The following is a 144179-nucleotide window of genomic DNA, read 5'->3' as shown; positions in this document are numbered from 1 at the left end:
AAGAACTTATATGCATATATGCACAACCAACAGACACAGACAATCAATGGTGTGTGAAGGGGAGGGGAGAAGAGGGGGAGAGCAGGGGGGAGGGGATCATTGGGGGAAAAAAGGAGGGACATTGTAATACTTTTAACAATAAAGATGAATTATAAAAGAGGAGTTTACAAAAGCAAGCAGAGAGAAAAGACAATTTACATACAAAGAGTCTGACAAACACACCTAAGAGCAGACTTCTCATCACTGACTTGGAAACCAGAAGACAGTGCCGTGATGTGTTCAGAGTGCTGAGAGAAAATAACTGTCAACATCAACTAAGCCGTCATTAAATAAATATACTTTCTGACAAATGAAAACTGAGATTTTAAACTTTTGATAGATGCCAAAAGTACTTCTAAAAGGATATACTTCAGGAACAAGGAAAATGTTCTCTAAAGCAAGGTATGCTATGCAATAAGGAACTTTGAGCAAAGGAATGGAATAAAAATACTAGATTAGAGTAGCATGTAAGATGGGAGGAGGAGGATCCTAATTCAAGTGTTCCAGGTTAAATAAAGCATAGTCTCCAAGAGCACAGAACATGGAACCAGACTGCCTGAATTGGAATCCCAGTCTCATGATTTATTATCTATATAATCTTGGGCAAACGACTTGACCTCTTAAGCCTTACATGCCTCGTAGGTAAAGTGCTTAGACAGTGACTAATAAATAGCAGGTACCCAATCAACATTAAGCTTATGTTTATAAAGGTCCTGAGACTGTTTTGAGAACCCCCGACACACTGATTATCTTTAGATAGTAACCAAGTATATGAGTTAAAAATTTAAGGGTAACTAATAGAAGTACAGCAATCAAAGTTATGCTTTTTTATCACAGTGAGGGGGAAAAACCTTAATTCAAAATGAGGTTATAAGAGTAATGAAGAAAGAAGCTTATAAAAATAGAACATTTAGAAAGTACAAAATAAGGTGGTAAACATTGATGTGAGAAAAAAAGAAATATAAGAAAAATACACAAATCCTCTCATTTGTGTGAAGAACTACAGGAAGGATAAACCAGAAATTAAAGAGACTGGTGTGAAAGGGGAGCAAAAAGGTTGTTGGGAAGAACAGAATAATCAGCATGTGGAGGGAGCGACCCTTCTCTGAGTAACCTTTTTCCATAATTCTCTTAGAACCACAGTAATGTTTCACATACTCTCAAAAATAAACACTTAAAACCAATCAGGATGTCAGAGGGAATCCAAAACAAAATACAAATAGTTACAGATAAATCTATTTTATAAATGAGTAACATTACCACATTGAAAAGGATGGTGAAAAAAAGAGCTAGTGTAAATAACTTTGGAATACAATATTTTGACTGGATACTGTAGAAAACTGTACAGGATACTATATTTTAGTTTGTAAATTTGTTTTTCACAGAGGTATGGGTAAACAATTCTGAAACTACATTACATGTATACTAGGATGGAAAAAATAAGTATAATGTAGATAATGAGAGGCATCTCACTGTTAGAGAAAGAGGCATATAAGGAAAGGGGAAAATGAGCCTTGTGGTGTTGGATTGGAATCAGAAGTATCAGTATGAACTATGATTCATATATATACACACACACACAGGGGTTGGTAGACACACAAAGTGCAATATTTAACACATCTATTTAAGTAACTGACAGATAAAGCAGAGAAAAATAACTAAGTGCATAAGAGCTTTTAACGATTGATACAATTAGGTCTAATAATCACATATAGAACCATATTTTCAATGACTTAGAGAATGCCCATTTTTCTCCACAAATAGAAGGTGTGGAAAACTGAACATCAAACAGCTCAATGAATTTCAAATGTACTAATCACATTCTCTGACCATAATGAACTTAAGTTAGAAGTCAGCTACAAAAAGTAACCAACCCTGTTGTTGGCAGTATAAACTGGTCCAACCACTTTGGGAAACTGTTTGGCCATATCAATTAAAGCTGAATAGACACATAAATTATGACCCAGCAATTCTTTTACTCTAACAGAAATACCTGCATATGTTCAACAAAAATATGTACTAGAATGTTCACAGCAGTACTATTCATAATAGCCCTACACTGGAAACTACCCGATGTCCACCAATAGTAGAACGAATAGAGAAATTGTGGGACATTCATACAATGAGTATTCCACAGCAGGGACAATTAACAAACTACAGTTATATGCAACAACATGGATGATCTTGGAAATACAAGGTTGCATGAAAGAAGACAAAATAGCTTACAAATTGTATGATTTTGTTTATATTAAATACAAAAGCAGGCAGGTCTAAGCTGTTAGAAGTCAGGATAATGTTTGCTCTTGGGGAGGAGGCAGTGACTGGATGGGAGCACACCAGTGGCTTCCGTGGTACTGGCAAAGTTGTTTCTTGATTTTGGTGTTGGTGACATGGCTGTATTTAGTTAAAAAATTCATTGAGCTGTGCATTTAAATGTCCTTTGTGTATGCATATTCTTCTTCAGTGAAATGTTAAAGTTAAACCCTTATGACCCTTATATATATATCTGGAAATTTAAAGGCATTTACTAAGTACCTCATGAATAAGAGCAGAGTCAAAATGGAATTTTGTAAAGGCCTAGGTTACTGTAAAGAAAATACTAAATAAAAATTCATGAAATAAAACAAAAGCAGAGGGAAATGTCTATTTAAAAACTTTTTTTTTCCCTTTATTGGTTTTAGAGAGAGAGCAAGGGAGTGGGAGAGAGAGACAGAAACATCAATTAGGGAGAACATAGATTTGCCACCTCCTACATGCCCCCCACCAGGGATCTGGCCTACAACCTGGGCATGTGCCCTGACTGAGAATCAAACTGGCAACCTCTTGGTGCATGGGTCAAAGCTCAACCGCTGAGCCACACTGGCCTGGCATATTTTTAAAAAATGTTTTTATTGATATTTAGAGAGGGAGGAAGGGAAAGAAAGAGAGAAAGAGAAACATTGATGGGTTCCTTCCACACACACCATGACCGGAGATTGAACCTACAACCTGGGCATGTGTCCTGACCAGGAACCAAACTGGTGACCTTTTGGTACACAGGACAAGGCTTAACCAACTGAGCCACACTAGCTAGGGTGGAAATATCTATTTTTGAATGTTTACTTTATAAAGGAGGAAAGGCTGAAAAATTACAGAGCCAAGCATCCAACTTAAAATAGCAAAGGATCAGCAGATAAACCCAAAGAAAATAGAAGAACTAAAGATAAGAGCACACATTAATGAAATAGAAAAACAGAGATAAAATAGAGAGGATCAACAAAGTGAGAAGATGGTTCTTTGAAAAGACTAGTAAAATAGACAAATCTTTGACAAGATGATGATGAAGAAAAAGAGAACATGAATAAACAGTAATAAAAAAGATACATAGTACACATTCAGCAGAAATTAAAAAGATAAAAGAAAGCTATGAATGACTTTATGCCAATAATTGAAATTTGCTGAGAGAGTAGAACTTAAGTGCCCTTTCTCTCCACAAAAGATATGTAATGTGGTAGATGTTAATTTTTTCAAATTTTAAATAATTGACATACATCACTCTGTGAGTTTAAGGTTTAAGGTAGATTTAAGGCCATTCTACCAGGCAGGAGGTGATATCTTATTGTGATTTTAATTTGCATTTCCCTAATGACTAGTGATGTCGAGTATCTTTTCATGTACCTGTTGACCATTTGTATATCTCTGTGGAAAAACATCTATTAGGCAATTTGCCCATTTTTTAAATTGGATTGTTTTGTTGTGTTTTTCTTTTTCTTTTCTTTTTCTTTTTTGCTATTGATCTGTATGAGTTCTTTATATATTTTGGATAGTAATCCCTTATTGGACATATGGTTTGCAAATATTTGATGGATATGTTAATTCACTTGATGGTGGGAATCCTTTTATAATATATGTATATTAAATTATCGTGCTGTATACTTTAAATATATTAAAACTTTCTTTGTCAATTATACCTCAATAAAGCTGAAAAAAAGAGGAAAAAATAAAGTGATACTGCCATTTGAACTTATTGCTATGTTAAACAAAAAATCCAGATATATTGTTTCTAAGGGACATATCTAAAACATAAAGACACACTTAGCAAAAGGATGGAAAATAGACATTGGGCAAAAGCCATAAGAAAACTAGTATGGTTATATTATTATCAGATACAATTGACTTTAAGACAAAAAATATTTTTAGGAATGGAGAGGGTTATATTATATATAATGAACATATAATGATTTTTATGCATGTATGCTCTAAATAAAATAGCCTCAAAATTTATGAAGCAAGTCTACATAAAGAAACAGACACATAAATCCATCATTATTGTGGAAGATTTCAAACAACTGATGCTAGACTATGCGACAAAAAGCAGCAAAGACACAGAAAACGTGGCAGCACAATTAATACACTTGATCTAACACACAAATACAGAGTTCTGTGTACAACCATTAGAGACTGTATATCTTTTATCAAGCACTTTTGTAATACTTTAAAAAGTTATTCATGTACTAGGCCATTAAGAAAGCCTTCATACATTTCAAAGACTAGTGCTATACATGATAATCTCTCAGAAAACAGAGAAATATGCACATCATTACCACTTGTATTCAACATTGCATTGGGGGTTCAAACCAGTGTAAGAAGCAAGGAAGAAACAACAGAGTCGTAAAAGACTGGCTTCTACTAATACAGTGTGACAGAGAGTGATTTTCTGGGACCTCTAAGCGCAAGTCTGAAGAAACCTATCTCCTTCCATGGCTTGCCTCGAGGCCACTCCCATGTAAAATGTCCAGCTCTCCTGCTTGAGAGACTTCATGGAGAGGGAAAGGCCCTGAAACAGAAGGGATTGAAAAATCCAGCCACCAAGAACCAAGGCCCCCCAACATATGACCCCAGTTGGCTGTTCAGCCAGCTCCAGCCATTTGAGCCATCCTAGCTGGGGTTCCAGGGATGTGAGTAAATATGCTATCTCAGTTATTTCAGCCCCGGCAGGTACCAGGAAGAGAAGACATAAGCTGTCTCTGCTGTACTTTGTCCAAATACTGACCCACAGTCTTTTTTTTTTTTTTTTTTAACTTATTTATTTATTTTTGTTACAGATATTTCTCCCTTTTCCCCCACTGATTCCCCTCTGCTCCTCCCTCCCCGCCCTGTCCCCAGCTTTGTTGTCCATGTCCACTGTTCATGCATACATGCATATAAGTTCTGTGGTTTCTCTCCCCCACCACCCCCTCTTCTGGGGATTCTCAGTCTGTACTCCACTTTCACGTCTCTGGGACTACCCCATTCCTCAGACTGTTATGTTCATTATATTCCACAAATAAGTGAGATCATATGATACTTGTCTTTCTCTGTTTGGCTTGTTTCGCTTAGGATAATATTTTCCAGGTCATCTCAAAAGATAAGAGATCTTTCTTTCTTACAGCTGCATAGTACTCCATTGTGTATATGTACCACCGCTTTTTTATCCATTCGTCTACTGATGGACATTTAGGCTGTTTCCAGATCTTAGCTATTGTAAATAGTGTTGCTACAAACATGGGGGTACATATATTCTTTCTGATTGGTGTTTCAAGCTTCTTAGGGTATATTCCTAGAATTGGGGTCACTGCTGACCCACAGTCTTATGAGCAAGAAAAAAAATGGTTCTTGTTTTAAGCCACCAAGTTAGATATTTGAGACACCAGCAGTCTAACTCTAAACACTGTTCTCTTAAGGTCCATGATACTCATGATGTGTGTGGTACATATGTGAGGGAGAAATGCTTGAGGCCTTTTATCTGAACTCTGCTCTATAAAAGTTTTTATTTAGTTGATAATTGTATGATATGATATGGACAGTGTCACAGACAGATGCCAAGGTGACCCCCATTAATAACCAGCTCCCAGTGTTCATGCCCTTGTATAATCCACTAAGTGCAGGCAGGAATTGTGACTTGCTTCTAACACACACACATATGTAAAAAGAGATGGTGGGATGTCACTCCCATGATTAGGTTGTATTATAATATACAGGTGATGGGATGCCACTCCTGTTACCGTATATAACAGCAGACTGGAGCTCAAGATTCCCTTTGCTGGATGAATACACAGCCATATCAAAAAAGCCCACATGTCAAACTACTACAGGTAGCCTCTAGGACCTCAGGGAGACCTCCAGTCAACTGCTATAAAAAAGGCAGGGCCCTCAGTCATGTAGTCACAAGGAAATGAAGTCTCCCAACAACCTGAAGAGCTTGGAAATGGATTCTTGCTCAGTTGAGCTTCCAAAGGAGAATACAGTCTGTCTAATGTCTTGATTGCAGCTTTGTGAGACTCTCAGCAGGGGATCCAGTCAAGTGGTGTCCGGACTCCTGATTCATGGGAACTGTGAGGTAATAAATGCGTGGTGTTTTAAGGCACTATATTTGTGGTAATTTGCCACATGCAGCAGTAGTACACAGACACAAAAAAGTTTGTGTTGGGGTGAGTTTCAAAGAGCATCACCTATGTGTCCAGCAAAGAGCATTGCTAGGCAAATAAAAGAGGTTATACTAAAGTCCACACACTACTTTATTCATAGCATATAGCCAGTTGGTGGTCATCCATATGCCACCTGATTTTGATTTGGAGTTGAATAAAATAGTGAAAATAAATGATTCATTGCAGTAGGTTGAAACTTGGGAGTTAAATTCTGATGATAGTTGGTATAATGTTAATGTAAGGGGGTTATGGTTTGTTTGTGGGGTTTCGTTTGTTTTGGTTCTTTGGTGCTTGCTGTGCTGTGGTTGAATAGGCACTTCCACGGGCCTTTCCTAGGATTTCCGGTGGGTTACTTTTTTCTAATATTCCCTGGATCCATGCTCCCAAAACCAATCAGGATTTTTGTATTCCAGCCCGTGACACATTGGGTAAAGAATTCCATCCCTTCCTTGTTTCCACAAGAGAGCTACGAACATCAAATGTTTTACGATTTTTTTGGAGGAGTGAGAGGGCATCCTTTGACTGAAGGTTTGGAGAGAACTGAAGTGGGGAGTCAAGTGTGCGGTGCCCTGTCTAACACCATCTGGCTGGCTCCTTCCCTCTTTCCCTCTGCTTTGCAATGAAGTATTTCTTCTCTTCCTCTCAGGGCAGTTTTGCCCTCCTTCAGGTCCACTCAGGGTCTTAGCTTCTATCTGAATTGACTAATAAAGAGATTTCTTCCAAGTAAATATTTTCTCCGTGGCAGACTCTGCCACTTGCCTACTCAATATGAATGCACTCCTTTCCTTGCCAACAGAACCCAGATAAAGTAATGATTTTCCTAATTTTTTATTAGAGCCAATAAGTTGTACGTAGGCTGTATGGGGCCTTGGGGGGAAACTAGGACTTCTGACATGAAGGGACAGACTCAGCCGGCATTCCTCTTTGCCCTTTCGCTCTCTTCCTGCCGGGACAGACCAGTGGTTCACAGGGCTGCTGCGTCTTGTAGCCTTGGAGGTGAAGGGCAGAGCGGGAAATAGCAGGACAGCCTTGAGACTTTGTTGAGCTGCTTCCCTTGCCCGGTTATCAGCATCTGGAATGATTGTCATGGGAAAGAACAAAATCTTGAATTTAATTAAGTCATTGTTTATTGGGTTTCTGTTATGTCATCTTGGCTAATGCAGTGCTCTTTCTGAAAGGAGTTCTGAGTAGTTTATTTTCCTTTCTACTTGCATCTTTATCTTTTCTGAAGGCCTGATTTTGAACAATTCAAATAAAATTGTTCCCTTTTGCTCCCTCCTTCCCCCAGCATGGTGATTTATCTCAGAGAAACATGAATCTGACTTCAGAAAGCAGTGGTGGTGTTTCTTGGAGCCCCTGAGCTCAGGGAGAATGGCCGCATGCAGCTCACAGCAAAACTTCCCCCAGATCCTTTTTGCAAAGCCTTCTCTCCAAAATCTCACCTCCATCTACATTTCTCCCCATCTCTCACTTCTAATTCTTCCGCAATACTCTGTCCACCTTTTTTTCATCCTCTTTCTTCTGCCTTTGAGCTAAATCTTTTCTTCAAGAGAAGCTTCATGCCAGCACTTTAGTAAATCAATTTGTTCCCTTCTCTTTCTTAATTTTTCTTTCTTTATGGCCTTTTTAGAGAAAGGAAGGGAGAGGGAGAGAGAGATAGAAACATTGATGAGAGAGAACACTGATCGGCCGCCTCTTGCATGCCCCCCACTGGGGATTTGGCCCACAACCTGGCCCACAACCGGGAATCAAACTGGCGACATCTTGGTGCAGGGTTGATGCTCAACCACTGAGCCACACCGGCCAGGCAACTTCCTTAATTTTTCAACTTTACCTAATAGCCCTGGCAATATATCAAAGAATCCATGGGCAGTCACAGACTTGTACTCAGAAGGCAACTAAGGAAGAGAGCTGTAAAGAAGGACACTTCAATATTTTCCCTCATGTATTATTAGTCAATATCCTCTAGAGAAACCGAACTAATAGGATTGATTGGTTGGTTGATTGATTGATTATAAGGAATAGGCTCATGTGATCGTGGAGGCTGACAAAGTCCCAAGATCTGCAGTTGGCAAGCTGGAGTCTAGGAGAGCTGATGGCAGAGTTCTAAATCTGAAAGCTGGTGGCTCAAGATCCAAAGAGAGCCAATGTTTCAGTTTGAGTTCAAAATTAGAAAAGAAAGAAAGAAAACAAGATGTCCCAGCTAGTCAGGCAGGAGGAGTTGCCCTTTACTTGAGAGAAGGTCAGTCCTTTTGTTATTTTGAAGCTTTCAGCTGATTGGATGTGGCCCACCCGCATTAGGAAGGGCAATCTGCTTTATTCAGTGTAATGATTCAAATCTCATCCAGAAACACCCTCACAGACACACTCTGAATAATGTTTGACAAAATGTCTCGGCACCCCATGGCTCCGTCAAGCTGATTTATCAAATTAACCATCATAGCCCATCACACTTGCATCTCTCAAAGTTCTCCACGATATGGAGCAACTTCCTAGGCTCATTTCTTCTCACTTTCCGCCTTCTGCCCTTGCTCCTTGCATACCAGGCTGCTAGTTCATTGTCCTGGAGTAGACTCTTTCCTCCCTACCTTTTTTCCCCTTCAAATCTCTGTTCATCCTTTAAGACTTAACTCAAATGTCACTTCCACACATTCATGTCTTCCCCCATCTCCTTTCCCAATAGTCTTTCTTACATTATTGCCCAAAACAAAGGTGGTTTGTTTGGGTTTTTTTGCTCCTTTTCTCCCCTTGAAAAATTCTATTAGTTACTGTAATAAAAACCTTTCTGGAAAAGCAGCGCCAGGCACCACATGCATTCCAAGCCTGGTTTTTGTTACCAGATTTACTTTCCTCATGATTCTCACCATGAGCGTGAAGTTATGGTGCCTTTCTTGTGACAGGATGCAGTTGGCTCTGCTTTGTGGATGGTGCTGCCAACCTCTGGATTAAATAATAAAGAGCCAATTGTACATTTCAGGGCTATTATACCATTTAATCAGAATTTTTTAAAATTGTGTAGCATAATAGAATCTGTAAATGCGTTTATAATTAATACTATTTTCATCTCACTGAAGTAAAAACACATTATGTGGATTATCAAGGGATGACTATCCTAATTTTTCTTTTCTAGAAATGAGCAATTTTCCATCTAGAGTCTTCCTCCTCAATACCACCCCAATTATTATATCTTCCTTTTGGAAACTGAGATGCTAATATATTTTTATAGTAAAAATTAAAAATATAACTAAATAATAGGATATTTTCCACATTACCATATACAAATACATGTAGTGCCTTTATTTAATTTTTATACATTGCAATGTGAGAAAAAGGTACTAAATTGAGGTAAATACTGTATTTTTATAATTTATTTCTCTTGTCAGGAATCTTATAAAATGTGCTATTGTGGGGAGAGACATTTACCTTGGAGGAAAATGAATCCATATCTAAGTAGCCACTCTCTATAAATCATGGTGTTTTTAGAGCAAAATCTCAGTTCTTTCATAGGTTTTTTTTTTCATAAGTAAGTGAAAATAAGTAAAATAACTTCATAATTCACAAAACTCTTTTTGATGGACAAACACAAAAATTGGGCATATAAATGTAAAAAATGTAGAAAATTTCAAGAGGATTTCTTGGTACCTGTCCATATGCTGTGGTTTTTGGGGCCAAGAAACTGAATTTACTGTGATACTTTTGCTTTGAGAGAACAGAATGGGCTTTAGTAGCAAGCCTCCTACTGTGCAACAGCTTGGGGAAGGCATCCAGAGGAAAATATGAGAAATCTGCTATGTATTTAGAAATGTTCTTTCTCAGATATGGAAGGGACATTACTTGCAAACCTAAAATATTTTGGAAGAGAAACCACTGGCCTATATCCACTGAATTGGGACATTTCAGGAATCCTTACTCTGGTTGGCATAGAGAATAACTTCTATTTCAGAAAAGTTTGATACTCCAACCAGAAGAAAACATATATTCCTTCTGCCTTTTAAATTCTTTTTGGTGACTTGAGTCATCATTTTAGACTATTTCAAGAAGAATTAGAACTATAGAATTAGAATGAAAGTGTCTTTAGTCAAACTGGATTAACCTTGGGCAAGTCATTTACCTCTTGGGGTCTGCCCCCTCTCCACCCTGCTGCATTTAAGTAAACAGGACAGGATTTCATATTTGCTGCTCTGGTAGAAGAAGAAAATGTGTCCTTGGCTAGAGAAGTAGGAGGTGATGTGGTAATTTTATGTGTTTTATTTTTAGCTATTAAAGGCTTGCTTTCTTAACCAGAAAGGTAGGATGATGATATGTATTTGTCACGAATTTTATCAATGAATGAGCAACAATGATAGACATGCAAATGATTGCTTCTATATGACTTTCTTCTCTCAAAGGATCATAGGGACAAAACTGCCTCTAATTATATGTCACTTAGATACGGCATTTTCCATTAGAGGATGTCAAAGTGTTTTGCAAACATTAATTAAGACTTGCATCTTCCCTGTGAAGTGAATATGATTGTTTTCCTGGAAGACAGAACAGCAAACTGAGACATAGAACACTTTAGAAGCTGCCTAAGATTACCCTCTGAAACAGTGCCATCAAGAACCAGGGGGACTGTTTACGTTACTTGCTCTAACCTGCAGGACTCTAGAGTTACTTTATGGAGGTCAGGTAATTAAGAAACTTTTGAAATAAGGCCAGTCAACTTTGATGCCACTGGCTAAAGTTTTCAGACTCATCAGAATGCTTGTGTTCTATGCTGAAATGGAGGCAACCCTATCTAAGTGTGGGAGGGAGAGTTACCAAGAAACTGGTTCTGTCTTCTCTTTGGAAGTTGCAGGTTTCATTCCTACCTGGTATGTTCGGTAGATTCTTTGGAATTAAGCGGAGTTTGTGAAAGCAGGGTTTCTGAGAAATGGGGGTGACTCCCCAAGGTATTACTGTGGGTCCCACTGGGGGTTTCAGGGTCTAAGTGGAATAGTCTAATGGTTGGATAAATGGCCCTTTTGCTGCCTAATCTTATTTTTCACAAAAGTACAAAAAATTTTAGTCACTCCAGAGACTCCTAGAATAATCCCTGAACGCCTTATAGGACTATTGAACCCTTCTTTTTGCAGGTTCTTTAACGTGGGAAGATTTTGCTCTTGAGTGTTCACTTTGGTAGCCATGTGGAGAAATAGCTGACAGACAGAAAAATAGTAGTCATGGTGGAATTTATTTTTTCTTTCTTTCTTTCTTTTTTTTTTATTGTTGAAAGTATTACAGATGTCCCCTTTTGGAATTTATTTTTTCCTTCCTCTTTCCCATTGCCTCACTCCTGGACCACTGCCTCCTCGTTAGTTTTGTCATGTTCAGTTGCTCCTTCCTCGCCCTCACCGCTGCCCGCTGCGTGTGCAGCCCGCCCTCACGGCCATCTCCCCTCGGGACTCTCCCATGGCTCGTCCCGCACATCAGCAGGGGCTGCAACTAATGGAAGCCATCCTACGTTATGAGTAGACATTGTGCTAAGGGCTTTAAATACCTTGTTTTTTATTTAATTCCAAATACTTCTGTATACTTTTGAAGACCCCTCCCAAATTGAGTCCTACCCTCCTTTTCCAATAGTATTTTCCTCCTATTCTAACATGAACTCTTTCTTGTGGTGAGACTGTGCCTCATTTCTGTGCCTGTGCCCATCCCCTGCCCTGAATACCATTATCATTACCCTCGGCTCATTTGTTTCCCACACATTGAATGGGCCCACTTTCTTCTGCTTATTCAATTCACCTTTCTTCCTTTTATTTATACTCATCCAAGGATATTATTTTATTGATTTGAGAGAGAGAGAAAGGGAAAGGAAGAGAGAGAGAGAAACATCAATTGGTTGCCTGCCGCACACATCCTGACTGAGGAATGAACCCACAACCTGGGTATGTGCCCTGACTGGGAATTGAACTTGTGAACTCTTAATGTATGGGACAAGGCTCCAACCAACTGAGTCACACCAGCCAGGGCTCAATTCACCTCATAAAGAGCAGCTTCAGTACCACTTAAGGGCTTCTATCAACAATTCTATTTTCCTTCTATATTCTACTCACTATTGTTCTGTTATATAACTATCACTCAGTTACCTGCCAATCTATTTTCAGATATCAGGTCACACTGAGTATCGATGTACAAACTGTTCTTTGATCCCTCTATTTTCTCTTGGATCATCATCTCCTTCTAGACTTGACTTCCATACCAGGCAGGATGAGCTAAGCTATGCTGCAGTAATAAATAAGCCTCAAATTTAAATGGTTTATAAAAACAAAGGTTTGCGCTGGCCGGTTTGGCTCAGCAGTTGGAGCATCGGCCTACAGACCAGAGAGTCCGGGGTTCAGTTCCTGCTAGGGGCACGTACCAAAAATAAATACATAAATAAAATAAAATAAATAAAAACAAAGGTTTATTTGTTATCTATATTACACATCTGTTGCGAGTGGGCTGGAGGTCTGCTCCATGTCTGCTTGTTCTGGGACTCAGGCTGTTGGGGAAGCAACACTGGAACACTGTCTAATGCAGTGACAGGGTAAAAAAGATGTTGGCTAATAGCCAGACCCATGTCTCTTTTTCACTTTTCATTGATCAAAACAAGTTACATGGCTATTCCTACCTTCAAAGAGTACAGGGAAGTACAGTTCTATCATATACCTGACAGAAAGGAAACCAGAGTATTTGCCAGAAACTCTGATAACTGATACAGCTTCCTTTCTATATAGCCTAGACCAGTGATTCCTAAACTTTTTGGACCATATCCCATTATAAAAGCTACCTTTTACATCACAACTCAATGTACAATATATATGCCTATACTTAATTGAGACAAAAGGTACTCAAAGTGATTTACTGTTATTTTTGTTCTATTTCATTTAACTTTATGTTTTTAAAGTGCTGACATCACACATTGATTTTATGATCCACTGGTGAACTGTAATCCAGGATTTGAAAAATACCGGCTTAGAAGCCAGCACCCTCAACCTTTTCTCACTGCAAATCCCAAACTTTTTTCTCACTAAAAATCCCAATCCATGCATCCATCTCTTCTCTATCTATACCCTTGCTGCTAACTACAGCTGGTGAAAAATCACACACTTATGAAGACTCACTCAGTGGAGGTCGGGACAATACATTTGTAGAGGTCTGATCCCCATAATTGTGTGATTTTATCCATCAGTTCTTCATGGGCCCGATCCCATCATCCTCTTCTCTCTGCAACTGTATCAACATACACTTGTAATCGAGACCATTTAGGGACACGTTCCTTCAAATTCTCACCTCATCTATATAACCTTATCAATATCTGCATTCTCTCTCACTTTCTTTTGTCTGGTCTCAGAGAAGGAGGTGCTACATTATGAAGTCTTAAGTACTCTTCTTATTTATTCAGGTATTCACCTGCTTCCTCCAGGAGCAAGTTATATGCCACTGAACTTTCAATTATCACTCTGTCAGGAGCTTGCATGGCTATAGCATCACCAGTACCAGTTGCTCAAAGGTCTCAGCAGCCCTGTGACTCAGGAGAGGAAGATAGCTTGTGGGAATGGACATGAAGGAGCTGCCTTCAGGATGTCCTTTTCTGGGATCCAGATAGCTAATTGTCTCTCTAGTTACCCCCTTATTGATCAACAATGCCAACCTTCTCAAAAACTAAACTATACTTGTTTTCTCCCTTTCCTATTTCACATTTGCTTTTGAATCCACTACAATGAAACAGCAGTCCCACTACCTCCCTGGAACTACTTTGGCAAAAACAACCATTGATCTTCTAATTGCCACATCCCTTGGAATCTTCACGGTTCTCAGCTCTTTCTTGATCCCTAAGCTGCATTTAGTCTTGCTGACCACTTCCACTCCCTTATGACTCTTTCTTTGGCTTCTGTGACAATACTTTCTTCTAGTTCTTTTTTTATTTCCCTGATTCTTCTTAGTTTTCTCTTCAGGCTTTTAAATCTCTCTTATGCTCTTAATTTTGGTTTCGCCCATAATTCTTTTCTCACTCTATTTGCTGTATCTTGGGTAATCTCATCTGCTCTTTTAACTTCTATATTTAGCCATCTGTATGTGAATGACTCCAAAACTCAGATCTCAAGCCCAGATATTTCTTCCAAACTCCAGATCCATTTATGCACCCACCAACAGGATATTTCCACCTGGACATTTCATAGGCTTTCTGAACAAAAAGCATTCAAAACAAAAAGTAGTCTTTCCAGAGAACCACCTTCTGGCTTTGTCCATCCTTTCTATTTTGTCTCTATTTTTTCTCAGTGTAAGTTCAGCAAACTAAGTAAGGTTCATGGGTCATATCTGGCCCATGGTTTTTACCTTTTTTTTTTTCCATCCTCACCCAATGACATTTTTGTATTTATCCTCAGATAGAGCAGGAGGGGAGGGAAGAGAGAGAGAGAAACATCGATGTGAGAGAGACACATTGACTGGTTGTCTCCCACATGACCCCAACCGGGGCAGGGACAAACTGCAACCGAGGTATGTGCCCTTAGCGGGAACCAAACCCAAGTCTCTCTGGTCTGCAGGCTGATGCTCTAACCACTGAGAAAAACTGGCCAGGGTGGTTTTTACATTTTTAAATGGTTGGAAAAATCAAAAGAATAATATTCCATAACACATGAATATTATATTAAATTCAAATTTCAGTGTTTATAAAGAAAGTTTTATTGTAACACTCCCTCCCATTTGCTTTATGTTATTGTTTATATTTGGCTATAGCTTTCCACTACAATGGCAGAGATGAGTAGCTGCAACAGAGATCAAATGTTCCACAAAGCCTAAAATATTTATTCTCTGGCTCTTTACAGAAAATGTTTTCTGGCCCCTGTGTAACTGAATGGACTTAGCTTTAAACATCAGCTCTACCACTTATTCTCCATGTAACCTGGGCAAATTACCTCTCTCAATCATAATTTCCTTATCTGTAAAATGTGAATATCTGTATTTATTACTCAAGGTTTTTTTGTAGATTAAATGAGATAAAGCATGTAAGACACTTGGCAGAGTGCTTGATATGTATTACCCCATAAAGCTTAACTAACTATTGCTTTCCCTACACTCACTCTTCTTGTTTTTTTCTCTTTGTTCACAGCTGCAGGTCCACCAGTCACACAAGCCAGAAACTTGGGAGTCATTATAGGTCTTACATCCTATCTTTGCTGATTTTACCTCCGCCAAATCTAACATGTCATCCTTTTTTCTTCACATCTGTTGCAATTGCCCTAGTTCACACCCTGATTGTCTCTTACCTGGACCGTCTCTTAACCTGTCTCCCTGACTCAGATCCTGTCCCCATTTATTCATTTTCTATACTACAACTTGAGCATTTTAAAATAAACATCTTATCATATTACTCACTATCTTAAAGCCATGCAAGGACTGTGCGTTGCCTGCAAGATAAAGCCTAAACTCTTCCACCGTCTTCCATGGGCAGTTCTCCGCTCAGCCTTAACTCTCACCATGACCACCTTGGGATGAGGCACCAGCCTTACTATGGCTTACGGTTTGCAAGGCAACCTGGAATGCCTTTCCTCAGCCTGTCAATCTGAGAAGCTGCTGTTTCACTTTCAACATCCAACTCAAGCATCACTGCTGCTGTGAAGTAAGTCTTTCTTTAATGCTAACCTACCCGCACTCTCCCAGAGAATAGAGCACTCCCTTCTTTGGGTTCTCATGGACCCTTATGTTCCTTAGTTAGGATATGTAATTGTGATTTTAGGTTATAAGCTCCTTGAAACCAGGGTACATATTCAAATCCAAGAGGCTACTATAGTGCTTGACACATTGTGGAATTATGAATGTTTATCAAAAGAAAGGATGAACAAATCCCACAAATGTGTAAGATAGACACCTAAATGACCATTTATCTACCTGCACTCTCTCTCTGTGATTTTTCAAAAGATCAAAATGGTTCTTAAAGTATGGGCTCCCTAAACCAGCATCACCTGGGAATTAGTTAGAAATGCAGATTTTTAGGCCTTATTCATAGTTCTTGAATCATAAATTCTGGAGGTGGGACCTAGGAAACAGAATCAGCCACCCAGGTAATTCAGATGCATGCTTAAGTTTGAAAACCACTGCCCCAGACTACTTTTTTTTCAAAGTGTGACTGTAGACCACCTGTTTTAGAACCAGTTAGGTTGACTGGTGAAGTCAGAGATGCCAGGCTCCATTATAGAGTCTCTGGGTGCCTGAGAAAGCTGTGGTTTCCATCATGGTGACACATTAGAAGTACCCAAGAAAGACATAAAAAAAATAACCAGTGCTCTGACTTTATTCCCAGAGATTCGGATTCTATGGGTTTGGTGTGGGACCCAGCACAAAGTTGTTATTGTTGTCCTCAGGTGATACAAATGGACAGCCAAGATAGGAATCCCTGCGCTATGCTCTTGGGTCCTTGCAGCGTGACTTTGCGCAAGTTAACTCTGTCTGTCATGAGAATTAAATAAGATAATATGTGGAAAGTGCTTTACATAGGGTCTAGCCCATAGCAAGCTCATAGTAGATGTTAACTATTTTTCATCAATGAATGCGAGCCCCTGTGGTTCTCTATGCACATTAACATTTAGGAACCATGGAGCTACAGAATATACTTACTCTCTGAAGCTGATTGAGTGCTCATGGAACTGTTTTGCTCTTCAGATGGTTTGATCAAGAATTGCATAAATCCCTCAACTTTCAGGTAATCAGTCCTGTTTGGTCCTGCTGGTGACAAAGTACAGGTGTACCTGCAGAGACACACAACTTCAGAAGTACATTTCTGTTGCTCAGAAATGGTTTTTTTTTTTATCCTCACCTGAGGATATTTTTTCATTTTTTGTACAGATAGAGTGGGAGGGAGAGAGAGGAAGGGAGAGAGAGAGAGAAACATCAATGTGAAAGGGACACATCGAGTGGCTGCCACCCGCACGACCAACCAGGGCCGGGGACAAACTGCAACCGAAGTACGTGCCCTTAGCGGGAACCGAACCCGGGTCTCTCCGGACCGCAGGCCGACGCTCTAACCACTGAGCCAAACTGGCCAGGGCTCAGAAATGTTTTATAGTCTGGCCAGTGTGGCTCAGCAGTTGAGCATCTACCCATGTACCAGGAGGTCACCAGTTCGATTCTGGGTCAGGGCACATGCCCAAGTTCTAGGCCCGATCCCAGTGTGGGGCATGCAGGAGGCGGCCAACTGATGTTCTCTCTCATCGATGTTTCTATCTCTCTCTTCCTCTCCCTACCTCTCTCTCTCAAATCAATAAAAGAAAAAAAAATTTTTTTTAAAGAAATGTTGTATAGGTGTATATTTCCTTCTTAACTAGGTTCCAGTTCTTGTGGGAAAGAATTAAATCTTATATTTGGTTTTCATATCATGGTGCCCAGCAGACTGCGGGATATACAAGAGACCCTCAGCTTGACTGAAACGCAGGCTCCACAAATGTCAGTCTCAGCCCTGCCTGGTGTGATCTTGATTAGACTTTCTCAATTCCTTGTGTTTGGATTTCCTCATCTGGGAAAGGGAAGAAGTTTGTTATTCCAATTTATCTTCTGTAACTGCTATGAAAAAAGAAAAAGTTCACTTAGCACCTCAGCATTTTTAGTGTGCCTTCAATTTGCAAAAACTCGAAGGAAACAGACACAAGTTTCCCCACACCTGGTGTTGGAGTATTTACTTTATGTTGACATGGCTGGTATCACCAGATGTCTTAGCACAGACTTTCAGTGTGATATCTCATTGTGAATGGTCATTTTAACATGAAGTGTATAAATGCCCAATTATAGAAAGAATTAAGTTTTCAGACACAGCTGCTTTTTTAAGCTTTACTCTTGCCCTTTTATTTTCTCCTCCTGCAATTCCAAAAGCCATCTATTCTCTATGCTTTAATTGGCCCCTTTAAAAAGGAAAATACAATTATTTATAGAAACACAAAGGGCCACTGTATAAATCTCATATACTTTACACACTAAGAGTATGTTACACAGATGAAGATTCTAATTTTCACCCATGATGAAATACATAAATCTTGTTTCCAGGACATTGGTGTAATTGTTACAGTACTTAGAGCTTTGTACTGATGCCATGGACATGATTTTTGTCATTGAATCCCTTTAGGAATAATTGTCACTTTTGAAGGCTGTTGGTCAGAAATCGGTACATCGGGGAGTATTGCCTTTGAACTGTTGTTAAAGCAGAACATTGAGAGTCAGAGTAGGCTGGAGTCGCTCTCAAACTCACCTCTCCCCACGACATTTACGTTCTATACCTTTCTCTATCCTCACTGAAATCACAGAGCATTGTTCTTAACTTTTTATACATAGTTATTACAGTGCTTCAGACAGCTGGTTTTTATTTTAGTCAGAATTAGTCACACTGTTCTCTGGCTTGGAATTTGTAAAAGTTTTGGATGGAGAGACTGTTCTTGGAGGCTGGGGCCTGTGTACTCTTGTTAAAGTTTTTTTGGCTTGCTGAATTCACTGCTGTGGTTCTCAACAGATGAAGGATGTGTGTGAATTGGGTGCAAAATCTTTATTGTATCAAAACTCTCCACTTTGAATAAGTCAGTTTTATTGACTTTGTGAATGTTAGAGCATTACAGAGGACTCCTAGAAAGAAGAGGGATAGTTACGAGTGCTCTTACATTGTTTCATCACTTTAAGATTCTCCAAAATCCTCTGTGTACTGATATAATATGAAATTTGATTTAGGTTTACAAGCATTTGTAGGATGATCTCTAAAGTATTTGTTTGAGTATTAGAGCTTGGGTTGTCTATTTTTAAAATTCTCATCTATATCATAATTTATCCTTCAGATAAGTCCATTAGAAATCACTTCATTTTCCACCATTGAAATTTCCAGTCACATTAACGTACCTTAGTATTTCAAAGTTGATTTTATTTCTTGTAGTTGATCAAATTCTAATGGTAAATCTTACAATTCAAGTGACAGAGCTAGTTGGTGGAAAACACTTAGTATTGATATTGTGGCTGGTTTGTTTTCCCATCTAAAAGTTGCAATGAGTCCTCCCATCTGTCAGACAATTGTTGAGTCTCTGCCATGTGTCAATCCCTATGCTAAAGGCCGGGATACCCTGGAAATGCAGAGATGGACGGCAGTCAAGAAAGTGTCAGGTAAGTAAACAGACAGTCCAATACAACATGCTACAGGCTGTGCTGGAGGCCGTATTTACAGCAAATTCCTGCTGTTTCCCCATGCTTGCCAGAGGAAGTCAGGGATGGTCTTTCTGATCTTTCTCCATTCGCAGCCTCTCCTGAAAACGAGTGAAGACTCCATGATTCGGAGCACAGAGGGGTGGTCCGTGAGGAAACAAACAAACAAAAACAATGAGATTTGCACGCAAGGTGGTGCTGCTGCTCTGTAGCAAGAACTGGCCATCACTCAGAGGCGGGCGGGAGTCTCCTATTGTCTCTTGGCTTGTGCTGAAAAACTGAATTCTTAGACTTCACTCTCATTGGCCTTCTAGAGCTTTTAATTCCTAGGTACATTTACTTTCTGAATGAAAAGACCTACTTCATCTCTGAAGTGCTATTCATCTCCCATTTTACAAGGGAGTGCTTTTGCTTTCACTAAAAGTTATTGAGGCTTTCCTGGGAGTGCTCTTGAGAAATATGGGATTTACTACCTAAATGTCCTGGGGTTTTTGTTTTGTTTTGCGATTTTTGGTTGGCCTGACAATCTTTTGGAATAGTCTTCGCTGTTGAAAAACTTTTTTGGAAGGGTGGAATGGAGACAGGAGAGGGAGGCCCCAAAGCACTGAATTGCATTAGAGGTTTTTTTTTTTTTTTTTACAATTGCTGCAGTATTTCTGGTAAGAAAAGTTATTAGGTGTTTATGGATGTTTCAAAAGACCAAGGGAAAATAAAGCAGATTCCATGTTAAAATATCCACTTGGGGACCCTTAACACTCAGAACAGAACCTAAGCTGGGAATGCTAAGGGGTGTGATCAGCGTAAAGCAGCAGTTGTTTCTAACAGGGGTGTTAGCTGGCTGCAGTCCAAGAGGAAAGGGGTTGCCAGAGCATCCCCAGGGAGGATGCATTGGCTTGGCCAGGTGGATCAGGAATACAGGTTTTCTTCCTACTGAGCGGCAACCGACTTTGTCCCAAACAGGGAAAGTCCAACTCAGATCATGGAGGTCCTTTCCTGTCTGCCTCCTCCAGGAGGTGGAGTGGGAAGCTGGCTTATGGGAAAAGGTAAAAAAAAAAAATCACAGTTCCACAAGGGGCATACGTAGGACGTCTTTTAGGCTAATAATTTGGGGTTGCTGTTTTAGAATAAACTAATTTTCGCCCACATTGGAGATAAGGTTGCTTTGAATTGGTTTTGACAGAGCAAGTGAGGGAATGGTCCACTCTCTCCTCCGATCCACTTCGGGATCCATAGGCCACAAGTGCTACTCAGAATTTAGCATTTGGCCATGGGTTCCTTTAGCATTCAACTTTTGGAATATTCTGGGGGAAAATCTATAAGATATATTTAAAAGGTTATGAAAATTATATGTGATATCCTTTACAAAATATTGTTTGAATAAGTGGTATGAATAATGGGGCCCCGTGTTCATATCCTCCTAATCTCTTCAGAGTAAGGTGGTAAAAACAGGGTATACTGTCACATAACATATCATAATACTGTTTGTGCCTAAGCTGATTTAATATATATGCATTATACTATATTATGTAAAGTTCATGTAATATATGCATATTATATGAAACAATTATATACTGTGCATGTGTGATGTATGCAACATTAATATAGACATATAATACATACATGCTCCTTATTGTGGGATACAGCAAGCAATAAAAAGACTATTAAATTTAGTAAGTCTTAGTGTTATATAAATCAGTAATTATATATTTTAAAGTTCAAATCTAAATATTAAAATGGCTGCCATCAACAAAGCATCAAACAACAAGTGCTGGAAAGGGTGTGGAGAAAAGGGGACTCTAGTACACAGCTGGTGGGAATGCAGACTGGTTCAACTACTGTGGAAAACACTATGGTGTTACCTCAAAAAGTTAAAAATTGAACTGCCATTTGACCCAGTGATCCCAGTTCTAGGAATATACCCTAAGAAGCCTGAAACACCAATCAGAAAGAATATATGTACCCCTATGTTCATAGCAGCACTATTTACATTAGCTAAGATCTGGAAACAACCCAAGTGTCCATCAGTAGATGAGTGGATTAAGAAGCTGTGGTACATGTACACAATGGAATACTATGCAGCTGTAAGAAAGAAAGAGCTCTTATCCTTTGAGATGGCATGGAGGGACCTGGAGAGTATTATGCTAAGCGAAACAAGCCAAGCAGAGAAAGACAAATATCACATGATCTCACTTATTTGTAGAATATAATGAACTAAAACAAACTGCTGAACAAAATTAACCCAGAGACATAGAAGTGGGGTACAGACTGACAAGCCTCAGAGGAGGGGGGATTATGGGGAGAAGAGATAAACCACAGAACTTACATGCATGTACGCATAACCAATGGACATAGACAACAAAGCTGGGGATGGGGCAGAAGGGGAGGAGAGGAGGGTGTCAATGGGGGAAAAATGAGAAACATCTGTAACAAAAACAAATTAATAAATAAAAAATTAATTAATAAAAAAAAAATAGCCCTGGACAGTTTGGCTCAGCGGTTAAAGCATCAGCCCACAGACCAGAGAGTCCCGGGTTCAGTTCCCGCTAAGGGCACGTACCTTGGTTGCAATTTGTCCCCGGCCCCGGTAGGGGTTGTGTGGGTGGCAACCAGTCGATGTGTCTCTCTCATATTGATGTTTCTCTCTCTCTCTTCTTCCCGCTCTGTCTGAAGATAAATGCAAGAAAAATGTCTTCAGGTGAGGATAAAAAAAAAAAAGAGAGAGAGAGAGAGAAAATGAGGTGAAAAAAACTAAATATTAATTTGGTATTCATTCTCTATAAAACTTCTCTTGGTCACTATTGGAGATACCCATAATAAGTTCAGGACAAAATAATGAAAAGTAAATGAATCAGCCCTACCCAACTAATAAATGAGTTGAGTTCCAAAAGTTTTTTTTAAATCTTTGATTGTAAAGCAGAATACATTCCTATTAAAAAGATCATATATGGTGGTTAGTTTCTCTGGGTATCCAACAAAAGCTCAATTAAGCCATAATGACTTTTATAACAACTCTAACCTGATTCCTGGGGCTGGGAGGGAAGGAGCCATCAGATGAGATGAGAAGGAAGTAGAGTTTTTCTGCTGTTAACGAGTCAGAGTCAACCCTAGGCAAAACATTTTAAAACAAGAAAAATTTATATTTGGCCAGTGCCAGCTTTTCTTTCTGTACCCTTCTCCCAAGGATCAAACATTCTTATGCTATCCCAAATGTTTCTCAACTTGTGGCTCCCCACTCAAGTGTCACATGTTCCTAATGTGCTCCATGCTCTAGAATTACCCATCCCACCCTTTATATCAGTGATTTTGGAAATACAATCTTTGCACCACCTGCATCAGAATCATCTGCGATTCTTGTTAAAAACAGATTTTAGGATCCCACTCTAGACTTCCTGTGAATCAAAATATCCAGGGATGGGTACTGGAAATATATCTGGATTTATAACAAACTCTTTTTTTTTTTTTAATTTATTTATTTAGTTTTGTTACAGATGTTTCTCCTGTTCCCCACACTGACTCCCCCCTCCCGGCCCTCTCCCCAGCTTTGTTGTCCATGTCCACTGTTCATGCATACATGCATATAAGTTCTGTGGTTTATCTCTCCTCCCAGCCCCTCTTCTGGGAATAGTCAGTCTGTACCCCACTTCCACATCTCTGGGTCTACCCCATTCCTCAGACTGTTATGTTCATTATATTCCACAAATAAGTGAGATCATATGATACTTGTCTTTCTCTGTTTGGCTTGTTTCGCTTAGGATGACACTTTCCAGGTCCCTCCATGTCATCTCAAAGGATAAGAGATCTTTCTTACAGCTGCATAGTACTCCATTGTGTATATGTACCACAGCTTTTTTATCCATTCATCTACTGATGGACATTTGGGCTGTTTCCAGATCTTAGCTATTGTAAATAGTGCTGCTACAAACATGGGGGTACATATATTCTTTCTGATTGGTGTTTCAGGCTTCTTAGGGTATATTCCTAGAAGTGGGATCACTGGGTCAAATGGAAGTTCAATTTTATGTAAACTCTTTGAATCACATTTAGATTGGGCACCTCTGAAATGAAATCTCTTACTTCACTAGAAGAGCCAATAATGCACAATATTATTCAATCTTTAAAAATAAGGATATTCTGCTATTTGCAACAACATGGATACACCTGTGGTGGAGAGATGGGGAAATAAGATGTGGGTCAGAGGGTACAAAGTTGCAGCTGTGTGGGAAGAATAAGTCTAGAGATCTAATGTACAGCATGATGACTATAGTTAATAATACTGTATTGTAACTGGAAATTTGCTAAGAAAGTAGATTTCAGGTGCTCTCACCACACACAGACAAACAAAATGGTAACTATGTGAGGATATAAATATGTTAATTAATTTATAGTAATTAATGACTATAGTAATAATTTTACTGTGTATATATATCATAACTCATGTTGTACACTTAACTATATACATTTTTATTTTAAAGTAAATAAAATCACAAGTAGAAAAAGAGTCATTAGTGTTTTTCAAGCTTTGGCATGCATCAGAATCTCCTGGTGGGCTTTTTAAAACTCAGATTACTGGGCCCTCACCCCAAGAGTTTCTGATTTAGTAGGTCTGGGAAGGACCCCAGAATTTTCATTTCTAACAAGTCCCCTGGTGACCTTCATGCTGCTGGTTTGAAAAACATATGCAGAGAACCATTAATCAATTATTAGACTCTGTGGAATCAAGATATTTGCATTTTTAAAACAGTATGCTTACTAACTCAAATGGATCTCAGACACTGGAGTATTGCAAAATGAAAACAGAAAAGACCGAGGGGGTTAGAACTATTGGGTAGTGGTGACATCTTGAGATCTAACTGGATTCCCTTCCCTCCCCCCTCCCCCCAAATCAGGCCCTTTTTTCTCACAGCTTCTTCTCTGTAATCAGATCTATATCTTCCCCAAGTATTTCCAATCGTGGTGACAGTATGAGGACAAGCTGGGTGAGGAGGGGTAGCACGCATGGCATTGTTCATTTCTGGGAATCTTCTATGGTGCTTCCTTTCAATTTGCCTATGGTAGACTTTTACTTTGGCCACCAGAGGGCTCTCCTAACATTGTATAAACTCAGACTCTTGGCAGTGAAAGCGAGAAAGGGAAGCCATCCTTTACCTGAGAGGAGTGGATGGAGGGTTAGAAAAAATTTGCAATTAGGGAGTTTCTACACTATTTTTTATTATAAGGTTTTCCCTGATATTATAAAAAAAATTAAAAATCACTAACTGGGAAATAGAAAATAACAATAATAGATAAAAACAAATAAGTGGAGGCTTGAAAGTTTGAGTGTTTACTGTGCATGTTGGATAATAAAATTTGTAGAGTGATAATTGCCAGATGTGTGGGGCAGGGAGGTGAGAATTACTGAGTTTTTTAAAGAGACTATTTCAGACTCAGAGATTTGTTTTGTTTTTCTTTCTAGAAAAAAAAAATCCTTCATTCAGAGTTAATATTTCATAGGTGATGTTTTGCCTACTGTGGATAGGGATATAAAGGACAAGCTCCAGATGTCTCGACACACTGCTTCTGTAGTTTAGGCTTTCATTAGCCTTGGCAAAGTGAGGGAGCTTTCCAAGTAAGTCAAGTTGTTTAAATAGACAATAATATTGCCCAGGGATTAGTTATTTGTGGAATGTTAGAGACATTACATTGAGAAAAGATGACATATTTTCTTCCATTCCAAAGACACTTGTTCCTAAAAAAATCAAGTAAAAATAGTTTGGTTGAGTAAAGAATGGAATCAAGACTGATTTCATGGGTGAGTGACTCGTGCAGTTACACAGGCCCTGCACTTAGAAAGACCCCATGCTTGGTTCAGTGCTCATCTGTTGTCTTCTTGAAATGTTAATCATTTTTTAACAAAGGGATCCACATTTTCATTTTGCACTGGATGCTGAAAATTATGTAGCTGGTCCTGAAGGGAAGAGATGACCACCTTCCATGCTCTTGTTTGGCTTTTACTTAGAAAAGTAGTTCTTGTCCTTGGTTGCACTTCGGAATCATCTGGGCAGCGTTTGAAAATTCAGTGCTCAGGCGGTCCCTGTACTGATCACATCACAGCTTCATGAGTGGGTTCCAGGCATTGGCATTTTTAAATAGTCCTCAGGTGATTCCAGAGTGCAGCTTAGGTTGAAAACTACTGTGAGTTTGAAACCTAATTTCCACAACTTTCTTTCCATACCAATCTCCCCTACATGGGTTGTTCTTGTAGTTAAATGGACTAATAAGAGTCTAGATTCTTCGCACAGGCTTTTTGTGTTAAAATAATAAATTATGTGAAGTTTGAGTTATTTATATGATGTTTTATTTTTATTACTCTTACTTTAAGGATTGTGGTGTTACAAAGGAAACCATCTTTCTTGCATATAGGTCTAATCACCCTTGTATTCTTTAAAATGTACTCTGGAAAAAAAACTCTCAGATATTTAGTGAGAACAAAACTGAAAAGGGAAACACACAGACTTTCCTCTCATTTGCTAATGACTGAATATTCACTAAGTGCCTTGCCCGGGCTGGGCCTGCATCAGGTTTCATTAAATGTCTCTTTTCTATCTGGAAGGTTTTTGGGGACACTAATTGTTTTTGCCTCATGAGTCACCTGTGGGTTTTGACAATAATCTAGGAGCGTCTGGTCCCAATCCTTCTGGATTACAGGAATTGAAGGTCCCAATTAGAGACCTGGGGTCCTGCAAGGGCAAATCCTTTTAACCTTAATTCACTGGGGGCCTCCTGTGAACAAGAACTCTTTTGCTGCCTTCAACCTTCCTGTTCCCTTACGAATCAGCACACAAGGAATTGCTTTCTCCTTAGTGTGTCTTCCTAAATTTATGTCTATGCACAGGTAATTTAGGAATTAATTCCAACTCTGGATATTTTATTATGAGTTATATTAAATCTTTCCACTTGTTTAGCTTTGAATTGAGCATTGAACAGTCACTTAATGGCAAAGTAATTAAATGTTTAATGAAAATATTACTAAGCTGAAACCCAATGGGAGATGAAAAATAGAATAATCCTTTGGCTCTTGGAGTTCAGAAATTCAGACCCACAGGGAGGCAGCATTTTACTGCTATGATTTACAGTACAATTAGAAATAAGAGATAATGGTGAATCTAAGATTTGGAATATTAAATAGTTTCTTTTTAGCAAATAATCGTTGGTAAAAGTAATCTAAATAATTTATGTATATAACTTCAACTTTTGAAAAATAAATTTGTTTTTGTATATATCATCCTCTAAATTGAAATGGTTTTTTCTTTTGGTTCATAGGAACATCATTTACTGAGCACTTTATGATCTCGGATGCTTGACATATATTATCCCTAAACCTGAGGACAACCACGAAAGTTAGGGATTATTGCCTCACTTTAGAGATGAGGAATTGAGCCTTGGGGAGGCTAAATGCCTTTCCCCGGGTCACACAGCCGGAACTAGAACTCTCAACTACCTCTAATCTCAAAACTCTGCTTCTTTCTACTATACCACACAGTGTCTAGAAGCTGCAGCTGTAGAATTTTTTTTTAATTATAGTAAAATAGATGTAACATAGACTTGACCAATGAAACCGTGTTAAGTGTACAACTCAGCAGCATTAAGTATACTCACATTGTTGTGCAACCATCACCTTACTAACAAAAGGTGTTATAGGGACATCTATTTGGAGATGCTTACCTGACAATTACAAATATAGTTTGAGAGATTTAGAGAGATGATATCAGTTGGAGTGCAATTAATAGAAAAACCAGCTCAAACTGGTTTAAATGATAAGAAACTTCATAATCTCACTCAATGGGAACCCATAGCTAGGCTGGTTTCTAGGTATGGCGGGTTCAGGGCTCTGGCTCCATTTCTCTGAGACACTTTGGTTCTCCTCAGCTCTGCGTGTGGTCTTTATCCTCAGGCTGCCCTTCTTCCAGCCTCAGCTCAAATGCCTCACTCTTACTCTGTGGAAGTTTACTCAGTCCCCATGGTTAGCAGCCGTTTATCTTCCTTTGAAAAACTTGGACGTCTTAGTTTGGGCTGCTAAAAATAATATTGTAGACTTTATGGTTTAAGCAAAAGATGCTTATTTCTTACAGTTGTGAGGGCTGGGAAGTCCCAGATCAAGGCATTGGGGAATCCAGTGTCTGGTGAGAGTCTGTTTCCTGGTTTATAGATAGCCACCTTCTCACTGGATCCTCGTTTGGCCTAGAGAGAGACCAACATTCTCCTGTCTCTTCTTAGAAGGGCACTAGTCTCATTCTAAGGGCTCCATTCTAAAGACCTCAATACTTCCCAAAGGCCTAAATACAGTCATACCGCCAAATAGCATCACATTGGGGTTTAGGACTTCAACGTGCGGGTTTTTCGGGACACAAATATTCAGTTGACACTTGAATCTAGTAGGTAGTATTTTATTGTTTGTCAAGGTTGATTGTTTACATGGCTACCTCCTCTAGATTGAAAGAGAAAGTAGAGACCAAGTAAAATTAACTTCTAACTTTATTTAATGCTTTGCATATAGTTACTATTTAATGTCATTTCTTTGGATAGAAACTTGGAAGTGAAATCTGTGTTCAAATTTATTAAACATTTAAAAATAATTTAGAAAAGGAGGTACATAGAAAAAATTTGAGGTTTATACATGATATTTAGTCTCATTTGATAGTGCAACTCTGCACTAATATTAATAAACTGCGGGAAGATATAATGAGGGTGTGGGTAGATAGGTCAAGATAAAACTTGAAATTTGGGAATAATGCATAAGGCTGAAGAGGTTCAAGCTATGCTTTCCAATGTAGGGACAGGATTTAGAAATACATCTGAATTATTTCCTAAAGGTTTTTTTTTTTTGGTTTGTTTGTTTTTTAATCTTCATTGTTGAATGTATAACAGATGTTCTTCATTTTTCCCCCATTGACCCCCTCCTCCCTGCTCCCGCCCCCCTCCCGCCCTTTCCCACACTGTTGTCTGTGTCCATTGGTTATGCATATAAGTTCTTTGGTTTATTTCTTCCCACCCCCCCCACCCCTTTCCCTTTGAGGTTTTTCAGTCTAGCAATGAATTTGTACTTCTTAATCCCTTCACCTTTTTCACTCATTCCCCCAATCCCCTTCCCATCTGGCAACCAACAAAATGTTCTCTGTATCTATGAGAATGTTTCTGTTCTGCCTGTTCATTTTGTTTGTAGATTCCATTGTCGATAGATATGTATTCATTGTCATTTTGTTTGCTCGTATATTTTATCTTTTTCTTCAAAAAGACCCTTCATCATTTTATACAATAATGGTTTGGTGGCGATGAACTCCTTTAACTTTTTCTTGTCTGGGAAACTCTTTATATGGCCATCGATTCTAAATGACAGCTTTGCAGGATAGAGTAATCTTGGTTGTAGATTCTTGTTTTTCATCGCTCTGAATATTTCTTGCCACTCCCTTCTGGCCTGCAAAGTTTCTCTTGAGAAATCAGCTGACAGTCTTATGGGAACTCCCTTGTAGGTAACTAGCTGCCTTTCTCTTGCTGCTTTTAAGATTCTCTCTTTGTCTTGAACCTTTTGCATTTTGATAATGATGTGTCTTGGTGTGGGCCTCTTGGGGTTCATCTTATTTGGAACTGTCTGTGCTTTCTGGACTTATATGTCTGTTTCCTTCACCAAGTTAGGGAAGTTTTCTGCCATTATTGTTTCAAACAGGTTTTCAATTTCTTGTTCTCTCTCTTTTTCTTCTGCCACCCTCAAGATGCGAATGTTGGCACGCTTGAAGTTGTCCCAGAGGCTCCTTACACTATCCTCATTTTTTTGGATTATTTTTTCTTTTTGCTCTTCTGATTGGGGATTTTTTGCTTCCTTATATTCCAAATCGATGGTTTGCTTCTTGGCTTTACCTACTCTACTATGAAATCTGTGTAAATTATTCTTTATTTCAGTTAGTGCCTCCTTCATTTCAGACTGTGTATCCATCATTTCTGACTGGTCCTTTTTTAAGCTCTTGAGGCCCTCACTAAGTTCACTGAGGTTCTCACTAAGTTTATTGAGCATCCTTATAAGCAGTATTTTGAACTCAGCATCTGTTATCTCCATTTCACTTAGTTCTTTTCTTGGGGTTTTGTTCTGTTCTTTCATTTGGGACCTGTTTCTTTGTCTCCTCATTTTAGCTGCCTCCCTGTGTTTGTTTCTGTGTATTACTTAACGAGAGGTATGGGGCTATCTGAGACCAGATGATGCTTGTCTGAAAGAATTTAGGAAAACCTGAAGCAGGATCCAAGACAGGACAATCCTATGGTGAAGCAAGTGGCAACAGCTTGGGTGGGCCTGAAAGTTGGGTGGGGCGGGGCCTCAGGGAGTCAGCAGGGCGGGGCTACCAGTGTGAGCCAGGTTGCTGGAGTCCCAGATATGGAGACTGTCTGCCGCCCCAGGGAAGGGCTCACCAAAGGAACAAAGGTCTCTGACAGCACGTTTGTCCCAGAGAAAGCCCCCTCTCCAGCCCTCGCTCCAAGGCCAAACAGCTCAGTTCTTCCCTGTATGTCTCTGGCGCCCCTCGAGCTGTCTCCCCTCCAAGTTTAGAGGGCGTGAGTCTGATAAATCCGCGTGCGGGCCCTTTAAGGAGCTGCCTGGGGCTCCAGCCACTTCAGCTTCCCTGAGCCTCAGTTCCCGCTGGTTTTTCCAGCCAGAAGTTATGGGGATTCTCTTCCTGGCACTGGAACCCTGAGCGGGGCACCTGATGTGGGACGGGGACCCCTCAGTCCTCAGGAAGGACCTTCCCAGCCGAGGTGTCCTCCTGATTTTTATCCGCCACACGTGGGCAAGGGACCAGCCGGTCTGCCTCCGCCCCTCCTACCATTCTGGATGTGGCTGCTGCTTTAATTCCGTAGTTGTAGGACTTCCATTCAGCTGGATTTCAGGCGGTTTTGAATGATGGTAGTTCTGTGGTTTAATTGTAACTTCAATGTGGTTGTGGGAGGACGCGATACTGTGTTTACCTACCCGCCATCTTGACCGGAAGTCTTCTCCTAAAGGTTTTGACCTAATATGTTGCCTCAGCCAAAAAAAACAACCAAACAAAAGTAAAAATAAATAAATTATAAATAGAGGCGAAAAATAGTAACACATCCTCATACACAAAATTAGAAATAAAACAGAAAATGTTATCCTATGTTCAAACTCGTATCTGTTTGAATCTTGAATGGTGAGGTTCAAATAAAGAAATAGGAAGGACCAAAGACTGTAAAATGATGAAGAAAACTGCTAAGTGAAGACAGACTGATGATGCACACCTTGACTGTGGGAACACAGTCTGAGAGACAACATAAGCAAACAAGAGGCACTGTTTAAGATAAAAATGACATTTCTGTCAAATTCCAAAGTTCAAAAATGTGGGGGCACATATCGGTATTTGACAAAGCCATTTTATCCTCACCCAAGGACATTTTTTTTTCAGTATTTTGTTCAGATAGAGTGGGTGGAGAGAGAGAGAGAGAAACATCGACGTGAAAGGGACACATGGAGTGGCTGCCACCCACACAACCCAACCAGGGCCGGGGACAAACTGCAACTGAGGTACGTGCCCTTAGCAGGAACCAAACCCGGGTCTCTCCAGACTGCAGGCCGATGCTCTAACCACTGAGAAAAATCAGCCAGGTTGACAAAACCATTTTAAAACATGTAAGAAAACCAACTATTTCCAACAGGCAGTCATCAAATTCAGGAGTCGAAGAGGTGGACTAAGATGTATTAGATTCACGGTTATACAATTTATACCAAATTTTTGTGAGACACAAAAATTTGTTTTTTAAAACTTGGGCTGGTTTAGATATACAAAGAAGTATTTTGAGGTTGATGTTAGGGGGAACCATCATGCCCTTTTGCTAAATACCTTTATGTCATGGTCAGACTTATTGACTAAAATTAGTATTTTTTTGTTGATTGGTAGTCATCTGCTCCTTTTGGTGGGCTGTGAATGGATTCAAAATTTTGAGTCCATTGGCTTTCAGGGTTATATGTGTCCAAGGGACTATTTACACATAACCCACTGTTATGGACTGACTTGAGTTTCCAATCCCAAATTCATATTAAAATCCTAACCCCCATTGTGGCTACAGTTGGAGATAGGGCCTTTAAGGAGATAATTAAGGTTAAATGAGGTCACAAAGGTGGAGCCCCAATCCCATAGGATGAGTATCCTTATAAGAAGAGGAAGAAACAACAGATTCCTATGTGAGGACACTTCAAGAAGGCACTGTCTGCAAGAAACCGAACCAAGCCTGCCAGCACCTTGATTTTGGACTTCTGTTCTCCACAACTGTGAGAAAATAAATTCTGCTGTTTACGCCACACAGTCTGCAGTATTTTGTAATGGCAATCTGAACAGACTAATACACTAAAATTAAGTGATACTAAAATTTGGAGTCCATAACAAAAATTAGTATATAATAGGGAGATATATATATATATATATATATATATATATATATATATATATATAGAGAGAGAGAGAGAGAGAGAGAGAGAGAGATACCGATAAAGATAAATATAAAACATATATTGACTGTTTAGTATGGACTAGGCACTGTTCTATGCACTTTACACATAAGCAGTCCTTTAATCTTTGCAATGGCATAAAGTTTGTGTTATTATTAACTCCATTTTACAGACGATGAAACAGGAAACCTCCCAAAATGAATAATTTGCCTAACACCATAGAAGTGGGTTTCAAAGTGACTCCAGACTATGCTCCTAATCACTAAACTTAGTATAAAACAGTGCTGTTCAGTAGAAATATGATGTAAACCAGCGATTTTTAACCAGTGTACAAGAGGCACCCTGGTGTACCGCAAGAATTTTTAAAACATACAATACTTGACTATTGAGTCAGGGACACTGACCTCTTTTCCCTTAGATTGTCAAATAAAAATAGTCAGACAACAGCCAACATACAATAGCCGTCCAGTATGAATGATCAAAATTATACGTGTTTTTTTTTTTTTTTTGGCAGACAAGCAAAAAATATATTTTGTGTGTGTCACAGAATTTTAGTAGTTAATGTGTGCTGTGCAATGAAGAAGGTTGAACACCCTGATGTAAACCAAGTATGTAATTTACATTATTCTAGGAGCCACATTTAATCAAGTAATGAGAGCTCAGCTGGTGTGGCTCACTGGTTGATCATCAACCCATGCACCAAGAGGTCACCAGTTTGATTCCTGGTCAGGGCACATGCCCAGGTTGTGGGACCAATACCCAGTGGGGGGCATGCAGGAAGCAGCCAATCGATGTTCTCTCTCATTGATATTTCTATCTCTTTCTCTCTCCCTCTTTCTCTCAAATCAATCAATCAATAACAAGAAACAGGTACATTTAAATTTAATATATTTTATCAAAATCCAGTGTGTATGTTAAACTTACACCATATCTCAAGCAAAGTTTGTATTATATTTCAAGTACTAAATAGCTACCTGTGGCTGTGGGTACTATATCGGGCAGCACATGTATATAAGGCACTTTAGCTTAGTAAGAAGCCTGGACAAGATACTGCAAAGCTCCTACTTTATACATATGCACACAAGTTAGAATTCTTCATTTTTCTGAAAGATGTTTATTATCACAGTACATCACTAGTGTTGTCTTGAATTGGTGGTGGTTTTAAATTGCTCTTATTAATATATTTATAGAATTGTTGTTATTGCTTCTTATAAATTTATGTGTGGTTAACATTTTGTTATCTAGTTCTTTATTCCCTAGTAAGTGGGAACATGTAGAGTAGGAGGACTTCTTGACCTTTTCCCCACCTAAATAAAGAAAAGAAAAAGAAAATCACTTGAGTAGATGGATCATTGGCCTAATTTTTATTGATTTTTGTTTTTTTTAGAGAGAGAAAGGAGAGGAGAGAGAGACATAGAGACACCCAGCCCTGGCCATAGAAACATAGATATGAGAGAGGCATCCATCGGCTGCTTCCTGCATGCCCCCCACTGGGAATAGAGCCAACAACCCTGGCATGTGCCCTCACCAGGAATTGAACTGGGACTTCTTAGTCCATGGGACAATGCTCAGTCCACTGAGCCACACCAACCGGGCACATTGTTTGTTTTTTAAAAATTTTATAACAAGACACAATTGTGAAACATAGTTAAGGGAGATTCTATGATAGTGAAATAGAGTAATGCTGACCAGTTTACATAACTCCATTATGTTGGATGCAGCAGAACTCTCTGTCCTCTCAGGATGGTTTGGAAGTGTTTCTGAAGGGTCTCTTTTCTAACATTAGCATAACTCCAGTGTTATAAAGAAGTGATTATTTTTAAACCAAGTAAAAAAGAGTTTCACGCCCTGGCCGGTTTGGCTCAGCGGTTAGAGCGTCGGCCTGCGGTCCTGAGAGACCCAGGTTTGGTTCCCGCTAAGGGCACGTACCTCAGTTGCAGTTTGTCCCCGGCCCTGGTTGGTCGTGCGGGTGGCAGCCACTCGATGTGTCCCTTCACATCGATGTTTCTCTCTCTCTCTCTCTCTGTTCCTCTCTCTCCCCCCCACTCTACCTGAACAAAAAATGGAAAAATGTCCTCGGGTGAGGGAAAAAAAAAAAAAAGAGTTTCACCATGTTATAATGGCTATATCCCTTCAAGACTTTAAAAAAATGATTTTAGATTATCTTCTTCTGTTTCGCTATATACCCATTCTCTCTAGATTCTAAGGCTAAGTGGATAAATGTAATGTTTCCCATTTGCCTTGTGTTTGTTAGAATTGTTTCTCTAAAGAAAATGTTTCTACTCCTTTGCTTCAGTTTTACCAAATGATCTGAGCTGACGCAGTTTTTCAAGATGGCTATGATGCACTCAGTATTTTCCAGAAAGCAAAGCAGCATTGCAACCATTTAGTTTCTTCATCATTATTACAATGTGTCCAGTGGCTCTTCTTATAGATTAATGCATGAGCTTCCATTAAGTGTTCTGTAAATCCACTCATAAATAGGCCAGCCTATTGTCCTTTCCACTAAGTATTCACATGTAAGACCTGAGAAATATTCAGAAACATCACCAATCAGGAAGGAAAAACACATACACATCAGCTCTGATAAGAAAAAGGGGCTCTCTAAAAAGTTCTTAGGGGCTCTGTGTAGGGGAGGGGTGTCCCAACAGATGTAGAATAGACTACGAGGGAAAACAGCCAGGAGTTTGGAGATCAGACGGTAGTCCTCCAAAATTACCAAATGGTTATCAGCAAAAATATTAAGAAAAATAAACTGATTAGACTAATAAAAAAGAAGAGAAAATATTATAGCAACTTCAAATATATGAACTGTGTATTAGTCAAAAAGCCTAGGTACAAGTGTAAGAAGCCTAATTCAAACTAGTTTAATTAAGTGAAAAAGATTAAAAAAAAAATAATCCTCACCCAGCCCTGGTCAGTTTGGCTCAGCGGTTAGAGCGTCAGCCCGTGGACCAGAGAGTCCCAGGTTCTGATCCCACTAAGGGCATGTACCTCGGTTGCGGTTTGTCCCTGGCCTCAGCGTGGGTGGCAACCAGTCGATGCATCTCTCTCACATCGATGTTTCTCTCTCTCTCTCTTCCTACCTTTCTTCCTCCCGCTCTATCTGAAGATAAATGCAAAAATGTCCTCTGGTGAGGAAATAAATAAATAAATATCCTCACCCAAGGATATTTTTTCATTTTTGTTCAGGTAGAGTCGGAGGGAAGGAGAGAGAGAGAAAAATCGTTGTGAGAGGGACACATCAACTGGTTGCCTCCCACATGACTCTGACCAGGGCTGGGAGGAACCACAACCAAGGTACATGCCCTTGACCAGAATTGAACCCGAGACTCATCTGTCCATGGGCGGACACTAACCACTGAGCCAAACTGGCCAAGACTGAAAAATAGATTTTTGTCTGTTCACATAACTGGCAAGTCTGAGGAACGTCTGACCTTGGGCATACCATCCAGGGTCTCAAGCAATGCTTTCATAATTTTCTTTCCTTATCTATCTATTATTGCCACTCCTTTCTGCCTGGTTTTATTCTTTTCTACTGTATGTGGCATTTCTCATTATGGCAGAAATATGGTCTCTGACAAGGCAGGTGTCATTCATTGCACCACAACTTCAGCTCAAAGGGAGAGAGAAAACTATTCCCCGGCCTCAAATTAGGAAAGTGTCATAAATATCAATCATTCTGTGTTTGATTCCTTACCCAACCGGCCACACAGACCAGTCACTGTGTCCAGGGAGCTCAGCCTGGCTTACAGGCCTGCCCCTCGGTGGTGGCGATGGGGAGCGGGAACGCTGTGATTAGTAGCCCCAGCAGGTCCACACAGGATTTGGGAGGAGTGATATTTCAAATTGGAAATTTTCAACATGGAAAATAGTTATATGTTTTCCAAAGTTGTTGAAGAGAACACAAGTAGTTAAGGATTCAAACAGTTAGAGAAAAATGCTTTTTAAATTTGTAGATTTTTATCAAGTGGTTCCCAATTCAGTAGGTTTGGGGTGAGGCCTGAGATTCTGTATTTCTAGTAAGCTTTGGAGATCACCTGTGAACAGCAGTAGTCTAGAAGACATTTGTAAATTGTGTATAATTTTACAGCATTTGGTCAGTAGAAAACTGAACAAGGTTACCTATGTGTGGTTGAATTTTGAAGGTTTTAGATTTAATTATTTGAATTATTATTTATCTGGAGCACTATCATACAAATTTTAACTTAAAAATCTTTTTAAATATGTTTTTATTGGTTTTTTTTTAGAGAGAGATAGAAACATGGATGTGAGAAACATCAATTGGTTGCCTCCTGCACACCCCCTACTGGGGATTGAGCCCATGTGCCCTGACCAGGAATTGAATCAGGACCTCTCAGTCCATGGGTCCATGCTCAATCCACTGAGCCACAACCGCTGGGCTATCATACAAATTCCGATGCTCTTTTGGGCAATATTGCTTTGTGATTTGTTAAATGCTCTTGTCTAGAAGGAGAGCAATGGTTAGCACACTTACCTGGGAAATACTAAAGAAAGATACATCAGAAAGATATTGTTCTCCTTAAGACATGATATAATGTGAGAAAGAGAAGGATGTGGGGCTAGGGCTGGGACTGTGGTCTGCAGTGGGATGATACACTCACAAGGCAAGGCTGAAGAGAACACCTTGATGTGGGCTGGGGGATAAAGTTTGGGTGAGCAGAGTATGGCTTCTCAATGCTCAGCATCAGAGGGAATTGGTAACCAGTAAGAGGACTCCAGCTCCAGGACTGGGATTTACGGACAGTATTCAAGTGATGTGGGTGGGGATGGGGGAAGACAATGTAGAGTGGCATGACTGAGGAAAAGATCAAAGTAAAGTATAGAAACTGGGACAGTGGGCAGATTATCAAGATAAGTCTCTGAGGTACCAGAACCAGGGAAAAGGCAAGGGTTTAGTTTTAGAAGCACAGTTGAACTCCGCGTACCAAATCAGAGGTATAAGATGGCCTGAGGCCCATTCCCTTAGTGCTGAACTAGAGCTCCTCAGATCTCATGCTGGAGGGAGTAGAAGTTTCAGAGCTTCAGAGGAGAAGGAGTAAGGCCACCAATCCCGCTCAAAAGGTCCTAGGTATAAAAAACGGACGTACGGATAGGAAATCATGCAAGTTTTTTACAATTGGAGAAAGTTCCATGGTTTTTATGGGCTCTACCAGAGTGGTAGTGATAGCTGGTAGATAAACAGGTTTGTAATCCAAATTCTGTATAATTGTTCATCGGTCCTGCAAAGAGGAGTTAGTTCAATCAGACAATCTACTGAATCTGAGATATTTACTTTAAACTATAGTATTTGCTCTTGGCCCTTTGGGTAGTTGCAAAGGAACCAATCTAAGATACAAATGGAATCCTTACTAGTTTTTACTTCTTTGGATTTATTTCTCAAAATAATAAGATTTGGGATTAGAAGGATAAATCTGATTATCTACCCAGAGTAAAATGCAAATAACCAGAAATGGTCTCCAAAATTTGTCTCCAAAATTCAGAAATTTCTATACCAAAAATTTATAGAGAAAGGAAATTCTCTAATAATACAAAGGAAAGCATGAGGACTTTAGACTCCAAGCGGATACTTGTTTTCTTCTCTAATTGTACATTAAAAATATCTGCCCTTGTTTTCACTCTGGACCTATTCACCCCTTCTCTCCAGTCAGTACTGGGTGCAGAAGTAATCCAGCTCCCTTTGGAAGCCTTCAGAACTTTCTCTGAGATGGGGAGGGTCCCTGGGACTTGCCTCAAATTCTGATTCTACACGGCAAGGGGAAAAAAGAATCAGAGATAGTCTTCATTGCCATAGTGCCATATCTTACCCAAAATATAAAACAGTCAAGGGTCTTTGACTTCCTTGGGATAACTACTAATCCCCTTCCGTAGAAGAAGGAGAACAAAGAATCTAGGCAGAACACAACTGCAGTCATTCAAGTTTAAGAAACAATTTAGAGTCCGGCTGCTATGGCTCAGTGGTTGAGCATCGACCCATGCACCAGGAGGTTGCCAGTTTGATTCCCGGTCAGGGCACATGCCCAGGTTGTGAGCCCAATCCCCAGTGGGGGGCATGCAGGAGGCAGCCAGTCAATGTTCTCTCTCATCGATGTTTCTGTCTCTCTCTCCCTCTCTCTTCTTCACTCTCTTACATAAATAAATAAAGGGAAAAAAAATTAAAAAAAAAATTTAGAGGCAACAACACGTTATTTTGTGGCAGAGACTCGAGAGTAAGAAACAGTACATTTTAAAGGGTTCTAAAAACCATTGATTAGGGAATGCCACATTAACAAGTAGGTACAAATTAATAAACAATATGCCTATGGTGATTCATGGTGACTCAGCTAAAGTAATTTGGTGATCCTAACACAGGATGTTCTTTGATGTCCGCCCCCCACCCCCACTTTTTTTTTTTGATGAGGGAAAGAGGAAATCAATTTAATGTTTTTCATTTAGGTGAATTAAATTTAAACAAAATTACTTTTATTGGTTTGGGCAATTTGATTTAGCAGATGAATAAGCACATGTCTATTGGACACTCCCGCCTGGAAGCACACGCTGAGCCTGCCTATCACAATGTATTGACTCCAGAATAGGTGAAAATATATTTTTTTCTTTTTACTTTTTAATGATTTTAGACAATTTGCAAAAGTAATACAAAGATTTTAAATTTATGCTTCACCCAGCTTTCCCTAATGTCAATTACTCACATAACCTTTGTACAATGGAAAACCCAGGAAATTAACATTCATACATTATTATTGTCCAAATTATGAACCTTATTGAAAGTTCACCAGTTTTTGTTCTTTTCTTTCTTTCCTATTTCAGGATCCGGTTTAGGATAGCACATTGCATTTAGCTGTGTGTTTCTTTAGTCTCTGCAGGTCTGTGACATTCTTTAATTTTTCCTACCTTTCCTAACCTTGACACTTTTGAAGAATACTAGTTAGTTTGTAAAATGTCCCTCAGTTTGGGTTTGTCTAATGTATTCTCCTGATGGGATTATGCGTTTTTGTCAGGAATGCTATACAAGTCATCTTGTGTTCTTCTCAGGACATCCTAACAGAGATATGTCAATATGATATTGATATGTCTTATTATTGGTGGTGTTAACTTTGATCAATTGGTTAACTTTGTATTGTCAGGTTTTGTCACTGTAAAGATAATATTTTCCCATTTGCTACTGATACTATTTTTGGATATTATGAGAACAGGCCAATATCCTTTTTCTGATGTTTCTCTCTCTCTCTTCCTCCCTCTCTCCTTCCTGCTCTGTCTGAAGATAAATGCAAAAAAAAACACAAAACAAAACAAAAAATGTCCTTGGATGAGGATTAAAAAAGTAAAAATAAAAAATAAAAGTTTTTCTTGCTAATTTTGGCCCAACATTTCAGCATGTTAAATTTTGTTTCTATCATCCATCATATTAATTATTCTTTTGTGTTATAATTCTGTTTGTTTCCAAACACAACTTTTTAAAAACTGTTATCCAAGTCCAGAATAAAAATGTTGACTTAGGATGGTGACTTGTGGCACTGCACTGCGGTCCTCCCTGAAGTTATAAACCTACGGCTTACTCTGTGGTTTTAAAAGTCTAACCTTTTTCCTGTTTCTGAGCTAAGGACATTATCTTCCCATTCCAGGTTTCTGGCATCTCTCCCATTATATGATTCTATAAGATTCTTGGTTGTGACTCAGAGACCATCTCAGCAAGTTCCTTCTGGGTCTGAAAATGTAATTTAGAAATTTGAACTTATTTAATAAGGTTAAATGTTTCCTTCTGATCTCTACCTATTGGACAGTTGTTTAGTGACAATTCCTTAAACTCTTAAAAGGTGAAGAGATTTTTAGTGTGGGTAGAAAGCTGAAAATGCCTTGCACATGTTGTGTGCCCAATACATGTTGAAAGAATGAATGAATAGATGGTTGTAGGATAATTAAATGAGTGAATGAGTTTCTGAACAGTTTGAGTATCTATAATACTATTAGGGATACCACTTGGGGTGTTGACAGTGAAAGTACTTCTTCACTAAAACAATGAGATTTCTGCCCTGGCAGGTTTGGCTCAGCGGTTAGAGCGTCGGCCTGCGGTCCAGAGAGACCCGGGTTCGGTTCCCGCTAAGGGCATATACCTCGGTTGCAGTTTGTCCCCGGCCCTGGTTGGTCGAGCGGGTGGCAGCCACTCGATGTGTCCCTTTCACATCGATGTTTCTCTCTCTCTCTCTCTTCCTCTCTCTCCCTCCCACTCTATCTGAACAAAAAAATGGAAAAATGTCCTCGGGTGAGGATAAAAAAAAAAGAAAAAAAAATGAATGAGATTTCTAATTTATATAAGTTATTATAAATTTACTAGGTAAGATGTTATCAACCAAATACCCAGCTGCTTCCTTTAGGTAACAGGAATGCTATGCTATTTTTAGCTAATTATAAATTAGTATCTAAGAAGATTATGTTAAAAGACCTGACTTCCAACTTTTAAACTAGCAGAATGAGGTTAAGAGTTTTTTCTTGGTTTGTAAACCTACTTAATTCTATTGCTTTTTAGTGTCATTTATCACAGTGACATATAATTTCATTGAGGTCATAAAACCTTTCTAGATATGGGAATCCATAATTGAAAACAAAATACAAGAAGTCCTTGGGTGAAAAGATTGGGGATGACCGAACAAAATCTCTAAGGTCTCTTTCAATCTACCATTTTACATGTTCTTAAAATCAGCTTTACTGAGCTATAATTTACATACAACAAAATTCACCAGTATGAAAATGTGAATTTCAATAATTTCTAGGAAAAAACTATGTGTGTTTGTGTTTTTTTACTGAAAAAAACTTCTAATTTGTATATGAAGAATTATGCGTTTTCTGTTACTCTTTATTTTTTTATATGAAACAATTTTATTTGAACCCTTTGCATTTAGCTTCAACATTAATGTAATTATCAGCACCGAGATTGTTTGCTCCATTTGTTGAGACATCTGACAGAACTTTCTAGAACACATCATCTGCATTTCTATATAAAGTATTTGAGTTATCACACTTTTATATATATATATATATATATATATATATTTTTACCCTCACCTGAGGACATTTTTGCATTTATCTTCAGATAGAGCAGGAGGGAGAGAGGGAGAAACATCAACATGAGAGAAACATATTGAGTGGTTGCCACTCACACAACCCCTACTGGGGCAGGGACAAATTGTAACCAAGGTACGTGCCCCTAGCGGGAACCGAACCCAGGACTCTCTGGTCTGCAGGCCGACACTCCAACCGCTGAGCAAAACCGGCCAGGGCAGAGTTATCACACTTTTTAAACCAGAGCATGGTGTTATCACTGCATGCAGATTACATTAGGAAAGTAGGTTTTTCCTTTCTTCTTGTAGGTGAATGATCTCTACGACAAAACCACTGTACTTTGTTATTATTTTATTTAGTTAGTTTTAATTTAACTTTTGAATAGGCAATTATACATCTGCTTAAAAAATTAAAGTATACAAAGTATACAGTGAAAAGCCTTCCTTTTGTCTTTGCCCTTCATTTGCTCAGTTGCTTCACCAAACCTGAAACCACTGTTTATACTTAGTTTCTTGTCTATCACTCCAGATTTTATATATTCAGATATGAATTAATAAGGTCTCATTTTTCTTACCTTTTAAAAAAGTCTGGCATCCTTTAAAAGTCACTGTCTTTCCCTTGCAATCAGTGAGCCATTCCTTCCTTTAATTTTCTTTTGGAAAAAAAGCAACCAAATCTTTTTTTAGAACTTCAGATTATTCTTTGGTTTATCTTTTCCTACCCCCTCCATCCTCCTTCCCCCTGAGGTTTGTCAGTCTGTTCCCTACTTCCACATCTCTGTCAAAGAATTATATGCATATATGTATAACCAATGGACACAGACTATAGTATAGGGAAGGTGGGAGGGGGAGGGGGTGGGGAAGAGGGGGTCAATGGGGGGAAAGGGGGGATATCTGTAATACTTTCAACCACAAAGATAAAAAATAAATAAATAAAATAAAAATATATTAACTAATTTTAAAAAAAAGAACTGCAGATTATTCTGACCAAAATTTCCTGAAATAAAACATAGAGATGCTAGATATCTTTTAGTTATGTTCATTCATCCATTTAATTCATTCATTCAACAAAAACCTATTGATTGTCTGCTGTGTCAAAAAGATCCTGCATTCAGTTCTTACAGGATTACAAAGATTATGTATTTTGCCCTTGAAGAGCATCTAGTACATTAGGAGATGTAAGACATGAAGTTAATAACCATGAGAGATGTATAAAATGCCACAGCAGTTCAGAGAAGGAGAGCTTAGTTAAATCCTATGGATCAAGGAAGGCTCTGGGAGGAAAAGGGCCTTTAAGTTGAGGCATGAAAGTTGGGTCTATGAACCTGTGGAGATGAGGTGAGGGAAAGGAAGAACATTCTAGGTTATATCTCAGCACTCTTGTTTGCAAGTGACAGAAATTCAAAGTAGCTTAAACAAAGAAAGAAAAAGCAGGAGGATACTATATCTCCTGTAACCAAAACCAGAAAAGACAAGGCTGGAGCTAGCTTCAGTGTCATTCCAAGAGTTTAAAAAAAAAAAAAAAGAATTGCCCCTCTGCTTCTAATTCAGAAATATCTGTAAAGGACTGGCCTAGGTTGGTGGTTATAATCCTCTGCGAGTTGGGGAGGAAGGTACTATGCTTGGCGGCCCCACCAGAAACACAATGAATTGGAAAGGAGCAGATGCTGCCATTAGAACATGGTAGGAAAATATGCAGGACAGGCAAAAGCATGGAGGTCCATTAACACCTGCATCATGAGCAAAGGCATGAAATCAGCAAAGGCATGAAATCAGCAAAGGCATGTAAGTCATGCTCTGAATATGGTGGGAAGCTCAGTTATGTTTCAGAACAGGGCTGGGACTAGTGTGAGTGAAGTAAGATATCTATAGTGCAAATTTTAAGGAGATACTCTCAGATATCAACCCTGAACTTACAGGACTCTGAGAGAGAGTACCTCCTTAAATTTTGTGTTAGATACCTTGCTTGCTTCAACCTAATCATGGCCCTGTTTAGAAGAAAGGGATGCTCAATAGTGTTGAACATCAATGGGATGAGAAGTTTGATGACCAAGTAGAATGACCATTGAGGGAACAGTTTTGATGGAATGATGCAAGTGAAAGCCAGATTGCAGGAAGTTAAGAAGTGAGTACATAGTGAAGAAATGAAGGCAAAGTATGTAGGCTACTCTCTCTGAAATTTGGTGATAAGGGTATGATAAAAAAGGAATTGCAACTTGAAGAAAAAGCTGGGGGCCAACAAGTTTATTTTATTTTATTTTTAATATTGGCAATACCTGACCCAAAATGTAATAATTTATCTTCATGGAATGACTTGAAGGGTTGCTGGTTGTCTTCCAACCAAAAATAATTTTCTACTAGCCTATTAGTAGTGTCTGAATTGCTACTATTAGTGATTTGGAGTTATTGAATTAAAGGATTATCTCCTGGCAGTTAGTAAGTACCCTCCCAGGCTCCCATCTGTAGGTAATTCATTAAGCTTTTAGCAGCTATTTGTGTGATGTGAGTTGGTTTATCTGATGTGTGTGTGTGCGTGTGTGTGTGCGTGTGTGTGTGTGTGTGTGTGTGTGTGTCAGCTGAGAATAGATTTTGACAAAGGAAGGATGAAGAGCACTGAAGGGTTTCTGACAATTTGATAAGAAGGCAAGATGAAGAACTCCCAAAAGGAAAGGTAACCAGATTCTAAGGGGTACTCTGTCAACCTCATGGTTCTCCCCAAGGCCAGCTCTCCATTTTCAATCTCCAACGCTCCCTCCCCACATCAGCGAATCCTGTTGATTTTTTAAATCCTCATCCAAGGACATTTTTCCATATTTTGTTCAGATAGAGTGGGAGGGGGAGAGAGAGGGAGGTGAGAGAGAGAGAGAGAGAAACATCGACGTGAAAGTGACATATTAAGTGGTTGCCACCAGCACGACCCAACTAGGTCCGGGGACAAACTGCAACCGAGGTACGTGCCCTTGGTGGGAACCGAACCAGGGTCTCTCCAGACCGCAGGCCGACGCTCTAACCACTGAGCCAAACCAGCCAGGGCAGTGAATCCTTTTTAAAGACAGTTTTTGAGTAAAATTTTGTCCAAACATTCGGAGGATATACTTTATGTCCCCGATAATAGAACAGTGTACTGGACCTGGAGTCAGAAAACTTGTTCTCATTGAATACTCACTGGTCCTATGCAGAGGCAGAATTACTTTGAAGCAAATGATGCTTAGGTTTCCAGATACCTCACTTTCCTAGGCCCTTTCCCAGGTCCTAGGAGGGATCCTAACAATACGTTCAAATGATCATGCATTTTGGGCAAATTTGCAAAATAAGATAATTTAATTACAACAGACCACTGTCTCTTTCCACTCCTATTTTCCCTTTGTCACATTTCCCCTAGTATGGGTAGCCCTGGAGTAACCACCGTTATTTTTGTGATCCAATAGTCAAAGGGAAGTTGAGTTGGAGATACAATTAGTTTAGGTTTACTGGTATATATTTTTAGGCTTGCCATCCCTTTTGAGTATTTGTAGGTTATTGCTAGCTGCTCAGTGCAGGGATGTATTGCAGGAACATCCCTACTGCCCATTGTGCTGATTTATGTGTCACAACATGACTGATTAAAGCCCTTGATCACACACTGGTCAGTGAGTGCTATCAATGCAAATATTATTTAAGATGGGTCACTGTTCAAGGAAACTTGAAGTGTGCTGAGATCTTACTGTTCATATATGAAAGAAACTTCATAGAGGCTTTCCCACATTTGACAAACCTAAAAATGACATATGGCATTACCAATACTGAGCATTAAAGCTGAAGGAAGCTTTTCTAAATTATGAATAAAAAAATTGAAATCAACCCATACTGGAGAAAATGTAAATAATCTTTCTATTCGAGACGGTACTATAAAATTGTTTTCATATAGAGATGTAATCAAAGAACAGAAAAAAAGTAGAGAGAAACTATTCTAGAGGTGTACATGACAGGTAAAATTATTTTGTTACTATTTGTTGTATTGACGTTTGTTGTATTTGCCAGGTTTTACAACTTTGTAATTGTGATTTCTTTTCATTTTATAAAAAAGAATATTTTAATTCTTGTCCTTATAAAATATAAAACTATACATGATTTGGAAATAAGACTGTTCCAAAAAAAAAAAAAAAATGGCCAAAGAAGAATCATCCACTCTATACCTTCTCTTTTATCTGGTTACTCAGAAATATAATGTTATCAGCTATGAATGTTATTGCTTTGTCGCCTCACATTATTTTTATCCATGTATCCACTATAGTCTGCTTGCCCTTCCACATAAATTCGAGACCCCTTTTCCACACACTGATATGCCACATCTCTAAGGCCTGGTTGGAATGCTGAAATTCTGTGCCATGTTGTCTTTTGACTGACATCACCCATTTGGTATGCTTCATTTTCCCCCAGTTTTTCTCATTTGTTGCTAGAGAAAAGAATGTGTCTGGGTTTTTTCCTTTCACCTGTCTTATGACGGGGTCCTGACCCACTCATCGAAGTAACTGCACACGATTCAGAGATCTTTCAAGAATGAAACTGCCAGCTATTTTAGACTCATGTCTTATAAAACTTATGAAGCACCTATAATGAAAGTCTTCAAAACATGGCTTCTATTTTTCTTTTTTTACAATCCAAACTTTAGTCTTTTCCCAGCACAGAACTCATGCCTTCCTCTCTCCCTCTTGTGATTTCTTTTCTTCTACCCAATTTCGTACTCATAATTTTGTATCCTTTACTTTAAAGAGTCTTCTACCCTCCAAATCGTGTAAACTTCAAGCCCTACAAAATCTGGATTCCTCTCTGGTCTCATGACTTTGAGCAAGTAATGTGAGATGCTAGTTTTCTTATCTGGAAGACTGTAATCACCATATCTGCTAACTTAACTTCACAGGGTTCTTGTGAGGAAGTGAGATGGTGCAGGAGAAAGGACTTTACTGTTAGCTATTAAGAGCCATACAAATATAAGTAAAGTGGGATCACTGCTTCCTCAAAGAAACAGATCTTTCATTTCCCCCAAGAGATTGTTATCTTTTCAGCGATAGTAATTTACATTTGTGATTATCTTGATTTGCAGAATGGGCCATGATCCTTTGGTGAGCCTCACATAGATGATGAGCAGCCCCAGGCAGAGTAAAAAGCCTAGGAAAAAAACAATTATGGTAGAACAAGCCCATCTATTACCACTGTTGGAAAACCAACACATTGGGTTCTCTCTTCTGGGGGTGGTGAGCAGAGCTGCTTCTGATACTAAGACTGCATTTAGCATTTAAATTCAGTAATAGTCCAAATATGTAGATGACATTTATTACCAAACATTTTTTAAGGGAAGTTGTACAACTTATTTCTTTGCTCTAACATTTAAAGGAAGTTCCAGTCATTGAACTTCTATTATATGTGAGATTCTGTGCTAGGTGCTTTATACACATTATCCCAAACTCTCACAATATCCCTAGATATTATCAATCTCATTTTTCAGAAGTAAAAACGAAGACTCTCTTTATTTTAGTCATGCCACTGGTTGAAATATCAGGGCTCTGCTCCTCCCCCAGATATGCAGAATACATGCTGACCAAGTGTCTCTTTTGTCTGGCTACCATAGGAGTAAACCTCAAATTCATGCCCGGAGATTTTATTAAAATAGATTGCAGGGCCCTACACCCCAAGAATTCTGGTTCAGCACATCTGGGGTGTGACTTGAGAATTCTGCATTTCTAACAAGTTCTCAAGAGATGCTGTTGCTAATGATCTGCTAGATGAGGACCCCCTTTGAGAACTACCTTGTTCCAATTCATCTTCATCTATCACCATTGATAGATCTCTGCTTTAATATGCTAAAATAGTCACATCCTGATCCTGGGGTTGGACCCTGGATGTTTGGACAATTTCTAGGTTGTTCATATTTACATTTTAAATGTATTTCATTTAATTAAAATATTTGGTTAATTACTTTAATTTATCAAATCCAAGCCCTAGCTTGTTTGGCTCAGCAGTTGCAGTGTCGGCCCGTGGACCAGGAAGTCATGGGTTCAATACCTAGCCCTGGTTGGCTTCATGCAGGAAGCAGCCAACTGATGTTTCTCTCTCACATCGATATTTCTCTTTCCCTCCCTTCCACTCTATCTGAAAATCAATTTAAAAGTATCCTCAGGTGAGGATTAAAATAAAAATTTCAAGATGATCTTGTTTGTGAGACATACTTGGATTAAAAAACAAAACAAAACACAACAAAAACCCAAAGCTCAAAGGGTTGAGTGACTTGCCCATATTCACAGTGATTAGGTATTTTAAAGCAAGATCTGTTTGAGCCTACCCTTGCTTCATGCTGCTTACAATATAGTTTTCCTCTTCCTATTTGCTTATCTGCTTTAAATTGATGAATCCAGCTCATACAGTCATAAGTGCCTGCAAAAATAATTTTGTAGATCAGATGTCTAGTATATACATATGCATAGGTCTTTAGTTGAAATGTCTACTTTATCATGAATTTATGGAAAGTCAGGAGTAGTTCCCAATGCAATAAAATATGCTTTAAAATAGATAACTCTTTAATAGGAATTTTAAATACCTGAAAATGTGTGGAATACATGATAAACTAGTTTATTACCAACCAGACTATTCATATATCAAATTAAAATGCACCACCTGAACTTAGATATTTTATTTCATGCTAGAAAATTCAAAACTAATCTCTTCAGCCAGAAAGACAGATAAAATCAATATTCTCAAGTTGCAGATTGATAGTGCCAGGTGCTGTTATATATATATATATATATATATATATATATATTCAGCATTCAAAATCACACACAGTTCATTTGCTTTTGTTCATTAAATTTTAAAATTGAGATGAGTTTGGTAGCAAGTAGATTTTCATGGGGCTTTTGTGATTTAAGATATCAGTGAAAACTCCGGTTCCCCCACTGGGTTAGTCTGAGCAGGGAGACACCTTATCTTGTTATCAGAGACATGGATGGACAGCCTTTCTCCATTGCTACTGGGAGTGGGGTTCTTGGGGTACCGCTGGAATAAACATTTCTGGAGGCTCCCACAGGAGATGTGGTGGAATTACATCCCTAGGTTTGCAAAGTTCCATTTCCCTTAAACCAGTCCTCAAAGAAGCACAGCTGGGGATTCAGCAGAGCTAGAGGCAAAGCCAGTGTCCAAACTTTCCATTCAGTGGTGGCGCTGGGTCCAGTGTAGCAGCAGGTTAGTTGCAGTCCATTAGTCCATTGTGTGGGGTACACATGGCTGTGGGCCATGTGGGCAAATGCAGAGCTGGGAAGCCCTGAAAGCCAGGAGCATGAACCGAGAGGCAAGAGAGGCAAAAAAACCCTCCTTTGTTGAGAAGATTAAATCTATCTAGAATTTTCTTGCACTTGCAGTGTCTACGCCTACTCTGGCCAATGACCTGTTCCCAGGTGTGACTGACAGGCAAGAACCTTCCCTAGTCACCCAGTCTTTACTGGGCATGGCTATAAGATTTGCCTTCCCTGTTAATTAATAACCAGGTTATTACAACAGTATTGATCTGAGTTTGTGAATTTTGTTGTGTTTATTATTTAATTTTAAGTCAAGACGAGAGAGAGAGAGAGAGAGAGAGAGAGAGAGAGAGAGAGAAGAGTTATCTTGGAACAGGAAACCTCTATCATCCTATAACAGACAAAATATTAGGTTATATTTTATAAGGTTCAGAAGATATAATAGCTAGAATTTTCAAAACCCACGGGGTAACCCTTACCTAATTGTTTGGGAAAATGTGTGTGTGAGAAGATAATTTTCATGTTATGAACCCAAAGCCACAGGATTCTAAAAAACACACCTAGAGGGATAATCATCCCAGACAACCTGACTAGTAGGTAAGAGCCGTAACCTGAGCCAGGGGGATTTAAGTGAACTTTCGGTCCAGCCTGTATTAGTCACCTTTGTGGTTCAAATGAGCTCAGAGTTAGCAGCACTCCTCCACTAATTCATAACAGGCAGGCTTCAAGGAAGATCCATTAATTCATTCAGTTTTAAAATATTTATTGAGCACCTAATAATTAAGACAGGCGCTGGGAATATAAAGATGAGTATGATTTGATCCTTGTCCTTAAGCAGCTTACATTCTAGCGGGGGCGGAGGGGAGGGATAACATATAGACAAATAAGTGTATTACAACTTTTAAAACAGACGTTCAGTTAGGATATGGTGGAAGCATTAACAAGGAAGCGGGAAAGTCTCCGTGAGCGCCCGGTCAATCAAACAAGCCTCCTTCGAGGTGGGGTAGGCTGGACGGATTGACAGGTTAGCAGTCCAGGCAGGGAGCTGCTCACGCTGAGCAGAAGCACGGAGGCGTGAAACTGCTTGTTCTGCTCTGGGATCGCCCTCACACTCCTTTGTCTCCTGACAAGGAAGCGAAAACCAGTTGGATCCCTCACGGTAGGGTAGGTCTAAAGAAGTTCGGGAATATAAATCCTAGCAAATAGAGCTGCAAGGTAGGATCTGGCGTGAGGAGATTCAGAAGAGCTGAAAGGGCAGCGGCCAAGTTTCCGAAAGGAGGGTTCTCGTTTGGCGGCGGGGGCCAGCCAGAGTTTAATGGAGCGGTCGCGGACATTTGGTCCTCAGGGCGCCCTGCCGGCTGGTTCTGGGCCCCGATGGCTGACCCCTCGGATCAGCCAAGCGCGCAAAGCCCTCTCGAGGCCTCAGCGCCTGCAAATCCCTCTCCCTGAGTCTGGAGCCTACCTACTCTTCCGTCTCTGCTCGGGCGACTCGAGAGCCGGCGGCGACAACTGTTCTCCCGCTCGGCCCAGCCCCTGGCGCACGGCGGCTCGCCCGGCGCAGGCTCCTCGCGCCCGAGGCTCTCGAACCCCGCGCCGTCAGAGGCTCGAGGGCCAGCGCGCCTCCGCTGCCCCAGAGCGCTCATTGGTGTGTTCAGCCCCTCACCTTGATTTTTACTGAAGTCCTTACCCTCTTGGCTTTGAGAGCTTTCCCTCCTTGAGCTACTTGAGTCGGGCAGTCTAACCGCGGGAGTGGCTCGGGGCTACACGTCTGAGAACGCCCAGGGCGCGGGACCGAAAGGGTGGGTGTGTGGAGTTGTCCTGCTCCGAGTCCAGATCGGGACCCCGGAGGAACGACCCGCCTTCCCGCGTACTGGGGCCCACTCTGGGCTTATCCTGGGGGAAAAGTTCGGGCCCGACCTCCTCGCTCGGGCCGCCTCCTCCGGGGGACCCACGCGCTGGCGCCCCGGCCGCCCTCTCCCAGCGGGCCTCCAAGGGGCCGCGCGGCGGAGGGACGCGCCTCGGCACCCGGGCCAGAGCGCGGACAATGACCCCTTCTCCCCTCGCCGCCTCCCCTCCCCGACGCCGCCCCCTCGCAGCCCCCAGGCAAACCTATTAGCCATTCAGGCCGACAAAACCCCGCGGCCCCGCGCATTGTCCCGCGGAGCGCCGGGCCACTGTCATTAGCCCTGATTACGCTGAGCCGCCTGACAGCCCCGCGGGCCGCTGGGCAGACCCCCCATTCACCACCGCCCCCCGGCCCCGCCTCACAATGGGAGCGGAAATCGTCCGCGCACCAGCGTCCCGGCTGAATGGAGCGAAAAGCTGCTTCTCTTCTCCTCCCGCCCCATTCACGTTGTCTTTAGATACAATATTTTTTTCCTTTTTGTTAAAATTAGGGAGAGAGAACGAGGTCAAGGAAGATTTTGCTAGAGCTCTTTGCCTGTCATTTGTTTAATGTAAACAAAGAGCAAGTCCTCCCCACCCCCACCCTCTCATCCCCTCCCTCCCAGATTTTTATAAACAAACTGGTGAGGGGAAAAGGCGGCGATGAGCGAGCGAGCGCGGCGGGTGGAAGCCCCGTGGGTCGTTAAAGTGGAGGAGACCGGAGCTGCGGCCTTTGGGGAGCAGGAACCGTCGCGCTTTTGGTGTAACTGGCGGGTGGTTGAAATGTTTATAACCAGTAAAGGAGCCTGAGTTGAGACTGGGGTTAAATCCTCGCATTGGTCAGCTCTGTTGAAATATAAAATTGCAGTTTCCTTCCACTTTGCTGGAGTAACTGCTTTTTGGGAAATTGTTACAGGAAAAGAATTTCAAGAAAGAAAGGAAACCCATCATATGGAGATTTCTCCAAATTCAGAAAACCCACATTGCTACTATATGGAATTTTAAAAACACACACACACAATACCTTTCTAGACTAGGATAAAACTGATATGGAAAAAAATTTTTTAAAGAAAATGAAATTTTTACAATACCTGTCCATGGGAAGATTTGGACCAACTTCCAACATGTGATCATGAAAGATTTGATTATTCACAAAAGCAGTTAGGTGCCACCAGGTTTCAGATAAACGTTTTTTAAATCTCTTAAATAATAGGCCACATTTTAAGAGTCTAAAATGAAATTAGATAAATCTAATAAATCTCCAGATTGGTGAAACAGAATAGCTACTTTATAATGTAATCCTTAGGCAGCATGTTACTCAAAGCAAATTAGATGTACTTTAAAGAAAGATATACTTTAAAGCCTTCCACCAAGCAGAAAGAAAAATCCTCCATCACTATTTGGCCTTTTATTTTTCCCCTGAGCAATTGTTATTTAGAAATTATTTGTACAGAGAAAGATTAGTTCTTAGCAATATAAACCCCCACCTTTTTTTTTTTTTTTTTTTTGAGAATGTAGAGTGGACATTTCCTTTTGCTTTTAGGCATTATTTGAACTGGTAAATGGGGTGGGATTTTAGAATCTCAAATTCCTTTACATCAATCCACTAATTAGTCCTATCCCTTCCCTCTTGGATCTGGAAGCATCAGCTTAAGAGATAAATTTTGCCAACTATCTTCTTCAAATGCTGGTCTAGACAGCTCCATAATTATGATGGTGTAAGACTGGGGAACAAGACTGGAAATCCCTTGATTTTTCATTGAAGTGCAATACTCTTTGGCAGATTTGGGACCAGAGTGAGGCAAGGGAAGCACCTAGAGTGCAAAATTTAAGGAGGCACTCACTCCCAGATGCCTTGCACTTGCTTGACCTTGAGAGTGAATGCCTCCTTAAGTTTTAGGTGCCTCCTTTGCCTCATCTGAGACCTAGCATTCTAGGAACTACTAAAGACTCTAGGAAACAAAGTCTTGAGGAAGCTCTGCCATCCTAGCCTTTCTGGACTCACAGTGGGACATTTGCTTACTTTTTAGAAGAGCACAAGCTTGATCAGAAAGACTTTCCTATTCCTTCCACCCAGAGCTCTTGAGCAAAAAAAGAGTTTTGATTGTCAACAACTCTCTGGATAAGGACTACTGTATACAATGACAACCATTTATAAAGCCCCAAATGAGGCCATATCTGTTTAAACAATTTAGAAACAAAAAAACAACCTTTATTTATGTCCTGAGCTTCCCCCATACATCTCAAAATTTGATTTTTGTCTTCCATGATGACTTCACTTATTTTTGTTTGTTTTGCACATTGGCACTTATATCCAAATAAGTTAGCAGACTTCTGAACCAAACAGCATCTGTTAAGGACAGGAAGGCAAACTGAAAGGAATCCAGTGGAGAGGTAAACTTGAGGAAAGTTCAACTCAGGTTATTTAAAGATCAGTGTCAAATTTTATAATGTGCTATCCTTTCCACTAGGGAAAGAAAAAAAAGCTTAGAGACTCTTTGGATAGCATTTACTTTTTTAGTGCAAGAACTTCTTTGTGTGTGTGTGTCTGCATGTACACATTGAGAGAGCAAATTAAATACTAATAATATTTGATATTTTTAATTGAAGCCATTACAGGACAATGAGGCTCTGGATGATTCCTTTCATATTTAATACAGAAACCAGATTTTTAAAGTGCCAGTCATTTCTATTTCACCTCAATATGTGACATGGCTACATTCTTCCCCCTCAGTATATTCCTTTTGTTGGAAATAATGCATTTGATTAAAACCTGCTTCTGCAGCGAGAAGATGCTAGTCTAATTATTACAACTCTCCTATCTTTTATCTAATTTTAATGAATTCAATCCTAAACGTAGTATATGCACACTCTAGCATGATCATGGGTACCTTCTGCTTTTGCAAGGGAAGGGGACTCAAAGGAGATTGAAAGCCTTTCTCATTGCTGAGACTGTGTCAGAATAGACTTACATTTTTATAAAATAGGACTCACTATTAAGTCCTATAACTTGGCTTTCTAAATTGTTCTTGAAAGCTGTTTACACTCAACAAAAGTGTCAGGTGGATAAGCCATAGTTACCTGTACTGAGGATGTGGGGAGTTGCCTTCTAGGGGAAGCTCACATTGCCAATTTCTAGGTTAAAATATATCATACACATGTACATGTACATGTACGTACATACATACATACACAATTTAACTTGGGAGGTGGTTATTGGACTTACCATAAAATAAACCAGGAGACATTAGAAAAGCAAAAGATACCATTTGCACTGGAGTCCTCGCCTGCCTGTTGAAGAGAAGGATTTTTTTTTTTTTTTTGGTAGGAATCTGAGAGTAGCTCCCTTAATAAGGAAAGGTTGCTCATCAGGATTTTATTGTTTGGCTTCTTGACACAGAACTCCTGGGCTCCACCATGTGCCTTTAGAAACAGCAAGTTCCCAAGATACAGAGAAATCTACCATAGCAGTCTCTTAAATAAGTAAATAAACAGCATATATATGTTTTGTTTAAAAAAGCTTTAAAGCAAAAGTTATACATATATAACAGCATCCTTTCGACGTGATATACCCACTGGAGATTCAGGGCAGGTACTCGCTCTTGCAGTTCGGGTTCTGGAGGCATCTTTGCAGTACAGTACTATCCATGGGAAAAAGCAAACCATGGAGAATGTAGTGCTGGGTCAGGTCTCACCATGGGCCCCTGTAATAGTGGCCAGACTGCGCCAGTGGAGCCAGTGGGCCACAGGGTGGACATGGCAACCTGAGCTCAAAGGCCTCTTATCCAGAGTCCCTGGCTTCGAAATCGCTGGGTTTGTTTGGTTAGTCTCTCCTTTCCCTCCCTCCTTCGTTTGTGTCTTTTTATACATCAGATTCTGTTTCTGAGCCTGCCGTGTGGGCAGCTCAGATGTCGCATTCGCTGTCGCTTGAAGTGATGGAGATGGCTGAAGTGGCTGCCTTGCTGGATAGGCTGGCGGCTGGGCTGGCTGTGGGGCCCAGCACCTCGGTTGTGCCCTCTTCCTCGACTCTTAGTGCCCGTCCAGAGCCCTGAGACAGGACTTGCTGCTGGAGTCTACCGGGGAAGGAAAGGAACACACTTAATTTAGGTATTTCCCCTTGCCCGCTGGTCTGAATCCCTTAAGCCCAGTGGTCAGTGGCTCTCCCTCAGACTCAGCCCACTAAAGCAAGTAAGGTGAGGCAACAGGAGTCTGACAGGAGTCTTCAGCTGCCTTTGACAGAGCCCTGCAGTTTCACTACCCTTCTTCAGAGTCCTTTTTCGCTCTCAGTCTCCCCAGTTTTGGGGATGCTGGGCTCACAGGGTCATTCCCAGTTGTTGTCCACTTCTGAGAGATTTACAATACTGTCAGGATAAATGAAGTGTGGGTGACAAGGGAGGAATAGGCTCTGGGACAGGGGACCCCATTCCCAGATTGTGTCTGTGCCTCTGATGCCTGGTGGGCCCAAAGCTAAGGGCAAAAAGGGCTGCCTGGGGAGTTGCAGGGGGCATTTGGGCCTGAAGGAAGAGATTGGGTTTTTGGCCAAAATGTTTGGCTAATTGAGATCCAAATGCTGGAAAATGAAAAACCATAGCCTACTAATTTGCTGTTTTGACACTGCGCTACCGTGCCTAGGCAGAAAATTTCACTTCCCATTTATTAGAAACAGAAGTTCATCCAAAACTGTTTTCATAACACCAGAGAAGGACGCATCTAAGCTTTAAAAATGCCAGTAAACTGCCACATTGTTAATAAGCCAGGCTTCACTTAATAATAAGAGCCTAGGCCAAGGCTGACAAGAATTAGCTTTGGGTCTTGAGGTCCCTCATTGTTTCTGGTATTTTAATTTTATTTCCGTGCCCCGCCCCGCTCCAATGCAGCTTTGATTTGGTGACTGGAATCAGCTACTGGATCGACCCTCAGGCTCCCAGAACAAGAAGGTGGATAACAAAAAGCAGGGAAGGAATTCCTGCCCAGAATCCCAGAACAGAGGGGCTCATAACCGAAGACAGCGCTCCCAACTCTGTTAAATCCAAATAGTCAGGACCTTGGTGAGGAGCCCAGGGTGCCATCGCCAGCCACCCTCCTGTGAGAGTACAAGGCGAGGAGGCTCTAGGTACTGACCTGTTCTTTGCAGCAGCTGCCCGGTCCCTTTGTCGGCGGTTTTTGAACCAGTTGCCCACCTGCGTAGGGGTCAGTCCGGTTGCCTGGGCGAGCTCACGCTTTTTGCTGGGGTTGGGATATGGGTCCTGCAGGTACCATTCCCGTAGCAGGTGCCGCGTGCGCTCCTTGAAGCAGTGTGTTTTCTGTTCGCCATCCCAAATGGTTCGCGGCAGTGGGAACTTCTTCCTCACGCGGTACTTGTCCACTGGCCCCAGGGGCCGTCCACGCAGCTTCTCAGCCTCCTGGTAATGTGCTTCGAGCCACAGCGCCTGCAGCTTGGCGTGCGACTCCTTGGTGAACTTGTGGTTTTCCAGGATATGGTAGAGCTCGCGGTAGTTGCCACCGTGAAAAGCCACGATGGCTCGAGCTCGCAGCACCGATTCATTCTTGTTGAGGGCCTCGCAGGCCGCTGGGGCCACGGGCAGCGACCAGAGGAAGCGACCCAGGCGCTCCACATCGCCGCTCTCCTCCAGAGTCTCGCATACCCCCGCCACTTGCTGGGGGCTGAAATTCAAGATGGGCAGTTGGAACATCGAGGCAGCGCCGGCGGCAGCGGGAGCACTAAGCTGGGAGCGGGACACGCAGCAGATGCCCACGGGCCCGGCTGGGTGCGCCAGGCTCTCCTCGGTGAACCAGCTCGGGGCAGACGGACTGACCGCTGGGGCAGCGGTGGCGGCGCAACTGCAGGGAGCCAGCAGGCGGGAGGAATTGGAGGAGGTGCCAGCTCCGGCTCGGCTCCGCGGCTCAGGTTCGGTTTGGCTCAATTAGGGCAGGCAGGGTGGCGAGCTGGCTTCTCTACTGGGGTGGGCGGATTGGCAGAACGGGCGCCATGGAGACCCCCTGTCAGTCACTGGCCGGCTCTGCCAATCAAGACTGCAACCAGGGCGTCTAAGCCATTTCAGCACCTCCCCGCTCTCGACAGCGCCCGCTGTTCACCCGTGGACTTTTCGGCAGTATTTTGCAGAACCCTGAGGAGGAAAAGACTTGCGAGTGGCTGACCTAAAAAGAAAGGCGAGAGCAGCAGCGTTTCAATCCCCCTCTTTCTAACCTTGTTCCTCTGTTCTTCCCCCCCCCCCCACTCCCAACTCCCCAAAGAGGCAGTGATGCTACAGGAATCCACTTTGGGGCGATGCTTTGCCTGGGTCAAGAGGTCTCCAGAGGACAAAGAGGACGGGCCAAATCGAAATCCTCCAAGAATTCATCAAGTTTAGTTGTAACGTAACGGCAAGCAGTGCGGGGAGCGCACGAACAGGAGGGAGGGAAAGTGGATCACCTCATTTCTTTCCAGCATCCATTCCTGCATGCCTTTCCTCCTTTTCCAGCTGCCAAAGCAGCCCAGTGGGAAGCGAATCTGAACCAGAACGGGACCGGGGATCTGTAGAAGAGGTCAGTTTGGACTCTATACACCACCATCATCACCTTCAAAAGCCTCCTGAAATTATCCAGAGCTAGGTGCTGGCCATGAAGTCAAACACTCGTAAGAAAAGGGGCATTGCACCCTCCCCAAAGTTTATACTTTTCAGCTCCCTCTCCCAGTTTAATGGACTTGAATAAATGTGCAGCATAGACACATCTAGAGTGAGAAGTCATTGGCCGGTCAGGACAGCAACTTAAAAGCTTATTTCAAAGATCTTAAAAATATCGATTTGCTCTTTTTCTTGCAGGCTAATTTCCCCCTACCCTGTGTTAGAACATTTAACTCTTAAGCTGGAAATAGAAACTCTAACCTTGGCCTTTTAGCCCAAAAGTAATTCAGTAGAAGTAAAATAGAGTGGGGGGGGCACAGCAATGGTTTTTTTTTGGGGGGGGGTGCAGAAAGCGCTTACTAAGCCATTGAGCACTGACCCCTCCTGCAGAGAAGGGCCTTATTGGTGGCTCTGCCTTTGGGCCAGCAGATTGAATTGGTAATTTTTATTGATTCCCAATTGATGTTCACATCATATCATTTTCTGAGGCCTAGGTCAAAAGAAACCACAATCTCACCTGGGCCTTTGACAGGGGTTGTTTAGTTTGAAGAAAATAATTGGGAGGGGAAGTCCAAGGAAAACCATATTTGGAAGGCCTGTCCCTAAAAAGGAATCAGATAGGAATGTTCGCTCGAACTGGACTGGGCCCTGGCTGTCTTTTCTTTAGTATCAAGTACAATTTGTATGCGGCTTGTACAGCTCCGGTAAATCAGAAGGCAGATAGATAGCACAGATGGTTGGAGGTGTCGGGTCAGATCATGCTACGCCTGAGTGCAGGGCATAGCTCGTTCTGACGGAAAACCCTGATATTATTTTCACAGATCTTCACAGTTCACTCGAAAAAAATAGCAGAGGGGAAGAAAAAAGCCCTGCAACCATTTACATCATTTCCAGCCCCCTCAACGGAGAGGCTTTCTTTTCTAAGAGCTCATTTTCTTGAAATGCGACAGGGCAGGGACAAAATGAGGGAGATGAGGATAATGACAAAGCACAAACCTTCCCTAGCTTGGGGTGACTTCCTAATCCGCAGGAAGAACAACTTTTAGTGAGAAACCTCACGGGCAAGGGCCCACAACATGCAGTGTAGAAAACCCAGCGGGCCTTGGGGGCTGGCGGTGGTGAAGCTGGACCTTGGGAGGGCTGCGTTCCAGGCACTTCTGGCCAAGAAAGGAAAGCATCTCCCTGCTCCAGTTTGCAGAGGTTTCTTAACTACTTCTTTGAGGTGTCTCCTCTGCCCACTTTCCCGGCATAATCACTTCCCATCCACGCACGGAAGCCACAGCGAGTCCTGATCCGCAAACCCGAGCCGTTGCCGCTGGAGGTGAGAAGTTGTTGGTGCCCCAGGAGACCGCGCCTTCTATACCCTTTTTATGCAGTTTGAAGGCGGTGAATTCGAGGGGAAAACTGGCTTCTTATCCGTAGTCTTTGTGAGCAAGTGGTATTATTTTTCTGAGTCTAGGTGCCCTATCCGGGAAATGGGAATATTTATTTATTCCATTTCTTGGCCAATAGTTATGCAAATATTAAAGGAAAGGGCACTTTGGCTTTTGCGTGTCTGGGGCTCTTGGGCAACTGAGACCCTAAGCAAGTATTGGCTGCGCTGGAGCCACGGGAAAAGGACCCAGACTTCGGGTCGCAGAGTCTGGGCATGAGGACGGCTGGGGTCTGAAAAGTGTCTAGAGGCCTGAGTCTGCTGTCAGGAAATCCTATCTTCGCCATCGCAGGGGGACTTGGTTTAATTTTGTTAACTTAAAGGAAATAAACTGCCCTGGGTACATTGGGATCATGTATTCACTCATCAGCTTCACTGGGGTGTAGGGATGGGGGTGGAGAGGACAAACGGAAGAAATATGTGAGCTCCCCATCCCTGGAAACGAGACAAGCTCCGTTGGGTGCCTTAGCAATAACCTTATTGTGGAGAAGACACCCACACCCCACCTCTAAAGCACACGTCTCTTGGGTTTGCCATGCGAAAGCTGGACCTTCTTAATTTTACGGAGGGATAGTTTTTTTTTTTATTACCAATTTTGGAATTTTGCGCACTACTTGCTACCCACCCCGAACCCTCTACCCCCCCACCCCCCACCCCTGCTCCTCCATTTTTTCTTTTGCGCTTGACCAGGAAACCTAAAAAGTGCAGCAGCAGCCCTTAGACTCAGGCCTGTTGGTGCAGCTTTGCAACTTTCTGCTGTTGGTTTGCAGCTAGTAGATTTGGGAGACCTTGGGCAAATGCTCGATTCTCATTGGGGATCCATAGACGTCTATTTTGCTTTCTACAGACTCAGTTTTACTTTATGGGAAAAATGTGGAGAAAGAAAAACATGTAGAAGACATTGCCCTTAGGGCAGATGCTATGTCTAACTGTTAAGTATGGAGACAGCAGGGCAAAATGCCTCTAGGGAGTTGTGACATTCATACTAGAAATCCTCAGAGTTCAGTCTGGGGCTTCTTGTACACCTCATTTTGCCCGGTCTGCTTTTCCTCTCTGGAACAGAGGGGCACGTGGAGTCCTGATTATACTCTGCCGAACAATTCGCCAATGGCAAGCACTGTTTAGAGGTCAATATATTACACCTAGGTTCCCGTCTCATGTCTTGTTTGATCTTGTCTCTTGTCTTATCTTTTATTTGACTCTCCCTAAATCAAATGTATGTGAAATAAATGGTGTCTTTGTTTCCTTTCCCCGCACAATATTATAGAACGTAGTAATTGAACGTATCTGGTGTCTGAATTCCTTGATAAAGATATTTGTGCTGCACGTGAGTGAGTCAGTCACAGACTAGAAGACAATGAGATCCCAGCCTTTTGTTCATGTTCATTTTGATTTGGGGGGGCGTCTTGGTTCCCACCCCCACCTCAAAACCGTGTTGTTGCCAGTGGGTGAGAATAATGTAAAAAAAAAAGTATAGAAAATTAAAATTACTGTCCTTAGAATTACAGTATTAGAATTTCACACTCTCAATCATTTACTAATGAATTTAGGATTCTGATTTTCAGATGATATATGCATAAATATAGGTATATTTGTTTATGTATTTGATGGTCTAGATCTTCAGATTATGGAATTAATTCAATATCCTAGTTTTAAAGTACTAACGATCTTAATAAGCTCCCAAGGTAGATTGCTCTATTTCATGCATTCTTCCCCAGCCAGTGTGCACCTTGTAACAAAGAAGAGAGATGCCTCTTTATATTATGTGTATTTCTGAGAACAAACACCACTGGGAAATGTTTTGTAGATTGGCACTGTAAAATTAACTGACAAAAAGAGTATTGCAATTAAAATATTGATCTAATTTTAAAGGATTATGATATTTTTGTTGTTATTTGCAAAATTATTCACCAGTTATTTTTTAAATTATGCAAAATTGCTTATATTAAGGAGAGAAAATTTTTATAAGTTTAAATGTGGGAAAATGTACCATATGAAAGTAACAATTATTTAGCACTAATTTTTTTTTTTTTTTATTGTTAGGATGACTATGCAACTCTGTTTGGACCTCTTGGTTGTGGTTGCTCCTAGACATTTGGATGAGAATTTGTATTTAAGCCAAAGTGTACTGCAAGTCATACTCCTTATTTAAACTATAGTCTTGAATTCACTTTTCTCTCTCTCCTGCTTCTGTGGGGTAAGCCTAAATCTACACAGGGTTAGCTCCACCACAAGATAGCTTGTTTAGGGATAAGTATCAATCAGTGGGTTCTTGTGTGAAGGATTAATGCTTAAAAATGTAACCAGTGTGTCACTTATAAATATTCTCAGTAATGAAACATTAGTTGAATGACTGAAAGAATGATTAATTCATAGTTTTCTGCTTGAGTTTTTTTTCTCCCACCAGCAGGTTATCTTTGACCATTTTCAAATCCAAGATCAAGTATCTTTCTAAAATACACATAGAAACCTTAAAATTTAATGAAGTGAAAAATATGAGTTTATGTCCTCTGAGATGAGCCTAACATTATCATATTAAATTGTATGTGTGTTGTATACATGTATTAATTATATGTGTTATATGTGTAATATATAATAATACCCTTCCAAGTACTATAAAATCAATTAGAGGCATTAGCCTCCAATAAACACCTAACTTCTCTGAGTTGATCCATTTGGTTAGCAGAAACTACTTTTTAAAACATTGCATTATAGCTCTAGCGGGTTTGGCTCAGTGGTTGGAGCTGGAGCGTTGGCCTGCAGACTAGAGAGTCCCAGGTTCTGTTCCTGCTAGGGGCATGTACCAGAAAAGAACACAAAACAACAACAACAAAAAAACATTGCATTATAAAAAATACATGGCATCTTAACTTTTAAAGAAGCAAATCTCACCTGAGGGAAATTTTACTCCCCCCTTCCAGGAGATGTTTGGTTTGATAATGTCTGAAGACAGTTTTGGTTGTCACAACTGGCTGCTAAACATCTTACAATGAATAGGACAGCCCCCACAACAAAACATTAATAGCCCTACTGTTTAAATCCTGCTTCAAAGGCTTCCAAATAATCGACAAGGCATAGGCATTACTAACACTTACTAAAATTCTGTTTATTCAGGAGTTGAAGTGTTTTCAAAGGAATCAGTGCCCTTTTAATTTCACCTTAGGTTTAGGCCACACCAAAAGATTTGTTCCTAAGAACCTAGTGTAATTTTGTTTCTTAAAATTTACTGTAAATGATACTTACAGTGACTGAATACTTTAAAAAATTTTAAATATCTCTGGGAAAAGTGTTTCTGTCACGTGGCAATCTATGTTTTTTGAGTATTTGCTGAGACAGACAACAATGGTTGAAGGTTATTGGTCAGGCCCTCCCCATTTTACAAATGAATAAAATATGAAGACCAAAGAGGTTAAATGATTACTCATATTACATAATTTGTTAGTGGCAGAGAGGTTTAAAACACATTATATACCTTGCTTTCCCTACCCAAGGAAGATGGTATAATTCAAGATGAGTTTGAAGGCAGAGGATTTGAATCACACACGAATATGTGTAAGATCCTGCACTGTTTCCTGTTGCTGGGGACTTTCAGAGTTTGGTACACACCAGTTCATGGATCTCAGAGAGATTTAGACTATTCTGAGTCTTACCAAGTGGTGTACCCTTACAAGCCCTAAAAAGTTCCTGAATTTCAAATATGGCTCTGAGACTTCAGTTGTCTTCTCTGCTGGGGTGGGGGGGTGGGGGGAACACACATTGACATCTGGGTTTACTGAAGACCTTTTTCTGAGTCATCACATTGTATATTAGCAGGAAAGTGGAACTGAATCCAGCCTCTTGGGGAGAAGAGATTGGACTTGAGGTGCTGTGAGGCTTGGTTTAAGTGAAAGAACAAACAAACAAACAAACAAAAAACCCAACCTCCAAACTCTTTTGTCAGGTCTTTCAAAAGAATAACAGTGATGCTCACTAGCATTTCTATAATTAACAAGCTGTCAACATTTCTATTACAACTACAGAAGTCTATTACAGACCACAGAATTGTGATAAATGTTTCTTTAGGTCTGAAATGTTAGCCTTCATCTTCTTTTCAGCCTAAGGGCAATTTTTGAAACCAATTTTGTTTCAATCATTTTGGATCAGTTGTGTGGTAATTTTGGAAGTGCAGATGCTCTAGGCCCACCTATTGAAATAAAGATTTTTAAATGGAAACACAGAGAGGAGTCTGCTTAAGCCCCAGTGGGGACCAGCTGCAAAGCTCTGGCAGGGAATTATAGACAGACAGTGGGAGTAGATTTAGGAAAAAATAAGGGACAGAGAAATGTGTGTATGTTTCCTTTCACAGCAGATTTTTTTTTTCTCAGCTTCTTCAAACTGTGGAATTCTGTTTTGTATTTTAATTGTTACTGCTTTCTCTACTATTTCTAGGTTTGGGTGAAATTAATATAAGAGAATTTGTCACTATAACTATTGAAATTTGGGCTGAAATTATTTTAAAAATTTTAATTTTTACCCTTCATTTAGTTAAATTTTCTTTCTACCTTTCTCTTCTCCCTTCTCCTTGTCTACTTTTTTATTCTTTAAAAAAAATTTTTTTCTCTATTGCATTTATTTATTTATTTATTTATTTATTTATTTATTTATTTAGTACGTGCCCCTAGCAGGAACCGAACCTGGGGCTCTCTGGTCCTCAGGCTGAGGCTCCAACTGCTGACCCAAACTGGCCAGGGCTACTTTTTTATTCTTATCAGTCCTTTTTGTGGACTCTGAAAGTTTCTATTTCCCAATGATTGTTAGTTCTCTGTATTGTAATGATTTATATTTATTTTTTCCCTTTCCTTCTCTGTTTGTTCTGATTCCATGACTCTTTCCTTCTGCTTCCTATTCTCCATTGCCATGCATCTCCTCACTAAACTAAGCCTTGTTAGAGTTGTGAGGTAGACAAAGACAAACTGAATGCTCAACCCTAAAAGCAATGGGGGATGGGAGTGTTTATCAAGGAAGAAGAATATAGTGTCACTGTAATGATGTTTTAGGGCAGTGATGCTTCTCAAACTAAACTTCATGGAAGCAGATAAAATAGTAAAAACAGCAAGAACCTTAAGTAATTTGAGTTTAAATAATTTCACTAACCACATGATTTTAGGCCCCAGTTTCCTGATTGGACATACTTATCATGTAGAGTAGTTGTAGAGATTAAATGAGATTATAAGTGACTATTCCATGCATAGTGCCTGGCTCATAGAAAATTCTCAACAAGTGTTGGCTCTCCTCTTGTGGAAAACCATCCACTTAATCTATTAGTTCAACCCGTTATGTAAGTGATGTCTCACTTTCTTTTTTTATCTTTTTTCACTTTCCATCTTGTCTTTGGTCTCATAATCCTTTGGTGTTCTGCTTAGGTCTCTGGAAACTTTTCCAGCAATAAGTTCTTTTGAGGTTGGCCTTCCTGTTCTGTGAACCACTGATTTTTGCAATAAGTTCGTCTGAATGAGTCAATAGATAGTTTACTTGAAATTCCCCAAATATTCACTGTATTAGTTTCCTGTGGCTGCTGTAACAAATTACCACAAACTGGATGGTTTAAAACAACAAAAATTTATTCTGTCACAGTCTGGAGGTCACAAGACTGAATCAAGATACTGTGTTTCTTCCAGAGGCTCTAGAGGGTAATCAGCTTCTTTCTCCAGCTTCTGGTGGCTGTGGGCATTCCTCAGTTTGTGGTGCATCTCTCCAATCTCTGCCTCCTTCACTCTCCACCCCTCTCCTGAGCTGTCCTCTCTTCTCCCTTGCTCTTGTTTGTGTGTGTGTGTGTGTGTGTGTGTGTGTGTGTGTGTGTGTGTGTGTGAAAACTCTCTACTTATATTTTATAAATGCATATCATTGCATTTAGGGCCTACCTGTATAATCCAGGATAAATTCCTCCTCTCAAGGCCCTAAACCTAATCATATCTTTTGCCATAAAAGGTAACATTCACAGATCCTAGGGGTTAGGAAGTAAATTTATCTTTGGAGGACTTTTTTCCAGCCTACCACACCACTTATATGAAAAATGTACTAGTCTCAAATGTTTCTTGGAAGTACATTGAAAGAATAGAATATTATAAGTGGTTAATCTACAGGAAGGAAAATAATCCTTTTGGCTTTTTTTTTTTTTTTTTTAATTATAGACTTTTCACCTTAACATTATTCAGTGTCAAAGTTGGCAAGATCCCAAAGGAGAATCTTCATTAATTTCTTCATTTTCACATTGAGCTTTGCTTTTTAAGCTTCTCTTTGGACATTCACTGAAATGAACAACTAAGGTAGTCAATTTATCTCATAGGATATGATAAAAGAGAAGATCCCATACCTCTCTGCATGGGTTTAGTATAGAGTGAAAACATTACTGTATCATATCGAAGGGCAATTTACAAATATAAGAAGAAATTTGCAGTTTATTTGTATATTTCTTTATTTCACTGAGTTGAAATAACAATTTGGAAGTTCTGCAGTATATACCTATCAATGGTTATCTTTTCCTTCCCTGCTCTCTTAATTGGTTAATTGTTGACTCTACTATGGTTTATAAACAAGACACTTAATATTTCCTCCATCAAGATGCACTGCGTTTCCTACTTTCCTTCTTCTTCTCCTCATACCGATAGGATCTGACATTTAGAGAATTTTCGCTTCCCCACTTTCCTCCTCCTCTGTTACTCCAACTCCAAAGTTTTCTGAAATGGTGTAGTACCTAAATTTTTCCCTGAAGTGTGTCCCTTCTGTTTCAAGAATACTTATTTAAAAGAATTTCAGCCCTGGCTGGTTTGGCTCAGCAGTTAGAGCGTCGGCCTGTGGTCCTGAGAGACCCGGGTTCGGTTCCCGCTAAGGGCATGTACCTCGGTTGCAGTTTGTCCCCGGCCCTGGTTGGTCGTGCGGGTGGCAGCCACTCGATGTGTCCCTTTCACGTCGATGTTTCTCTCTCTCTCTCTTCCTCTCTCTCCCTCCCGCTCTATCTGAACAAAAAATGGAAAAATGTCCTCAGGTGAGGATAAAAAAAAAAAAAAAAGAATTTCACACAGTTCCAGACAGTCTGTTTTTATTATAGACACACATACAGACACACACATCCCTCTCCATTCTTCCTTCTGCTCTGGTTCACTTGTTCACAGTTAAATTTTTTCTTCATGTATTTTCCTCATCTGGAATGTTAGTTGTTGTTTTATTCCCCTACTGGAAGTACTTTTCTGTTTTCTTTTGTTTTCCTTATAAGAGCATGTTCTCTTTACAATAAATATCCATACACTAAGGTTATATGGAGTCATAGGTGAAAGTATTTTATTTTATAGTGTTATTATTCCAGAGATAATCACCATTGCTTGGTACATATTGTTATAGACCTTTTTTCTTTTATTTTTAAAAAATATATTTTTTTTAAATTGATTTTTGGGAGAGATAAAAACATTGATGTGAGAGAGAAACATCTATCAGCTGCCTCTTGCATGCTCTCTGCTGGGGACTGAGCCTGAAACCCTGGCATGTGCCCTGACCAGGAATTGAACCAAGAACTCTCAGTTCATGGAACAACGTTCAATCCACTGAGCCACAGCAGCTGGGCTAGACATTTTTTCCTACACATACAGATACACATTTTTTTCCTTTTGACAGAAATACTGTCATATTATTTATATTGTTTTATAACCTTTATTCATAATAACATTTTATGAATATTTTTCCTGCTAAAAATACATATTATTATTTTGGATGGTTGCATTGTGTTTCACAGCATACATATCATAACTTATTTAACAAATTCCTATTCATGTTTAAATTTATTCTAGTTTTTCACCATTATAAACAATGAAGCAGTGAATATCTATACGCATTGTCCAATTTTTTTTCCCTTCACATTCTTAGAAGTGTAATAAATGAATTAAAAGGTTATACCTAAAAAGTGGATACATATTTCCAAATTGTCATTCAAAAGAAATTTTACACCTTTCTATACTGTACAAGAGTGTCATTATCCCCATATGTTGGCCTTTATTTTTCTTATAAATCTTTACCTGCTTGATAGGTGAAAATGGTTTCTCATTTTTAAAAAGGACATTTTTTATCTAATTTTTTTTTTTTTTATCCTCACTCTAGGACATTTTTCCATATTTTGTTCAGATAGAGTGGGAGGGAGAGAGAAAAAGAGAGAGAGAGAGAAACATCGACGTGAAAGGGACACATCAAGTGGCTGCCACCCACATGACCAACTAGGGCCAGGAACAAACTGCAACCGAGGTACATGCCCTTAGCAGGAAACGAACCCGGGTCTCTCTGGACCACAGGACCACGCTCCAACCGCTGAGCCAAACCGGCCAGGGCCATTTTTTATTATTAATAAGATTATGCATTTACACATATTTATCGGTCATTTATATTTCCTATATTGAGAATTTCCCAATTATATTCCTTGATTGGAATGTTTGTTCTTTTTATTCAGCTTTGTCATATCTTTTTTGCCACCATTGAAAGTCCAGTGGACATTTTCATGGAATTGTGCTGGTTTAAAAACTGGCCCCATATGTGGAACTCAGAAAGAGACCAAATGAGGAGGCAGACCACTCCAGATTGGTAGGTGGCAGTTTAATAAGCAAGATAACTTACCCAGCTTGTCTTGGTGGCCAAGATGAGTAGATCTCTACTCCTGCCTGCCAAATTTTAAAAGTTTGTACATATAGCCCTGGCCGGTTTGGCTCAGCAGTTAGAGCGTCGGCCTGAGGTCCAGAGAGACCCGGGTTCGGTTCCCGCTAGGGGCGCATACCTCCGTTGCAGTTTGTCCCCGGCCCTGGTCGGTTGTGCGGGTGGTAGCCACTCGATGTGTTCCTTTCACGTCGATGTCTCTCTCTCTCTCTCTCTGTCTCTCTCTCTCTCTCTCTCTCTCTCTCTCCCTCTCTCTCCCTCCCACTCTGTCTGAACAAAAAATGGAAAAATGTCCTCATGTGAGGATAAAAAAAAAGTTTATACATATAGAGGCCTTAACTGTGCTCAGTCATGTATTTAGTCCAGATGGTCTCAACAACGTCTTACTCTTTCAAGGCTACATCCTTGAAAATGGCTCCCATTGTGGAAATAGTAGGCAAAGCATATAGTCCAAGGATGGGGGCACGGAGGGTGGGTTGTGAGGAGCCTCTGATTGCCTGGGTCTTACATGTGGGTGAACAGGCAGTCACGTCCTCTTGAGGACCTCCAATACTCCACCCCTGATGACTGGGTCTTACAATCTTACACAAGCCCTCCTATCACAAAGTGCCCTAAGTGGTCAGCAAGGAGTTTCACTAGCACAGAGTTGGCTTGTTTGGCAGCTATCTGGCTAACTGGTGGGACAGCCCTTTGCAAATACCAGTAGGTGACACTTTCCCCAGGTTTGATGGGTTTTGGTGTGCTCAGCAGCATAGCACACTGATCCATGATGAGAAAATCAGGGTAATGGCTGGTTCCTGCAAATGGCCATATCTTTAAAATATTATGGCCACATCGGCCAGGGTGGTCTTGGCAGGGGTCCCCATTCTGACATATGTGGCAATAGGCCCTACATTGATTATTGAAATGAATTATAGCTTGGGGCAGTACTTTTATTCCACCCAGTCATGGTGGTTTTACCTGTTAGTAATATAATCTGCTGCCTTTAATAGTCCATTTTTCCTTTTTATCTAACACTGCTGCTTGTGGATTGTAGGAGAGATGGGACCTTCATTCAGTGTCATATTCTTTTGCCCAGTCTTGCATATTACAACATTTGAATGTGACCCCCAGTCACTATTTATTTGACAATGGTATCTGTACATGGTACTCACCTTCTCTAACGCCCTAAGAGTAGCTACCTGGTTTGTGTGGCAACAGGGAAAACTTGGGTTAGGCCAGATGCAATGTCCACACAAACCAAGGCATACTTAGAACCCTTACTCATAGGGAGGATGCCAATATAATCAATTTTTCTTATAGGTTGGGAACTCTGGTGGATGGCCTCAGACTCTTTTGGTGATTGACACAGACATTGTTTCTTTTTTCTTTTTTATTTTTTGTTAATCCTTGCCCAAGGATATTTTTTCATTGATTTTTGGAGAGAGTGGAAGGGAGGAAGGAAGGGGAAAAGTGAGAAAGAGAAAGAGAGAAAGAGAGAGAGAGAGAGAGCGAGAGAGCGAGAGAGACATCGATGTGAGAGAGATACATCAATTGGTTGCCCCCCACATGCATCCCAATTTGGGCCAGGGATCGAACCTGCAACCCAAGTACATGCCCTTCACTGAAAATTGAACCTGAGACCCTTCAGTGAGTAGGCCAGTGTTTTAACCACTTAGCCACACCGGTCAGGGTGACCTTGGACATTGTTTAGAACACATTCTATTACTGCATTAACCAAGTCATTGTATTTCAAGGGCAATTCAGCATCCTTGGCAATACACTATCCCACTTGGATGCTGTGGTGGCCCCTCTTTCTGTGTAACCAGTCTGATGTATCTACTGAAGAGTCAGTTGCTAGTGCTTGTACCTGAGGTAGAGCATCATCTTTCTGATTGCCAGAGGGTGTCAGCACCTTATGAGTCAGGACATGGAAGACAGTGAAGACTGCCTCAGGCTCTTGCAGGTGAACCCAAATGTCTTTCCACAGCATGGGTCACTCCATCTGTTTCATTGTCAATCGCCACATCCTCCCTTTTGCTCTCTTCACTTTCTCGGGGATTCTACCACTTAGCTTCCTAATCAGACTTTATCACAAGCACTCAGACCTTAATCTGTGGCAGTATATAACCTCCTAGCTTTGCAAAACATCACACTAAGGTCTCCAATTTATTTATGCTCTTCCACCTTGTCTGCCAGGCCCAAAACTAGCAGAGAAGTGGACAACTGCACGTCCTTCTCTGACTTCAGCTCTTCTTCCTATTTTCTGACTTGAGCTTCAGCCTCTAGTTGGGCATTCCTTTCTTTGCTATAGTGTACTATGTTCAGTTTCTCAAATGCATTTAAGCAGCTGGCATTTGGGGGAATCCCCAGATTCACTTGGCAGTCCAAAAACATCTGACATACAGGCCACCCCTCCCCACAAAGAAGTTGATGGCCAACTAGGGATTTTTCCCACTGATGTCTCTTTCCCAAGGCCCATTTCTTTAGTCTCCTGGCTGGCTCACTGACTGTCACTTTGCAAACTGGCCCCTTTTGCTGGAAGGCAAGGGGGACCTAACAAAGAAGCAAATGACTGCAGATTGGTAGGCAGGAAGTTTAATAAACAAAGGAGCATAATTACAAGGCTTTTCTTGGGCAAAGTGAGTAGATCTTCACAACTGCCCACCAAATCGTAAAGTTGTGCATATAGAAGCCTTAACTGGATTCAGTCATGTATTCAGTCCAGATGATCTCATAACAACTTACTCTTTCAAGGCTATGTCCTTGAAAATGGTTCTCACTGTGGGAATGATAGGCAAAACATACATTCTCAGCACAGGGGAGGGGCTGAGGAGCTCCTGATTGCTGGGGTTTAGCTTGTAGGTCAACTGGAGGTCATGTCCTCTTGATGACCCCCTCCAACAACTTGCATTACATAAATAGTTAATTTAGGATAACTTACATCTTTACAATGTTGAATGTTCCCATTCAGGTACATGTGATGGCTCTCATTTATTTGAATGTCCTTTTATGTCCTTCAATAAAATTTTCATTTCCTCATGTTGGAAGAACAGACAGGATAACTGAAAAAGCATTATGATTTGAGGTTATTATTGTAAAGGTCTTAAGTCCTATACAACTCCATAGGTTTTGAAGGCATCATTGTATTACAGCATGGCACAATAATTAACATTTACTATTGTTTAAAATGAATGAGGAAGTTTTTCCGTTGAGTCCCCCTGAGTTAGTAGATATAGATAATTGGAAGAGAAAGAGGAGCAGAAAATGAAGTTAGAGCTTGAAGAATTGTGTAAAGTAGGGCCATGATAATTGGCTCCTCTATCCTCAACCCCGACTCTTGTGAATGCACCCAGACTCCAGCCTAAGAAATAGTCTTTAATGAAATTGAGTGATTAGCCTGGGAAGGTAAAGGTCACTCAAAGTGGAGTGTTTGTGCTTACTCTGGGCTTAGAAATTATGCTAGTGCATTTAACAATTAGCAAGAAGCCTGAGGGATTTCGTGATATGGTGAAGAATACATATGATTTTTCTGTATACAGGGAGAAAAAGTACCATTAGAAATTCCAGGAAAAACAAAATCTGTGCTAGAAATCATGGCTCCAATATGAGACAAATTAAAGCATGGCATAATTATGATCAATTGATGAAAATTTATTTTGATGTTGATGCTTGGAAATTTGATGCAAGTAAATTTTCAAATGGCATGTATAGGGACACAATTTCATCATCTCTACCTTTGTGCATTTAAAAGGATTTTATAAGTGCAGGTGATAGAAACCCAACTTACACTATCTTGAACAGAAATGGAACCTATACACTTGCAGAACTGAAAGTGCAAAGACTCCTCTATATCTTGCTTCTGTTTTCATCTGTGTTGCTTTTATTATAAAGCAGGTTTTTCCATATGGTGAGAAACATAATTATCAGCTGCTCCAGCTTTACAAGGTTTTTGGAATTCACCAGTTCGGAGAGCCATTTTTCTTTTACCATTCAACACATACTGTTTAAGGAGATATTGGCTCTAGAGATGGAGTGCTTTGATTGGCCAGGCCATTCCTTGCCTGGTCACATGTCCATTCCTGAGATCAGAGCCCTATGGGAGCTAAATGCATAGCATTACTGGTTCTTATTAAGAAAGAGGGATTCTGTTGTCTGAGGAGGGACTCTTGAATACCTGAGCCTTTCTAACTTCTTTCTTGTGTGTTTCTACCTTGCTGAATACCAGAAGCAGTGGGGTCTGAGGGGGATCACTTTAAACTTCTGAGAGATATCTCAGTTATTGCCAGTTTAAAAGTTTCTTTTAGATAGTTAGTCTTTTTCAGATACATGCTACATTTTTTAGATTTCCTCTGCCTCTCTAAAATGTCTTTTATGGGGCTGGAGTAAAAGTGACTTCATGCGGTAGATAGGGCTTTGGATACATTCGATGTCTTTTGGATCTTTCCTGGTCTCTGCTGTGGAATGAATGGTTTTATAGTATGGATTGGCCCCCATAAGGACTTTTGGAGTGTTGTACAGAAATTCATTACTGGAATCTGGGTTTCTAGACATGTACCTTCTGGAGTGAAACACCATATATTTCGTTCTCTGCCCATACCTCTATAAGTGGGCTCTTCATGAAAGTTTTATCACTTGAATCACCTAAGAGTGATTTTGTTTCCTGCCCCATGGGACCCTGACTGATGCAGAGTTGCTGACTGACTTTGAACTAAAGGTCACTGAGGTAATTGATTTAATATCCCCCAACTATCATCCCAATCACATATGTATATCTCTGTTATAGTATTCATAACCATCAGTATCTGTCTCCACAGTTAAATGGAGACATTTTTGGGAGCAAAGACTTTCTTCATCTTTATAACTCCAGTGTTTATATAAGTACTACACAAGTGCCACAGACTTCAGAGAAAGTGCCACAGATTTCAGAGGAAAGGAATATCTATAATGGTCAGACTAGACTGTTTGGGGAAGTTGGGACTTGAACTCTGAATAATGGATAGATCTTGATTGGTCAAGAAGAAGAATCTTTCCAGTTGAGGTGAACATTGAACACAAAGCTATTAAGGCTTAAATAAGCATAGATGGATCAGTGAGGGAACTGGCCTGTTTAAAACGAGAGAGATTTGCCCTGGCCGGTTTGGCTCAGCGGTTAGAGTGTCGGCTTGCGGTCCGAAGAGACCCGGGTTCGGTTCCCGCTAAGGGCACGTACTTCGGTTGCAGTTTGTCCCCGGCCCTGGTTGGTCGTGCAGGTGGCAGCCACTCGATGTGTCCCTTTCACGTCGATGTTTCTCTCTCTCTCTCTCCCTCCCACTCTATCTGTACAAAAATTGGAAAAATGTCCTCGGGTGAGGATAAAAAAATAAAAAAATAAAAAATAAAACGAGAGAGATTTTGTTAGGAAATAAAGTTGAGGTCAAATTGTAGGGGGGTCTTAAAATAGAGCAGAGGTATTTTAATTTAAAGCAGAGGAAAATATAATCATTGATTTCTATTGAATTAGATGAGCACCAGGATGAAATAGATGTAAGAAAAATCAGTATTGCTGTAGAATGGAATAGGAAGAATGTAAGATAGGTCAAAGGGGGGGAGATGTTCCCACTCTGTTGAAGTAATCCAGATGTGAAATGATGTAACCATTTTTTGAGCATTTCTCATTCATTTATTTATTCATTAACTTAATATCTATTTAGTTTCTATCATGTGTCAGGCACTGTGCTAGATGTTGGGGATATATGTTAGCAAAAAAGGAAAAAAATGAAAGAATTATGTGACATAAAGGACTGAATAATGGGGAGTAAAATAAAATTTAAAATCCCACTAAATAAGATTTTAGAGTGGTAGACATATTTGAGGGAAGCAGGTTTGCACTAAAAACAGAATCAAAGCCCTGGCTGGTTTGGATCAGCGGTTAGAGCGTCAGCCTGCGGTCCAGAGAGACCCGGGTTCGGTTCCCGCTAAGGGCATGTACCTCGGTTGCAGTTTGTCCTCCGCCCTGGTTGGGTCATGTGGGTGGCAGCCACTTGATATGTACCTTTCACGTCAATGTTTCTTTCTCTCTCTTCCTCTCTCTCCCTCCCGCCCTATCTGAACAAAAAATGAAAAAAATGTCCTGGAGTGAGGATTAAAACAAAACAAAACAAAACAAAACAAAAAACAGAATCAAAGATATATGAACAGTAAAACAATGGATGGATCAGAGTAAATGGTGTCTACAAGATCAAAAAAGGCTGGGTATATTGCATTTGCCTACTATGGTTTGCACACACTTAGAGGGAAACCCACTAGCATTAGTATTATTGTCAAGAAAGGACAGTAAAGTTATCAACTACCCATAATTTAGAGACTTAGTAATTCAAGGAGGTGATGAAGGTATAGACCTAATTTGGCCAGGAAAGTCAGCAGCACTAATCCCAACACAGGGAATCAAATGAGGAAACAAAGGAGGGGTTTTTATTTTAATATTAAAATGTAAATTTAATCATGTACATTTGAAAATCCTGGCACACTTTAAGCTTATTTTCCCCCCACTGACATGATTGCCATTCATGTAAGTAAATTTCTATTAGCAGATTCACATTGCTTTACTTCCTTTTCTATGAACTGTTTTTCCTATAAGAACTGTTCTTAGAATGAAGTGGCATTCATTACCTTGGAGTTGCTTGTGAATTGATTTGGGATTATGGCCATTACAACAAACTACTGCTGTAACCTATTCATTGTGGCTGCCAAGCCAAGGTGTTTGTGAGTGTTGCAGGGAGGAGGACAGAGGAGGTCGGGTCTGTTCTCGTGGAATATAGTGGATGAGATAGATATTTATATAATAATTATACAAATAATATAGAATTATAACCACATTAAAGGCTATGAAGGAGAAATACGTGAATTTAGAATTGAAGAATGAGTAGGAGGTTATTAAATGAAGAAGAATAGAACATTAGATGCAGATTGATGGCAAAGCATGTAAATGTAAATATTTGGATAATTTTCAGATAATAGGATAGAACTGGAAGTATAGATTTGGGAGTTTTAAGCACAAAGTGAGAACTGAAGTTGCCATGGATGAATAATCCAAAGAAAAGAGGATGAAGGGTAGAACTAAAGAAAAAGCTTTGGTAAGAGCCCATATTTGGGTGGTGACAGTGAGAGGGAAAGAAATAGAAGCCAAAATCAGAGGGACAAGTCGGAGAGGTAGGAGAACTAGAACAGAGCAGTATCTTGGAAGTCAGGATTGCAGATAATTTTACTGGGGCCAAATATAGAAGAGAGTTAGACAAAAAAGAGGGGGGAATAAAACCAAGAAAAGAACGTTAGATTTGGAACAAAAATATTGTATTGATTATCTGAGAAAGTAGTTACATGTGATGGCGAAAGCAGCTGAGTTGACAAAGTCAATGAAGAAAGGAATTGTAGGTAGGAGTCATGCTTTCTGTTGGATACATTTAGAAGTAAAAAAAAAAGGAAAACAGTGCAATTAGAATGGGCAGCAGGTTTAAATTAAGAATTTCTTCAGATTCTGGTTTGCTTATATGGAGTAGGAGGGGAAGGTGCTAATAATAATAGGTAGGGAGAGATTTATATGGGAGTACTTTCCCAGAAAACGATTTGCTAGGATAAATGTTTACCTGAGTCAGTGTATAATTTTTCAAATGGAGCACTGTATTTCTTTGGGGGAATTTAGAGGGAAGAATAAAATTTATTTTTTTAAATTCTCCAGTAGATGGAACATCTTAATCTTTATCGCTTTTCCAAAAGGGATTTTGGAATGGGATAGGTGATAGTGGCATTGGTAGAACAAAGATGTATTTTTGTGAGAGTAATCAGGATATAAATAAATGTGAATGCAAATACATTTATTTGCAGGTCTCTATAAGCTGGTATTTCTAGGTTTTCATAATTTTCATAAGAAAATCTGCTGTTAGGTTTAAATTGATCAACTCTTTTGACCCATCAAATTTTCTTGACAGTCACAGCAGTGTAATGGCAGCAAGACTAAATTATAACTTTAGCCTTTATATTGTTCTTTCATGCTCTCCTTAGAAGTAGTTAATAAAGATATTATAAACAATATACAAATAAAGCTAAGTTTATTACATTAGCAAACTTACATTTGCTTTGATGGCTCACTATCATTAATGCTAACTAGTGAGTAACATATCACATTGTAATAAAATTGGTTATGCATATATGATCTGAGGTACTTGAGCAAGAAAACTTTTCTGAAGGTTTCTCTTTCATTTACATAATCTGTGAAATAACTTACGTTGTGGTGAATTGAGGCAATTATTTAGATCATTTAGTATTAAAAACGTTTTGACCAGAAATATACCAGTAATTAAGGCAATTCTGGGGACTGATTTGTTTAAGTTATTTTTTCACTTTGGAGTTGCAAAGTCTAAGAGCATAAATTATCTAAAGACAGCACTTTGGACAGAAAATGTCAATGTGCATTTTATTCTAAACAAATGACTCACTCTCAAAATGTTTGTTGAATGAAAATGTATTTGAAATCTTATGCTTGCTTTTCAAGAACTTTTGAAAAATGCTGAATGCAAAGTTGAATTCTGATGATTGATTCGAGTGTTTTTTACTGTCACGTTAAGGTTAATATAAATTGTACTGCTGTTCTCCAGAGAGCGGGCAGACAGCTCTGGGGATGGGGGTTGGTGGGGAGGTGGAGGGAGTGAGCAAAAAGGGAAAAGGGAGAGAGAGGGAACTCCTGGACGCGGACAAGTGTGGTGATTGCGGAGGTGGAGGGGTGGGAGGTGGGGGTGGAAGAGGGCATAGAGGGGATAAATGGTGATGGAAAAAAAAATTAAATAAAAAATCTTAGACCCCTATAAATATAAAGGGAAAAAAACACTCTTATAATGGGAATGAGTAGTCTTAAAAAAACACACAAAACTTTCTTCAAGAAAACAGGAGAGTCACTGACGAGCTCCCCGCTCCTCCACCCAGGGCTCGTCGACGATCCAGCACCCGCTCTGGGGTTTGAAAGGGCGAGGGCGCCGGCCGGGCCCAGGGGACGAGGTGACTGCCGCCGCGCTGGTCTCGCGGGACTTGGAGCTCGCTCTGAGCGCGATCTGCCGCCCCGCCGCCGACTCGCGGGCCTGGGCGGGGCCGGGTGGGCGAAGCGGGCCTCCGGCCGTGCGGTGTTGCGGTGTGTCTGCGTGTCCCGGGCGTTCGACTCTGAGTGGATTCTGGGGCCCGGGAAGGAAGGGGGCGGACGTTCGGGTCCCAGAGGGGCCCCTGCGGTGGAGAGGACGGGGCGCTGTGTGTGGTGGTTATTCCCCGGGCAGGCGGCCGTGAGGGGGGAGGGGGCTGGCGGGCCCTGTCTCCAGAGAACGGCCGCGGTCGCGTTCTAGGGGCTGCCAGGCGCTCGGCCGTCCTCTGCCCGCTTCGCCCAGAGCTGCGGGCCGCCGAGCGTCGAGCGTGGGGCGGGCTGCGGCGAGGGGAGCGGGGCGGGGCGGGCAGAGCCGTGGCCCTCGAGCGAACTTCCCGCCTCAGAAGCGCGGGAAGGGCCGCTCCGGCCGGCGGCTGGGAGAGACGCGGAGCCCGCCGCGGGCGTGGCCTGGAGCGCCTGGGCAGCCCCGCGAGGACCTCCGCCGTTCGGGTCCGGCGGTCCAGTCGTACGTGTAGAGGGCACTGTTCCGTAGGTCGGCGCAGGACTGTGGGGGGGTGTCAGCCAGCTCGCAGGACACGCAGTCGGAGACATTTATTTTATAGGGCATAGCCTTTTGAGAATTCTGGGTGTCTTTGGACTCCAGAACATTCCAAGACGAGCACACATGAACGAGGGTGACGGCTCCCCCAGACATTGGTCACGTCCAACAAGTACTGATTCACGTGCCCACGAGGCCGGTGCCCAGCCCTGAGCTGCGGGCTGCTCCCGCCCCCTCCTGGCCCCGCACCTGCGCCTCGGCCGGCCGGCCGGTGCGGGGTAACCCCCGCCGAGTCCGCGCTGTGCCGCGCGACCTCGGGACAGCCCTTTACGCTTTTCTTTTTTAAACACAGTGTCCAAGATGAATGACAGCCTGTTTGTCAGTTTGGACAGACTCTTGCTAGAATTTGGTAGGTATAAAATAAAAACAAAGAAATACATAACTATTTGTATTATGATTTGCTATTTTCACAATGAAGTCACGAAATGATTTTTTTAGTTTTTCAGTATGAGCAAGATGTAAGTACTAAAGAAGATATGATTCAACGCATTAACAGTAAGTCGTTTTGCATGATAAAAATGTTTTCCTTTTGAAATTTTTTATGGCATGTAAAGTAATATGCAGTCGCTTTGCTTTGGGTAACTGAGTGTTGGCGTTATAACTTTTTGCCAGTTCTGTTTAGTGCCTAATAATGAGCTATTTACCTTAACTACAGATTTTCAATAATAAAATTCTCTGTTCAGTATTTAATTTGTGTTGAAGAATTTTGCTTTAAGTTGAAATGACCCTTTAAGTGCAGTTGAAAATGGTATTATTTTTCTCAAATAACAGGTTATTTCAAACACTCGAGCGAGTCAGGGGCCAGGATTGATAGATGCCATATTTTTCAGGTATAATGATACGGAAAATAATATTATGAGTGAAATGGCAAAGCAGATTACATAAATATATATTTTAAGATTCTACAGAAAAACTATCAAAAGAAAATAGAACCATTAATTTCTTAATAGTTCTGAAAAGGTAGAATTTGGTTATCTTTTCTGCAACAAAAAAAGAATACAGAGTATTAAAATTTTTTTTTAATCTTTTAAGGAAACTATTTTTATCTTGTTCTAGTCACCAATAAAAAGAAGCAAATTGAAGGTGCATTTAATAATTAATTGACATGGAACTAATGAATAGAGATTTCACATTAGTCTAAAAAGAAACTCTTATGTTCGCATCATATATGAGTAAATATTTACATGAACTCATGGCATCATAAGATACCAGTGATCTCAGATAACATCTACTCCAGCCCTCTTAAATAGAGGGACGCCCATCTTTCTCTTCCGTCCCAAACACAGATCCTTAGCTTCTGGGTCTGGGAGCAGGCCTGGCTTTGGGTCTGTGCTTTTCAGCATAGGGCCTTCCTATCTCAAGCCTCATTTTCTCTCTGTTCTCTGGCTGTCTTGCTTTTAGGTAAGTTGCCATAACTTTATTTTCTCCTGTATTTGTTTATTTTATGATTTCTACCTTAATAAAATAAATATTTTATTTTTTCAGAAAGCTTTGAAGATATTAAACAAAATAAAGCAACTATTTGTAAGATACAGGAAACTATAAATACAACAGATGAGGAAATTGGTCATTATTGTAAACATAGTAAGGAAATCAAAGACAACTGTTGTAAGTGAGTATTTGAAAGAAAAGACCTTTCAGTAATTGTCACTAGATTCTTTTATTCAAGGTTTCTGAGTTTATAGAAACTACTGTTTTAAAATAGTATTTTATGTTAGCACAATGAATTAAGTCTTCAATTGACTTATAAGAAGGGATCATAGGAGGTTCAAAAGAAAAAAAGAATTGCTGTAAGATCTCTTTAATTCAGATCCAATTAGTCTAAATATAGAATTTTGAATAACCTAGGTTCAGTATATAAAATTCCTATTACATAAATAAATTTGAAATAATTGACATCTTTGAATTTTCAAGATCTTATTTTTGTCTAGTGGAATCTAGCTTAAAATTAGTAGCTTTTCAAAATAAAAGTATTCATTATGTTAAGAATTCTTTCAACAGGGCTTCAGGTTATGGATTCTAGTAGTTAAATCCACTATAAGACATAAACATTTTGAAATAAAGACTTGTTAATAGAACTTTATTGTACATTACAAATATTTAAAAATAAAATGTGTTTTTTGTATTTAATTTTATGTGGACCATTGTCTTTGTATTAGTACTATACTTTAGAATCATATTTGTTTTAAAGTTTTAAAATACTTTGTTATTCTGTTATTCAAAATTTTAACAAGCCTTCTTGGTTTTTACCCCGTTACTTTTTTAAAAATTATAGTCATTTTTTTTTTCCCTCACCCAAGGACATTTTTGCATTTATCTTCAGATAGAGCGGGAGGGAGAGAGGGAGGAAGAGAGAGAGAGAAACATCAATGTGAGTGAGAAACATCTATCAGCTGCTTCCTGCATGTGCCCCCACTGGGAACTGAATCCATAACCTGGACACGTACCCTGATGGGGAATTGAACCCGCCACCTTTTTGGTGTGGAGAATGATGCTCTAACCAACTGAACCACATTGGCCAGGGCACCCCATTACTTTTATATTGGTTTTAAAATGATATAAAAGTAACAAATACCTAATAATAAAAATTCAAAAACTATGCAAATGTATGAAATAAAAAGTTTTTCCCTGCCTACAGTCCCTACCCTGTTGTCTACCTTATAGTAATCACTCGATAACAGTTGTGAGTCTCCTTTCAGACCTTTTTAGTAAATATTCAGTATCATTAATACATATACTTACATACACATCTATCTACATATTCTTTTTACAAAAATGGGGTTATACCATACTTCAAATTTTTTTAATGATTTATTTGATTTTAGAGAGGAAGGGAGAGGGAGAGAGAGAAACATCGATGAGAACACATCAACACTGATCAGCTGCCTCCTACATACCCCCTACTGGAGATTGAGCCCGATATTTGGGCATGTGCCATGACTGGGAATTGAACTGGCAACCTGCTGGTGCATAGGTTGATGCTCAACTACTGAGCCACACCAGCTGGGCTGCTTTTTAAAATTTAACAGTATGTAATGTAAATGGTATTGTATATGTAATTATTATGTATAGATTTTTTTCTATTTTTTTTTTTATCCTCACCTGAGGACATTTTTTAATTTTTTGTTCAGATAGGGTGGGAGGGGGAGAAAGGAAGAGAGAGGGAGGGAGAAACATCCATGTGAAAGGGACACATCGAGTGGCCGCCTCCGGCACAGCCAACCAGGGCCGGGGACAGACTGCGGGGACAAACTACAACGGAGGTACGTGCCCCTAGTGGGAACCAAACCCAGGTCTCTCTGGACAGCAGGCTGACACTCTAACCGCTGAGCCAAACCGGCCAAGGCTAGATTTTATTTTTTAGCAGCTCCATAGTATTTTTTGGTATTGATATATCCTGAGTTATTTAACCATTCTTCTATTAGTAGACATTTAGGTTGTTTTCAGGTTTTTCCTATTATAAGCAATGTGTACAGATATCCTTCCATATTTATAGACCTATTGCTATAGCATGAACTTCTAGAAGTGAAATCGCTAGATCAAAGAGTATGTATGCACATTTAAACATTTGGTAGATAATGGCAAACTGTTCTCCAAAAAGATTATACCATTTTATACTCCCACCAACATGTGTGAAAGTTTCTATTTCCTCAAACCCTTGCCAACACAGGAATTAGCAGTGTTTAAATTTTTTGGCTCTCTGATCAACAAAAAACTATATATGTTGAGCTTTTAAAAAAAATTTAATTTAGATTTTATTGTAGTAGGTTTTACCAGTGATTTCCATTAACTAGTTGCAGTGGGTGCTGGAAAATAACATAGTTTCCCCTTAGAACCTGCTATATCCAAGATGTACTATACTTTATACAATTTAATGTTTGCTGGGTTCTTAAGACAGTTAGTAGGATCTGTTTAGCTTAACATCATGAGCACCTCTAGTCCATAATGTCAGCATGCTGGTTTACAAATTTAAATGTGAAATATGAACTCATGATAGTACTAGAAGAAAATATAGGTGACTGTATAATCTTTGAGAGAAGAAAACTTTTCTAAGTATGTCACCAAAAGTAGAAATCACATAGGAAATGGATAAATATGACTACATACAGATTAAAAAGAAAAATACCTCAAAATGATATAAAAGGCAAAAGAAAAACTATTAAAATAATACCAGTAGTTATTTTTCAGTGTTGAGACTGTATGGATGATTTTCTGTGCTTCTAAAGTGGGCATTTATACTTTTTGAATCTGAAAAAAAGATTAGAAAAGAGGAAATATTTGAACAATACTTAGAATGGAAGCTGCTATGATGTATGTTAATTTTGTATTTTTCACATAGATAACATTTTTGAGTCATGAAATAAACAAAACATATATAAGATGAATATTTATTTTATTCTTACCATCTGATTTTATAATTCATTTTGGCCTAGGTTCTTTCTTAGTTTAAGAGGGTGTAACAACTTGACTTTTTATGCTTTAAAGGAGTAAAAAGCCTCTCTTCAGCTCTTACCCTAGCTCCTTGAATGCTTACTCCAAAGGAATTTCTTAGCCAAGATCTTGGAAGTATGATGAGAAAGAAAGCCTAATGATGCAGTGTTGTACCGTATATTCTAGAAATGCCATAGCAATGCACAGTCCAGTCATGTTACAGTTGCTGCTTCCCTAGTCATAGTTCCAAAACAAGTTTTATGTAAAAATTAACAGATAATGATATTTGAGCATATCTATGATTGCATGAAGGGTGGTAATGGTGGTGATGGGAATATTTTTCTTGATGGAAGCTTGTTTTCTCCAGGAAGGGAAAGATTTGTTTATTTTTATATTTTATTATTTTATTAATCCTCACCCCAGGACATTTTTCTTTTCTTTTTTTTTTTTTAAGATAGCGTGGAAGGGAGGGAGGGAGGGGGGAGAGCGAGAGAGAGAGAGACATTGATGTGAAAGAGTCCTGCAGGACCCCCACTGAGGCTGGGGATTGAACCTGCAACTCAGGTACTGGGAATCAAACCCACAACCCTTTGTTCTTCAGGACTATGCTCCAACTGTTGAGCCAAACCAGCCAGTGCAAGTTTTGTTTATTTTAATATGTTTTTATTGATTGCATTTTTTTTCTTTATTGATTTTAGAGAGAAAGGGAGAGGGAGAGAGAGTTAGAAACATCGATGAGAGAGAACATGGATTGGCTTCCTCCTGCATGTCATCCACTGGGGATTTGGCCCACAACCTGGGCATGTGCCCTGACTGGGAATCGAATCTGACCTCTTGGTGCATGGGTGACTCAACCACTGTGCCATACCAGCCGGGCAAGTTTGTATTGATTTTTTTAGAGAGAGAGATAGAAACATCGATGTGAGAGGGAAACATCGATCAGTTGCCTCCTGCACACCCCCCACACTCCCACTGGGCATGTGCCCCGACCAGGAATCGATCTGGGACCTCTTGGTCCATGGGATGATGCTCAGTCCACTGAGCCACACCAGCAGGGCAAGATTTATTTATTTTTCAATGGTTACATTCATTTTCATGATTTCTTACAATTTATCATTCTGAGATGCTAATTATAATTTTTTTCCATAGCTGGAAGCCAACATGTGATGTTTTTCATAAACATGAAGACTATATGCAGGACCGATTTACTGTTTGTCAAGAAACAGTTGAAAAAGACAAGTACAGTACATATATTAATTTAAGCTATTCAGTTCTATAAATATTAATAAGATATGCTTTGTAAAAATATAAATTGAAAAATGTAGAAATTTCGTACATTGGGGTGGATTTTGTTTTATTTTTAATTTTTAAACTTTATTGTTTACACTATTACAGATGTCCCTGTTTTCCCCCCTTTGCCACCTCCACCCAGCCCTTGCCCCTCTTCCCTCTGGCCAAACAAAGCCAGTGTTTTGGACTCTTGGGGTGCCGTTGGAGGCCTACCTATTTGTCTTATAGCTCTATTGAACCCAGGATTTGTTTAGATATATCCTTAGATAGATAGTCAATAGCAGTTACTATAGCAGAGTGCTTCAATTAATAGTGCTTCAGTTACGACTGAATTGTTATAGGTAAACAGCTGGAGGAATAGATTTAGCTCATGAAAAATTTGGAGTACAGATTTCCTCTTCTACCCAAAAGTAAAACATTCTTATGAAACCTTTCATAAACTGAAATGGTGTAAAGAAGCAGTTACCATCAATTTATATGGAAACATTTTGAGCATTCCCAGACCTAAAAATAATCTATGAAATCATACCAAATAACACATAAAACCTTAAATAACATTAATATATAGTAAAAACAGGAATGCACAAAGTAAATTGAGATAAAGCACAGATGCTAACAGACACGGTTCAAGTTCATGGTGGCTTGATGAAATGCTGAGTGTAGTTCCCAGGGAAGGAGCTTGGCAGTGCCAATCTCACTGCTGGGGTTTTGTGTTGCCTCTGTAACGGCTCACTGTAAAACAAATGCTAAACGCTATTTTTGCTTTTTGCCTGTTTTGTAAAATCAAACATCCTCTTCAGATTTCTTTGGGTGAGTGAAAACAGGTACTAAAGTAGGTCTTTTGTAAAAGTGAAGTGGTGTTACGTGAACTTTCAAAAACCAGGGGATACCTGTATTGATTTTAAAAGGTATTTTATATCAGACCTCTGTTTTTCAGAGAGCTAATGAAGTGGGTTGTTAAATTCTGATGGAGAAACACCAATATTTGTGTGGGTTTATTTTATTATGTGTAAAATCACCTGGTCTTGGGGACTAAATGTAATTAGTGGATATAATGGAACAAGGCTAAGGACTTGGAACACATTATATATAAAGCATTGTAATTTAACTTAATTGAAAAAATTGAAATGGTTTTATTTTTAGCATAATTGAATGAGAGCAGTATCTATTTTTATATTTTTACTACTTTTTCTTCAGCCTTATTGAGATATAATTGACAATATAACATTGTTTAAGTTTGAGATGTACAACATGATGATTTAGTACATGTATATGTTGGGAAGTGATTACCACAGTAAGGTTGGGTAACATCTATAACCTCATATAACTACTATTTCTTTTTGGTAATGAGAACATTTAACATTTACTTTCTTAACAACTTTTAAGCATATGATACAGTATTGTTATATTCACCATGCTGTATATTAGAGCTCCAGAACGTATTCACCTTATAACTGGATAACTGGTCTATGTGTTTTGTTTTTTTTTATCTTCACCCGAGGACATTCTTCCACTTTTTGTTCAGAGTGGGAGGGAGGGAGGGAGAGAGAGAGAGAGAGAAACACCGACATGTACAGGTACACATCGAGTGGCCGCCACCTGCACGACCCATCCAGGGCCGGGGACAAACTGCAACCAAGATACACACCCCTAGTGGGAACCGAACCCAGGTGTCTTCGGACCGCAAGCCGATGCTCCAACTGCTGAGCCAAACTGGCCAGGGCTATGTGTCTGTTTTTATGCCAGTACCATACTGTTTTGATTACTCTATTTATTTATTTATTTTTAATCCTTACCTGAGGATAATTATCTTCAGATAGAGTGGGAGGGTGAGAGAGAGAAACAACGATGTTAGAGGGACACATCAACTGGTTGCCTCCCACACGATCTCAACCAGGGCCGGGGATGAACCACATCTGAGGTACATGCCCTTGGCCAGAATTGAACCCACGACTCTTTGGTCTGCAGGCCGATGCTCTACCACTGAGCCAAACTGGCCAGGGCAGTGTAGCATAGTTTTAAACTAGGAAGTGTGATGAATCAATCTTTGTTTTTCTTTCTTGAGATTGATTTGTCTGGGGTCTTGAGTGGTTCCATAAAAATTTTAGAGTTTTTCAGTTTCTGCGAAAAATGCCATTGGACTTTTGATAGGGATTGCATTGACTCTGTAGATGGCTTTGGGTATTACGGACATTTATAACAATATTAATTCTTTTGATTCATGAGTACAGAATATTTTTCCATTTATTTGTGTTGTCTTCAATTTCTTTCATCAGTGTCTTACAGTTTTCAGTGAAGAGATCTTTCACCTCTTTGTTAAATTTATTCCTAAATATTGAATTGGTTTTGATGCTATTGTAAATGGGATTGTTGTATTTCTTTTTTAGATAGTTCATTGTCAGTGTATAGAAATGCAACTGATATTTATTTATTTGTAATCCTCACCTGAGGATATTTTTCCATTGAGTTTTAGATTGAGTGGGAGGGAGGGGGAGAGAGGGAGAGAGAGGGAGAGAGACACCAATGTGAGAGAGACACATCGGTTGGTTGCCTCCCGCGTGACCCTGACCAGGGCCAGGGATAGAACCTGCATCCCAGTTATTCACCCTTGACCAGAAAATAAATTTGTGACCCTTCGGTTCTCAGGCTGATTCTCTAACCTCTGAGCCAAACTGGCCAGGGCAGAAATGCAACTGATTTTTATGTTGATTTTGTGTCCTGAAACTTCACTGAATTTGTTGATTAGTTCTAACAGTTTTTTGGTGGATCATGTCATTTACAAACAGATCATTTTACTTTTTTCTTTCCTATTTGGATGCCTTTTATTTCTTTTTCTTGCCTAATTGCTCTAGTTAAGACTTCCAGTACTGTGTTGAATAGGAGTGGTGAGAGTGGCACTTTTGTCTTGTTCCTGATTTTAGAGGAAAAGCTTTTAGCTTTGCACCATTGAGTATGATGTTAGTTATGGGCTTGTCATACATGGCCTTCGTTATGTTGAGGTATGTTTCTTTTATAGCCAATTGTTGAGAGTTTTGTTGTTGTTGTTTATCATCAAAGGGTGTTGAATTTTACCAAAATGCTTTTTCTGCATCTATTGAAAGAATCATATGTACTTTATTTTTTAATAATTTTGTACTTTATTCTGTTAATGTGCTGTACATCATGTTTATTGATTTGTATATGTTGAGCCATCTTTGCATCTCAAAAATAAATCCCTCTTAGTCTTGGTGTATGATTTAAAAAAATAAATTGTTCAATTTGGTTTGCTAGTATTTTTTTGAGTATTTATTTATATTTGTCAGGGATATTTGCCTATTATCTTTTCTTGTAGTATCCTATCTAACTTACAGTAACAGGGAATGCTGGCCTTGTAAAATGAATTGGAAAGTGTTCTCCAATTTTTTGGAAGAGTTTGAGAAAGATTGGTATTCTTTAAATGTTTGGTATAACTCATCAGTGAAACCAACTTGTCATAGGCTTTTCTTTGTTTTGGAGCTTTTTGATTACTTTTTCAGTCTCCTTAGAAGTAACTTATCTGTTCAGATTTTCTATTTTTTCATGATTACTGCAGTCTTGGTAAGTTTTATGTTTCTAGAAATTTACCTGTTTTTTCTAGGTTATCTAATTTGTTGTCTTATAATTGTTCATAGTAGCCTTTTTATGATCCTTTGTATTTCTGTGCTGTCAGTTGTAGTATTTCTTTTTTCATTTATAATTTTGTTTATTTCAGTCCTCTCTTTTTTCTTGGTTATTCTAGCTAAAGATTTGGAAATTTTGTTTATCTTTTCAAAAACCAATTCTTTGTTTTATTGACTTTTTTTTATCATCTTTCTTGACTCTATCTATCTCACTAATTTCTGGTCTAATCATTTTATTATCTTCCTTTTGCTAACTTTGGGCTTAGGTTGTTCTTTCTCTAATTCCTTGAGGTATAAAACAGGTTGTTTATTTGAGATCTTTCTTTTTTCTTAATGTAGGCGTTTGTTTCTATAAATTTATCTCTTAGAAGTTCTTTTGCTGCATTCTGTAAAATTTGATATATTGCATTTTCATTGGTCTCAAGGCACTTTTTGATTTTTTCTTTGATCCAAAATTGTTCAGGAGTGTGTTGTTAACTTTCCACAAATTTGTGAATTTTTTCACTTTTCTCCTGCTATTGAGTGCTAGTTTTTTGTTTTGTTTTTTAACTCCTCCCTGGAGGATATTTTTCCATTGATTTTTATTTATTTATTTATTTTTATTTTTATTTTTTTTAAAACTTATCTTTATTGTTGAATGTATTACAGATGTTCCTCATTTTCCCCCATTGACCCCCCTCCTCCCCACTCCTGCTCCCCCTCATGCCTTTCCCCACACTGTTGTCTGTGTCCATTGGTTATGCATATATACATGTAAGTTTTTTGGTTTATTTCTTCCCACCCCCCAACCCCCTTCTCTTTGAGGTTTGTCAGTCTAGCAACCAATTTGTTTTCTTAATCCCTTCACCTTTTTCACCCATTTCCCCAACCCCCTTCCCATCTGGCAACCAACAAAATGTTCTCTGTATCTGAGAATGTTTCTGTTCTGCCTGTTCATTTTGTTTGTAGATTCCATTGTCGATAGATATGTATTCATTGCCATTTTGTTCGTTCATATATTTTATCTTTTTCTTCAAGAAGACCCTTCAACATTTCATATAATAACGGTTTGGTGGTGATGAACTCCTTTAGCTTTTTCTTGTCTGGGAAACTCTTTATATGGCCATCGATTCTAAATGACAGCTTTGCAGGATAGAGTAATCTTGTAGGTTCTTGGTTTTCATCACTCTGAATATTTCTTGCCACTCCCTTCTGGCCTGCAAAGTTTCTTTTGAGAAATCAGCTGACAGCCTTATGGGAACTCCCTTGTAGGTAACTAACTGCTTTTCTCTGGGTGCTTTTAAGATTCTCTCTTTGTCTTGAACCTTTTGGATTTTGATGATGATGTGTCTTGGTGTGGGCCTCTTGGGGTTCATGTTGTTTGGGACTCTCTGTGCTTCCTGGACTTGTATGTCTGTTTCCTTCACCAAGTTACGGAAGTTTTCTGCCATTATTGTTTCAAATAGGTTTTCAATTTCTTGTTCTCTCTCTTCTCCTTCTGGCACCCCTAAGATGCGAATGTTGGCACACTTGAAGTTGTCCCAGAGGCTCCATACACTATCTTCATTTTTTTGGATTCCTTTTTCTTTTTGCTGTTCTGATTGGGTGTTTTTTTGTTTCCATATATTCCAAATCGATGGTTTGCTTCTTGGCTTTACCTACTGTACTATTGAATCTGTGTAAATTATTCTTTATTTCAGTTAGTGCCTCCTTCATTTCTGGCTGGTCCTTTTTTATGCTCTTGAGGCCCTTACTAAGTTCGCTGAGGTTCTCACTAAGTTCATTGAGCATCCTTATAAGCAGTGTTTTGAACTCAGCATTTGTTAGGTTGCTTATCTCCATTTTGCTTAGTTCTTTTCCTGGGGTTTTGTTCTGTTCTTTCATTTGGGACCTGTTTCTTTGTCTCCTCATTTTGGCTGCCTCCCTGTGTTTGTTTCTATGTATTACTTAACGAGAGGTATGGGGCTATCTGAGACCACATGCTGCTTGTTTGAAAGAATTTAGGAAAACAGGAAAACCTGAAGTAGGATCCAAGATAGGCCAATCTTGGGTGGGCCTGAAAGTTGGGTGGGGCGGGGCTTCAGGGAATCACCAGGGGGGGGCAAACAGTGTGAACCAAGTTGCTGGAGTCCCAGATATGGCAGCTGTCTGCCACCCCAGGGAAGGGCTCATCAAAGGAACAAAGACCTCTGATAGCAAGGTCTGTCCAGGAGAAAGCCCCCTCTCCAGCCCTTGCTCCAATGTCAAACAGCTCAGTTCTTCCCTGTATGTCTCTGGCACCCCTCGAGCTACCTCCCTTCCAAGCTTAGAGGGAACAAGTCCGAGTAAGTCTGAGTGCGGGCCCTTAAAGAGGAGTCGCCTGGGACTCCAGCAGCCTCAGCCTCCCTGAGCCTCAATTCCCGCTGGTTTTTCCAGCCAGAAGTTATGGGGATTTCTCTTCCTGGCACTGGAACCCTGAGTGGGGCGCCTGGTGTGGAACGGGGGCCCCTCAGTCCTCAGGGAGGACCTTCCCAGCCGAGGTATCCTCCTAATTTTTATCCGCCACACGTGGGTGTGGGACCAGCCCCTCCGCCTCCGCCCCTTCTACCAGTCTCGATGGGGCTGCTGCTTTAATTCTGTAGTTGTAGAACTTCCATTCAGCTTGATTTCAGGTGGCTTTGAATGATGGTTGTTCTGTAGTTTAGTTGTAACTTTGATGTGGTTGTGGGAGGACACGATAGCACGTTTACCTACGCTGCCATCTTGACCGGAAGTCTCCATTGATTTTTAGATAGAGAGGAAGGGAGGGATGGAAAGAGAGAAACATTGATGTGAGAGAAACACACGACCCCAACCAGGGCTGAGGATTAAACCTGCAAACCAGGTATATGCCCTTGACCAGGAATCATACCTGCAACCCTTTGGTCCGAGGGTCAATGCTCTAACCACTGAGAAAAACTGGCCAGGACTCAATTGCTAGTTTTATATAGTTGTGGCCAGAAAAGGTATTTGATATCATTTCATTCTTCTTAAATTGTGAAGGCTTGCTTTGTGGCCCTACATACAATCCTGGAAAATATTTTGTGTGGCTTGAGAAGAATGTGCATTCTGGTGATGTTAGATGAAATGTCCTGTGTATGTTAGGTATTTTTGGTCTATACTGTTATTAAGGTTTGCTGTTTTTCTTATTAATTTATATTTGGATGATATTTTCAGTGTGGAAGGTGAGGTATTGAAATCCTCTGCCATTGTTGTATTGCTCTCTATTTCTTATTTTAGTTCTGTTAACATTTGCCTTGAATATTTAGGTGCTCTAGTGTGTGCGTGTATTTGTAATCATTATATCCTCTTGATGAATTGACCTTTTAATTATTATATAATTGACCTTTGTCTCTTATGACTGATTTTGACTGAAAGTCTATTATATATCAGTATAACCACTTATGCTCTATTTTTGTTACCATTTGCATGGAATATATTTACTAATTCTTTCAGTTTTAGCCTGTGTGTGTTCTTAAAGCTAAAATGAGTTTCTTGTAGGCAACATATTATTGGATCTTATTTTGTAAATCTATTCAGCTATTCTCTGTCTTTTGAATTAAATCTATTTAATTTAATTTTTATTTATTTATTGTTTGTTTGTTTTTTTGTTAATCCCCACCTGAGGATATTTTTCCATTGATTTTTAGATAGAGTGGAAGGGAGAGAGGAGGAGGAGGAGAAGGAGAGAGCGAGAGCAAGAGAGAGAGAGAGAAGAGAAGAGAGAAGAGAGAGAGACACACACACATAGATTGGTTGTTTCTTGCACACCCTGACCAGGGGATTGAACCTGCAACCCAGGCATGTGCCCTTGACCAGAATTGAACCCATGACCCTTCTGTCCTAGTGTTGACACTTTAACCCCTGAGCCAAACCTACCAGGGCGAATCTATTTACTTTTAAAGGGTTATCAATATGTAAAGGTTTACTAAAGGTTTATTGTTTTTTGAGTGTTTTATTTTTAGTTCCTTTGTTTCTTTCTTTGTCTCTTGCTGTATTCCTTTAATTTATTTTCTGTAGTAGTATGCTTTAATTACTTTCTCTTTCTCCTACTATAGGATACCATAAACATTTTACAGATATAACAGACTGCTTTAAGCTGATAACTACTTACCATCAATTGCATATAAAAGCTACACTTTTACTTCTCCTCTTCCCACATTTTATGCTATTGATGGGTGCCAAATTATTGTTGGGGGAGGGTGATATGCGTGAGGGACATTTTATTCTGCCAACTTGCTGACATCACTCCTATTTTATATTTTAATTAAAAACACACCCAATCTAGAATGCACTACCCTTTATATTCAGAGAGTCTTATAAGAAAGTAGAGACTGAGGGTATAGATTTGGACTTTGTTGGCATTTGAAATAATGGAAATAGATGAGATAGCCCAGGAAAATGTATAGAGCAAAAATAAGAGAAAGCTATAATACATGATCATTCAAGGAACAGGCAGAGGGTGAAAAGAAACTGTTACTTTGTCATTTATAGACCCTGCTTTAATCCAAAAAGGATTTGAGATAATTAGTATAAATAGTATCATAGTGTTAAAAGAAAACTAAATATAAAAATCAAGACTACAAGGTAGTAAGGATAATATAGAATGATGAAGCCTTTGACAGGATAGAAATTCATACCACACAGTTTTGTACATTTGTTAGAGATAGGCATAAATTAGGTAGTAGTCAAGGTATGATAGAAATGTGATCAGTTTGGAATTCAGAGTATTCTTTTAAAAAACAGTTCATTTGCTTAGGATAAGCAGAGGTTTTTCCTGGTACTAAGAATTGAGAGAAATTTCTCCCCTGGGCTCTCATAAAGGGGAAATTGTGCAATGTGGTAATCAATATCTTCAGTGTCCTCCCCCAAATAAACAAAATATATTATTGCTGATAACATCTCTCAATGCAAGCCTTAGTTATAAAAATTATTAAAATGATTCTATGAGGGGCTAATGCAAGCCAGTCCAAATATGTACTTTTCTGATAGTGTTTATTGTGGATGACTTATCTCACCAGAGCTATTTGTTAAAGTGAAAATAGCTATGTTTTTATTTTTAAACCAGCCACATGGGTTGATTAAATTGATGACTCAATACCAGACATCTATAAAAGGAAAAGAGTCTTTTTGTTGGTATCATGGGTAATGAAAGAAGTAGAGGCACCAGCTCCTTGTTTCTTCTAATCTCCCATCCCTGTCCTAGTCATTCACAAAGACTAGTATTGTTGGCAGCAGATGAGATAGTAATGACTCTTCAGTAACAACTCTTCTTGAATCATGACTTGGCTGTGCTGGGTTCTGTCAAAGTTCCTATATGGAGTATGTTAGAAGAGTGGGCATAAGTATATAATAGAACAGGATAGATGTGGTATGATAATCTCACCAGAAATTGGTGTCTCAGACTCAGTTTTCTAATAGGTATTTCCCTCCTCTCTGGACCATTTCCCTAAGAAGTGAGCACTTAATTAGCAAATATGCATTTAGAGGAATAGGAGCTTGTTTGGGCCTTAACTGCTTTATCTTGTTAAAAGGAACAGAATTTAGTAATATTAAGGAATTAAAACATTCTTAAGATTCAGACTTGCTACATAGTATAAGGCTGTTATCCTTTTCTTCTTACTATACAAACAGTTTATGAATATTGTTCTTCTTTTCTCATATGCTAAGGTTCTCATCATTATAGTATTTTTAAGTAATTTCCCCATATAGTATGGCTTGATTTACAAAATTTATAAAATTTTGAGGAACATGAAGAATATATATTTTTAGAATATTTTCTATGAATATTATTTCTTGAAACTAAGTATTTGAAAAGAATTGGGTAAAAAGAGGATCCAAGAATATATTTTCTGTAAGGAACCTGGATTGAACATTTTCAATAATGTAGGTCAGGACTGATTAACATTTTTGTAAAGGGCCAGATGGTAAATATTTTAGGCTAAATATTTTAGGCTTTATAGGCTATACAGTCAGTCTATTGTAATTACTGAACTCTGCTGTTCTGGTGCAAGAGCAACTTTAGACAGTATGAAAATAAATTATTATGTCCCAATAAAACTTTGTCGGCGGACATTACAATTTGAATTTCATATAACTTAAATTTTTCATGAAATATTATTATTCTTTTTATTTTTCCTAATCATTTAAAAATGTAAAAAGCATTTTTAGCTAATGGGTATACAAAAATAGGTGGCAGGTTAGATTTGGCCATAGGTCATAGTAACTGACCCCTACTGTAGAGCAAGCAAAGGTCAAATGAGAAGGAAGAGTTAATACCCTTTTGCAAGAATTAACTGTTTCACTCAAAACTTGTGCTTAAATAGGTGACCATGCACCTCTGTCTGAGTTGGAATGGAGTTTCAAACAGTACTGAAATTTTCTTTCTAAAATAGTTTAGGATCATACAGGAATGATTGTGAACCCAGAGGTCTAACAGGTAGAACATGACTTTATGTAATAATTTTGGCTTAGATAATTGAAGGTGATTTAAAAAGCATAGTTATTGCCCTGGCCGATTTGGTTCAGCGGTTATAGCATCGGCCTGTGATCCAGAGAGACCCGGGTTTGGTTCCCGCTAAGGGCACATACCTCGGTTTGTCCCCGGCCCTGGTCAGGTCGTGTGGGTGGCGACCACTCGATGTGTACCTTTCGCATCGATGTTTCTCTCTCTCTCTCTCTCTCTCTCTCCTTCCCAATCTATCTGAACAAAATATGGAAAAATGTCCTCGGGTGAGGATAAAAAAATTAAATTAAAAAAAGCATAGTTATAGAAGTAGCTGAACTGGAGAGAATGGAGACTCAGAACTTAAGGGAGGATAGAAGTTCAAGAAGTGGTCAAAAGAACCAGGTTCTGCCCTGGCCAGTATGGCTCAGTTGGTTGGGTGTCATCCAGTGTACCAAAAGGTTGATGGTTTGATTCCCAGCCAAGGCACATGCCTGGATTGTGGGGGCTTTATCCCTGGTGTGGGGCAGTCAATTGATGTTTTTATTTATTTATTTTTATTTTTTGTTTTTTCATCCTCACCCGAGGATATTTTTTCATTTTTTGTTCAGATACAGTGGGAGGGAGAGAGAGAGAAACATCGACGTGAAAGAGTGGCTGTCACCTGCACGACCCAACCAGGGCTGGGGACAAACTGCAACTGAGGTACATGCCTTTAGAGGGAACCGAACCCGGGTTTCTCTGGACCGCAGGCCAGTGCTCTAACTGCTGAGCCAAACCGGCCAGGGCTGATGTTTTGCTCTCAAATCAGTTCTCTCTCTCCCTCTCCTTTCCTCTCTCTCTCTCTAAACTGCGGGCTGATGCTCTAACCGCCGAACAAAACTGGCCAGGGCTTCTACTCTCTCTAAACAAAATAAATAATTTTTAAAAAAGAACCAGGTTCTACAATGTCAGTTGGGAAGAGAACTCTAAAAAGAGATCACTGAGTTAGACAAATTAGATCATCAGTGAACTTGGGAAGGGTAGTTTTATCAGAATGGTGAGAGTGGAAGTTACATTGAAGAGGATTAAGGAATGAATAACTCAGGTAGTGAAGAAAAAGTGTAAGAGTTGAAAAGTGCGATGGAGTTAAGGAAAATTTGAAGGGCAAACAGCATTTAGGGAAGCAGGGATGAGTAGATATTTGACTTGCCTTTTATGTTTAATTTAGTAGACTTTGACAAGTGATATTTAGAAAGTTTTAAAATATACTCTATGATAATGACATGATTTTTTAAAATTTTCACAGAAAAATGTACCATGGTTATGTATGTCAGTATAAAGATGTTTTGAAGCAATACCAGCAAAAATACTCAGAAGCACCTCTTTCACGTGAATATTATGAGAAGAAAAGAGAACATGAAGAAATTCAAAACAGAGTGTTGACATGTACTGAACAACTAAAAATGAATGAAACTATTTTTATGGAATTTTTAGGTATTAACATTTTTATTACATATTGTTATAACAGGTATCTATATAATGAGAATAATATAATAATTCAGTCTAAAATATGATTTTGTTTTTCAGTGCCTGCTCCCTTTCCATCACTTACCAAATGGACATTACATATGTATCCACAATAGTATTTCTAATAGAATTCTAATAGAATTTTTATTAGATAAGTGTCATTTCTTTATTTTAATTGTTATTGTTTCTCTGGTGAGAATCACACGAATTTGTTTAATTTAAAAATTTTAGAGTTTACTTTAAAGGTCATCTGGGATTAATTTTTATATATGTGCATGTGATCAGAAGCAGACAGTTTTAATGGGAATAAAGTGGTATATGTATCAGGCTTTAAGTGGTATATCTTTTTTTTTTTTAAATCCTCATCCGAGGACATTTTTCCATTTTTTGTACAGACAGAGTGGGAGGGAGAGAGGAAGAGAGAGAGAGGGAAACATCGATGTGAAAGGGACACATCGAGTGGCTGCAACCCGCACGACCAACCAGGGCGGGGGACAAACTGCAACCGAGGTATGTGCCCTTAGCGGGAACCGAACCCGGGTCTCTCCGGACCGCAGGTGGACGCTCTAACCGCTGAGCCAAACCGGCCAGGGCTTAAGTGGTATATCTTAGCAACCAAAGAAGAAGTCATCTTGCTCTGTCTTACCAAAGAAAGAATTCCAGTTAAATTAGCTGATTACTACTAATAGGATGGAAGGTAATAAGGAGGTGAGTCACAATTATTCATTCATCTATAGAAATTCATTGGGTACCTGCCTTGTGCGAGGCAATACTCAAGAAGATACAGAGCTTTCTTTGTGAAGAGCTTTTAGTAGAGGAGACAGATATGTAAGCAAATAATTCTGATACAGTGGCATTGTATTAGATGGTTAAGTAATTCTCAATTGGTCTAAGTCTCATTTGTTTGTTAAGATCTTTCCTGGTGATGAACTTGAAACTTTAATCCTCTTCCAACCTCCACAGTCCATCATACTCTTTCCTATCAGATTATAACTCCACTGTTTGTACAAAGTCTTCTTTATCCCTGCATTCTACCTTTCTTCATTCTGCTTCATCCTCAATTATCCTTTTGCTCCTTTGCTGCTTGCTTTCTCCATGTTTGGGTTTTAGCTTATTCTGTTCTTAGTTGTTAATTGCTGCCCATTTATGTTTTAACTTCTCAATGGGAAGGGGCAGAGATTGGTAGATGCAGAAGGTACAGCAGGGGTTTAGGGAGTTGGATGTAGGGTGGGATGAGATGTGTGAATGCATGGCAAACAAGAAAAGGTGCTAGAGGTAGGGAGAGGATTTAAATGTCTATATCTAAAAATGTGATACTTTTGAATTGCATAGCATTATAAATAATGTTCATCTAAAATTTAGCATATAAGTCATATTTTAAGGTAGAATAGAGAAGGTTTGACAGATTTTTCTCTGGAGTTCTTGTTTCCTATCCTATTTATTTTTAATTCTCCTAAATGGATTGTAGAGCAGCTTAGGAAATTGTAGTAGCTAATAACCATACAGGATGTCTATTAACAGCTGAGAAATACTCTACTTGAAGTTGGGTATAAATTCAGTCCAAGCAGAAAGTCCAGATAGAAGATCTAGTTCTCTTCTGAGTTCTGCAGGATACACTGATGAAATTTACAGAGCAAGAAAAGGGTGAATTTTTGCCCTGGCTGGTTTGGCTCAGTGGTTGGAACGTCAGCCTGCGGACCAGAGAGTCCCGGGTTCAGTTCCGCTAGGGGCATATACCAAAAAATATGTATGTGTATATGTGTGTGTGTGTGTATAAAATAAAAAGGTGAATTTTTAATGTTGACTTTGGAAAAATAAATAATGGAAACACAAGAAGTTTGATTTGACTCTGAACTGGTTGTATATTATTAGTCATGCCAAATGACTTGATGGACTTGACTGAAAAAAAAACAAACACAAAACCACACTGTAAAAATATTTAACTGAAAAAAAATCTTAAGTATTTTAGATGAAATGTTATTTTTAAGTTCAATATATAACAGATAAACAATAAATTATCTTTGTCAGTTTGACATATGTTTACATTATTCTTTTTTCATATACTGCTTTAATATTGGTTATTGCTTATGTGGGATATGTATATTTAAATAATGTTACATGGTAGTAATTATTTCTGATATAGTACACATATTATAAATGTCAAATTTGTTTGCATAACATAGTTCCTTAACATGTAAGTGTTCATTTGAGATGTAAAACACAAGATATTCTTAGACATGCCAACAATTTTTCCAAAATTTCATGTGAATTGAAGAAAGAAGCAGATGAAATGGAAATAGAAATTAATTATTTAAACCAGGTATATATTTTGTCATGTTTCTATTATATGTATTAATGTATAAGTGTAATGGTATATTACTTGATGGTCTTAGAACAGCTATTTCTAAAGAGCCTAAACCTGGACAAAGGCTTCTGATAATTTGTGTGCCTCAGATTGCCTTTGGAGCCAAAATGTAAGTATTGAGTATATTCAACTCTGGATTTTGAGGACTAGTTTTAACTTTCTTTGGGGGCTAAGGAAAAAGTTGATGAAAAGAACCACATATAGCCCTGGCCGGTTTGGCTCAGCGGTTAGAGCGTTGGCCTGCGGTCCGGAGAGACCCGGGTTCGGTTCCCGCTAAGGGCACGTACTTCGGTTGCAGTTTGTCCCCGGCCCTGGTTGGTCATGCGGGTGGCAGCCACTCGATGTGTCCCTTCACGTCGATGTTTCTCTCTCTCTCTCTCTTCCTCTCTCTCCCTCCCACTCTATCTGTACAAAATATGGAAAAATATCCTCAGGTGAGGATAAAAAAAAAAAAAAAAGAAAAGAACCACATATAGTTTAATAACAGGAGTTTAAAGTCATTAAAAGAGCTACAAGTGTTCTCAAAAAAGAAAATAAGACAATACATGGTTGAAAGAACTTAATCTTGAAAATTTATGACTATAAGCTTTATAGAGCTGGGCTAGAACTAGTTTAGCCTTTAAGATTGATGGTGCAGCCCTGGTCAGTTTGGTTCAGCCGTTAGAGCGTTGGCCCACGGTCCAGAGAGACCCGGGTTCGGTTCCCGCTAAGAGCATGAAGTTTGTCCCCAGCCCCAGTTGGGGTTGTGTGGGTGGCAGCCACTCGATATGTCCCTTTCACATTGATGTTTCTCTCTCTCCCTCTCTCTCCCTCCCACTCTATCTGAACAAAAATGGAAAAATGTCCTCGGGTGAAGATAAAAAAAAAAAAGATTGATAGCGCATGTTATTTTCTTGAATACTTTTGTTGTTGTTGTTAATCCTCACCCGAGGATATTTTTCCATTGATTTTTTGGATAGAGTGGAAGAGAGGGAGGGAGGAAAGGAGAGAGAGAGAGAGAGAGAAACATCGATGTGAGAGAAACATATCAATTGGCTGGCTCCTGCATGACCCCAACTGGGGCCAAGGATTGAACCTGCAACCCTTCAGTTTGTGAGCCAGTGCTCTAACCACTGACCCACACTGGCCAGGGCTGAACACATTTTTAAAAATTCATTTTAGAGAGAGGAAGGGAGAGAGAGAGAAACATTGATGTGAGAGAGAAAGTTGATCAGTTACCTCACATATGTGCCTCCACTGGGGGATCAACCCCACAACCTGAGTATGTGACCTAACTAGGAATTACAGCCATCACTTTTTGGTGCACGGGAGACACACTGGCCAGAGCTCTTATATATTTTCAGTGCCATCTATTGAAATGTGACTTTCATTAAGAGGTATGAGAACTCATTGAAGTCCAAAATTTTCCAAATTTTGAGAAAAATTTAATAGCTAATTTTCTAAACATTGTGTTAAAGATGTCACAGTTATCATTCATAGGTATGAAGTTCCAGATAACAGTAATATCATTTTCTTTTTTTTTAATCCTCACCCGAAGACATTGTTTTGTTTATCTTCAGATAGAGCGGGAGGGAGAGAGGGAGGAAGAGAGAGAAACATCGACTGGTCGCTACCCACATGACCCCAACAGGGGCCGGGGACAAACTGCAACCAAGGTATGTGCCCTTAACAGGAACCAAACCTGCGCCTCTCTGGTCTGCGGGCCAATGTTCCAGCTGCTGAGCCAAACCAGCCACGGCTTACTTCTTTCAAAGTATATGGTAGCCATGGACAGTTTTGCTCAGCAGTTAGAGCGTTGGCCTGAGGTCCAGAGAGACCTGGGTTCGGTTCCCGCTAGAGGCGTGTACCTCAGTTGCAGTATGTCCCTGGTTGGTCATGCGGGTGGCAGCCACTCGATGTGTCCCTTTCACGTCAATGTTTCTCTTTCTCTCTCTCTTCCTCTCTCTCCCTCCCACTCTACCTGAACAAAAAAATGGAAAAATGTCCTTGGGTGAGGATAAAAAAAAATCAAAGTATATGGTAATTATGTCTCTGTAGGGAATCTATGTCTACTTTGCTTCTGACTGTCCTTTTTAAAAAGGAAGGTGAGCCCTGGCCGGTTTGGCTCAGTGGTTGGAGCGATGGCCTGCGGTCCAGAGAGACCCGGGTTCGGTTTCCGCTAAGGGCATGTACCTCGGTTGCAGATTGTCCCCGGCCCTGGTTGGTCGTGGGGGTGGCAGCCCCTCGATGTGTCCCTTTCACGTCGATGTTTCTCTCTCTCTCTTCTTCTCTCTCCCTCCTACTCTGTCTGAACAAAAAATGGAAAAATGTCCTCGGGTGAGGATAAATAAAAAAAGAAAAGAAAGGAAGGTGAAACTATTAATAATACAGTATCTGACAATATTACAGATATTGTAATGTCTGACAATATTACTGACGTAATAGTGTCACAGATGTAATAGTGTCAACAATAAATAAAAATAATAAGCCCTGACCAGTTTAACTCAGCAGTTAAAGCGTCAGCCTGTGGACCAGAGAGTCCCGGGTTCGGTTCCCGCTAAGGGCACGTACCTCAGTTGCAGTTTGTCCCTGGCCCCGGTTGGGGTCGTGTGGGTGGCAATCACTAAATGTGTCTGTCTCACGTCGATGTTTCTCTCTCTTCCACCCTCTCTCCCTCCCACTCTGTGTGAAGATAAATGCAAGAAAATGTCCTCGGGTGAGGATAAAATAAATACATAAATAAATAATAATAATAATAAAGGTGGAAGTTCATTGAAATCTAGGTTTGCTAATAGAGTTGTATGGAAAAGTTAAAGGAGTAGGCTTATTGCTAATTTAATTAATTCATTTTTTCTTTATTGATTTTAGAGAGAGAGGAAGGGAGAGGGAGAGAGAAATAGAAATATCAATGAGAGATAACGTCGACTGGCTGACTCCTCCATGCCCCTACTGGGTATTGGGCCCATCACCTGGGCTTGTGCCCTGAGCGGGAATCAAACCGGTGACTTCTTGGTGCATGGGTTGACATTCAAATACTGAGCCACACCAGCTGGGCAGGATTATTGTTAATTTTACTTTATTTTAGCAACTTTCACTAAAAACTAATACTACCAAAAATGTAAATCTTGTGATTATATATAAAAAAATCATATTTATTAGTTAAGATAAAGCATGTTCCTAAATACTTTGCAGTAATTATTTTCTTTTGCTTTATCATTTTTCTTTTTAGCAGATTGCAAGACTTTATGAAACTAAAAATCTTTCAGAAATTCTAGAAGAAAAAACTAAAGATATAGAAAAAAGAAAGGAACTGAAAGAAAGGTATAGGTACCTATAAAGTGGGATTTTATGTAAACAAATATTCTGCATCTAACAACTTTATTCTGCAGTCTATCCCAAGCCACTAATATTTACACAGTATCTATCTATCTATCTATCTATCTGTCATCTATCTAGCTATATTTGTACAGACTATTTTATGTTCATTTTTGATAAAAATGTTAATTTATACCTTTAAATATTATGGACTAATTATCAAATTTGCTTGTTATTTCGTACAGCCAAGGATAATTTGTAGAGAGAAATGGGGTAGCAGAGCATATTCATTGTTCTGTAAACCTGTCAGTTGTGATATTTCACCAAGTTTTCCATGATGAGTCACCAATAGGAACAATCATGGGAGCAGCAATGTACTTAACCTTTTTATCATCTTGTCACCAGCTTGACCATTTAGTTCTTTCTTTGCCATATAGAGTGAAGATGAGCCAAAATACTACTGATTTGTGGCATCATATGTTTCCTTGTCATTCATCCTAATGGTGATAAAATAGATATCAGTGGTGGAAGTATTTTATTTATTTTGTTTATTCATTCATTCATTTATTTTTATTGTTGAATGTATTACAGATGTTCCTCATTTTTCCCCCATTGACCCTCTCCTCCCCACTCCCGCCCCCCTCCTGCCTTTTCCCACACTATTGTTTGTGTCCATTGGTTATGCATGTAAGTTCTTTGGTTTATTTCTTCCCACCCCCCAACCCCCTTCTCTTTGAGGTTTGTCAGTCTAGCAACCAATTTGTTTTCTTAATCCCTTCACCTTTTTCACCCATTTCCCCAACCCCCTTCCCATCTGGCAACCAACAAAATGTTCTCTGTATCTGAGAATGTTTCTGTTCTGCCTGTTCATTTTGTTTGTAGATTCCATTGTCGATAGATATGTATTCATTGCCATTTTGTTCGTTCATATATTTTATCTTTTTCTTCAAGAAGACCCTTCAACATTTCATATAATAACGGTTTGGTGGTGATGAACTCCTTTAGCTTTTTCTTGTCTGGGAAACTCTTTATATGGCCATCGATTCTAAATGACAGCTTTGCAGGATAGAGTAATCTTGTAGGTTCTTGGTTTTCATCACTCTGAATATTTCTTGCCACTCCCTTCTGGCCTGCAAAGTTTCTTTTGAGAAATCAGCTGACAGCCTTATGGGAACTCCCTTGTAGGTAACTAACTGCTTTTCTCTGGGTGCTTTTAAGATTCTCTCTTTGTCTTGAACCTTTTGGATTTTGATGATGATGTGTCTTGGTGTGGGCCTCTTGGGGTTCATGTTGTTTGGGACTCTCTGTGCTTCCTGGACTTGTATGTCTGTTTCCTTCACCAAGTTACGGAAGTTTTCTGCCATTATTGTTTCAAATAGGTTTTCAATTTCTTGTTCTCTCTCTTCTCCTTCTGGCACCCCTAAGATGCGAATGTTGGCACACTTGAAGTTGTCCCAGAGGCTCCATACACTATCTTCATTTTTTTGGATTCCTTTTTCTTTTTGCTGTTCTGATTGGGTGTTTTTTTGTTTCCATATATTCCAAATCGATGGTTTGCTTCTTGGCTTTACCTACTGTACTATTGAATCTGTGTAAATTATTCTTTATTTCAGTTAGTGCCTCCTTCATTTCTGGCTGGTCCTTTTTTATGCTCTTGAGGCCCTTACTAAGTTCGCTGAGGTTCTCACTAAGTTCATTGAGCATCCTTATAAGCAGTATTTTGAACTCAGCATCTGTTAGTTTGCTTATCTCCATTTCACTTAGTTCTTTTTCTGGAGATTTGTTCTGTTCTTTCATTTGGGACCTGTTTCTTTGTCTCCTCATTTTGGCTGCCTCCCTGTGTTTGTTTCTATGTATTACTTAACAAGAGGTATGGGGCTATCTGAGACCACATGCTGCTTGTTTGAAAGAATTTAGGAAAACAGGAAAACCTGAAGCAGGATCCAAGACAGGCCAATCCTATGGTTAAGCAACTGGCAACAGCTTGGGTGGGCCTGAAAGTTGGATGGGGCGGGGCCTGAGGGAATCACCAGGGTGGGGCAACCAGTATGAGCCAGGTTGCTGGAGTCCCAGATATGGCGGCTGTCTGCCGCCCCAGGGAAGGGCTCACCAAAGGAACAAAGGCCTCTGACAGCACGTTTGTCCCAGAGAAAGCCCTCTCTCTAGCCCTCGCTCCAATGCCAAACTGGTCAGTTCTTCCCTGTATGTCTCTGGCACCCCTCGAGGTGCCTCCCCTCTAAGCTTTGAAGAAGTGAGTCTGATAAGTCCTTGTGTGGGCCCTTTAAAAGGAGCTGCCTGGGGCTCCAGCCACTTCAGCCTCCCTGAGCCTCAGTTCCCATTGGTTTTTTCAGCCAGAAGTTATGGGGACTTCTCTTCTTGGCACTGGTGACCAGGGTGCCTGGTGTGGGACGGGGACCCCCTCAGTCCTCAGAGAGGACCTTCCCAGCTGAGGTATCCTCCGGATTTTTAATCCGCCACACGTGGGTGTGGGACCAGCCCGTCCACCTCCGCTCCTCCCCTCCTACCAGTCTCGATGTGGCAGGACTTCCATTCAGCTTGATTTAGGCAGTTTTGAATGATGGTTGTTCTGTAGTTTAGTTGTAACTTTGATGTGGTTGTGGGAGGACACGATATGCGTTTACCTACACCACCATCTTGACCGGAAGTTGGTGGAGGCATTTTAAAAAATAGATTGATTTTGTCTGTTATTATATGATAAAAAAACAGATGTATTACTGTTGTTCTTTCTTTCTTTCTTTTTTTTTTTTATCTTCACCTGAGTACATTTTTCAATTTTTTGTTCAGATAGAGTGGAAAGGGAGAGAGAGAGAGAGAGAGAGAGAGAGAGAGAGAGGGAGAGAAACATCGACGTGAAAGGGACACATCGAGTGGTTGCCACCCGCATAACCCAACCAGGGCTGGGGACAAACTGCAACCGAGGTACGTGCCCTTAGTGGGAACCAAACCTGGGTCTTTCTGGACCTCAGGCCGATGCTCTAACCACTGAGCAAAACCGCCCAGGGCATACTGTTGTTATTTCTGAGAAACGTTCTGTTTTTCTCATCTGCCTATATCCTTTTTATTCTTCTTAAGTTCCTCTCCTCAGACTCCATTGCTCTTATCCTGATTTTTCGACACACTCCGCTACCAAATTAATTTCCCTGACCCCACTTTCTTGGTTCCATTATTTTCTTGATTCCCTCACTCTCATGTCTCACATTCATAGTAATGTGCCTTTAATTTTATAATAAAATTCATTAGAAAATACTAAATCTACAGAATTTCACTTTATTGACAATTTTTAATATGAAAATTATCTATATTGAGAGGATCTTATATAACTAGTCATTTTTACTTGATATTAAGTAACATAAATATTTAAATTATTTAATCATCAATAATTAAAAATATTTCTTTAACTTAGGAAAAAATTCAATGAAATTATTCTTCCAGTAAAAACTTAAAAGATTTATTTATGATCGTAATGTTACTTTAATGATTTCTATTACATGCTAGTTGATTTACCTCTAAATAAATCTTTTTAACGTTTGAAGTATTTCAAAATCTAAAGCATGCTATCTATAGATAAAGTTTTAGTTTAAAATATTTTTGACATGTTTAGGAAGTCTTTTAAAATTACTATGTTTTAAACATGTGAGTGTGGTATACTAAGAACAACACTCGACTTAATCAGGAAAGGTGTGTTTTAGCTATGACCCTAGTAATTTAGTAATATTGGGTAGATCTGTTAAATTCTCTGGAACTCAGTTTTATCTGTGAAATAAGGAGTTTTAACTATATAGTATCTAGATCTCTTCTGGCTTTAATATATATTAACTTTTATTGAATTCATGGGGTGACATTGGTTAATAAAATTAAATAGGTTTCAGGTGTACTTCATCATCTGTATATTACATTGTGTGTTCACCACCCAAAGTGAAATCAATATATGTTAATTTATTATTTCACTAATATTTAATGTAATTCACTCTTCTCTTTAGAATTTTTGAAAAAGATGAACATGTACTTACATTGAATAAAACCTCTCAGAAAAGCCAATTATTTCTTCCAAGTGAATCTCAGAAATTAGTCAGACCAATGAATATTCTGTCTTCAGAACCAAGATTTATAGGTACAGTATCTGTTTATTTTCAAAAACAATTTTCCTTGCAAACACCTAGCAGAAGAAATAGAAATAAGCAATTTTAGTTATCATTTGGTATAACCAAGAACAAACTGCTAGAGACCTATCAACTCAGGAAAGTATCACTTTGATTTTTTTCTGACAGCAAACAAGACAGGCCTTTTATACTTAACTTTATTCTCTTCGAAAGAGAAATCACTCATATTACATTTTAAAAAGTGTTCTGATCTGTTTGCACGACCATCAGGAGGATGAATAATTATATGTCTCAGTTGTGTTACTAATATTAATGATTGAAAGTGGGTAGCAGACTTGTGTTAATGATATTTGTGACTTAGTCACTGAGATTTGAATCATGATTCACTCAATAGATTATATTATATTAAATACATTGTATTAGATTAAGTACTTTGGCTATTTTTGCCCCCTGGTCATTAATATCACCACTCTGTCTTTTAATCCCCATTATAAAGATGTAGTTTTGCCAGCTGGTTTTCATTTTACAGTCATAGTTATTGTAATAACTATTATATGGTGAGGAATTAAGATTTGTGTAATATTTTCATAATTCTGTATTTTAATTTAAATTAAGTATTCATGTGGCTTGATTTTTTAAATTACAAGGTTTGGTTAAATGTTGGGTATGATATATCTCTGGAGTTGATTTGAAGTTGTACAATTTAATAACCTAGATAAAAAAGAGGACAGTTCTGTGACACAGTCAAAGCTTGCCAGTATTGATTCCAAACGAAAAGAAAACAATATGCAGGTAGGTATTTCTTTTTTAATAGTATAAATACCTGCTTGCAATAAATGAGATGGTGAATGTATTGCATTTAGGACATGCTGTGTGTTTGTGTGTCTGTCTGTATCTGTATTATAAATATATTAAATCAACTATTAGTACAACCTCAGGGTCTAAAAAAAACAAGAATTTCAGCATGGCAGCCTGAGCATATACTGTAGCCTTCTCATGTATTCCTAAAAATAATAGAAAAGATATTTAAAAATACCAAGCTCTGTACCCAGTAGACCAAAAACTGTGAACCATTTCTGAAGGAGGAAAACAGGATTGGATCAAAGAGGGAAATTGTGGCCCAGGACTTGCATAGGAGAATACTCCTATAGAAGTTATAAGGATGAGAGCAATGAATAGGGTAATTGATTGGGTTACTTCAGTGGATGTTAGTTTAGTTAACATCTATTCATCTCATAATCCTTCTGCCTTTGGCCAGGCATCAGCAATGGGATGACTGTCCCCAGGCAGAAAAGTGAGTATAGAAGCTTGGGTTAGAGAGAGGTGGTACTCTGGGTAGTTCTTTATGTGCATGAAGAACAAGAAGCATACCACCCATAAAGCTAGCTTCTGGGGTGGCACATCTCTCTTCCTTCATTCTTCCTGAAAATAGTCCAGAGGGAAATTCTCAATGAAAAATACAATTGCTTTCCATTAACTCATAAATAATACACACAGATAAAGGAGTAGTAGTGACCAAAGTAATTAGTGAAACTTATTAATTCCAAATATGTATTAAAATTATGAAGCTTAAAAATCTGGTACTAAAACTCTAGATGATAGCAATATGGGATGAAGATAGGAAGTAAACAAGTTTACTCAAGTTCTGTTTTTAATTTGGGGATGGAAGGAGAAGATACAAATACTGACTAACTCTATATATTGTTGGAAACATGTAAATGTATGTATATGTTAAACATTTATGGGTAACCAACAGTAGAGAAATGTAATGTGTTACTTTTAAAACAGTAGAAAAAAAAAGATGAAACGAAGAAAATTAGTCCCACAGAAGGTAATAATGGGGGAAAAATAAAACAACTAGAATGTGTTTTAAATAGAAAAAATAAGGTGCCAAAAATAGTTCTGAATAAATCAGTAATAATAAAAATGAGACATAGGTGCTTCTATCAACTATATAAAGAAAATACAGCCCTGGCCAGTTTGGCTCAGTGGTTAGAGCGTCGGCCTGCGGTCCGGAGAGACCCAGGTTCAGTTCCCGCTAAGGGCACGTACTTCGGTTGCAGTTTGTCCCCGGCCCTGGTTGGTCATGCGGGTGGCAGCCACTCGATGTGTCCCTTCACGTCGATGTCTCTCTCTCTCTCCCTTCCTCTCTCTCCCTCCCACTCTATCTGTACAAAAAATGGAAAAATATCCTCAGGTGAGGATAAAAAAAAAAGAAAATACAGATATATACTATTAAAACAGAACAGCTGAAACAACTTGACAAATGAAGGCTGAAAATAAAAGGATGGAAAATATACATCAGGCAAATGCAAACAAAACCAAACCAGTTGTAACAATGCTATATAAAATAGAGTTCAAGATAAAAAAAAACACAACAGGATAAATATATTTCATATTTTTAAAAAGAATAATTCATCAAGAAGTCATAACAATGATGCACCAAATTATATAGTTTCAAAATATATAAAGCAGAAATCAATAGAATTTCAAAGAATAAATTGAATCCACAGTTAAAACAGGATTGCTCTATCAAAAAAAGTGCTGACTCTGAGTTTAGGATTTGAGTTTGGCTGCATATGAAATAATGTAAAACCAAACCATGAAATAATAATGTTAAACAAGATAAATATGTATTTTTCTTTTGCCTACCATGAAATTCTAAAGTGACTCAGGTTCACTTATCAGGGCTGATAGCACCATCTCCACATTTTCATTATTTCTCAGGCTACATCTATGCTTTCTTTTCCTGTTATCCTGAAATGCTTAGCTTTTGCTTCAAGGTCACATCATGATCAGAAGCTAACCATTGCAACTTTGCCATTATACCTGCCTCTGAGTCAGGAGAGAAGGGGGGAAAGGCTAGCAGATTCAGCCCCCTTTAAAACATTTTTTTAAATTGAGTTTAGAGAGAGAGGAACATTGATTTATTGTTCCACTTATTTATGCTTTCATTGGTTAATTCCTATATGTGCCCTGACTGGGGATTGAACCTTCAACCTTGGAATATTGGGTCGACACTCTAACCAACTGAGCTACCCAGCCAGGGTTCAGTCCCATTTTTAAAGATCCTTCCTGGAAGCTCTTAAACAATTTATAATAATGTTTCATTGGACAGAACTTAGTCATATGGCTACCTCTGTCTGGGGAAAGGTTGAGAAATATAGGTGGTTTTGTTTTTGTTTTTCATCAGAACACAAAGGGAAAGTAGATTATGACTAGGATAGAAAACTGGCAGTTTCTGCCACAGGAAACTATCAAGTAAGGTTAAAAAAAAATGATAAGTAAGGATGTAGAGGATGTGAATAACACAATTAGCAAATTTTGTATCTAAAATACACAGAATTCAGTTAAATTTTTGTTTACAGTATTCACCAAAATTGACCAATTGATATAATAAAAAGGATATCTAAACCAAGTCTAAAAAGTAGCTATGTTCACTTTTCCCAAGAAATGTTACAATGGTTTAGCATTAGCAAAATCTATCAGTGTGATTCACTACATTAACAGACTAATAAATGACTGCGGAGGTAAAAACAAACAAACAAAAAAGATTTAAAATAGAATTTTTAAAGAATGTTAGGGAGACTCATACTACCAGATATCAAAATGTTTACTTTTTTACTTTTGTTATTGAGATAATTCATATATCATAAAATTCACCATTTTAAAGAATACAATTCAGTGGTTTTTAGTATATTGACAGTGTAGTATAACCATCACCACTGGCTAATTCCAGAACATTTTCACCATCCCCAAACACTTTAAAACATTATCAAAATGCAGTAATTATAATAGTGTGGAACAAGAAAGACAAACTTATTAGTGGACTACATCAAAATAAAAAACTTCTGTATTACAAAAGATACTAACAAAGTTAAAAGACAGTGATGGAATGGGCAGGAGATTGGTATCCAGAATGTATAATATATAAAGAAATTCATAATAATTCTTACAAATTAATAAAGAAGAATAAAAATGGGTCAAAGAGAAGGTAGTTTACAGAAAAGGAAAGACAAAGGATCACCAAACAGAACTAGATGTTGACTTCAGGAGTACAGGGAAACGCAAATTAAACCAATGAGATACCTGGTTTCACCTGTTTTCAGACATCAAAACAATTGCTAATATCTAGTAAGGTCAATGATAGTGGGAGTATAAATTGGTACCACTGCTTTGGAGGAATGATTCACAGTACTTATTAAAAATAAAAATGCACATACTGTCCATACTGGCTCACTGGTTGAGCATCAACCCATGCACCAAGAGGTCACCGGTTGGATTCCCAGTCAGGACACATGCCCAGGTTGTGGGCCCGACCCCCAGTGGGGGGCATGCTGAAGGTGGCCGATCGATGTTCTCTCTCATCGATGTTTCTATCTCTCCCTCTCACTTCCTCTCTGTCTAAAATCAATAAAGGAAAGAAAGAATAAAAATTTTTGTAAATGCACATACTGAGCAGTGTTACTTCTTGGCATCTACTGTAAACAAATACTTAAAATACTTGTACAAACACTTGTACTAGGAGACATATAGAAACATGTATATTGTTTAAAACATACATCAAAAAAACACTTGTTCTTTAAGGGACAGGTGTTCCTTAAAGGACAAGGTCTTTTGGTCTTTTTCTGTCATCTGAAAGCCCAACAAGATGACAAAATTAAGACCAGTGGCTGTTATAACAAAAAATTAATGGGGTAAACTTTTCTATTAAAATAAATTTCATTTTGGACCAAATAAGAAAAATCAGGGACTCTTTAAAATGAGTGACTCAAGGAGAATTAAAGACTTGAAACAGACAATGTAATCATTAGTAAAGCAGTGGTTTAGATATTAATATTAAACAAAATTTAAAGTTAAAAATGAAATATTAGCTCTTTTATACATATATAAAAAAGAAAGTTTCAGGTTTTAATCTTTTAACCTGCTGGTTTGTATTCAGTTTGAGAGGTTATAGAGAATAGAGAGATGCAGAAATCAGGTAATTGGTTGAGAAAATGGTAAGATTTACTTGATTAGCCACGAATATGGGATAAAATATTAAAAGGTTTACCTTAAATGTAGAAACACTACCAAGCATAGTTATTATACTTGTCAAAAACATCCAATTCCTTGAGAGTTAAATCTTTTTTGTTTCCCAGTATTTCATTTAATGTTTTATATGTGGTAGTTTCAGTTAATGTTTGTAGTTGTTGATATTGATAAAAATGATGAAGAGGGTGACAAGGTTCTTGGAGAGCTCTGAGTAGTCATGGCAAGCAAGCCAAAAAAATTGTGTTGTTTTGTATAGCCAGTTCTAATGCTTAATTTCTGTTCTTTAGGTATTTAATGACTCTGCTATGAATAGCCACTCAAAACTTTCACATGTTATGGCTATTAAAAGTTCACAGAATTTTATGCAGTTCAGGTAACTTTTAAAAATAAGAAAATGCTTTGATTTCTGAAGTAATTTGTCAACTTAGCAAATAATATAAAATTATATTTATTGTATTTTAGATTTTTAACTCCTCAGGAACAGTCAAATTTCAATCAGTGGTTTGAAAAAGGAGATACAGGTATTTATTTACTATTTATATTTTTTCTAAGAATCGGGACTAACAAATTATATCAGATTTTTATACTATTCAAATATATTATTTGGATTGCTTGCATCTCTGGTTAACTGACCGTGCAAGCCTGGTTTTTAAGCACATTTTCACTTAAATAGAAAACAAATACATTTCATTGTAGAAAATTTGGAAAACAGAGAAAAACATATAAAATACAAAAATAACCACCACCCAGACATAAGCAACCCTATACATACTGGTGTATATTGTTGACTTTTTTCCTATGCATATGTATGTTTTGTTCTTTTACAGTTCCCCCGAAGATTTGAAATATGCTATGTATATAATTTTGTATTCTTTTCTTCCCAATTGATATGCTGTAGTTGAAGTTATTTTTCTTTTTTTTTGCATTTAAAAAATTTTTTTTTAAATTTATTTTTATTTATTTTTAAACTTATCTTTATTGTTGAATGTATTACAGATGCCCTCCCTTTTTCCCCATTGAACCCCTGCTCCCCAATCTCACCCCACTCCTGCCTTCCCCACACTATTGTTTGTGTTAATTGGTTATGCATATATGCATAGAAGTTCTTTAGTTTATCTCTTCCCACCCTCCCTCCCCCTCTTCCCTTTGAGGTTCATAAGTCTAACAATCAATTTGTACTTCTTAATTCCTTCATCTTTTTCACCCATTTCCCCAGCCCTCTCCCATCTGGCAAGTAACAAAAAGTTCTCTGTATCTATGAGTCTGTTTCTGTTCTGCTTGCTCGTTTGTTGGTAGATTCAATTGTTGGTAGATATGTGTTTATTGCCATTTTATTGTTCATATTTTTATTCTTCTCCTTCAAGAAGACTCTTCAGCATTTCATATAATACTGGTTTGGTGGTGATGAACTCCTTTAGCTTTTTCTTGTCTGGGAAACTATATGGCCATCGATTCTAAATGATAGCTTTGCAGGATAGAGTAATCTTGGTTGTAGGTTGTTGCTTTTCATCACCTTGAATATCTCTTGCCACTCTTTTCTGGCCTGCAAAGTTTCTTTTGAGAAGTCAGCTGACAGTCTTATGGGAGCTCCTTTGTAGGTAATGAACTGCTTTTCTCTTGATGCTTTTAAAATTCTCTCTTTGTCTAACCTTTGGCATTTTGATGATGATGTGTCTTGGTGTGGACCTCTTTGGGTTCATCTTGTTTGGGACTCTGTGCTTCCTGGACTTGTATGTCTGTTTCCTTCACCAAGTTAGGGAAGTTTTCTGTCATTATTTTTTCAATAGGTTTTCAATTTCTTGCTCTCTCTCTTCTCCTTCTGGCATCCCCATCATGTGAATGTTGGTACACTTGAAGTTGTCCCAGAGACTTCTTACACTGTGCTCGTTTTTTTTTTTTTTTATTCTTTTTTCTTTTTGCTGTTCTGATTGGGTGTTTTTTGCTTTCTTATATTACAAATCGATGGTTTGCTTCATGGCTTCACCTACTCTACTATTGATTTCCTGTAAATTATTCTTTATTTCAGTTAGCGTATCCTTCATTTCTGACTGGTCCTTTTTCATGGTGTTGATGTTCTAAGTTCGTTGGAATTCTCCTTAAGTTCCTAGTTCCTTGAGCAACCTTATAACCAGTGTTTTGAACTCTGCATATGATTGATTGCTTATCTCCATTTTGTTTAGTTCTTTTCCTGGAATTTTGTTCTGTTCTTCCACTTGGGACATGTTTCTTTGTTTCCTCATTTTGGCTGCTTCCCTGTGTTTTTTTCTATTTATTAGGTAGAGTTGCTATGTCTTCTAGGCTTCGTAGGGTGGCCTATTGTTGTAGGTGTCCTGTAGGGTCCAGTGGCACAGCCTCCCTGATCACCCCAGCTGGGCCCTCGAGGTGCACCCCTAGTGTCGACTGGACACCTTTCTGTTGTAATAGAGTCTTGATTGCATGTGAATGGGAGGGATTTACTCAGGCTGATCAGCTGCAAGGACTGGCTGTGCCCGCTGACCACTGGCCTCTGACTCCCTTGGAGGATCAGCTGTATAGGGGCCCAACACACAGAGCAAGACTTACTTCAGCTGGGCTCTGGTACACACTGAGTCCACTCATTGAATGTGTTGCTTGTGGAGGTTGTTGCGTGGTGGTGCTTCCATGTGGTTTGAAGCTGTCCACTGGGTGTGCTGGCTCTGGGGCAAGGTCAGCCTCTGCCTGTGTTCTACCCCGGGGCCATCAGGCATAAGCTACAGAGTGATTTACCAATGGCTGCTTCTTGTGCTGGGCTTGTAGATGCCCAGGCAAAGCCAAACTGTGAACCAAGGCTGGCTGCTTCTAGTGTCAGGCCTGGGGCCACTTAACAAGAGGTATGGGGCTCGCTGAGACCAGATGCTGCTTGTTTGAGAGATTTTAGGAAAATCTGAAGCAGGATCCAAGACAGGCCAATCCTGTAAAGCCACTGGAAACAGCTTGGGTGGGCCCAAAGGTCGGGTGGGCAGGGCTTCAAGGAATCACCAGGGCAGGGCAACCAGTATGAGCCAGGTTTCTGGAGTTCCAGATATGGCTGCTGTCTGCTGCCCCAGGGAAGGGATCACCAAAGGAATAACGGCCTCCACCATGCTCACATCTGTCCAGGGGAAAGCTGCTTCTCCAGCTCTCACCCCAATGCCGAACAATTCAGTTCTTCCCTGTATATCTCTGGTGCTTTTCAAGCTGCCTCCTCTCTGTGCTGGAGCTCAGAGGGAGTGAGTCCGAGTAAGTCCATGGTGGCCCCTTTAAGAGGAGCTGCCTGGGGCTCCAGAAACCTCAGCTTCACTCAGCCTTAGTTCCCGCTGGTTTTTACAGCCAGAAATGATGGGGACTTCTCTTCCTGGCACTGGAACCCTGAGCTGGGAGCCTGGTGTGGGTTGGGACCCATTGCTCCTCAGGGAGGACTTTCACAGCTGAGATATCCCCCTGATTTTTATCCACCACACATGGGTGTGGGACCAGCCTGTCCACACCTCCGCCTCTCCTACCCATCTGGATGTGGCTTCTTTAATTTCATAGTTGTAGGTCTTCCATTCAACTTGATGTCAGGTGGTTCTGAATGATGGTTGTTCTATAGTTCAGTTGTAATTTTGATATGGTTGTGGGAGGAAGCGATACTGCTTTTACCTACGCCATCATCTTGACCAGAAGTCGTTTTCAAGAGTATTTTTCCGTACCATTCAGGAGAATTTATTTGTAGTGAGTGCATAATATACTACTGTATGGATATGCTATACCTTATTTAGCCATTCTCTGACTTTGAATATTTTGTTGTTTCCAGGTTTTTTTTGGCTATTAAAATAATGCTACTATGTTCTTTTACATAAATCTTTTACTACCTTAGATTATTATCTTTGAATAAAATTATAGGAAGGTCATAGGATATATATGTATGCATTTATTATCCCAGAAAAGGTAGCTATTGGAACGCTGACACACCCTTTAAAATATTAACTCATTCTCAGTCTCTCTTTCTCTCTGTGTATATATGTATATGTATACGTGTACATATATATTTTTAATATATCATACACATGTATATGCATATTTTGGTAGCCCAGTAATTAATAATAATTATCCCATTCATACTCTATATAAAAGTCTTCATCTCTTCTTGTCTATAGCATGTGGTTTACTGACATTTATTTATTTATTTATTTATTTATTTTTTAGACATTTTTCGATATTTTGTTCAGATAGAGTGGGAGGAGGAGAGAGAGCGAGAAACATCGACATGAAAGGGACACACTGAGTGGTTGCCACCCACACGACCCAACCAGGGCCGGGGACAAACTGCAACCGAGGTACGCGCCCTTAGCGGGAACCGAACCTGGGTCTCCCTGGACCGCAGGCCAATGTTCTAACCGCTGAGCCAAATCGGCCAGGGCACTGACTTTTATTTTGACATTTTAAAAATGGCTCATCTGGCAGTATAAAATTTCTGTAAATTATGCATATTCAGAATGTTCATATAATAAACTATTTCTCACAGTCTGAATATAGGATTCAACCAATACAATATGCTTATTTCATGCAGATGGATCTTCTTACTGCTTTCTTCTGGAATAAAGAAATATATCTTATCTGCAGGGTGATCTGTTCCACCTGTTTATATAATCCTCCATATATGCCAAGCTGACAGAGTATTAGACAATGAAGGAATGGCTAATCTCTAGAAACAGTACACTTATGTGGGGAAATACATGTATCTATGTATCTGATGTAGTCCTAGTTGCCATTGAGCAGGTATAGTGAGGTTTCATACTCAAGAAGGCACATAGTTATCTTAAAAGAAAAAAGGCCCTGTTCAATAATTTCCAAGCATATTTTCTGAAGTAGTTAATATATGGTAAAAATAATAGTTGTGACTTAAATGCAAGATGCAAAACTATAAAGCTTTCAGATAAAGTAGAAAAATATCTATTCAAGATAAGAAAGGGTTTCTAGTAAATAAGAATTTAAAAGCCCAATCATAAAAGAAAGATTGATAAATTTGGCTATATTAAGATTCAGAATTTCTGCCCAGCCAGTGTGGCTCAGTGGTTGAGCATCGACCCATGCACCAAGAGGTCGCTAGTTCGATTCCTGGTCAGGGCATATGCCCAGGTTGTGGGCCAAATTCCCAGTGAGGGGCATGCAGGAGGCAGCCAATGACTGTTCTTTCTCATTGATGTTTCTCTCTCTCTCCCTCTCCCTTCCTCTATCTCTAAAATCAATAAAGAAAACAAATTTTTTTTTAAAGATTCAAAATTTCTATTCATCCAAAGACACTTTGGAATGGAAGCTAGGTCACTAAGTCATCAAAAGACACTATAAAAATAGTGGACGGCAAGATGACTTAGAACTGTTGAAAGACTAGTTTCCAAAAATGTAGAAAGAACTTCTACAAACCAAGAAGAAAAAGAGACAACCTAATTGGAAATATGTGCAAAATAGACAGATAGGCACTTCAGATAGAGAAACTTTTGTGGCAGGCAAAGATCTAAAAAGTTGCTCAGCAAATCAGGAAACTGAACAGTAACACTACCGTGAAATATCATTACACATCCACCACACTAGCAAAATTCAGAAGTCTGATAATACTAAGTGTTGATGAGAATGTGAGGGAATAGGAACTTTCATAACTAGTGGTAGGAGCTGCCATTTATAAGTGACCGTATATTGAGGCCACACCTAAATTATAATTGGAGCTAATAATTTTGTCTTGTGAAGTTAAATGATTTCCTAGGGTAACTCAGGATGGTCAGTTGTCACAGAAAAATTGATAAGTAGTTTGGAAACTAAACTTTGAAAATAGTTTAACATCTGGTAAAATGAAAGATATGCATGCCCTATACCTTGTAATTCCACTCCTAGGTATATATGTAGAGAAACACAAGTGCATACTTGCAAATGTTTATGTAAAAGAATGTTTGTAATAGCCTCAAAGCAGAAACACCTCAAATGCTCATTTGCAGTCAAATAGATTGATACATTGTGTGGTGTTTGGACAGTGGAATTCTTTACATCAGTAAAAGTAAGCAGCTATGTCTATGTGTAGCAGTACAAATGAATCTCACAGCATATGCTAAACAAAAAAAGCAAGATAAAAAGCACATATTATTTCATCATGTAACATTTTAAAACAGGAAAAAATAAACTATATTGCTTAGGTGATATATATAAAGGAAATTATTATTACAGAAGTCAGGATAGCAGTTATATCTGAGGAGGAGGATATGAGGAATATAGGACATTTTAGAGTACTCATAATTTTCTATTTCATACATGGTGGTTATATGCGTGTTCTCTTAATAATTTTGTTTGTTAAACTGTTCACATAGGTTTTATTCTCTTACTATGTATCATGTTGAATTATGTGAAATTGCCATTTTTGTAGGACAATTTCATATGGACTAACATGTTTTATTTATAATTAAATTGCAAAAAGAAAAAATAGTTTGTTCTCATATAACAGATGCTGAGCGTGAAGATAAAGGGGAAGTAAGACAATTGAAAGAATCAAAATTTACTTCACAAGTAAGTCAAATGTTTGACTTTTAATTTCTCAGCAAAACATTCCAATTTAAAATGCTCTGTTTACATTTTTATTTCAGATTTACTATAATGAAGATTATATATGTGGCCCTGGCCAGTTTGGCTCAGTGATTGGAGTGTCGGCCTGCGGACCAGAGAGTCCCGGGTTCGGTTCCCACTAGGGGCACGTACCAAGAAAAAAAAAAAAAAAAAAGATTATATATGTGAGATGTACATGTTATTAGCTTAGTAATCAAGTAGCTGTGGTGTTACAGAATCTATTCCTTAGAGGAGTTTTAGATTAAAAAATGAAGCTACCAAAAGTTTACATGAAAATACATAGAAAGTTGTCATTAATAATTGACTATATATATATTGACACCACAACTAAATCATAATGGAAGAAAATAATTTTGTTTGATAAGATTGAATAATTTACCAAGGCAATTTAAGACCAATGGTTACCATAAAAATAGCTTCAGAAAATTTTTAATAATGGAAATCTTTAATGATGATTTGTCTAGACAGTGTATACCAACTTGATCATACTAGAGGTTAAAACAAGAGAAATAAATGGTATTTACAAAATAGTCATGGGGAAGTAAGTAAAGCATAGGAAATATAGTCAATAATGTTGCAATAACTATGTATGGTGCCAGTTGGGGTAATGGAAATATTGTGGGGAACACTATGTAAAGTATATGATTGTCTAACCACTAAGCTATACATGTAAAACCAGTACTTATAAATAAATTAATTTTAAAAAGAACTTAAAAACAAACACAGAGAAACAACATAGTATTTTGCTATAAAGAAATATAGGTAAAAAGCACATTTAAATTTTTTTGGTGGAGTGTCCCAAACCGTTTCTATAATGGGATTTGGTATAACAAACATGTTTTAAAAATCACATTGCTAGCATACAAAATAATGTAAAGAAAAATTTGTTATTTAAGTTTTTAATCTTTGCCAAGAAAGTAGTATAATGAATTTATAAGGCAAAGAAAAAAAAAAGCAAGCAACATAATGAGAGCAAGATTGCTTAGAAATAAATTACTTCTCCTTTTCAAGGAGATATCATATACAACTCTTGACCCAGAGCATGATGTGAAAATTTACAAAGAAAAATTATTCCTAATCATTTTTCTTATGCTTATCAGTTATTTTTTCAGGTAGGAGTAGGAGAGGTGAAACTGGGAAGAAAAGAAAAATTAGAAAATTACATTTTTTTCCCCCGTTTTTGGACAGATAAATTTTGGTATTACTTTCACCAACTATTCTTATTTTACTTATTTTGTCTATGAAATGATAACATCATACATTAATATGATGTTTTCCACCTCGCACATTTTTATATATGTGAATTTACTAATGCAATAACATTCCTTTTTATAGTTTTCTGTTACTTTGAATTTGCAGGTTATTTATGAAGAACATTTTGAGAAGCCAATAGATAAGGATGAAGTAGAAGAAAGGGCTGAGAATTTTCCACAAACTCCTGAAATTCCTTTATTTTTAAGAACTTCAGAAGAAGTGAAAACACCTGAATCTTTGAAGCAATCACTTTTCCCTAAAACACCCCCATTTGAAATGTAGGATTTTAATTAATAATTATAATTAAAGAATATGTATTGAGTTATATAAATAATTGATAGGAATAGTAAAATGCCTAGTACCTTTAAAAAGTTTTTATTAATGGAATATTTTGTATATACAAAGGAGGTAGACACTAGTATAATGAACCAACATACCTATCACCCTGTTTGAACAATTATTCCGTTATTAACATTCAGCCATTCTTGTTTCATATATCCTCTACCCCATTTTTCCTGCAACATTTAGTTGAAGATGGCATAGGTCCTGAGTACTTACCTAATATAATCATCTAAATATTTAAGATTTTCCAAAGGATTAAAAAAAAACCTATGGGAGCCCTGGCCAGTTTGGCTCAGCGGTTAGAGCGTTGGCCTATGGTCCAGAGAGTCCCGGGTTTGGTTCCCGCTAAGGGCACGTACCTTGGTTGCAGTTTGTCCCTGGCCCTGGTTGGGTCGTGTGGGTGGCAACCACTCGATGTGTCCCTTTCACGTCGATGTTTCTCTCTCTCTCTCTCTCTCTCTCCCCCCCGCCCCCACTCTATCTGAACAAAAAATGGAAAAATGTTCTCGGGTGAGGATAAAAAAAACCTATGGGAAAAATGTAAATGCCAAGCTAAACAGGTATTATCCCATGTGGTAGATTGAAGACATCATGGAAAAATGTTCCAACAGTCATTTTCCTTACATTGTAATGTCTAAAGCAAGAATTGCTTTTCTGTTAAGTGACTTCAGTAGGCATAAATATCTCTAAAATGAATATTTAACTTTGGAAACCACAGATTTGTAATTTGCAGCCAGGAATATAGTGCTGCATTTTGACCTTTTTACTTAGTTCACTCCCTTCCTTAATGCTGAACCCCAAGACTTCTCTAAAACATGTCAAACAGAGTCTGCTTTATCAGAGACCTCTCACCTGTGTTCTAATGCTGTATTTAATTTTTTTAAAATCCTCACCCAACGATGTGTATTGATTTTTTTCAGAGAGGGGAAGGGAAAGAGAGAGAAACATTGATGTTAAAGAGAAACATCAGTTGGCTGCCTCTCACCCCGCCCCACCCTGAACAGGGATTGAACCTGTAACCTAGGTATGTTCCCTGACTGGTAATTGAACTCACAACCTTTCAATGTATGCTGTGAGGCTCCAACCGAGTCTTACTGTCCAGGGCTCTACAGCTGTATTTTAAATTGGTAGTAAGAGTTTTATATATATATGAATGTAATGCTGTTGACTCAAACAGCATGTTCAAAGTGGAACTCATCATCAAATCCAAGAACTATAAAAGGATGTGGCAATTATATGCTAAAATCTCTTTTTATGGATCAGAAAACTGATCTAAAGTTAAGTGACTTAAATGGTCGAGGAGGTAGTTATGGACGTTATCTTTAGACTTCTTTGATATTTAACAAATAATAGCACCGTGTTAATTTATAACTGTTGCTCATTTAAGATTTACAACAACTTTATGAGATGTAAGTACATTATTATCTTTATTTTATAGATGAAGAAACAGAATTACATATGGTACAACTCACTACTGTTAGAGTTGAGATTTAAACCCAGTTTTGCTCCAGAATCCATGCTTTTAACCACTGTTACATACTGTCTTGCCTAATTTTTTTCCCCAAATCATTTTATATTTAACTCCATTATGCAACAATCTGTAATGACTGGCTTCTCATAAAGACTAAAATTTTGTGACTGGCTTTCAGGACCTACAGAATCAGGGTTAAGAGTCTTGACTTTGAATCTGGATTGCTGCATGCAAATATCAACTCTGGCACTTACATTCTTTTGAGCAAATTATTTAACCGTTCCGTTCATCAAAATCCTCTCCTGTAAAATGGAAGTGTGATAATAATAGTACCTATTTCATAGGGTTATTTTGAGGATTAAAATACAATAATGGTGATGGAAATACCCATTATATCCAGAATATCCAGAAGAGAGCCTGACAGTATATTCTCAGTAGGAATTATCATTCCATAACAATATTTCCCACCTAAAACCATCTTTTTCTCCATAGGCTTGTCACTTCAATAGCTCCTCCCTTTCCCTACTGTGTCGATTCTTACCTCTATGCCAGTGATTTTCAACTGGTGTGTGGGCAAGAATTTTTAAAACATGCAATACCTGACTATTTAGTCAAGAGTACTGACCTCTTTTCCCTTAGATTGTCAAATAAAACAATGACAACAATAGCTGTCTGGTGTGAAATTATTCTTACTTTTTCATCAAATTGGCAGAAAAGATATATTTTGGTGTGCTGCAGAATTTTAATAGTTTATGTGTGCCATGAGATGAAAAAGGTTGAAAATCACTGCTCTATGCCATTTCTTATGGTATTTACCAGTCTGCAATATTAAATTATATATATTTAACATTTGGCTGATTTCTTATTTCTCTATAACAGAAACAGAAATACAGTACCTGAAGATCAAACACAAAAGGAATCCCCTGGGGTTTCTTTTCTTATGAATTATACTTCTAGATCACCTGGATTGAATTTATTTGATTCTTCTATATTTGATTCAGAAATCTCATCAGATAAGGTAATATGAGAAACTAAAGTTTTTCTAAAAAAATTGTACACTGGAACCTCGAGTAATTGTTGTTGTTGTTAATCCTCACCTGAGGATATTTTTTCATTAATTTTTAGAATGGGAGGGAGGGAGGGGAAGAGAGAGAGATAGAGAAACATAAGTGTGAGAGAGACACATCGATCAGTTGCCTCCTGCATGACCCCAACAGGGGCTGGGGATCTAACCTATAACCCAGGTATGTGCCCCTTGACCAGGAATTGAAGTTGCTACCCTTCGTTCCACAGGCTGACATTCTAACCACTGAGCCAAACGAGCCTGGCCCCTCAAGCAATTTTAATTCTCTAGTACCAAACTATCTTGAGGCAGAGGCAATTTTTAAAAATATTCTTAATACTGATAACATAGCAAAGTTCATCTATTATCTTTTTGTTTTCAACTTCAGGTGCCCCAAATTGACATGTATTTATAAAAAAAGAATCTCAGGGTAGGAGTGCTTTGAATTGCAGTTAAAGGCAGTTTAAAAATTAATTTGGCTTTATAGTTTATGTGTTTAACTGCTAAATGAATTTTTCATAATCTCAGTGTAAAAACTAGGTTATTAGTTGGTCTTTTCATCTACGTGTGTATATATAGCAACATTATCATCTGTTAATTTTAAAAGACCTAAAGAATTTTCATCTAATAGTGATTTCTTCTGTTCAGTGATAGAAATTATGATAAAGTACTTATTTCTGTATTTACCAATTGAAACTGAAAATTAGGAATACTTTATTTGATTAGTAAAGACAACATAGCATGGTGGTTAAGACTAGACTGTGAAGCCAGATTACTTGGCTTCTATTACTATACTAGATGTAGGATTTGGGGCATATAACTCTCTACTTTTTATCTGTCAAATGGAAATAATAATTTTTAGCCTGGCTGGTGTGGCTCAATGGTTGAGCATCGACCCATGCACCAAGAGGTCGCCGGTTTGATTCTCGGTCGAGGCACATGCCCAGGCTGTGGGCCTGATCCCCAGTGGAAGGCATGCAGGAGGTGGCCAGTCGATGTTCTATGTCATTGATGTTTCCATCTCTCTCTCTCCTTTCCTCTCTCTCTAAAATCAATCAATAAAAAAAATATATTTAAAAAGAAATAATTTTTACCATAGGGTTTGTGACTATTAAATGGGTTTATATATATAAAACACTTAGACAAGTTCTAACCACTTAATGTCATAAGTAGCAATGTAATATAAATATAATTATTACTCATCAAGGTTAGTCACAGCCAATTTTATGTGGATTAGAATATTTTATTCCTACATCCACCACAGAATATTAAATTGTTGAAATTATAAATTTATCGACAACTGATATAGTATTATTATACATGGTATAATATTTTATGTCTTCAACTTTTATCTCAATTTTTATCTAAATGCTTATTTCAAAAATGGGTAATTCCTATAAGGTGTGTATTTGCCATTAAAAAATAGACTACAGTTAGTTCATTCTCATTTATAATAGTAACATAAATGCAAGATACATGTATGTAACCTTAGCAGGAAATATGTGCATTTGGATAAAGCAAAAACAATGGAATATATCAAAAGATATATGAAATATGTGTATAGGAAGAAAATATCTTAAGTATCTTTTTCTTCCCCAAATAACTTATAAATGTAATCTAATTCTAATTGGAGTCCTGGCAAGCTGATTTATCTTTAATCTTTTGTTTTGATTTTGTAGTGGTGGGGTTGGGGAATGAGATTGGCAAATCATTACTAAGTTTCCTAGTCAAGAATAATAAAAATGTTCAAAAAATGAGATTGGTAATAAAGTAAAATAGAATTCTAAGAAAACATTTAACTCAAAAGAAGGCAGAGAAGGAAGAGCATAACAAGGTACATAGGAACAAACAGAAAAACAAATAGTAAAATGTTTGACAAAAATATGACATTTAAAAATAATCACATTTACCATAAATGGACTAAAACAATCCATTAAAAGGCAGAGACTGTAAGAATGGGTAAAAAGCATGACCCAACTATAAGTTATCTACAAAATAACACTTAAAGTATAAAGACAAAGACAGATTGAAAGTAAATGGAAAAAGATATATCATGAAAACTATAAGCATAAGAAAGTCACAATGGCTATACTAATACCACTTTAGGTAGTTTTCAAGACAAAGAATATTGACAGAGATAAAGGGGCATTTCATAAGGATAAAAGGGTGATTCTTAAGGAAGATATAACAATGACAAATGTGTACATGCCTAATAACAGCTTCAAATTATAGAACCAAAATTGACAGAATTAAGGGAGAAACAGACAAAAACACAAACTTAGTTGGAGATTTTTTTAATAGCTCTCTCAGCAGTTGACGGAATTAGATAACAGTCAATAAATATCTTTCATAAAATCTGAACAACACCATCAACTCCCTTGACCTAACTTTTATTTATAGAGTGCCACACCCAGCAACTGCAGCATGTATATTCTTTTCAAGTTCTAAGGGTGCATTCACCAAAACAGATCATAGTCTGGGCCATAAAATAAGTCTTCATATATTTACAAGGACTTTCATCATATAGAGTATATTCTCAGACCACAACAGAAATAAATTAGAAGTCAATAGAAAGATGTTAGGAAAATCCTAAATATTTAGGTTATGGATCAAAGAAGAAATCATGAGAGAAATTAGAGAGTATTTGAAATGAATGATTACAAACATTCAGTGTATCAAAAATTGTGGGTTACTTCTAAAACCAGAGCAAATGACAACTTTAAATAATTAATACTTTATAATTAAATTGATGGAAAAGAAGAAAGGTCTAAAATTAGTGATCTCAAGTTCCACCTTAAAAAGCTAGAAAAAAGAACAAAGTAAACTCAAAGTAAGTAGAATGAAAAAATAAGAAAGATAAATCAATGAAATAGAAAACAAATAGAAAAAATTAACAAAGCCAAGATGGGTCTGAAAAATAATAACAAAATTTATAAACTCCTTACTAGACTGACAAAAAGATAAGACAATTTTACTACAGTAGAAACGAAAGAGAAAATGCCATTATAGATTTTATGGACATTAATAATAAGAGAATAGCATGAAATAGAATACTGATGGGGATAATATCACTTTCTACATAATAAGCATCCTGTAAACCTAGAACAATCAAAATAGTATGATAATGGTACAAGGATCGATAGATTGACTGATCAATAGTGTGGTCTAGAAAATCCTGAAATAAATTTAGAATGTGATAACTATGGGATCAAAAAATAGTAGGGATAAATTGGGCATTCATCTTACACTGTACTGCAGTAAAAGTTATAGATGCATTAAATTAAAATGTGTTTACTCATAAAATATTTCAGAGGAAATATAGGTGAATATTTACCAGATCTTAAGAGGAAGAAGGATTGACTCTCTAAGCACAAAAATAATGGAAGGAGAGCCAAAAGAAAAATGTTAAAGTTTGGGTTTGGTTACATATAAACTTTTATATGTCAAAAAATTCAAAGACAAAATGAGAATGTAATATTAGATATTCACAATAATATGCCAAAGGATTAATATGTTTAATATGTAAAGAGTTTATATGTACCAATGAGAAAAATTACTGCCTCAATAGAGATCATGGACAAAGTCTATATAGTAAATAGATAATTCACTGAAAAGAAATTTAAATGACTTATAAAATCTCTGTGAAAAAAAACTTTCCTTATTTTTTATTTTATTTTAGTTTTTTATCCTCACCTGAGGACATTTTTGCATTCATCTTCAGATAGAGCTAGGGGTAGAGAGGAAGAAAGAGAGAGAGAGAAACATCGATGTGAGAGAAACACATCGACTGGCTGCCACTCATACAACCCCAACCAGGGCCGGAGACAGACTGCAACCGAGGTACATGCCCTTAGCAGGAACCAAACCTGGGACTCTCGTGTCCACGGGCTGATGCTCTAACCACTGAGAAAAACCAACAAAGGCACAACTTTCCTTATTAATTGTCATAGAATTATAAATCTGTATATTAGAAAAAGAAACAGAAACAACTTAAATATCCAAAACAAAAGAATGATTGAAACTGTGGTATGTCAATATGGAGGAATATTAACATGCCATGAAAAGAATCAGATTTTAGAAGAATAATGACATAAAAAATGATCATGATGCAATATTAAGATAAAAAGAACAGAAAACTGTTGTCATGATTTCATTTGTTTAAAAGGCTATTTTACAGAGAAAACAGGCTTTGGTAGCAAAACTAGATCTGAAGTGACATGAAGCTATCATACTTCCTTATTAGGCAGGAAAACAATACCAAGAACCTGATTTGTAAAAAGCCTTCAGAAAAAAGCAAAAGTTAATTAGAATTGTAGGTTATATTAATATTACAAAGTAGGAACTTCTCTAGTAAAATGTATGTTGTCTACTAATATTTTATCTGTTGCCAGAATCAAATCAATAAGCCTTATTTTAATTTAAGTAAATAATAGGTGTTAAAGATCTCTTTTTAAGTACAGTAGTGTGCTATATAGAATGTTGCCATTTTATCTACTCTAATTAATTAGAAGAACCAGGCTTTAGATTCAAATATAAATGCTGTGTGTACTCTTCTACTGGTTTCATGAGTAATATTTAATGGAAATTATTTTTCAGTTTAATGAACACTATTCTGCAGGAAATTTAAATCCTCTCTCATCACAACAAGAAGTTGGTAAGTAATGTGTTGTTTGCATCTATATTCATGAGGGATATTAGTCTGTACTTTACATTTTTTGGTAGTGTCCTTTTCTGGTTTTAGTATCAACATAATGCTGGCCCTATAAAATGAGTTGGGAGTGTTCCCTCCTCTTTGATTTTTTTGAAAGCGTTTGAGAAGGATTGGCGTTAATTCATCTTTAAATGTTTGGTAAAATTCATCAGTGCAGTCAACTGGCCTTATTTCTGACTGTGTTATTATTAATATCTCTTTATATCTAAGATATCTGTTGACATTAAAAACTCAGTATATTCGATAAGAAGTAAATCATACAGAGAAAGACAAATACCATATGATTTCACCTATACGTGAAATCTAAAAAACAAAATAGAGGGACAAGCAAAACAGAAACTCATAGATACAGGGAACAAACTGATGGTTGTCAGATGGGAGGAGGGTTGGGAAGCTGGGTGAAAAAGGTGAAGGGATTAAGAAGTACAAATCAGCAGTTACAAAATAGTCACAGGAATGTAAAGTAATGCTTAGGGAATACAGTAAATAATATTGTAATAACTATGTATGGTGTCAAGTGGGGTACAAGACTTATCAGGGTGATCACTTCTAAGTGATACAATTTTCTAATAACTATGCTGAACACCTGGAACTAATATACTAGTGAAAGTCAACTGTAATTGAAAAAAAATTAAATTAAAACAACAGGTTGCAGTTTGTCCCCGGCACTGGTTGGTCGTGCGGGTGGCAGCCACTCGATGTGTCCCTTCACGTCGATGTTTCTCTCTCTCTCTCTGTTCCTCTCTCTCCCTCCCACTCTATCTGTACAAAAAATGGAAAAATATCCTCGGGTGAGGATAAAACAACAAAAAAACCCTCAGCATATCTGAAATCAAACTTGTTCTCTTTCTGATGTACTATTATTCTAGTTGCCAAGACTTAGAACATCAGTGATAATTTTAACTTCTGTCTGTGTCTGTGACTACATTCAGTCAGCTAGCCATTAATTTTTATCAGTTCTCTCTAAAATATTTATTTCCATTCTTTTCTATTTTCATTGAAATCATATTTAAACTCTTACTACCATTCACTTGGGCTATTGCAGTAATATCATAATTAGTCTTGTTATTTTTTCACCTTACCTATAGATCACAGTCCAATTAATCTTCTTTATGCATAGTGTTGACTATCTCACTTCTCTAGTTAAATACATTTAGTAGCTCCCCGTGGAGTATCAAATTATGTTCTTCTTTTCTAACCTAGCTTTAACACACCATTGAAGCCTTTTCTCTTATGAGTAATCAGTGTTTTGGCCAGACTGAAGAACTCACTGCAAACCAAATATGACCACACTTTCTCTTTCTAACCATCTTTTCAAGACCAAGTTTTCTTCTATAAAAACTTTTAATTTCCCCTCCAACCTTCTAATCCAAAAAGATCTCTCTTTCACTTGTCTGAACATCTCTTTTTTATAGAGAATAGGAGGGAGGGAGGGAGAGAGGGAGAGAGAGAGAGAGAGAGAGGAAGAGAGAGAGAGAGAGGAAGAGAGAGAGAGAGAGACACATCTATATGAGAGAGGCACATCGATTGGTTGCCTCCTGCACGACCACGACCTGGGGCCAGGGATTGAACTGGCAACTCAGGTTTGTGCTCTTTTTTTGTATGTGGTACGTGCCCCTATCAGGAACCGAACTCAGGACTCTCTGGTCCATAGGCCGACACTCAACCGCTGAGCCAAACTGGCCAGGGCCAGATTTGTGCTCTTGACTGGGAATCAAACCTGAGACCTCTAACCACTGAGCCAAACCAGCCAGGGCTGAATATCTCTTTTTAAAATACTTTTTTATATTCTACCACCTGTCATTATTTATGAATATATATGAAATCTCTTCTAATCACAGGTTATTTGAAGGTAGAGACTCTGTTTTATTCACCCTTGAATTCTCCACACCTAGACTACTGCCATGCAATAGTCTGTCTTTTTCCTGGACCTCAGGTCGATACTCTAACCGCTGAGCCAAACGGGCCAGGGCAGTCTATCTTTTTATAAAAATATGTTTTTATTGGTTTTGTAGAGAGAGAGGAAGGGAGAGAGAGATAGAAACATCCATGTGAGAGTGATACATTGATCAGCTGCTTCCTGCATGCCCCCTACTGGGGATTGAGCCTGAAACTTGGGCATGTACCCTGACTGGGAATTAAACTGGGACCTCTTGGTCCATGAGACAGCACTCAATGCGCTGAGCCCTACTGGCCAGGCAGTAATCCATTATTTTATTTACAATGATCATAGGAGTCTAATGAATACTTCATGTGAACTTTGTTTCTTCTGAAATTAAAAACAACAACAAATTTATTAATTCAGTAGGAGATTCAAGATTTTAGTTCTTTCTGGATCTATAGCTATATTATATCTATCTTCCTTTAAGTCTTATGCATGTCTTCTGAAGTCCATGGAAAAATAAAGGGAGAGAGGAAGTATTCAAGTATCTGTAATCAGTTCATCCATCCATCTACCCACCCACCTACCCTATTGCTGGTTGGCTTAGATTTATTTATGGTGAAATAAATGAGATGTTTAAAAATATATGAAATTTCTAAGTGGCACAAAGTAAATTGTTTTGCTTAATGTACTAATTGAATTGGTTCTCTGTGAAAAAGTACAGGTGCCTTAAAAGACATTTCAAGTAAGTCTTTGGATTACTGTACATTTTAAATTGTTTAAAAATTAAAATTATAATTAAGATGTTGAAAATGTACTTATAGTCTAAAATAATAAAATGAACGAAAAACAGTATTTTTCCTTAATAACAGTTCTGGGAATTGTTATTTTATATGTAAAGTTGATTTATTTATTTATTTATTTATTTATTTATTTATTTATTTATTTTTATCCTCACCCGAGGACATTTTTCCATTTTTTGTTCAGGTAGAGTGGGAGGGAGAGAGAGGAACAGAGAGAGAGAGAGAAACATCGATGTGAAGGGACACATCGAGTGGCTGCCACCCGCACAACCAACCAGGGCCGGGGACAAACTGCAACCGAGGTACGCGCCCTTAGCGGGAACCGAGCCCAGGTCTCTCAGGACCGCAGGCGGACGCTCTAACCGCTGAGCCAAACAGGCCAGGGCTGTAAAGTTGATTTTTAAAATTTCTTTTAAAATTATAAAATCCTTTTCACTGTTCCGTTAATTTCATAGAACGTCACTAACAGTAATTGTAGTTACTCATAAATAATAGTTGAATAAGTTTGACTTATGTGACATCTCTCGGATCCAACAATTCTTTCTCTATTCCCTTTGCTGCTATTTTAGGTAAGGCCAAGCTTTAATCTTTTCTGTTATTCCCACTTCTAGACCCTCTTCTCTTCTAGCCTTTCTACACATTCTCTCCTGAATAACCCTTATACAAAGAAGTACAATCCAGCCTGCCAACAGCTCACTGGTTGAGCATCCCATGCACCAAGAGGTCGCTGGTTCGATTCCTGGTCAAGGCACATGCCCAGGTTGTAGGCACAGTCCCCAGTGGGGGGCATGCAGGAGGCAGCCAGTCGATGTTCTCTCTCATCAGTGTTTTTATCTCTCTCTTCTTTTCTCTCTAAAGTCAATAAAGAAAAAAATTTTTTTTTTTTTTAAGTACAAATCCTGCCATATCTCTGTTTGAAAATGTTTAATGGCTTCCTGTTACCTATCAAATGAAGTCCAGATTTTATAGTTGGACATACAGTAGTTTTTTCCAGGCTTACCTCCATTAAATCCCTTTTAATAACTATTATTTCTTAGTGTTCCTGACAAGCTGAATTGATTTCTGTCACCCTTATATTTTCTATGCACACCTGTTTTTGTGCCTTAGTGTTATGCTTTCTACTTGAAGTCTTTAGCCCTCTTCCTACCTTATATACTAGTTCTTAATATACTTGAGTTCAGATTAAAGTAGCATTTAAGTTTGAATCTGTATAACTTTCTAAACTTCAAAGGATAGTACTTCGCACATGAGAGGAATACAGTTAAATATCTGCATGATAGATAAATGATTCAATATTATCCTATTTATTGTATGCAGTATACTGTAATTTAGTAGGTTACACAAATTATGTAACATGAATAGCAAGATATTGTATATATATTTTCTTCAGGAAACTTATTTGGGAAATCAGAAGGAGAAGATGCCTTTACATTTTCTTTTCCATCAGACTCTTCAGCTCATACATTTGGAACTGGAAAAGATGATTTTAGTTTTTCATTTTCATTTGAACAGGATCGTAACTCAACAACCTCTTCTTCTGTAAAAGGTTTTTCATCTTCCTCACAAAATACAACTCAGTTTACTTTTTTTTGAACTAATTACTAATTTCTTGAATTATTTTACTGCTTTATAATGAGATATGACATAAATTTACATTATTAAAATATGAAGACTCAACTACCTTTTTGTTGATTAAAGCAATAATGGGTTATCATAATTATATTATTTAAATATTGTGTCATTTAATTTTTTATTGTGGTATTAGCTATCATTATCATTATTTGGTTTTAATTTTGCAAGCCATATTCAAGCAGAACTTACATTAGTCTTAATAGAATTTGATGCTTTTTCCTTTCATCTTTATTATAAATATTAAGCCTGCTTCTCCACAGAACCTGAGTTTCATTATAGTAGTATTTTAGGTACCTTGATAAGAATAAGAACTGCTTCAGGCCATCAAAGACCTTTTAGAAATAACTTCAGAACTAATGTTGAGGTGTACTTAGTTCTTTAGCTTCTAAAAAATGCTTTTAAAATTACTGTGTTTCACTTATGCTTTACTGTCACAATATAAAGAGTAATATCTTAATAATCTCTAAGATTTCACATTACTGATAGTGAATAATATGTGTTTTCTTCTAATACAAAAAGGAATAAAATTATAATTTTATCAGTTTTTCCAATATCTTTTTTTTAATCTTCATCCGAGGACATTTTTTTGCATTTATCTTCAGATAGAGTGGGAAGGAGAGAGGAAGGGAGAGAGAGAGAAACATCGATGTGAGAGAGACACACCAATTGGTTGCTACCCACATGACCCCAATGGGGCCGGGGACAAACTGCAACCGCGGTACATGCCCTTAGTGGGAACCAAACCTGGGACTCTCTGGTCCGAAGGCCAACGCTCTAACCGCTGAGCCAAACCAGCCAGGGCAGTTTTTCCAATATCTTTAGTGGAAGAAAATGAAATGTGAATACAATTTTCTGAAAATCAGATGGCTGTCTTTTTTTTTTTTTCCTTTATTGATTTGAGAGAGGGAGGGAGAGGGAGAGAGAGATAGAAACATCTATGAGAGAGAACATCGATTGGCTGCCTCCTGCATGCCTCACACTGGGGATCAGGCCCACAACCTGGGCATATGTCCTGACTGAGAATCAAACCAACAACCTCTTGGTGCATGGTTCGATGCTCAATCACTGAGCCACACCAGCCAGACCGGATTGCTGTCTTAATGATAATACTGTTAATATATTTTTTTTGCTTAAGCCTTTTCGAAGAACATTTAAAATTTTGTTTCTGGTCTTCAACAAAAAATATATTTAATATGCAGATTTGCTTGTTAATCAGTTATATAGCTTAAATGAAGATAATTAAAATTTTATGAAATTATATAAACATATTGCTCATTATCTTTGTATTTTGTGTTTTTTAAATTAGTTGTATTGAATTATTAAGTAATAAAGAATCTGACTGCATATTTTGGATTTTAAGCCTCACTCTGTTTTCTTCACCTTCCACCCTATATCTGGTCTAGCTGATAAGAAAGCCCAGGTGTTCCCTCCTTTGGTACCAAGTTAAAACCATCTATATCAGCGGTTCTCAACCTGTGGGTCACCACCCCCTTGGGGGTCAAATGACCCTTTCACAGGGGCCGCCTAAGACATAAGAGTAGCAAAATTACAGTTATGAAGTAGCAACGAAAATAATTTTATGGTTGGGGGTCACGACAACATGAACTGTATTAAAGGGTCGTGGCATTAGGGAGGTTGAGAACCACTGATAGGAACTCTTGCCCCAGCCCCATCCCTAACAATATAAAAACCCAAAGCCAGTCTCCTTTCTCTGCTTTCTCAAGCCATTTTCGGACTAGCTTGGAAGGCCTGGGCTTCTCTCCCCAGAAAAATGTTATTATGCAAGTAACACGATTTCATACCCTTTTGGAATGCATTTGGTGTTATGTCTCAATATCCCAAGCAAATTTTGGGTGAGAGTCTATCTTACTTCTTCATGGTGTTCATAACCTATCACAATTATATTAAGACTTGTCAAAGACTATTTTTAGAAGTAGAAGGATGATATATAACTAAGGATAGAAAGAATTTAAGAGAACTTTGGCCTGTGTATTAAAAAAAAAACTTTCAACATTGGTTGAAAGATGAACATTTCCGTTAAGCTGGAGGTTTTGTTTTGTTTTTTTTAATCCTTACTTGAGGATATGTTTTTATTGATTTCAAAGAGAGGAAGGGAGAGAAAGAGACAGACAGACAGACAGACACAGACCACAGACATCAACGTGAGAGAGAAACATCAATCAGTTGCTTCCTGTACTCACCGTGATTGGGAACTGAACCCATCCTGGGTATGTGCCCTGACTGGGAATCGAACCCGAAACCTTTTGGTATGGGATTATGCTCCAACCAAGTGAGCCAGGGCTGGAGTTTTTCCTTTTATATTAATCCACTATTTATTTTGACTAGGATTGAATTAATTAGTAGGGTTTTTTAAAAAAAATCTCTGTTGTTGAGAGTATTACAGATGTCCCGCCTTTCATTCCCCCTAATCCCACACCACCCAGTTCCCACCCTGCCTCAAGCCTTCCTGACCCTATTGTTTGTGTCAATGGGCAGTGCATTTATGCATATAAATTATTTGGTTAATTTCTTCCAGCCTCACTTCTTTCTGAGATTAGTCAGTGTGTTCCCTGTTTCCATGCCTCTGGTTCTATTTTATTCATCAGTTTATTTTGTTCATTAGATTCCACAGATAAGTGAGACCATGTGATACTTGTCTTTCTCTGACTGGCTTATTTCATTTAGCATAATACTCTCCAGGTTCCTCCATGCTGTTTCAAAGGATAGTAGATTCTCTTTTTTTACAGCTGCATAGTATTCCATTGTGAAAATGTACCACAGCTTTTTTATCCATTCATCAACTGATGGGTGCTTGGGCTGTTTCCACATCTTAACTGTTGTAAATAATGCTGCTATGAACATAGGGGTGTATATATTCTTTCTGATTGATGTTTCAGGATTCTTAGGATATATTCCTAGAAGTGGGATCACTGGGTCAAATGGCAGTTCAGTGTTTAATTTTTTGAGGAAACTCCACACTGTTTTCTTTTGTGGCTGCACCAGTGTGCATTGCCACCAGCCGTGTACTAGGGTTCCCTTTTCTCCACATCCTCACCAGCACTTGTTGTTTGTTGATTTATTGATGGTAGCCATTCTGGCAGGTGTGAGGTGGTACCTCATAGTTGTTTTAATTTGCATCTTTCTGATGATTAGTGATGTTGAGCATTTTTTCATCTCCTGGCCATTTGTATGTCCTGTTTGGAGAGATGTCTATTTAGCTCCTCTGCCCATTTTTAATTGGATTGTCTTTTGTTAACTTGTATAGGTATTTTATATACTGTATTTTGGAAATTAACCCCTTATCAGATATATCATTGGCAAATATTTTCTCCCATACACTGGGTTCCCTTTTTATTTTGATGCTGGTTTCTTTTGCTATGCAGAAGCTTTTTAGTTTGATGTAGTCCCATTCATTTTCTTTTTCCCTTTGTTTCTCTTGCCCTAGGCGATGTATTGGTGAAAATTCTGATATGTGAGATGTCTGAAATTTTACTGCCTATATTTCCTTTTAGGATTTTATGGTTTGATGACTTATATTTAAGTCTTCTATCCATTTTGAGTTTATCATTTTGTGTATGTTTTAAGTTAGTGGTCTAGTTCCATTTTTTTGCATGTACCTGTCCAGTTTTCCCAACACCATTTATTTATTTTTTCTTTCTTTTATTGGGGTGTGTGTGTGTGTGTGTGTGTGTGTGTGTACATGTATCTATATATATTGTTTTGTTTTAATCCTCACCCAAGGATATTTTTCCATTGATTTTTTTCAGATAGAGTGGGAGGGAGGTGGGGAGAGAGAGACATTGATTGGTTGCCTCCCGCATGACCCTGACTGGGACCAGGGATCAAACCTGGGTCTTTTTTGGTTCCATATAAATTTTTGGAGTATTTGTTCTTGATCTATGAAACATGCTGTTGGTATTTTAATAGGGATTACCTTGAATCTATAGATTGCTTTGGATAGTATGGACATTTTTTTTACTCCTCACCAAAGGATATTTTTTCCATTAATTTTTGGAAAGAGTGGGAGAGAGAGAAAGAGAAACATCGATATGAGAGAGACACATCAATAGGTTGCCTCCTGCATGTGCCCCAACCAGGGTGGGGGATGGAACCGCAACCTAGATATGTGCCCTTGACTGAGAGTCGAACCCACAACCCTTTGGTCTAGGGGCGAATGCTCTAACCACTGTGCAACACCGGCCAGGGCTAGTATGGACATTTTAATGATGTTATTTCTACCAATCCATGAACACGATATATTCTTCTACTTATCTTCCTCTCTCTTTTTTGAACATCCTGTACAGGTCTTTTACCTCCTTGGTTATGTTTATTCCTAAGTGTCTTATTTTTTTGTTGCAATGGTAAAAGGGATTTTATTTTAATTTATCTTTCTGAATGCACATTATTGGTATATAAAAATGCCATCAGTTTCTGGGTATTAGCTTTGTATCCTGCTACATTGCCAAATTCATTGATTAAATCTGGTAGTTTTTTGGTGGAATTTTTAGGGTTTTCTATGTATAATATCATGTCACCTGCAAATAATGACAGTTGCACTTCCTCCTTTCCAATTTGGATGTCTTTAATTTTTTCTTCTTGTCTGATTGCCATGGCAAGGACTTCCAGTACTATGTTGAATAAGAGTGGTAAGAGCAGACATCCCTATCTTGTTCCTGTTTTTAGGGGAAATTCTTTTAGTTTTTGCCCATTGGGTATGATGTTGGCTATAGATTTGTCACATGTGGCCTTTATTATGTTGAGATATAATCCTTCTATTCCACTTTGCTGAGAGTTTTTATCAAAAATGGGTGTTGGATTTTGTCGAATGCTTTTTCTACCTCTATTGATATGATCATGCGATACTTATCTTTCATTTTGTTTATGTGTTGTATCACGTTTATTGATTTGCAAATATTTTACCAGCTTTGCATCCCTGGAATAAATCCCACTTGGTCATGGTATATGACCTTTTTAATATATTGCTGGATCCAATTTGCTAATATTTTATTGAGAATTTTAGCATCTATGTTTATCAGGGATATTGACCTGTAATTTTCATTCTTTGTAGTATCTTTTTTTTTTTTTTTTTTTTTTGGTACGTGCCCCTGGCGGGAACCAAACCCAGGACTCTCTAGTCCATAGGCCGACGCTCCAACCGCTGAGCCAAACCGGCCAGGGCTCTTTGTAGTATCTTTATCTGGTTTGGAATTAGTATAATGCTGGCCTTGTAAAAAGAGCTTGGAAGTGTTCCTTCCTCTTGGATTTTCTGGAATAGTTTGAGGAGGGTAGGTGTTAGTTCTTTTTTAATGTTTGGTAAAACTCCCCTGTGAAGTTGTCTGGACCAAGGCTTTTTTTTTTTTTTTTTGCTGGGAGTTTATTGATTACTGCTTCAATTTTCTTAGTTGTTATTGGTCTGTACAAGTTTTCTGAATCTTTCTAGTTGAGTTTTGGAAGATTATATTTTTCTAGAAACTTGTCCATTTCACCTAGGTTGTCCAATTTGTTGGCATATAGTTGTTCATGGTATTTTCTTACAATGTTTTGTATTTCTGTGATGTCAGTTGTTACTTCACCTCTTTCATTTCTGATAGTTGGTAGTTTTTTTTTTGTTTTGTTTTTTTTTATCCTCACCCGAGGACACTTTTTGTTTGTTAAGGTAGAGTGGGAGGGAGAGAGAGGAACAGAGAGAGAGAGAGAGAAACATCGATGTGAAAGGGACACATCGAGTGGCTGCCACCCACACAACTGACCAGGGCCGGGACAAACTGCAACCAAAGTACGCGCCCTTAGCGGGAACCGAACCCGGGTCTCTCGGGACCGCAGGCTGATGCTCTAACCGCTGAGCCAAACCGGCCAGGGCAATAGTTGGTAGTTTTGATAAAATAACACCAACTGTATATGAGAAAAGAGAAAAATATAATTGGTTTATTTGTTATTTATTAAGAGGTTCAAAACTGGCTTTAACCTTGAGAGACCCAGTGATTCCATGGTGTATTTTTACTTTAAATAAATGCCTACCACATCAGTATAGTTACATTCATCATGTATCAATAAAAAAGATAAACTACATATTTTTAAAATACAGTGTGCATGATATTTTGAGTGTTATAAAAGAGTTAAAAGACATAGTCTTTTTAAAATTGAATTTATTGGGATGATATTGGCTGACAAAACCATACAGGTTTCAAATATGCAACTCAATAAAACATCATCTGCACACTGCATCATATGTCCATTGCCCCAAGCAAAGTCTCTTTCTGTAAGAGACAGTCTTATATTCAAGGAACTTATATTTTATTTGTGAAGACAAAACTTATGAAACAATAAAAATATTACAATAAAGTAGTTTATATCAAATTCGATAGTTTATAACTTAGTTTGTGGTAGAGAAGAGATTGAGTGCTTTAAGAGTCAGAAAAAGTTAAAACAACAATGAGGTATCACCTCACACCTGTCAGAATGGCCACCATCAACAAATCATCAAACAAGTGTTGGCGAGGTTGTGGAGAAAAGGGGACTCTATCTAGTACACTGCTGGTGGGAATGCAGACTGGTGCAGCCACTATGGAAAACAACATGGTGTTACTTCAAAAAATTAAAAATTGAACTTCCATTTGACCCAGTGATCCCACTTCTAGGAATATACCCTAAGAAGCCTGAAACACCAATCAGAAAGAATATATGTACCTCCATGTTCGTAGCAGCACTATTTACAATAGCTAAGATCTGGAAACAACCCAAATGTCCATCAGTAGACGAATGGATAAAAAAGTGGTGGTACATATACACAATGGAGTACTATGCAGCTGTAAGAAAGAAAGATCTCTTATCCTTTGAGACGACATGGAGGGACCTGGAAAGTATTATCCTAAGCGAAACAAGCCAAGTATCATATGATCTCACTTATTTGTGGAATATAATGAACATAACAGTCTGAGGAATGGGGTAGTCCCAGAGATGTGGATATGGGGTACAGACTGACAATCCCAAGAAGAGGGGGTGGAGGGGAAGAGATAAACCACAGAACTTATATGCATGTATGCATGAACAATGGACATGGACAACAAAGCTGGGGACAGGGTGGGGGGGGAGGAGGAGGGTGTCAATGGGGGAAAAAGAAACATCTGCAACAAAAATAAATTAATAAAAATAAAATGTTTACATGGGGGGAAAAAAAAAGACCAGGTTCTGCCCATAGTAGATTTCATCCGGAGTGACCCAGCTCTCATTGAGCTTGGCATATGTGGACACATTAACCGTGTAGCCAGACACATTAAGTGTCTGAACATAAAATGTTTCCCAAAGTCCAATGAACATGACGGGAATGACATCGCTATCAAACTCCCACACACACTAGGATGTGCTCTTGGCTAGGCCTGTACTGAGAGCTCAGGTCCAATAATTGAGAACAACGACCAGAACAAGTACACCGATCCAGGTTGACTGAAGACGAGGCAGAGGCATCACGAAGTCCAGGCAGGAACACCAAAGACAAAAGAAAAAGAGACACAATGAGCCATGCTTAGCCATGCTAAATATTTACGTCTTGTTCTGCTTGTCAAAAAGCTATTCCTACTTGGTCTATGTACATGTTGGCCTTCAATCAGCAGTCTAAATATTTGATATTTATTTGAAGAATAAAAGATGCTGAGAAATCCAAAAAAAAAAAAGGGGGAGAGAGAAAGAAAGGTCATCATGGAATGGAAAGCCTAGGAAGGATTCATCGAGGAGATAGAATTTGGATTAGGACTTTAAAAGCAGATTATAAAATTCTTCAGTTTAAGGTTGATGCCTTTTTATTTATTTATTTATTTTTTTATCCTCACCCAAGGACATTTTTCCATTTTTTTGTTCAGATAGAGCGGGAGGGAGAGAGAGAGGAAGAGAGAGAGAAACATCGATGTGAAGGGACACATCGAGTGGCTGCCACCCGCACGACCAACCAGGGCCGGGGACAAACTGCAACCGAAGTACGTGCCCTTAGCGGGAACCGAACCCGGGTCTCTCCGGACCGCAGGCCGACGCTCTAACCGCTGAGCCAAACTGGCCAGGGCAGGTTGATGCCTTTTTAAACTTTGCATTATTTACTGCCTAACTCTAGGGGAAAGTGTTTAGTAGGATTTCATTAAATGCCTATTTAATTAATATAATTGACTTGATTGGTAAAGGAGGAAGAAGAACAATATGAGATAAAGAAATGCAATCCAAATTTAGTATGTGTGGAGGAGATTTAGAATAGACCTAATTGGAATGGAGAGTAAGAGTAGAAAATTTAGTTTATTAAATATGATAGGACTGATTTATAGATGATCTTCAAGTGTTTTGATTTGATTTCTGAGGCCAATAAGGAACTTATATCCTCAATGCCACAGTTGCAAGAGAAAAAGATTGCCTAAGAAAGATTAAACTGACAATACAGTCAGAGGATAAATGAAAGTTAAATCAATTAGGAGGTCACTGCAATGGTCTAGTTATGCAAATAAGCATATAGAAAGCTGCTATACCACATATGTCATCAGAGAAATGCAAGTTAAAATAATACTGAAATGCCATTACACACCTATCAGAATAGTAAAAATCTAGCCCATTGACAATACCAAATACTGACAAGGACCTGGAGCAACAGGAACTCCCATTTATTGCTGTGGGAACGCAAAATGGTATAGCTACTTTGAAAGACAGTTTGACAGTTTCTTACAAAACTAAGCATACTCTTACTATATGATCCAGCAATAGCACTTCTTGGTGTATACCCAAAGGAGGCAAAAACTTACATCTTCACAAAAACTTGAACATGGATGTTTAAAGCAGCTTTATTCATAATTGCCAAAACTTGAAAGCAACCAAGATGTTCTTAAGTAGATGAATGGATAAGTAAACTGTGGTACGTCCAGACAATGGAATATTATTCAATGTTAAAAAGAAATGAACTATCAAGCTATGAAAAGACAGGAAAGTTAAGAGCATATTACTAAGTGAGAGAAGAGAGTTTGAAAAGTGTATACAGTGTATAATTCCAAGTATACAGCACTCTGGAAAAAGCAAAACCATGAAGACAGTGAAAAGATTGGTGGTTATGAAGGGTTAGGAGGGAAGGAAGATTGAATAGGTAGAACACACAGGATTTTTAGGTAATACTAAAAATATTGAAAATGCTCTGTGATACTATAATGATGGATACATGTCATTAATTTGTCCATACCCATAAAATGTGCAACACAAAGAGTGAACCCTAATGTAAACTATGAATTTTAGGTGATGATGTGCTGATGTAGGTTTATTGATTATAACAAATGTACCACTCTGGTTGTGAATGTTAATAATGGGGAAGGCTATGCATGTGTGAAGTTAGGGAGTATATGGGAAATCTCTGAACCTTCTGCTCAATTTTGCTGTGAACCTAAAACTTCTCTAAAAAATAAAATCTATTTTAAAAAATCAATAGGAAGACAATTTGGATACCACCACCCCCTTCACACACACACACACACACAAAGCTTTAATTAAGCTTTTTACTATCTTGCTGATTAGAGGGTTGTAAATCCTTTTTCAGTAATAGAAAATACAATATTGTGACTGAGTTGGTATTAGAATTTCAGGGCCCTAAATCAACAGCTGACTATAACTTTAATAACTGGCCAGAGAGTGTTAGTAATTTTGAAGTGGTATGATAACAATTTTAAAAATAAAGTTTTTCTGATCTTTTGATAGAATGAATGAACAAGCAATATATGAACCTGCTTGGCATGTTGATGCTTTCCCTTTGAATTTCAGTTGCTACCATATAACTTGCCTTAGAGGCTGAATGGCTCATTTAGAAACATTCCCATTACCTTGCTTTTATATTTTGCTCTTGATTTTTCCAAAGTTGACACAAGTCACATGCAATCAAATCTATATCCCTGGTGGATAGGCCTGTCCTAATATTTTCTGACTCACACCCAAGTTATTTGCAGCTCAGCAGTTCTGCTTCTAGATACATTACTTGGTATTCTGATGTTAACATCTGGCTGAGAATTTGTCTCTTAAAACATGATTTCTTTAATACTGTACCTTTTTTGTTTTGATATGAATATGGTACTTTTTAAAACTTAAGTGACTTTACAGTTTAGAAGGTAGTTTTCCAAAGAATCAGCTTACCTTTTTATTTTTTCGGTGTGTTTTAGAAAGTGTTTTTTAATGAAGTATTTGTAGCTCCAGACATAAATCACAAGTATAGCAGAGGAATGATGGGTAGAGTATTGACTAGTGTGAGCCTTGGAGTACTGTCTGGGTTTAAACACAGAGAGATTCATGCTAAAGTCTGACTGTGGGCCAACTATTTATCCTCTTTGCTTCAGTTTCTTCATTTTCAAAATGGGGTTGATGATCCTACCTATCAAATAGGTTATGTTAGGAGTATTATAGTGTTTGACTTGGTGCTTAGCTCATAAGTGCTCAATGAATTGTGGTCTAATTTGTTTTACAGATAGAGATTTTTGTGCAAAACATGATAATTTGATGTTCATATTTTTATTTTTTTTATTTTTTTGATGTTCATATTTTTAAAACACCTATTAAGAAATACTAAGTACATCAGCCCTGGCCGGTTTGGCTCAGCGGTTAGAGCGTCGGCCTGCGGTCCGGAGAGACCCGGGTTCGGTTCCCGCTAAGGGCATGTACTTCGGTTGCAGTTTGTCCCCGGCCCTGGTTGGTCGTGCGGGTGGCAGCCACTCTATGTGTCCCTTCACGTCGATGTTTCTGTCTCTCTCTCCCTCCCACTCTATCTGTACAAAAAAATGGAAAAATATCCTCAGGTGAGGATAAAAAAAAAAGAAATACTAAGTACATCAAATGATAGAGACAAAAGATCTTTTTTGTTGTTAATCCTCACCTGAGGATGTTTTTTCCATTGATTTTTAGAAAGAATGGAAGGGAGGGAGGAAGGGAGAAAGGGGGAGAGAGAGAGAGAGAGAAGAGAGAGAGAGAGAGAGAGAGAGAGAGAGAGAGAGAAACATTGATGTGAGAGAAACATCAATTGGTTTCCTCCCTTGCGTACCCCAACCCAGCCAGGGATCAAACCTGCAAATCAGGTACATGCACTTGACCTGGAATCGAACCCACGACCCTTCAGTGCACGAGCTGCCATTCTAATCATTGAGCCACACCGGCCAGGGCTTCATATATAGCTTTTATTATGTTGAGGCAATTTCCTTCTATTTCTAGTTTGGTGAGTATTTCTGATGAGAGGATGTTGAATTTTGTCAAATGTTTTTATGCATCAGTTGAGATGGTCATGTAGTTTTTGTCCTTCATTTTGTTAATGTGGTGTATTACATTTACAGGTTTGTGTATGTTGAACAATTTTTACATTCCAGAAATAAATCTCACTTGGTCATGTATGGAATCCTTTTAATGTACTGCTGAATTTGGATTACTAGTATTTTGTTGAGGATTTTTGCATCAGTATTCTTCTAGTGAAAAGCTTCCAGAGTAATGCTGTTGTCATAAAATGAGTTTGAAAGTATCCCTCTCCTTCAACTTTTTGGAAGAGTTTTAGGAGGATTAATGTTAATTCTCCTTTAAATGTTTGCTAGAATTTTCCCGTGAAGCCATCTGGTTCTGGATTTTTCTTTGTTGAGAGGTTTTTGATGACTGACTGATTCAGTCTCCTTACAAGCATATTAGTCTATTCAGATGTTCTATTTCTGTCTTTCTTTTTTTTTTTTTTTTAAATCTACATCTGAGGACATACTTAGAGAGAGGAAGGGAGAGAGAGAGAGAGACAGAGAAAACATCAATGTGAGAGAGTATGTGCCCCAATGGGGGAATCAAATCTACAACCCAAATATGAGCCCTGACTAGGAATTGAACCAGCAACTTTTTGGTGCACAGGACGATGCTCAACCAACTGAGCCACTCATGTTGGCATACAATTTTTCATTAGTATTCTATTATAATCCTTTATTTCTGTGGTATTGGTTGTAATGTCCCCTCCTTCATTTCTGCTTTTAGTCATCTGAGTCTTCTTTTTTCTTAGTTGATCTAACTAAGGGTTTATCGATTTGTTTTCTTTCAAAAAAGAAAACAAAACCAATTATTAGTTTCATTGATATTTTTTCTATTGTTTTTCTGTTCTCTGTTTCATTGATATCTGCTCTACTGTTTATTATTTCCTCTGTTCTGCTATGTTTGGGTTCATTTTGTTCTTCTTTTTCTAGTTTCTTGAGCTGAAAAATTAAGTTGTTGATCTTTCTTCTTTAAACTTTCTATAAACTTCCCTTTTAACCATGTTTCCACTGAATCCCATACGTTTTGTTTGTTGTGCTTTTGTTTTTCTCTCAATTTCCAATTTCCCTTACGGTTTCTTCTGTGACCCATTGGTTGCTTAAGCATGTGTTGTTTAATTTCGACATATTTGTGGATTTTCCAGTTTTCCTTCAGTTGTCGATTTCTAGTTGTATTGCATTGTGATTGGAAAAGATACTTTCTGTATGGTTTAAATCTTCTTGAATTGTTAAGACATGTTTGTGGCTTAAAAAGTGGTCTATCCTAGATAATTTCTACATGCACTTGAGAAAAATATATACTCTGTTGTTGGGTGGAGTGTTCTGTATATGTCTGTTAAGTCTGGATGACTTGTAGTCTTGTTCAAGGCCTTTATTTTCTTATTTATCTTCTGTTTAGTTGTTCTGTCTTTTATTAAAAGTAGGCTATTGAATGCCCGGCCGTTGTGGCTCAGGGGTTGAGCATCGACCCATGCACCAAGAGGTCTCCAGTTCGATTCCCGGTCAGGGCACATGCCCAGGTTGTAGGCCAAATCCCTAGTGGGGGGCATGCAGGAGGTGGCCCATCGATGTTCTCTCTCGTCAATGTTTCTATCTCTCTCTAAATGTTTCTTTCTCTCCCCCTCCCTCTCTCTCTAAAATCAATGAAGAAAAAAAATTTTTTTTAGGTGGGCTATTGATGTCTTCTACTGTTATTGTGTTTTAATTTTAGTTTCAGTTCTGTCAAAGTTTGAAGGTAAAACTGGTCAGGTGGGAATTGTGTTATTAACATACCATGAAACCATATAAAATGTTAAAATATTAAAAGAGCAGAAGCATCTTAGAAATATTTCCCCTAACTCTTCTTTAGGTTTTGGAAAGAGATTGGCTTGCTTAAGTTAAAGTCACAGTAATTTTTCAAGGGCTTAAATGCAGCGATGGAAACTGGTCTTCAGGGCAATGTCTAAATTGTACCTCCTTTATGTCATTTTTCTGGATCAGCCTAGTCAATAATGATGACTTTCATTCAGAGGCAAATTTATAAAGAAACTACTGAAGCTTAAGCCTTTTTTAATCCCTTCTGATGTATTCACATAATTATGCTTCTGTAAAATTTGCAGGACTAAGATATGGGAACTGTATTTAGTTAAAGCCACTTATGTGAGGTGGTATTGGAGTAGCCAGTGGCACTTTTTGGATCCAGATGAGGGACAAGTGAGTTTGGGCACATTTTCTTTGAGTTTAATGAAGTATATTCAATAGCTTGCAGTTACCATAGTGTCTATCTAAGACATTATTACATATCAGAATGGTGCTGGAATGGCTTTCAACATGCTCCCATGGCCCACTGTGCCAACTCAGCCAGCAGCCAGAGTCCACAGCAGTATGAAGATGTCCTATGGTGTTGTGACAGGCAGCTCATGAAGATGTTGCCTCCTGGTATTCATGCCCCATGTAATCACTCTCCTTTTAGTGTGTGCAAGGCCTAGAGTCTCCTACTAACTGAATAGTGATGGGATGTCACTTCTGTGATTAGCTTACAAAAGGGATTGTGGCCTTCTCTTACATGCATGTTCTCTCTTGCTTCTGCCTTCTCTTCTGCCCTCTTGCTTGCAAGTAGTTTTCCTCTTGCATAAAGCCAGCTGCCACATTGTGAGAGGCCTGCTGTCAAGGCACATGTGGAAAGGAACACTTTAAAAATACTAATCATGTGAAATAGAATTCATTAGATTCCTGGGTTTGTAACCACAAACCTAGAAGAAACCTGCAAACAGCAAATACATCTATTATAGCTTATTCTGGAAAGAAACCTGATGGTAATTTTCAAAATTTTCCTACAAAAATAATGGGGAAATATATTACAGAGGTATTTCAGGCAATTAACCAAAAGATTGTTTTCTAGATTTTGTGATGTTTGTAGTCTATGTCTGCTTTATTATTATTCACTTTCTCATTCTAAAGAAACATTCATTTTTCACTTTTAAAAAAGTTAAAAAACTTGAAAGTCTTCAAAGAATTTTATTCATTATGTTAAAATACAATTAACACTTAAAATTTTTTTAATGTTTTGGAAGAAAAGTTATGAAAACAATAAATTTATTTTTTAAAGATGCTCAGGAAAAATGTGACTAAAGAGGCTTGTTTTCTATACAGAGAGAGACTTCAGATCTCAGCATTTAGCATGCCTGAAACATAAAAGACTCAGCAAATATCTGTGGGGAGGAAGGGAAAAAATGAGTGAATTGTACAAGCCTACACAGGACCACAATCTGTTTTACATCACAATAGATGACTCATTACCACTACTTTGTCTAAAATACTTAACACTTTGAGGAGTAAACAAAAAAAAATTACATTTAAAAAGATAACTATTTGTTGGAATCTAATGATCAATCTGCAAGGTTTTCCAAGAGTTGGAAGTAAATTTTGAAAAGTTAGTAAAGTCTTTTAGTATAAAATAGTATTACATAAACACAAAGAAAACAAGCAGAATTATAGCTTTTAAAAATAACTAACTTTCCAAAAGAGATCTATTTGGCAAGGGCAGTTAAACTTTTGATTTGATTAGATGCTAGTGTTATGTGCCAGTGGCCTTAGGCAGATACTTAGGCTATTCGGGTAAAGCTGCAAGAGTTCCCTTAATGCTACACATATTCTTGAGTTGGTATACCACTTGCTTAATCCAATTTGTTAAGTGATAAACATAAGTTCCAAGTACTTTTAGAATTACATTGATTTTCACCAAGATCCTAGTGACTGAAGTTTATAGTACTATAAGATGAGATTAATCAAGTTATAAGACATATTCTTTTTAAAAATGAAGATCATTATTTGACATCTTCCTTATTGGTTGCAGTTTTTGTATCTAAATAATCATTGCCTATTAGACATGTAATCATACTGAGTGTAAAAATAATAACATGAAACAAATACAAATATGGGGAAAATAGCAAAATAGAAGCCCTTGTCCAAACAAATATCCATAAATTTCTGAAAAAATTGCAAAGGATTATTTCATAAAAAATGATTAATAATTAGTGGTGTTAGGTTTTTAACAGATGCAAAGGGAATATTAACATAATCCTATTAGCACGTGGCTTTCATTGTGAGTCCTTATGCCAATTAGCAGAATTTACTAACTAAAAGGTGTATTTTTAGCATTAAATGAAAAACAAACTCTGTGCTGCAAAATTTTAAAAAACCAGCTGACAAATATTAAAGTTTATTAGTGAACTTTTTATTATGATAATTATTTCTAATTAT

General features: G+C 38.6%; 2 protein-coding genes across 2 annotated transcripts; one reads left to right on the top strand and one right to left on the bottom strand.

The window, feature by feature from the left end:
- Positions 1–53585: 53585 nt before the first annotated feature.
- SIX6 (SIX homeobox 6) lies at positions 53586–56272 on the bottom strand. The gene is made up of 2 exons (XM_036274086.1): positions 55493–56272; positions 53586–54444 (listed from the first exon to the last, which is right to left on the bottom strand). The coding sequence occupies exons 1-2, from the start codon at positions 56062–56064 to the stop codon at positions 54276–54278; spliced, it is 741 nt and encodes a 246-aa protein (XP_036129979.1). The 5' UTR covers positions 56065–56272; the 3' UTR covers positions 53586–54275.
- A 20828-nt stretch (positions 56273–77100) lies between these two features.
- Positions 77101–128631, top strand: CUNH14orf39 (chromosome unknown C14orf39 homolog). Its single transcript, XM_036274158.1, has 17 exons — positions 77101–77149; positions 77239–77295; positions 78286–78412; positions 82381–82470; positions 93890–94077; positions 94171–94213; positions 96310–96430; positions 99684–99775; positions 103771–103901; positions 104606–104682; positions 109212–109297; positions 109387–109445; positions 115394–115455; positions 116872–117044; positions 119459–119597; positions 124239–124296; positions 128429–128631. Exons 1-17 carry the CDS (start codon positions 77101–77103, stop codon positions 128629–128631), a joined length of 1755 nt encoding a protein of 584 aa, XP_036130051.1.
- The last annotated feature ends 15548 nt before the right edge of the window (positions 128632–144179 follow it).

This window comes from Molossus molossus, unplaced genomic scaffold (genome assembly GCF_014108415.1).
Source record: "Molossus molossus isolate mMolMol1 unplaced genomic scaffold, mMolMol1.p scaffold_m16_p_1, whole genome shotgun sequence".
NCBI classification, from domain to species: Eukaryota; Metazoa; Chordata; class Mammalia; order Chiroptera; family Molossidae; genus Molossus; species Molossus molossus.
The sequence above is the reverse complement of the archived record's forward strand: the minus strand, read 5'-3'. Positions and strand labels throughout refer to the sequence as shown.

What these genes read in the sequence shown, in the direction of transcription:
- CUNH14orf39 (XM_036274158.1), top strand. Translation starts at nt 77,101, where the DNA reads ATGAATGACAGCCTGTTTGTCAGTTTGGACAGACTCTTGCTAGAATTT. An exon ending in CAGACTCTTGCTAGAATTTG is followed by an intron (nt 77,150 to 77,238) that starts GTAGGTATAAAA and finishes TGATTTTTTTAG; the next exon opens with TTTTTCAGTATGAGCAAGAT. An exon ending in ACCAAATGGACATTACATAT is followed by an intron (nt 94,214 to 96,309) that starts GTATCCACAATA and finishes TTAACATGTAAG; the next exon opens with TGTTCATTTGAGATGTAAAA.
- SIX6 (XM_036274086.1), bottom strand. Translation starts at nt 56,064, where the DNA reads ATGTTCCAACTGCCCATCTTGAATTTCAGCCCCCAGCAAGTGGCGGGG. An exon ending in GCAGCTGCTGCAAAGAACAG is followed by an intron (nt 54,445 to 55,492) that starts GTCAGTACCTAG and finishes CTTCCCCGGTAG; the next exon opens with ACTCCAGCAGCAAGTCCTGT.